Here is a 144179-nt window from a genome sequence, read left to right as displayed (position 1 = left end):
ATTAAAAAAGAGAAAGTAGAATTAAAAAATGTATAATAAATATTCAAAAATTTCAATCGCGGTCTTTTGAAAATAAAAAACATATCTCAACAAACTTAGATGTTTTATTAAACTCAATTAAGGCTCTAGCAAAAAATCATTTCGAGCATAAAGAGATTTTGAGAGACCAACTTAGAAGAACTTACATGTCGGAATATTAAAGAAAATCCATTCAAGAAGCACCGGACTATCAACAGCACCACGGATCAAATCAAAAACGAAAGGCAAAGACACGATTGTTCTTCAGTTCTGCAATGATTTTAAGTCAATCATAAGCATCGCGCTTCATTGGATTCGGATAGAATCCAAAAGCATAAATTACGCAACGCGAAATGTAAAAACAGTTTCGGAATTCGTTCGATTCTAGAGGCATGGCTCGTATAATAAGGAGACCAAATGAAAGATGCATACTCAAGTTTGGGACGCAGAAACGACGTGTACAAGAGTTTCAGCATATAAAGGCCGGAGAAATCGGAGCTATAGCGCCTTACAAAAACAAGCATGGCGTACGATTTGGTAATAATAAAATTTATATGACTTGCAAAAGCAAGCTTCGAGTCAAATATTGCACCAAATGTTTAATTTCACTTACACGTGATAGGGTCGTGCTAAATATCTATTTGGTGGTGTCAGAGGTGTCAGTAACAGTGGCACGCTTAGAAAAGGTAATTTAGAAACAGTGATTTATGTTCAGCGATGGGCGATTACTGGACACATCAGTTCCTGAAATTATCTAAATAAATCTAAGAAAATGCGAAATTTTTAAGGCCTCGCGTGATTTTTTCCATCCACTGTTCCAGAAAGTTTTATTTCACTTCCAAAAGATCCGCGAGAACACAACTAAATTTACGTATAAATAAAGTATCGTAAACGACCGCGCAAGACTAAAAAAGATAATATTTAACTTCAATGAACGTTTTGTAAGAAAAGCATAATTGGTAAAAAAATTTAAGAATTAACAGGGCACTCCTTAATTTGAAATTGAGTTCTGTAATTTGTAAACCCTTAAATTATATAAGTTTTTTTTTTAAACAGGAAAACACTTTAAATTACTTGGCACATATCCAGCATTGCTCAGCGCATGTCCACAATTCCTTTAAAATTTCTTTCTGAAGACCCGTAGTTTTTATGCTCTTTCAAGCTCTTTTCCTGGTAGACACATTCTCGGGACAGAACATTGCTTGCCGAGAAGCATGTGAATTAGAAAAAACTTTTTATTTTATTATCCACAGTGGGCTTCAAAGCCGACTGTAACCGAATAGTAACCCACAAGCTCACTCGACTATAGCAGCGCTAAGTAGATCGCGTGATATGCGCTTATCCATACTCCAGTGGTCCAAACCGCCGGAGCTCTTAGCCAATTTAGGGCTTGTGTGCGTTCTCTGAAACTCAAATGGTTTCCATTCATTTCACCAACCAATCGACCCCTTATCTGATCCTGCTTTTTCAGTTAATGTTCGTAAAATAATTCTGTTTTTTTATAACATTTCAACAGAAAAAACTAAATTGCAAAGTCAAACAAAGCCTAACGCAAAGCAAACAATGGCTTCATTTAATTTTGAAACAAATGATGGTATGTGGACACACACATTCACATGTGTACAGATGTGTTTGTGTGATGTATTTGTTTGATCGTTTGTTTGTTTGTTTGTTTGCTGGCCGATGTTCACATAGAAAACTGCTTAAAGTGCGATAAGCTGAAAATATAACACAGTGAGCTGCACACAACTACATAAATCCATAGATATGTGAACTTGCCTAGAGCTACAACAACAGTTACATATATGTATGCGCGTGCAAAAGTATTGGTGGAAAGTGTCCATGCATAAATAATAGTCGTAAAAATAAAAACAGTGAGCTGCGTGTAGCTTAAAAGGTTAAGGCCAATCTTCTTCAACCATTTGTGATGTAATTCTGGTTTTCGTTCTACAAAGGGACGAATTTTGTGTTTCATGAGAAGCTTTTGATGGCACAAGAACACTCGGAGATTCAGTGATGACACTCGCTTTCTTAAATGTTCAAAACGGTTAATTTGGGCAAACTCACGACCTTCAGATTATCAGTCGCTATACTATGAACAAACTAACGTGGCTATGGCGGCCTCTACAAAAGCATCCCTTTAAACGGATATCTGTAGGAGCGATTTGAACAGCATTAGCATTTGTGTGGCATGATCCTAAACAAACTGAATCTGTTCATGTATTTGAATAAAATATTTGGAATGCACTTTGTGTGTAAATAGAATTTTTACAAACAGTTTAGATATTCATACTCACATACACATGCACTTACGCATACCGAGCACAACAATTCATGATTCTCCAAAGAGATACACAATGACAGTTGATGAATATATTTTCTCGCCATTATCAAAACCAAAAGCCTTTTATAAGCACTATGAAAATTTAAAAACTACACTAAGCGGAAGGTAGCCAATAAAACCGTTTTTATAAAAAAATAAAGTGTACTCAGGATGATTGCGTCAGTCTAATGGAAAAAGTGAAGTGAAGTGAGTATTAACTAAAATTCTATCATTAACATCGAAGTTCATCGCACATTTTAGATTTAGTTTTGCAAGTGCTTACCTTAGAGACAACCATCCAAACTAAGCTTAGCGTAAAAGGCTTGAAAGGTCTACAAGGGCTGATGTGAATATTTAAATTAATATAAATAAAAATTAGAATAACGAAAATTAATAACCAGCAGAATAAGTAAGGATAAAAAAAAGCCCTTTCCATCTCCCAACTGCTAAGATGGGCAACAAATTTGTTTATTTATCTATCCAAGTCTATGAAATTCAATCCTTACAGACTGTGTCATTAAGGTAACCCACTCTTCAGGGTTCTGACATTGAATAAATTGCTGAGGAGCCTTGAAGAGAGAAGAACAAGTATTGTTGTTTATGCGGAGGATGTTGCTTTAGCTGTAAGAGGAAAATTTCCGAAAATGGCAGACAAAGGTAAACGAATGTTCGACGTTATGTGGGCTAGTCGAAGGGCTACCAAGACTGAACTGCTCTTCTGGAAATATTATTTACCTAATGTAAGACTCCCGACATAAAATGTATCACCTTATCGTTCAGCGAAAGTGCTTGCTACCTAGATTTGTTCACTATTCCGGCTTCTGCAGATTTTTGTAACAGCGTAGAGCTTCATTTTAATAAACTCTTTATCAAAATATTCTCTTCAAAAGAGGACTGGGACAGTGCTCCGGTAGTGGATTGTTAAAGAAGGAGTATATTTACTGACGGATCAAAACTTGATAAACAGGTTGGTGGAGGAGTTTACTCTGATAAGCCAGCATCGCTTGTTGCTCACAAAGAAGAGACTCCTAACTACTCGGATAGTCAGGCAGCTCTGCAGTCGTAAGAGTCAGTAAAATACTTGTCAAAAACGGTAGCTGCAAGCCACAAATTATTACGTGAAGTATCGTATTATTTCAAAATAAACCTGATCTAGGCGCCAGACCATAGAAATATAGAAGATAATTTCAAGGCAGATAAGTTTGAAAGGAAATGTACAACACTAACCATTCACCCAGATAATGCGCTAATACCGATTCACTTAGGTATGCGCAAGTTATTAATAGATAGATGCTCTATCAATGCTGCCAATGCGCATTGGAGGCAATCACCATTTCGCCAAATAAGCAAGCGAACTTGGAAATGGAAACACGACCGCACAAATTGCTTACGAATCGTAGGAGACAGGAAATTAACAAACTTCATTAAATCAACAGGTTGGTTCAGAGAAGACTCAGGAGTGTAAAAGATGAGTTCCAGTGGTATCCCAATGGGACTATTCAGACCTAAGTGTGTCGGATGACAACCACTCAACTTAACCTATCCAAGATTAAACTATTAATATATTACATATATTTAAAAGCAACCATAATGTAAATTCAAAAGAATAAAAAAAATCTTGAAAGCGATAAGTCAAGAACAACACCATTATTTAATAGAATTCAATTCACGGAAAAAGCGAGAAATAGGAGCATTACTGGCATACTTAGTTCTAAAATTTTCCGCATAAAAGGATAGAGGTTCCTTAGAGATCGTTTGAGAACATTAAATCGAACCCTTTACAGCAATCAATGACTTCAGTAATAATATTATGAGTAAAAGGCAGACACAGTATAAACGTACGAATTTCTAAGGACTCTAGACTTATGATGGCATGGGGTCAAGTTCAGAGGTCGAAGGTTATATTTGAGAAATATCTTTTGTCCACTTTCGATTCTATTGATAACTTGTTGACTACATGGCCTCCAAATACGAATAGCATATTCTAAATGAGACATAATAAATGAAATATAAGGTAACCTGATGATATAGAGATCATAGAATAAGTATTCCGTCTGATGAAGCCCAACATAGAAAACAGATTTTGAAGTTATATAATTTATATGATTATTAAAAGAGAATTTGATATCAAAGATAACGTGTAGGTTCTTAAACTCAAGTCGATATACGGTACTCAGTACCCGCAATGCTAGATATTTTCATTTTACTCGAAAGCACTTGAACAAATTCGGCGAAAGGCATGATTTCTGCCACATTTCCAAATTAAAGGATGAATGGCATTCACTTGAGATTTTTTCGCTGACAAGATCTGAAGGTCATCCGCTTAAAGCAAAATTAGCAAATGAGAAACAACTTTTGAAATCATTAATAAATAACACAAATAAGAGCGGTGCCAAAAAAATTCCTTGCGGAAGACGCGAGGTGATCAATTGTTACAACACAACGAGTATTGCACAAAGCCGGCGCAAATACAGTGGTACTGGAAACCAGCCGAGAAAGAACCAATGCAGTATTCACTAAAAACAGTCAGATTAGATACTGTAGATCTGTTGGCAACAAACCCATGCTGATTTGGCCAAATTAAAGATTTAACTGCAACGCCCGGTTTTGCATAGATCGCGTGCTCAAAAATATTGGAAATAGTCGATGGTTACGGCCTATAATTACTAACGTATTGTATTTTATTACCACTCTGAAAGTAGGGCCACTCTTAAAGTACCGCAGACCCCATGAAACTCAACGACGATAAAGATTTGTAGAACATTTCTTTTAGGGTCGAATTTTTTATCAAAACTACTGAAAGTCTATCGGCATCGGTTTGAGAGGAAGATTTCAGTTTAAGTAAAGCTTTACTAATATCAATAGGAGAGAAACATAGAGCTACCCAGTTCAAGGCGCAATCTATGTTAAAAGAAAAGTCACACGAATGATCGAGTACTTCATCAACAAAATTAGATGTAAAAAGGTCAGCAAATTAATTCGCCGTTTCACTTCAGCCACGCGCTTGACTATTTTCTAAAAAGATGTCGGTGGGAGCACTTACACTACCTCTTCTAGATGATTCCAGAAGGTTTCGGGATTTGGGTTAATGTTCACATCCATATTATGAAGATTTTGTATTATAGAAAGGACTTGGTTTCACTTGGTGTGTGCAATTGGTGCCGGTCAGCACGAGAAAGACACGATTGGCGCACTTTGTTAAACTTGGCCAAAATCGCTTTAGCGGTGTTATAGGGAAACTCATTTAAATAGTTGGTTAAGGCCGATTTTTAAGCCTTGACTTCATAAGCAGAAAATGTATAACTATAAGAACCAGCTGGTGAAGAAATTTAAACCAATGGGGCATTGGACGTTCATAGAGGAAGTGGAAGATAATTGCCTTTTTCTCCAATTGATTACAACTATGACTGAATATATTATAAGGGGTGCCCATTTTGCGCCCCCCTGCTTTCCTTCCATGAGGCTGCAGACATCTCTTCGTTTCCTATTTGTCAATGTTCACGTTTCGTTGTTGTTGTAGATGGGTCATAACGTTATGCTAACTTACACGCCGTATGATCCCTCCATCTACCATCCGCGATTCCTACATACAGAAGAAAGAAATTGCATTCTTGTTTGCACCCAGTGGTGTGAATACCGATTCAGCAAGAAGGTTACTCAAGTCAGATCCCGCTCTTGCCAGTTCGTCCGCTAATTTTTTTCTTTCAATGTTCCCATGTCCAGGTAAATTGCAATATTATTTGCAATCGGAAGTTCAAAATACCGTTTTATTACATCCCAGCTTATCGACACTGCGAAGGGCTCATAGATATTCAAGCCTCCTAGCAAAAATATTTGACTTTTAGGGCCAAATCAATCTCTTATATCTCATATATGTAAATGTAAAAATTTGCATACGTGGGTGGGTGTATGAACTGATAAATTACTGCAAATTAACATTTTATGTGATTAGCTACGAAATGAATGGCCCAAAAGTAATGGTTCGGGAGCAGCAGCAATGCTGACGTGAGCGAATTATTTCCCCCATATGCACTAATAAAAGAGCATACGTGGCTATATGTGTGTATGTGTGTGCCAGTACGTGTTTATATAGACAGCTAATTATCTGCAAGCAACATTCGCCTTTGTATTCGTATTTACAATATTTGCATAATTGAGGGCGTAGTGCAATAAATCACGGCCGGCAACAGTTGCCAAGCGAAGTGTTCCTCAGATTGCTTGAATTCGCCACAACGAGCAGTGAGAATTAATCGCTTCTGCAATTTCAATGTATGCGAGCTGATTTATTCACGGAACGCTGTAATTGACACGCCTCATTGGCACTCTGATTGCTAAATATTTATGTTCTAATTGTTGCTGCTAATCAAGCGTATTTGGAGAGCCTCTGGGTAATCAAGTGATTTTAGCTGTAAAGAAGGATTAGTAAGTTATAGTTGGTCCTGCCTAATAGTCCTTGTGGATTAATTCTGAGGTCAGTTCGCTTTGTGGCATGGAAAAGTACAGCGGAGTCACTTCTGGATTGCTTGTGTGTTCGAAGGATAGTTTCTGCGACGAGAGTAATCAACTTTTTGTGATATTCGTGAATTTAATTTGCTAAATTTTATATTGAAAATCGATTCAGTTGTTTTTTTTTTTCTGTCTTTAAAGCAAAAGTTGTAAAATCTCACATTTCCCACTGAAACATTCCTTCCACTGACTACCTTACTTGTAGTATTTGTAAATATGTACGTATGTACGTATGGATGTGTGCATGCGCTCAACTTGATCGATCACTGACTGGATCTGTTTGCTTTTCGCCACACCGCCCAGTTCCTCAGGGTTCGAGCGTTGACAAGTCGTCCTTGTTTGCACGGCAATTAGCTCAGTTGCACGTAAAAAAACAAAAATCAAACAAAGAAAATATGAACAAGTGGCTAGCGCCGTAGGTCGAGGCTCACATTGCCTGGCATCGCTCCTTAATCGACCTCACCGCCCGACCTGCACCCGCCCAACCCCAAGTTGTTGCATACTGATATTGTTGCATGTTAATTTTTAATGAGATACTTTTTCCTGCTTGTAATTGTGTTGAACGCAAACTTTTTGGCCACATACACACGCATTTTCACATTTTACACATTTTCATACTAACAACAAAAAAATAAAAAATATGCCATAAGCACCGCTAACCTTTTCGCCACACCGCCTCGCCATCTGTGCGGTCCACCAATTTTGCTGAATGTTGTTGCTTTGACATTTCGCTGTGGTTTCGCTTTCTGGTATTCGCCTGTCACCACTGTGCAACTCTTGATGTTGCTGTTATTGTTGGTGGTATTTCAACTGCCAGCGGCAGCAAAACTTTTATTGTTGCTGCGTTTGCAGCTGTTGTAGTTGTAAATGTGGTTTCTGCTTTCGCTGCTGTTCTTCTTCTTGTTATTGTTGTTATTTCTGCCCGACGCAGTTTCCTGCGTATCTGCTGCATGTTTTGTCCTTAAGCGCAGTTGTTAATTAGCGGTAAGGAGAACAAATGAAGAATTTCTCAGTCTCGGTTTCCGATACCCTGCCTTGCCTTCTTTTTGCCGCCCTCTCGCTCCTCTACCTTCACTCCCATTATTTTTGCAATTGTTTCTTCCGAGTATGCGCACACTCATACACACGCGAACACACACACAAGCAAAAACACCCTAACATAGTTTAGCTGCTTCTGAACTGGAAACAAGTTTGTTGGGAAACTTTTGCGCATTGCGTTTCGTTCGAAAATTGCTGGTAGCGGCAAAAGGCTCTTAATGTGTGGCACATGCAACATTTATTGTACTGCGTGGGGCAAGAGCGGGTGGTCATAATTTCACCGCACAAAATTATTTAAAAGAATTTTGCAACAATTTCATATCATCAAAAATATGAATGAGTTGCGGTTAAAGTTTCATCGCCAACAAAAAACTAAGAGAAACAAACTTGTTAACCCCAGCAAAACGAATGTCATTCTAGAGCAAACAAAAAAATTAAAAATTGTGTGGGATTTAAATGTCGTTGTTGGAGTGTGTAGAAGTTGAAACTTTAGGAGGAAAAGTATGGGTATACCAAAGTAATTACTGGAGCCACTCAAAGCGCGTGGCGGTAGGAATTGCCAAAGATATCGAAAATATCAGCTCTTAGCTATCTAAGTGTCGGACTTCTTCGGGCGCGTACATGGAGTATAATCCACAAATCTTCCTTTCGCCCTCACTTCTTACTTTGTGGGAGAATTCTGGTTCATACTTCGCTCCTACGCTCACCTGGTCTGGCCTTACGTCTGTCAATTTCTCAGCTACCTAATCCTGCTCCGCGTTCATTCTATCCAGAAGCGAAATGGCACAACTACAATGCAGATGAACCCTGCACATTCCTGCTTCCTTAAAGTTCCCCTGCCCCTGCCAGAGGCCACTGCTGAAGAACAGCAGCCCAAAAGCAACAGGACACGTTGGCAAACTGTTTCGTTTGACTGCGGGCCATCAACTTTTATTGGATTTATTTGACTTGTTGTTCAATTGGTATAAACGCTTCATTGTTATTTTCTTACTTTTTACTTACTCTCCTTTTGGAAGCTCTTATGTTCGCACTGTTCTTGTTTTCATTTTGCTCCCTCAGATGTTAGAATGTTGTTGCATTGTTTCCGTCATATTTTATTCATGCATTGAAGCCTGTGTTTTTCATTTGGTCTTTCTTTTTTCTCCCTTTTGACTTTATTAAAGCATTAAATTTTTGTATATTGGTAATATTTTCCGCTTCAGTTGCTTATTTCTGTAAGTTATGTATTTTATGTAGAGAGTAATTGTTTGCAGTCAATTGAGCTTTGATTAGGGTGACTTAAGTAAAATGTTGTTATTACTTTGTTACTTTGTGCACTTACGCATCGTAGTATTTCAAAATACTACTGTTTCTTTTTATCCAGTAGATATGTAAAATATGGAATAATTATTATTTAAGTACAAATACAATTCCATTTTTTATTTGAAGTTCAACTCAGTTTAAGTTTAAGATTTAAGTTTGCTTAGGTTGAGCTTTTCGTTTCTTTGTAGTAGACTTCTTGTAATAGCCCCGCATCCTTTACGAACCTAAGGCTCAGAACTCGAGAGTCATTCTAGCTTGTAATATTGCAGAGCTCCTAGGCATTTCATTCGGGTTCTAGCTAAAGCAGGGCAAGGACATAGAAGGTGATCTGGCGTTTCCATTTCTTCCAGGTCATTGCAAAATCTGCAGTTATCGTTGTTTTCAATTCCTGTCTTGTATGCGTTGCCGCTAGCAAATTGTGGCCTGTTAGTATACCTCCGATAGTTCTGCTTTCCTTTCTAGACAGGGGTAGTAAGAATCGGGCGTATTTATCTGCATTCTGTCCACACATGATTTTCGCGGTTTTGCAAGTGACTAGATTGTTTCATCTGCTGCCTATCCATATTTTCATGTCCGCAACGATGTCCAGGTACCCAATAGCTGTGCAGCCGTCTGTCTGCGGCTAATCTCTCTTTGGCTTCCTTGCTCTAAAAAACGTTTTGAGATGAAACTTCGAATGAGTTTATAGATTCTATCACCGCTTAACTGTCAACGTATGCATTCATTTTGGAGTTGCTCGATGTCTTTCCTACAGCAAAGACTTCTACTTAAAAGATATTTCATTGGTCAGGCAGCTTAAATGCCTGCTTGATTTCTACCTCTGCGCAATAGATCCCTGCACGTACTCCGCTCAAAAAAAAAACAAAAAGGACATCATCACACGAGGACAGTGGTAGTAAAACGGTGCTGGTCACTAATTAGTATTATTTCAGTAGAAATATTCAACGACTTTAACAACAACACTTTCGAGCCGTCACTAAATATGTTAAACGTATTGGATCTAGGTTTCATGCCTCTTTTCCACCCTTTTTCCCCTATTGTTGTTCGGAATCTTTAACTGGCAACTGATGCTTAGCTTTAACCTCTACGAACAACAGGGGATTCTCTCGCGACGATCGCTGCTGACGAGAATTGTAGGTAACGGAACCACCGACAGAATCCCAATGACCAAGTGTCTCTTTAAAATATACGTACCTACACGTTTTCACACAAATTGTCCTCTGTTGTATTTACTTTATTGCATTTCCTTAATCCTCCTTTTACTATCAGATTAGCAAAATACACTTTGCTTTTCTATTACAAACTTATTGTATTTATGTCGTTAACGCAACTACTTTGCTCAAGAGTGAGAATAATTCTGTAGTGCAATTCTCTAATACATTTTAACGATATTCACATTATTATCTTTACTTAACCACAATTTTAATGATTTTGTAATTCGGCAGCCCGTTTTGTAACAAAAATCGATAAGACTAAATCAACTGTTTTGGTTAACAAGTCGATTACCTCAAACTAAACGACAGCAATTTTGTTGTGGTTAGCTCAAACGAGAAAACAAGAATGAGTGGTTTTAATTAAAATATTGAAATTACATTATCAAAATGTTATTAAGTATTTGGTTTATAATTTATCGATAAGAGAAAGGAGATACTGAGCCCTCAACCTGTGGAACGACGTTTGCCATGGAATGTGGACTATTCTTTCCATTTGGCTGCAGAGGAGTTCCAAAAACTATTTCGGTTAAATCCAAACTTGGCTGAGGGCCTAATTTCTCAGCTTGACAGGGAACTCAGGAGTTCCAGAATAACAGCAATCTCCACTGAAAAACGGGTAAATCTTTTGTCTTCTAGGTTACTCAATTTTAAATTCTACTTTTATGTTACCAGGCTGCATTACGATTTTTTACTACTGGATGTTATCAACGACTCACAGGTGAGCAATAGGGAATATCTAAAACCGGTCGTCAGTTAGCCGATTTTGCGCAAAATACAGATGCAATCAAGCGTTCTACGTTTTGCGCCAAAGTGAGGTTTCCTATGACTTAAATGGAGCGGCAAGAGGCACACGAAATGTTTGATTGAGTTGCTCGGCTGCGGTGCTGCTTCTTTTAGCAGATATCGAAGTCACCCTAAAGCAATATATCAAAAGTATTAAGCATATATTGATTTCAAGTAAACATATATTTTATTTTACTAATTTTGGGCAAATATATAATATTAAAAAAACACTCCAAATTGTTTGTCTAGTTTGTTTTTTGGTAGGTTAGGTTAGGGTGATCTGTAAAGGATCTCACTTAGAAATCTAGGGTTCATAGGGTCGCGACAAATGCATACCTGAATTAGCGAACTCATTGACTCTCTCATTTCCCTCGTTTGTGGACTGGTAAGCAATAAGTGGCCTGTCCATTTCCGCAGAGTTCATTCGTTTTGGATGAACTGCTATTGTTATTTTCGTGAAAATTCTGCCTTGCCATTAGTCTAAGTTCGAATCCCGGTGAAACACCAAAATTAAGAAAACACATTTTTCTAAAAACGGTCGCCCCTCGGCATGCAGTGGCAAACCTCTGCCGTACGGAGTTGTCTTGAAACTGTAGTTTCCCCCAGAAAGGGTGTACACTAGGCCGGGTCGATTTGTAGGGAGGCAAAAAAATCGCCCATTGCTCTGTGAAAATCATATTCTAGGGATCAAAATAAGAAACTTTGCCGAAGGAACCATACCTCTAAAACGAATTCTGATGTCCCTCAATTTGGGTCGAACTTTTTAGTTTCTTTTCTCATGTAAAGGCCAAAAATGGTGATATTTTGAAATGATTGTATGGGGAACCCCCCAGGGAAGTTCCAGGGGGTGTTCCACTGGCATGGGTGGATCAGACGTCCAAAGTTAGTGGGGGTCGGTCATACATTTGGACTCGATTGGAGCACTCTAAATGGGTCAAAGTGAGATTTTTCGGTCAACCCAAATTGGGGGATATCAGAATCAGAATTCGTTTTAGAGGTATGGTTCCTTCGGCAAAGTTTCTTATTTTGATCCCTAGAATACGATTTTCCCAGAGCAATGAGCGATTTTTAAATCGACCCGCCCTAGTGTACACGCCATATATATATATATAATAATAATTCAAACTTTTTTAGTCCATTAAATATATATGTGGGAGTGAACGTGAGTAAGATGGCAACCCATATTTGTGTCGCCCTGTGGCGCCACACCATCGAGAAAGATGAGAAAAGAAGTGCGCAGTCTTGCAACGACAACGTACAAGGAGAGACACAATATTCGAGTGCGCGGGTGCTGATCGGTTTCTGTCCAACATATATGTACTTTAATTTCAATATCTACAGATTTACTTTGTAAATTAATTTTAAAATATTACCAATAAACAATATATCTTTTCCATTTTACCACATTTTGGGGGCTCAACCTAAAAGTTTTAAAGTGTAAAGTGCTGTTTCATTAAACAACGAAACTGATAATTTCTAAAGAATAAGCATGTCTTGCCTTAATGATTTTATGTGTAGTAGCCTGCGCAGTAGCACCAAAGCCAAAATTGCTATTTTCCATAAATATATATTTGAAGAAGAAGGTGACAGAAATAACCGACGCAGACTTCGTGAGTTTTGTGGCTTTGGATACGACGAAAACAGCGACGAGTATCAGCAAAAGAAGATATACGTTAGTTCAAATTTAAGTGAACGCGACTTAGTTTCGATTTGCAACATGATGGGCATTAGCTACGATGAAGACGATGTGCTGTTGCACATATTTCGTAATTTACGACGCAACCACTTGTTCACCGAAAGAAATGACGACGTAAACGACGGAGAAAACGACGACGAAGAAGATGATAACGGCGAAAATTCTGGAGAGAATACAGCGAGTTGCGGCAAAAGGAGAAACGAAGTAGCGAACAGTAAAGTAGAGAGAAGTAACGTATGCAAAGAAGATCATGAAACGACAGACTATTACGACTTTGCGACAAATATAAGTGAAAAAAACAATGAAGAAAATGAAAACAGTAGAGCGTCGGTAAAACACATAAACATGCAAGTAAATAAATGTGTGGAAAATTCCATGACAAAATTTGCAATGACATTTCGCGATATTGAGGATTCTATTAGACCATTTGACGGTTCTAATAAGGTTCGTGTTGATTTGTGGTGCGAAGAATTTGAAGAGCAGTCTATATTAATGCAATGGGACAATCTTCAAAAATTTGTGTTTGCAAAAAAATCTTTGCGTGGTGTTGCTAAACTTTTTGTAATGAACGAAAGAGGGTTGAATTCATGGCAAGCATTGAAAAATGCGTTGATTAACGAATTTAAAGACACAACAAACAGTGCACTTTTACATAAACAACTAAGTGAGCGTAAATTAAAAGAAAATGAAAATTTGCAAGAGTACTTTTATAATATGAAAGATATTGCAAATCGTGGTAATATTGAAGACGAAGCATTAATACAATATGTTATTGATGGAATTAACGATTTGACAGTAAACAAAACGATATTGTATGGTGCAAAAAAGTTGTATGATTTCAAAGACAAACTTAAATGTTATGAAATGATGTGTATGCAAAGCAAATCAAAAGCAAAGCAAATGGTGAAAACAAATATAAACCAATATGAACGAAAAGAAGTGCAATGCTACAACTGTGGTGGAAAAGGCCATGTATCAAGCAGTTGCAAAGATAAAGAAAAAGGGAGAAAATGTTTTAAATGCAATCGGTTCGGGCATATTTCGGCAAATTGCGATAAAAATAAAAACGACGAAATAAATTCAAAAGCAAACACGCGTCAAATTGTACTTAAGCGCGATTTTGCTCACAAGAATGTTAAAGTTGGGGGCAAATATTACGATGCATTAGTTGACACGGGTAGTAAATTTAATATTGTTACTCAAGAGGTGTATGAAAACCTCAACAAACCAAAATTAAATGCATGTAACGTTTCACTTGTTGGGTTTGGTGCAAATAGTCATGAAAATAAAATCAAACCCAGTGGGTTTTTTAAAAGAGAAATTGAGGTAGACGGTGAAACATTTTTATTGAACTTTTACGTGGTTTCGAACAATTGCATGGACATTAAAGTTGTACTTGGTGAAGAACTGTGTATGCAATCAGTAATTACTATTAACAAAGACGGTTTAATAATTAGAAAAGCGCAAACGGATACAACAATAAACGATGATGTACTTTTAATGAAAATTGATACAGTAATTCAAAATAATGAACTTGACATAGACACCGATGCAAGCAAAGAAGCAAAAAAAACTGTGAGTGAAATAATTTCGAACTACAAACCAAACAAAATTTTAACAACAAACGTAGAAATGCGAATTATCCTTCACGATGAATCCCCAATATTTTCAAGACCACGACGATTGCCATTTTCTCAAGTCGACATAGTCGAAAGCCAAGTTGATGAATGGCTCAAAGACGGTATAATTGAAATTTCAAACTCAGAATTCACCAGCCCCGTGGTATTGGTAAAAAAACGCGACGGTTCACCAAGATTATGTATAGATTTTAGGCAAATAAATAAAAAAATTATTAAAGACCATTTTCCACTTCCATTGATTGATGATCAACTGGATCGGTTGCAAGATGCTAGGTTGTTCAGCACTTTAGATATGAGAAACGGGTTTTTTCACGTGCCGGTGGAACAGTCAAGTAGGAAGTACACATCCTTCGTCACGCAGAGCGGGCAATATCAATTCTGCAAGGTGCCTTTCGGGTTATGCAATTCTCCGGGGGTATTCCAGAGACATATCAACGCGATTTTTCGAGAGCTGAGACGAGAGGGTATTGCACTACCATATATAGACGATGTTATTATTCCAGCTAAGAACGAGCAGCAAGCAATACACAATCTAGAAAAAGTAATAAACACCTGCCGTGACTATGGGTTAGAACTTAATATAAAGAAGTGTCAATTCCTTAAAAAAAAAGTTAATTTTCTTGGGTATGTGATTGAAGATCAAAAAATCCGTGCATCGCCGGAAAAGACGCAAGCGGTACATAATTATAAAATACCCAAAACACAAAAACAACTTTTGAGTTTTTTGGGCCTAGTGGGTTACTTTAGGAAATTTATACCCAATTATTCAATCATCGCAAAGCCTTTGACTGACCTAACCAAACAAAACGTAAATTTTACCATGAGCTTACCAGCTGAACAAGCATTTAACGCACTTAAAAATGCACTATGCGAGAACAACGTGCTAAATATATATAATTGCACCTACGAGACTGAGTTACACACAGACGCTTCAATTGATGGGTTCGGTGCAGTGCTACTGCAGAAATCTCCACACGATGGTCAGCTGCACCCTGTCTACTATATGAGTAGAAAAACGACAGAAGCTCAAAGAAAGTTTACCAGCTATGAGCTGGAAGTACTGGCAGTAGTTGAGGCCATGGCGAAATTCAGAGTTTATCTACTTGGTATAAAGTTTAAGCTTATAACGGATTGTAAGGCATTTACGAAAACTCTAGAGAAGAAAAGTTTATGTACACGTGTAGCTCGTTGGATACTGTTACTACAAGAATTTGATTACGTTGTCGAGCACAGAGTAGGCACACGTATGAAGCACGTAGATGCCCTAAGCCGCTATGCAGTTATGTTGATACAAAATGACCAATTAATTATCAGAATAAGTCAAGCCCAATTAGACGATGAAAAGTTAAAAGCTATTAGAGAGGTACTTAAAAGCAAAAACTCATACAACGATTATTTTGTGAAGTCAAACATATTATATAAGATGTTCAGAGATACCGAACTAATCGCAATACCAGAAAATATGGAAAAACAAATTATTAGCCAGGCCCATGAGAGAGGTCACTTCGCAGTGAAAAAGACAAAAGAACTAATTTTAAAAGATTATTATATTTCAAATATCGACGAAAAAATTAGAAGACATATTGCGTGTTGTATACCATGTATCTTAAGTAACCGAAAGCGAGGCAAACAAGAAGGTTTACTCCATCCTATACAGAAAGAGGAGTTGCCACTATATACGTTTCATATAGATTTTTTGGGTCCTTTACAATCAACAAGCAAACAGTATCAGCATATTTTAGCAGTTATCGACTCATTCACAAAGTTTTGTTGGTTGTATCCGTCGAAGTCCACAACAAGTTTAGAAGTAATATCAAAGCTTCGCACCCAAAGCGCAATTTTCGGTAATCCGGCAAACATTGTTTCTGATAGAGGCGCTGCATTTTCCTCAAAAGAATTTCAAGAGTACTGCGAGAGTGAGAACATTAAACATACGATGATCACAACAGGCTTACCCAGAGTAAATGACCAGGTTGAGAGGTTGAATGAAATTATAATATCAGTTTTGACAAAGTTAAGCAGCACAGACCCTACAAAATGGTTCAAACATGTATCCAAAGTTCAGCAAGCAATTAATTCAACGTTTACAAGAAGCATAAATACAACGCCGTTTGAGCTTTTGGTGGGAACAAAAATACGTACAAAAGACGACAAACATATACAAGAACTCATTGAACAAGAAGCTATAAATGCATTCAACGGCGATCGAAATGATCTTAGAAAACAAGCAAAGCGTCAAATTCTTGAGGTTCAGCAAGAAAACAGAAGAACATACAATCTCAGACGTAAGCCGGCACAGCAGTATAAGGTCAACGATTTGGTGGTAATAAAACGCACACAATTTGGTAGTGGTCTTAAACTAAAATCGAAATTTTTGGGTCCGTACCGTATAATAAAAATCAGAGGTAATAACTCATATGAGGTAGAAAAAATCGGCAATGGCGAAGGTCCAATAAATTCGACAACTTGCGCTGAATATATGAAGCCGTGGGTAAAAGGTTCAGACAAGAATGACTTACCATTCGAGACGAATGTTTAACAGGATGGCCGAATGTGGGAGTGAACGTGAGTAAGATGGCAACCCATATTTGTGTCGCCCTGTGGCGCCACACCATCGAGAAAGATGAGAAAAGAAGTGCGCAGTCTTGCAACGACAACGTACAAGGAGAGACACAATATTCGAGTGCGCGGGTGCTGATCGGTTTCTGTCCAACATATATGTACTTTAATTTCAATATCTACAGATTTACTTTGTAAATTGATTTTAAAATATTACCAATAAACAATATATCTTTTCCATTTTACCACATATATTAGCAATAATAAAACGCAAAAACATGATTTAAGATTTTATGACATTTCAAAATAACTTCACTTTTTTACAAATGGGTGAAAAAGCAGAATTGAAGTGCGAGTGAATCATTTGCAAAACGTTAGTACCTACTTTTTGACAAAAAATATTTTCATAGAGTAGATATACTCAAATTTCCGGGCGCATAATAATTTTTTCCCTTTGCAACTATTTTTTACACTTTACAACTAGGTTTTTATATGTGGTTTTGGAAACAAACCGAAATTTAAAATTTTCCATTATTTTTCTTTTAAAGTATCTTAGAGATAATTAAGCCGTTTCCACCGTAAAAAGAAATTTTTTCGACGCCTTATTAATTCATGCACTAAAGGGTTAATAAAATGTTCTAGTCATCACATTCTTTGGTTAACTTATACACTCGTGATCAGAATAATGTTTAACTTTTTTTTTAAATATAGACCTCATTCAAAATTTGAAATTTTTTAACTAAATGAAAACTAAATAAGAAACAAAATTTTTGTGTAATAAAGTGCAAGTTCGAACTGGGCCGAAAATCTATTTCCCTTTTGATAATTTCTTCTTTAACGATGTTGCGCAATTCTCTAATATAAAAAAGGACTTGCCGCTGGGTAAAATAGCAGTAAGTCTTGATTGGGAAAAAGCATTCGACGCAGCCTAAAAGGAGTGCATTATTTAAAAAATGTGCAAGGTATTCAAATTTGGTACAAATATCTGTCGCATACTGCATTTGGTAGTTTGATTGAACGATAGAAGCTTTTTCGTTTGCTTGAATAAAAATTGTTCAATGTTAAGAAACAGAGCGCCGGTGCTCCCCAAGGAAACACGGATACATAAAATTTCTTTCTTTCTTTGAAATTTCTTTCTATTTATTGCGTGCATACAAAAGCAAATTAAACACAGTTGCCATAATTTATTTTATAACGCTAAAAATTTGATGTTCTATTACAGAAGGTGCAAATCAAAAAATATTTTATGCCAACCAGAAAAGCAAGAGTAATTTATGTCTTTATACAATTTTTTTTCTAGTCAGAAGTTTCTTAAAAGCTTTCTTTTTATGCACCTAATTTTATTATTCCTTTTCTATTCCCTTTTGTTGGATTGTAATAAATACTTGCCGATTGAAGTCATAGTACAGTACTCAATTTATATAATATTGACTTGCTAAACTTAGTTAAGCTTTTATAATCATAATTGATTTAAAGTTGCAAGTCTCAGAAAAAGCGAATTAAAAGTATTGAAAATTGATTGGAAACTTTTATGTAAATTCTGGAAAATAAATTGAATTAAATTGTAAAATTAAGCACTCACTGCTACACATAAGTGCTTGTCTTCCTCCAAATAATTTTGTTGCATTCCCCCTCCTACTGTCTCCTTTTCTCCCTTTTAGTAGCGCATTGAAGATTTTTCAATTAAAATCCTTAAATCATTTTAAAAGTGTCCTTTATATTGGCAACTGTTAGATTGATGAAATGAATTATGAACGAATTTCAGGTATTCAGTCTATAGTTTGAATCATTTACAGCTCCGGGTTTAGTTTTAAAAAAATACATAGAGTTAAGAAAAGTTGAAACATAAAGCAGCGGAAGTTTTCTTCGAATCAAAAGGTGCTCAAGAGAGTTAAACTATTTTTCCTTCACTTTACCACACCTTTCCGCAGTAGAACATTTCACTTGAGCCTATGCAAATGTATAAGTAAAGAAATCCAAATGCTAATTCAAATGCCATCAAAGTCAACGCAAATGTTATGTATACGTACTGGCACTTGTCCGCCACAGTAATAAACGGACGAAACCAAAAGCAAATGAAGGGAAGCGAAGCAAATAGAATAAAAACCACACTGACTAAAAGTTGAAATGGAAATAAGCGCAGTAAGTGCTGCATAACCTTCTTTACGCAGGCAGCACAGAAAAGGGCGTTGAAGTGCGGGCGTGAAGCTATAAATGAGCCTAGCTCTTCTTTTCAAAAATTTTGTGCAAAACACTACCACACACACGCATATAAGCACACGAGTTAGCTCAAATTACAGCGCGAATAAAGAGCAAAAAGTGTGACTGCTTGTATAAAAGGATGGGTAAGGGGAACTCACTTAGGACAAATGTATGACGCAGTCCCGGCAAATAACACAAATATTTTTTTTCCTAAACTCGCTATTCTGTCTATATACCAGTGCATTATCGTGCATACGTGTGTATATGTATGTGCGCCAGAAGAAAATTGGTAGAGGCAGTTGTGGTGGCGGTGGCGGTGGTGCTTTCGCAACGTGGCAAAGTGTATCACTTGAAAGGGCCTAGCAGTTGGAAAATTGTGTTTTTGTGTCAAGACTGTAATTTCCTTCACTCCCGCACGAGTACCGCCCCTCTTCTCATGTACGTCTAGCTTTCTTTGAAGCGAGTGAATTTTATTTAAATACAATTAGAATGAGAAACAAAACGAAAACGAATGCCTGCAACGGGTTGCAGGTTGCGAGTGGCAAGTTGACTTCTACAATTAAGTACTGACACATTCGCACTGCATATTCAGAATGAGTAAAACCTGGGATTCGGTGCTGGCGTCACCGTCATCGCGTCATCGTCATCATCATCATCGTCAGAGGCGGAAGTCGAAGCTTTATGCAACAATAGAATTTTTTCCGCGCCAACTACGGATTCGCTGCAGGCAAAGTGCTCGAGACTTCTTCATTATTTAACAATACACCTTCCAACAACTATAAAAGCCACATATGCCACGAATTAAAACTTACAACAACTGCAGTAACTGCATATTTTAACCACTTACGGCTATCAAAAATATTTGAATGAGTGCAAAAGTTAATGGAAAATCTCGTAGAAAATTCACATTTATTCCAATTGTTACTTCCCAAGTAGCAAAGAAAAAACACAACAAAGCATAACAGCAGCTACCAACGAGCAATCCGCAAATCAGAAATAAACAACAACAGCGCCACTCCAACAACATTTACTCAAGTGCTTTGTTTGCAGCACTCGTACTTGGCAACATGTTAACATGTTGGCGCACGCATTCAGTGCAGCTAACACACACATACACGCGCACACTCGCAACGAAAGAAACAAGACACGCACATGCACGAGCACAGAGCAGGCAAATTGAAAAACACAATTGTGAGGCAACAAGCATTTTTACCCTGCTCCAAGTGGGTTTGTCATACTTCAGTGTCCACTCGAGCGTTGCACGTACAACCACCGGCCTCATGTACTTGTACACACATAATATATTCTTCTATGAAACACAAGAGTGGCTTTCCGCGGGGAAGGAGAAATTCACTTATTGTGTGGCGTAATGTTGCACCTTTCAATTTTCATATTTGCACAGATTTAAATTTAAAGTTTTGTGGTTTCATTCAAATAGTAAATATTGGTCGGCAGTAGCGGCTGTGGCACAACTATTCCAAACTGTTTTAACAAGTTTCGCAAGCATTTTGCATATCGCATATTCAGAATGGATACTCCAAATGCGTTTCGCACTAAATTAAATGGAACATCAAAAATTGGAGAATAATTTTATTTTTCCAGGAGTCAAAAGTACACAAAGGGGAAAGACTATAAAAGGATTATTTTAAGATAATTTTAAAATTGATATGAGGACATGATTGATGTGAAGGAAGTGCAATTTTCAAACGTGGCTTATGCGTACATAACTTAGTTTAGGATCGCTACTCTCGTAAGAGCCAAAGAAGGGGAATATAAGAAGAGAAAGAAAAACAAGGATTTTGATTCGAGAATAATGACAATTGTTTCAACTGCTGCAATCACTTTAACTGCTATATCCTGAGGTGTAGCAAAAAGTTAGTCCAAAGATGTTGAACCTTATCCCGTCGAGAGCAGCACAATTGAAGTAAAGGTGCTGAGATTATTCCGCCTCATCCTCTAGGCACAGCTGACAAGAGTATTGAACCAAACACAAGTCTACCCTCATAGATACCTTATGGATAATGTGTGGTGAGGATAAAACAAAAACACAGCTTCTGCTTTACTACTACTCCGATCTACTCGTGGCCAAAAGGATCTCACGACTTTTCGCGTTTGCGCACTAACCTAGCACTTTATGAGTTGCCGCGAAGCCCATCTTTCCAGCAGCAAGAGAACATCAATCCTCATATTCCGCAAGGAAACCGTCTCGAGCATAGCTGGCCCACTTCTTAGCTTCGTCGCCTGGGTGGGCAGGGCAGCAATTTTCATTGTGCAATGTTCATTGTGACCGGGAACATAAATGAAACTAATACGGAAGTATTCGGATACAGTCGGGAGTGAAGTCAGGTATTCCCTGAATAATTTCGGGCGCATTAGTAATGAGACAATGGCCTGAATTGCTGATTGAATATCGAAGTAATTGTTTACCTTCTTTGCAGTAGTTACAGAAGTAAGCAACCAATCCACTGCTTCTTTGATTGCGAAAATCAGCTTGATTTAGAGCTTCTAGCAGAATACTTCTCTATCAAATCTTCCGTCCCAAGTCTAACCATTCACGCACATGTTTCCATACCCTGTCTCTAAATGCTGCACTCCGCTCATCATTTCCAGCAAACGGATTTAAATACTTACTTTGGAGAGCAAAGATCATATGACACGATTTGGATTCACTTGGTATTTCTAAATGACTTCATTTTGTACCCAAAGCAATTAACGCCTGTTGGCCGAAATCACTTCACTACACCAGATAAGCTTGAACATCTGTGAATAAAGCCACAATACCTTCTTTGGGGATTTTTGTTTCTTTATAAATTTATCAGCGGTTTTTTTAGCGAATTCTAAGAGAATGTGTCGTGAGTGATGGGAACATTTCAATTGTGTTGATTTTGATGTCCAGAACCGATATAACGGAGGAAAAAAAATTCTATGTTATATTTTATGAACTATTTAAACCAATTGAAAGCATCAAATAGTTTGTGTACTGAAAAAAAGGCCAACATATCAAGACGGACAAGTTATCCTCCATCTCAGCCATATTGAAATCGTTAGTCTTATGTGAATTTACCCGTTGCACTCACCAGTCCTTGTTCTTTCCATCTTTAATTTGCTTCGATCGGTGGCAAATGCTCCAGTTGATCAGCGCTTTCTATTCCAAATGTGTATGTATGTATAAGTAACAACAGAAGCAAAACACAATTTTTGAATTTCTTTTTACAACATTATTATCTAATTTATTTGTGTTTTGCAATTGTTCTTGTTCTTCTCAGCGAAGAGAAATATTAATTATAATTTCAACACATAAACAAGAATAATTTTTTTAAACTTTCGGATTTTTTTAGTTAAGCAGCTTAGTTCTTAGAATATTTGACAAAAATTAGAAAAATCATTGATTAGTATACAATTCACGTACAAATTCCAAATGGGTTATGTTAAAAAGATGAAATTTGATTGTCAAATTTAGTTTGGTGAATTACGTATTTCAGAAAAAAGTCCAAGCGTGGATTACAAAATATCATCCTCATGAAGAATCTCAAAGCCATCCCCTTGGCTGTTTCCTAGACCTATAATTTTTTCTGCAGTGTAGTTTGTTTTCCACGAACAAATGGTGCAACGCCATAAAATGTCACTCAATCTAGAATATGTAAATCTGGGTATTTTCCGGGAGATGAGTTGTATTTAATAACTAAGCGAATAATAGCAAAGAGTCACAAGTGAGAACTTCAGAAAGCGTACGCTGTTTTTCAAAATGAGTTCCGCCTATAAGAAACGATTTGAAGCCGTGGTCCTATATAGGTACATACCTTAAAGCCGAAAAAAGTCACGTGCATCTGCAGCAAAATATATGAAAAAGTGAAGACGTTCATAGACGCAACGGTATACCCAAGTTAAACACATTAACGAATTCCCCGGACGAGCATTGAAGCTAAAGCAGTTTTAAGGAAAAATGGTGTGAGTGTATTCAAAGACACAATTCGAGGTCGTTTACATGCAGTAGACTTAAATTCTGGAATCCCATTTAAAAAAAGACTTACATTGGCAAATTCTGAACCGAATGGGGCACATGTTATCTTAATTTTAGGCGAATTGTTGCATACAACAGTCATGGTCCATGCTAATAATCCACAGCTTCAACGAACTGTTAAGCATCCAGTTAAAGTTCAAGCTTGAGGCTGCTTTGGTAATAATATTATTATCGCCGTAGTCGAAGGCGGCCGCCTCAGTCGAATAGGTTGGCGCGTGATTACCATTCGGAATTCAAAGAGAACGTAGGCTGAAACACCAAAATGAAGAAAAAGTTTTTTTCTAATAGCGGTCGTCCCTCGGCAGGCAATGGCAAACCTCCGAGTGTATTTCTGACTTGAAAAATCTCCTCATAGACGCGCACCACAAATAGGAGGAGGAGCTCGGCAAACACCCAAAAAGCGTGTACGCGCCAATATATTATTGCCGTCAGCTGCAAAGATGTTTAGAAGAACTAACCAACCTTGGATTTTACAAGAAACCAACGAATCCAAGCATCGAAGCCGAAGGTGCGTAGAGTGGAAACAATAAAATGGGGTAGAAATGTTAGGTTGGCCTTCGAAGTCGCAATTTATTAAAATATTTCTGCAATAGTTATGCAAAAACTTTAAAAAACCCGAAATATGGATGATCCAATAGCTATCAACGCAAATTCGGCTGAGCTGGAGCCGATTACCTACACAAATTGCGCAGAAATTAACATCAAGCATGACTCAAAGATGGTCAGCCATTCTAGCTAATGGCGGTGACTCTGGTATACAGTTTATTGAATATATTGCGTTTAATAAATATTGTAAGTCCATATAATGCAGATTGCTAGAGTTTAATGGGTCAAATAGTTTCCAAATTATGCTGGTCACGCTTCTATTAGACAGACTGTACAATCGGGAAAAAATATATATTTTTAATTAATTTCTAAAATCGAACATCTCGAAAACATTTAGGACTTTAACATCATGTCATACAATCAAATCAATCAGAAATTACCTAATTAATAAAGCTTTTTAGAATCTAGAACGACTTTCCCGTTAATCCATTAAATCGATATTTTAGACACAAAACATACTGGGATATACTAAAGTCGCCTCATTGAGAGTTTATTTCCTCCGAAATTATAGAAAATCCAATTCATATGCTAATTCACTTTTTTGATGCAATACTAACACATTTACATTTGTACATAAACTTCATGGAAAACTGTGACTGAACAGAATTGCGCAAATACAAAACTTTGTCATATAAATCAACTATCTTTATAGGTATATTTGTAGATGTGTGAGTGTATGGTAATTTGCGCGAATCTTCGATTACATACAAGTGTAGATGCTATACCATAAATGAAAAGACGAGCTCCAGCATCTCGCATTTCAAATGAAATTTTCAAGGATAGAGCAAAGTTTAATCTAAAATTTTGGATTTCAATTCCTTTCAAAAGCTCATCTAAAATTACCTCAGCTACATTCAGACGCACGACTACATATGTTTCTCGTATGTGCCTACGTTTGTTGTTGGTGCGACTTCATTAATTCTGCATTTCTTCTGGATAGACTGCTAAGAGTTTAAGACGGCAAAGAACAAAGACAAGTGGAAAGAATCTACGAACATTTTGTATTACAAATGCTCATCCATTATTAATGCGACATGCAAGATTTCGTTTCGTGAAATAGCAATGCCAAGAAGCACACAACGCCATGGTGCAACAATGAAGATCCACAACAAAAGAATTTCAAGCAAGCCATATTGTACGTATTCTTAAGCATAAGGAGCTCGATAGAAAAGTTCGAAGCTTATTTGCCATTTTGTTGAATGTTGGTATTTGCACAATCTTGACCTCGATATGCAAATTTAGAAGCGCACTACCTTGCGATTGCACATACCCACTCACACATACAAGAATTCATGAATCCTGTTTGGATTTAACCTCATCGGGCCAATTGTTACCTACGAGTAGAGGCGACATGTACTTTCTGCTCTGAGTTGCAATAATACAGTTTACTGTTACTATTACATCTACATAGAGATTATGACATAAAAACTGGTTCATCTTTTTGATTATACTCTGCTTTCAATTTCCGTTATTTTTCTTCTTCATATGGCCATATAAATAGTTAGTTTACCTGTGTAGCCATTCTTCAGCTGATGCGAAGTGATTTTTGTTGCAGAAGTCATTTAGGTTTTGTGGTAGTAAAAGCGAAACTACTTGAGTTATATACCCATATATAATGGGTCCTTAATAATTATATATGAAAAAAGCATCATTTAAATGCCCACTACAGGTACAATCCGCCGAACAGTCGATCCATGAATACCAAATTGTTGAGGAAGTCAAGATATCGATGTTGAAGATTACTCAGAAAGAATTTGCGCTATAGCAGTAATATTTTTTTTTCTCGTTTTTCATCTTTCAGGATTTTCTTATCAACACATTTTTTTATTTCAAGAAATAAAATTTAATAATTAATTAAATAACTATTTATATTTTCACGATTTATCTTCTAAAAATAAGTCAAAAGTCTTAAAAGAGAGAATTAAGAACGAGATGAAAGCTAATTCGGAAAAAGTTTTTGATACGATTTAAGAAACTTTCTTAATTTTTTATATGTTCCATAAGCTGAGATAATTCTTTCAAATATGAACTAAAAAGCAAGAATTACGGTGGTGATCCCAATTGCATAACGCTGTTTTGCCAAAGTGCTGGTAGCACGGCGGCGCCTTATCTTTGCATCACAAAGAAGATTGGCTATCCGCTAGCAACATTGGCAGGATACAAGGGCGAAGACGATGAGCAACAAGTGCTAGAGTATTTAATGAAATGCAAAGCCATTGAACTGACTAGCACAGAACCAATGCTTTGATAGATAATATCAGGTTTCCCTTTGGTCCGTGCATAGAGCCGTATGAAACGCCTGAAAGTGTAATATTAAAAAGTTCGCGTGAACTTATGAAGACAGCTTGGACTAACACAATACCGCTAATGGTGGGTAGTGTATTAGAGGAGGGCGTAGTAATAGTGGCACGTAAGTAAAATAAGGATAATGACAAACGGCCTAGAGTATATTTATTATATATGCCTGTCTGTGTGTTTATATAATATATTTTTAGTTATAAAACTAACGCCCACTTTAATTTTGAAATTGGAAACTTGTCCCAACTTTGTGCCTGCTGCAGTTGTGGTTGACGAAGAAATTATGAAACATGGACAGAAGCTGAAAAGCATACATATTGATGGCGATGACATAACTTCTGAGCACTAGATGTAAGGAGCAAATAGTACACTTTTGTGTGCACTGACTAAGTTTACACAGGTCTAATCATAATCATCATTATTATCAACAGAAAGTTGAGTTTTTGGTCTGCCACTCCTATTTACATCCTCGACAGAACAAGTTTCTTGAACTTTTTCCACCTATCTTGGGATTGTGGACCTATTCGCATTCATCAAAACAATCATGAATTGTTCTCAAAGATCGACTATTTTCAAAATAAGTTTCAATATTTCTAACGCGTTGCTCTTCGAGTAAAATTATACATCTGTCTTCATGGCAAATGTCAAAGATGACTTAGAAAAAATTATTCACTACTGACAAATAGGCGTCACTTTTAAAAGACCTACAGTACATATAGATGGGCTGAAGTAATTTAAAATACTAGGAACGCCTAGTAGTCACACACGAACAAGCAATCGGAGCGGTGCTAACAAATCGCCCCGAATACTTAATATTCTGCCCCTCTATTACTGCATTCAAGTTTAGAATTTTTCTCCTAAGATTTAATGTGGAAAGTTACTTAAAGAGGGTTTCCTCTTTTAAAGCGCCAGAGAGTTTTCTATTATACTGGGGGTAAAGTTATTATTATTCAGTATTATTGTTAGTCTTTAGTACAGTAGGTTGTTCAATAAGTTTTCCTGTTCGATAAGAGAGGGCGTTGCTACTAGCCTACATTTTTTTAAACTTTTTTTTGTCATATTGGTGCACTCTTCATATGAACGTATGTGAAGCTTCATTTCAATCGGTGAATTCATTCTTTGTTTACAAACCATTTGGTATCGACGTGTCACAGTATTTTCTACAATAGAAAAAATCAAGTATCGGGCAGTGATTGAATTTTTATTTTTGGAAGGCAAAAGCAAAGAAAATATACAATAGCAAAATGGGTTGTTGAATTCATTTGGTAGTACAGGCCTTGAAGACCGTCCACGTTAAGGTTGTTCAAAAACAGCAACAACACTAGAAGTAGTAGAAAAATACAGGAAATCATATTAGAAAATCGTCAAATGACTGAAAGAGATTTAGTAGGGGTCCTAAGCATCTCACTGAGCAGTGTAAGCAATATTTTGGCTGAAGCATTGGGTTTCAGAAAATTGTGTGCGCATCGGGTGCTGCATTCGCTAACAAGGGAACAAAAACACATTCGAATGCGACTTTCTCAGCAACATTTAGAGCGTTTTCGCAAGGATGAAATGGATTTAGGCGTCGACTCATCACTATGGATGAGACTTGGGTCTATCACCATGATCGTAAATCAAAACAAGAGGCCAAAGAGTGTTGTGAACTTGATCTTCGGCTCCGATATGAGTTCGTTTCAAGAGAGAAGCTGTTAGCATCAGTTTTTTGGGATGCGAGAGGAATTTTGTGTATTACTTGCAAGCTGGTAACTCAATAAATTCTGAATGTTTTTGTAACTTTTTAGACCAACTGAAGGAAAAAATTCGTTAAAAATACCCAGTTTGCAAAAGAAAAACACTATTTTTCATCAGGGCAATGCACCGTGCCACAAGAACATTTTGACAATGGGTAAATCCCATAAATTAAAGTTCGAATTTTTGGGGTATCCTTGTTCACCAGATTTGACCCCTAGCTACTTCCATTTGTTTCCAGACCAAAAAAATCCAAGCATGGAACAGGATTTCATCAAATGACAGCTGTGGAAACGTATTTTGCAGCCATTCCAGATTCTCACTTCAGGTATGGAGTTCATAGATTCGAATCTCTTCCGAACGAGTGTATTGAAGTTCAGGGAGACTATACTGGATAATAAAGTATATTTGAAGCCATAAAATTCTGTTTTTCTTAACGAACCGAAAAACTTATTGAACAACCTAGTATTATATTACATTATTAGGTACTGGGTTAGCTTAGGTTTTTTCTTAACAGCAGTAAATGCGCAAATATGCAAGTAAATATATTTGTGTTCCGTGGTATTCACATGACTCCAACTTTGAGCATTTTCCATTTTCATTAGAAAATTGAAACGCTTGCCTTTAAAGGCTTTCTAAACGAATGTTCAAAAACTTCAACAACAAAATTTGATTTCAAAATTCAAAAATTCTTTTAGGTGGCTGCCCTAGGAGTTGAGTTACTTGTTGGGATTCCTTATACACTTTTATTCAAGCAATTCCCGCATAGGGAACTTGGCGAATTCTAAGTAGTTGACCACTCCAAATACACTGACTACTTCTTCCATGACATTAGAACGGAGATAAGTTCCCGCTTTTGGAGGTTACCGATTGCATTTGTAATCCAACTAAACGGCATCAAAGCAACGCAATAGGTACAGTTAAAATACGTAAATATGTAGGCTTGTGAAAAGTAGCAAAGTGGCGATGGCTTAGTGCGAGAAATCAACGAAATAGTTTCTCGATGGGCATAAATTTTAGACAACCGACAAAGCAACCATCTACAAACCATGTCCGCGCAGTAACAACAAAAACAATCGGCTCAATGATTTCAGCGAAAGGAAAGAAAAGAAAGAAGGGGTGACCGTTTATGTTTTCGTTGCAAAACCTCTTGCCACAAGGGCATACACATTCAGGTGCAGCCAGGATCGTGAGACCGACAGTCAAGAGTGGTAGCAGAAACTGCAAATTCTTTACGAAGTCAGTAGCAAAGACACCAGCAACTTTCCTCTGCACAGGATATTATCAAGTTACAGCAACATCCTGGCGAAGGAAAAAGCAAATCGGAGTCGTCGTGGCTTCCTCGAAATGTATATCATCAAGCACGCCAAGCCAAATGTATTCGACCGGTACATACGGCAGAACACAAGCTAATAAAGCACTCACACACTCACTCACTTACTCACTTTGTCTTGCTCCAACTGGCTAGGAGAGGCTAAGGGCTGCATACGTGCCACACGCTGCGCTTGCAACTTGCAGCTTGTAGTTGCAGCGCTTCGACAACGCATTTCTTTTTACGTAATACTTGCAAAGTTTTTGACCCCATTTCCATGGCCAACGAGAAGTCAAGACCTTTCAGTGGAAGGCTAACAACGTGACTGCACCGCATATTTGTTCAGATTTTTATTTTTTTGGGTTTGTTTTCAGCATTTTCTGTGCTGTTTAAAATTCTACAAGACTATCATATTAACTATTATTTTGCTTAAGTAGTATTTAATTTTGCAGTCCTTCGTAAAATGTGCGCTCTTTTAAAAAGTAAAACGCATTCTAGTTATTTATGTAAAATTAATTATGGCTCACGTATTCGCCCGTAAAATATCATTTCGCTTAGTATTACACAACCAGGTACAACAAAGATGTTCCTTAATCATTTGCTTTTATAATTTTCTTTGCATTTTAAACAACACGAAGTCATTTTTTATTACTCTTAGCGTCGACTTCACAAGCGGAGTTCACCTTTTTTCAAAATATAATTTATGGAATGGGTGTGCCACGAGAAAAATAAATTGGCAAAGTATTATAGATTTTCTAAGGAGTTGCATATGGGGAACGTGCAAACAAAGCCTCGTACTTTTATAAATCATACCATGAATAATATTTCCAAAAATATCTTGATCGCTGAACTAGTTAGCGTCTACATTTTCTGCAGAAATGTTTCTGCTTAAGTAACCAGTGCGGCAGGCGCGGCCTCGAGGGCGGCTTACAGTGAGGTGGCCAGAGATCATCTCCAAGTTGCCCTCGTGGACGCAAAAACCAATAGTGGAAGAGCGGTGTTACCCCTTTGGGATGCCATTGAGGGACGGCTATCGGGCATGGTCGTCAGACACCTCATGGACAAAAAAGGGCCAGCTCCGCTCTTTGACTCGGGTGAAATCTGTCGAGGCTGTAGGGTGATAAAATGTGCCAATCAGTACTCGAAGGAGTTTCTGGAGAAGAGCCTTGCTACGGTTAGCAACGCCTGGGAAGGGCTTTCGCTAAAGCTCATCCCTGCCTCAGAAATTCCCAGGCGACCACGAGCCAGAATCTGGTTGCCGAAAATGGAGCTGGACAGTTCGGAAATTGTCCCGTGTCTCAAGCTACAGAATCCTGAGGTTCCTATGGATGACTGGTCTGTCATCAAAGTAGAAGAACCTCAGCAGCATAGCTCAGCCATATTACTGCTGATCAACAACGAGTCGCTGGAGGCACTCGAAAAACAGCAGTTTAAACTTCGCTTTGGCCTCAGGTTGGCCAAAGTGAAGGTCTTCCCCGCCTCTGTCGCCCTGGACGATGACTTGGAGAAATTGGGGGATGACACCAAGAAGCTGCTCGACGATCTACGGCTGTCTGGGACGGACGCAGACTCTGAACTGGGGGAGCAGTCGTAAAAAGGTAAGTAACACTTTTGAACAGGTTGTTAAAAGTATTACAAATTAACCTTCGTCATTCCAAACTAGCCACAGATAACCTACGAGTTACCCTCCGGGAGGAGGACATCGATGTCTGCCTGATTCAGGAGCCATGGATCTGGCAGCATAAAATCATGGGACTGATGGACAGATCCTATGACCTTTTTTATGTCCAAACTGATGGTAAGCCAAGGGCCTGTATCCTAGTAAGGAACACAATTAATGCCTTTTTGCTGTCTAATTTCAGTTCACCGGATGCGACTGCGGTCAGGGTGGAACCATCCAGTGGCAGTTGCTTCTGCCTGGTGTCTGCCTACATGGCCCATGACAGATCGGCGCCTCATGAGGAGTTGCAACATCTAGTGGATACTCTCCAGCCCAAGAAGGAGAACATCCTAATCGGATGCGATGCGAATGCCAGACACACCATCTGGGGCAGCAGCGAGATCAATGAACGGGGTGAGTCTTTGTTTGATTTTATACTAAGCCGTAATTTACTTATCTGGAACAAGGGCAACTCCCCAACTTTTGTCTTCCCGGCATCGGGAACATCAAGTGGTTGGGAGGAAGTTCTTGATATCTCTCTTTCTACTAACTCATCTGCTGTTAGGGTTGAAAATTGGACGGTCTCCCAGAGGAACTCGTTTTCGGACCACAGGCTGATCCTCTACGAAATCGACTTCGTTCGGGAGACCTTGCTACCCCGCAGGAACCCTAAACGAACAGACTGGTCTCTCTTCCACAGGGTTTTCTGCAAGAAGCTGAATAGGAGTAAGTTCTTGACTTCCACTAAGGAACAACTGGACACGCAAGTTAGACACCTAGAAGGGTCCTATCAGACTGCCTTCAAAGTGGCCTGTCCAGTATCCTTTAGCAAGAAAGACTTTCCTCCCTGGTGGAGCAAGACGCTGACCGACTTGAAAGAGAAGGTTAGGAGAGTCTTCAACAAATGTTACCAAATAAGAAATTTTCAAGATTACCGGGAAATCTTGAAAGCTTATAAGAAAGCCATTAGAGACGCGAAGCGCAACTCTTGGAAAGAGTACTGCGAATCCATCGAATCCGTAAGAGATTCGGCCAGACTCAGCAGGGTCCTATCCAAGGACCACTCCTGTAAAACTCTTGTCAAAAGAGAGAACGGGGAGTGGGCTGAATCTGCAGGCGAATCCTTAAAAATCCTTATTGATGCCCATTTCCCGGAAAACTCTATTGATCTGGTCTGTAACGAAGACGCTAACCAGCAGGAGGGGTTACCTGTGATGTCCCTGACACCGGTCTTGTCCGTCAACAGAATAAACTGGGCAATCGAGAGTTTTTCCCCTTTCAAATCTCCAGGCATCGATGGTATCATGCCAGTAATGCTTCAGAAGACTAAGACCGTGGTGGTTCCCGTTCTGGAAAGGTGGTAGCATATGCCGATGACTTGGTCCTGATGGTCTCAGGTCCCTTCCCATCAGTAATGGCTGAAATTCTGGAAGGAGCACTGGCTACACTCAGCAGATGGGCCGCCAGTTGCGGTCTCAGAGTCAACTCTGACAAAACAGAGTTGATGCTATTCACCAGAAAATACAAGCCTTCACCTTTTAAGCTTCCTAGACTTAACAACCAGTGTCTTACACTTTCATCGGAAGTCAAGTATCTTGATGTAATACTTGACCCCAAGCTCCACTGGAAGCCGCACATAGAAAATCGAGTTAAGAAGGCTAATATAGCCTTCTACGCCTGTAAATCTATGTTCGGCAAAAAATGGGGCCTCAAGCCACGTGTCGTACTCTGGATGTACAACTTAGTGGTTCTGCCAATTTTGACATACGGTTGCCTAGTTTGGTGGGTAGCTCTTCAGAAGGGCTACAACTTCACTAAATTAGAGAGAGTGCAGAGAACTGCATGTGTAGGCATCACTGGTGCCTGTAGGACATGTCCCACCGCTGCGCTCAACGTTATTCTCCACTTAATTCCTGTGGATCTGCAGGTTAAGTCCATTGCTGCTCAGAGTGCTATTAGACTGAAGGAGTTTGGCCTTTGGAGACAACTCCCTGTAGGGCACAGCAGCATCTTGAAGCAGATCTCCCCCTCCTTCTCTGATATTCGCACCGACCTCTCCATCCGCAAACTGTGCTTTGAGGGTTGTGCTAGGGCCATCTTTCCGAGCAGGCAAGATTGGAAAGAGGGGAGAGTTGTTGCGGATATAGATGCCTCTGTTTTCACTGACGGATCCAAAATGGGGTCTGGAGTGGGAGCGGGGGTCTACTCCAAATCAGCCAGCATTTTGGTCTCCTATAAACTGCCGGAAACAAGCAGCGTCTTTCAAGCAGAGGTCTTCGCGATCCTGCAGGCATGCAAAATGCTTCGGGATCGCTGCTGGGAGGGAGACATTAAAATTTTTTCCGATAGCCAAGCTGCAATCAAGGCACTGTCGTCGCCGAATTGCAGCTCTCTTCTCGTGAACTCCTGCAAGGAGGAACTCAAACGCCTCGAACGTGCAGGAAACATTTCCCTCATCTGGGTTCCTGGGCACAGGAATATAGAGGGAAATGAAATTTCCGATTAGCTTGCCAGGAAGGGGGCGGCAGAACCAAGTCCAGCTGCCCTCTTCTCAGACATCGGCATCCCCTTGGCCGTCGTTAAAGGGAAACTACACAACTTCTTTCTAAGAAAGGCGCAAGACAGATGGAGGTCTGTCTCATCGTGTGCCATTTCAAAAGCACTATGGCCTCAATATGACATAAATAGAACGCTTAAGGTGATGGGAGCTCCCCGCCATTCAATTTCCAAACTCATTGCGGTGATCACTGACCACTGGGTGATCGGCACTCATGCGGAGAAGCTTGGAATTCCGTACAACCCCCATTGCAGAAGCTGTGGGGATCCTGCAGAGAAAGAGACTGTGGAGCACTTTCTCTGCAGATGTCCGGCCTTGGCGGCTAGGCGTTTGAGATTCCTCAGCGTCCCCTTTGGGGATGACTTGATGAAATTCTCCAGCCTAGATCCCTTTTCTCTCCTCCGCTACATCAACAGCACTGGATGGCTGTAGACGGGCTTATCTCCTACCTTAATCCTTTCACAGGTAGTGGTCCACTTTATGGTATCAAAACGGCACATAAGTGCTACTTGTAATGTACCTGGGGTACTCTTGCCATCTTACCTACCCACCTACCTAACTGAGATATATTCGGAGTACAACCTAAATCGTATCCCCTATACGATTTGTGGCGGCAGCACCATCGGTTCGTCCACTTTGTCTAGAAAAATTGTCTTCCCGTGTAATTAATAAATAATTAATAAATTCTAAATATGAACCCAATCCGCCTGCATATACGATTTTTCGATCCCAGCTTCATCGAACAGATCTATTTTTCTCAAAAACATATTGCTGGTGTTGAAAATATTAGATCGAATAACAAGTTCACAACGTTTTTTCGCTTTATTTCAGCAATCAAATATCTGCAGTTGTTCCAAATAGTTTTCCTATTAATGGTTAGTAGATCCAATCCGCAGATTTCGATGATTCCATCAACATTCATTACGATTGACGTATCAGAATCGTTCGGGAATTTAATTTGCTGTTGCACTGGATGCATTAAGAGCATAAACCAAACCATTTTTTTTTTTTTGGTCGTTTGAAATTTAAACCAAACCATTTTTTTTTTTTGGTCGTTTGAAATTTTCGCCTTCGTCGTAGGGCTTATATCGAATTATCTCTTTCATACCTTTAAGTTGGAATGCTGTAACACATAATTGTCTCTTTAGGGGTAATTTCCCCTTTAAATCGTCACGGAAAATGACCATTCAGGTCTTTTTATCATACTTAATAAATACCAAGGATGAAGCAAATTGCACCATAAGTTACCTAGCTGACTCTACTAAAACTAAGAACCCTCCATCTAAGCCCTTGAATAAAAAAAAATTAAACAACTTTTGTTTTAGGCCTGCAAAGTTGAGTTAGTTCCATTCTGAAGGAAATTTTACGGCCTTTGGCACAATAAGAATTATATGTGGGTATTTAAGGATAATTTTTAATTGTGGTGTAAGATAAAATGGAAACTGGAGTTGAAGCCCTGTGTAAATAGGCTAATATAATGGCCAGTTTATCCTTCGAGATCTTGTGAAATATTATATCAACCAGTAGCCTTCGGATCCACTGTTCGCTAATTCAAGTTCTTAAAAGACAAAAAAGTATGTTGCTGTATGAAACGTAACGCTTTTATTTAGAACCGAAGCTCTACAACAATTTCAGAATTGATCGTTACATATGTTACATACAGCAACATTTTGTTTTACTTTACGACCCAGAATATCGCCGGCATGTAGTCCACACCAATAGTCATTTATGAGGATGAAGTAGGTAGGAGAAATAGTTGAAGTGTCAGTCTGAGACTCCCCAAGTAGTACTAAAGCGCCGTTTTGATACCATTATGGGACCTCCGACGGGCAGATACCTACAGGCAACCAGAGCTGTTGATACAATGGAGTAGATTGACGGAATTTAGGTTGGAGGACTGCCCCAGGATGTCGAAGAAAGGAACACGAAGTGAAACTGTTGGCTTCAGAAATAAGTTGGCCAACAGTTAAAGAGACGCCGACGACCGGGTAGGAGATCTCTGAGACCAATTCAATGGACCGCTTCCTGGCAAGCTCATCAGCAAATTCATTTCCCTCTATGTTCCTATGTCCTGGAAACCACATCATGGTAATGTTACCTGCACACCTAAGATATTTGATTTCGTCCTTGCAGGATCTAAACTGGTCAATTAGATATGCACCACGACGTAGTCAGAGCCTTGAACGCAGCTTGGCTATCGGAAAAAATGTTAATATCTCTCGAGAGAGAATGAGAATGAAGTTAGGTCTGTAGATATTCGTATGAGTTTGGTTTGCTTATCATTTGAATTTTAAATTTTTGGGCCAAAGAGAGTTTCTAAGAATGTAAACTCAAAAGACTAGTGTCCGTATGAGCTTCGCAGGAAACCCGATGTACTTTTGACTCCACAGGCCTAGTTGTTTTGGAACACCTCTTTAGGGCAGGGTGGCTACACAGATACATATGCTCTCATGACGTTTGAACGTATAGAAACAAAGATATTGCCTCTCTCTGTGTAGAGCCTCTATAAATCTATTTAAAAATTTCTAGCTTCAAATAAATCAAATTATAATCTGTTTGCTGAGCCTCTTTGTTCTATCTAGCAGCCACGGGAATATAAATATAGACCGCACCAAGAGAACTCGGAATTTAAAAACAAGCGAGACGTCTTAAAATTAACTGCTCACTGGATACTTTGGTAGGACACAGAAAGTAGAGACCATTAACCAAAAACATTTGCCTGCCAGACACTTTGCCGAATTATTTAACACTCGTAACACGAATCCTTTAACTTTTTGAAAAATAGATTTGCCGATGAATGGCGGTATACAGACGTTAATGGTATGCGAAAGGCTTCTGAGAATACTCTAAAGGGTGCCTCCTTTTAGACGCTGCGAGCCACTATGTTGAGTCGAAAACGGATTTTTACGAATAAAATAAACCGATTTCGCCAAATAAAAATATTAGCGTAGTCATGGTTTTCAAAAACTCCTCGTCACCTTAGAGGTAAAGTAGCTCATTTTAAATTTTACTTACTTTCGAATAAATATTCAGTCAACAGTTGAGGGTATACATTTTCAGTTTTTCAACAAGTTTCAGCGATGCTTCGTTAGGATCAACTATGATTCAGAGTTAAAAGAAACGTCGCAGAATTAAGAGAACAACGAAAGAAATTAAACGGAAGAAAAAGTAAAGGTAAACAAACAACACAAAAAATTATCTTGAACGCTTTTCTGTTATTTAGAAGGAAGCTGAGTTAGCAGAAAAATATTTCGTATTTATGTAATAAGTATACAGTTATGTGCGTATATATACATATATGCACACTTACATAACGGAGTACCTCAGAGAAACAACCAAACCAAGTTCACATTCGCACACACCTGAGCACAGAAGCGTTAGAAAAATGCACGTAAAATTTGATTTATTATTTATCACAACATATTGACATCCTTTGTGTGCTTAGTCAACTCTTTTTCTCAGACACGAGGTGCGCGTCACAGACGTTGAACTTCCAAGAGCAACTGAGTGCCCTTAGGGGGCTCCTTTGGGTTACACTGCCGTTACTCTTGGATCACGAAACATTTTTGTTGACTATTTTTCCACATAGAATGGGTAGATAAATACTCGCTTACACATACACAGATATGTACACACATACATGCGTGCAAGGTGAATATTCTGTGCTTTGATGAATAAGATTCCTGACACGAAGAAATGCTCGAGTTGCATAGGTAAATGCCAAAATAAGCAGGGAGGAAATATTTCACATGTTAAAAAAATATTTTATTAAATATCAAATAGCGGAAGTACATTAGAAAAGGAATTCTCGAACTTATTTCGTTGAACGTTCGTTCGAACGTTGAATCTATAGAACCTATTCATAATTTTTCTCTTTTTGTTATTTTCTGAGCAAATTGGATATTAGTTAAAGTAGAATAAATATTGATATCGGAATTTTTATCAGCTTTGTAAATTCAGATAAGTAATTCTAATCTCCCTTCGCCTCTGTTGCGCATTGAAAGTTGCTAGTAGTTCTTAACACATTTCAACAAGCTTATCCAGCTCCATATCTAACAAATTTTACCTCATTAACTGTGCTCGAGAAAGTTTGGCTAACACACAAACCAGCAACGTACCTTGTGTCACACGCCCAATACTTTCAAGTAAGTCTTCGAAAAATTGCCAAATAGTGCGAGTTCGATTCAATGAAATATTTTGTTTTCTTTACATTTAGCTGGTGAGATTTTTTTGTTTGTATTTTTTTTTTTTATTTTTTTTTGTTTCTGATTACTTTTTTGTGCTATTTGTGTTGGAGTTGAAATTTATAAGCGGACTTTCGATGTTCATAGCTTTAACCAGAGCAGAAGAAGTGATAAAGTAACCTTTTTACGACTCTGTCTTCACACATTTTCGGCATTCTTTTTATATTCATTTGTGCTCTTTCAGTTTGCGAGTCCACTGGGAATTCCACCATTTATTGTCATTTCATTGGTTGCGCAGAATAGCAATCCCACTAACATACATAGACACGTTTACCGATAAACCTAATGGGGCACACCCACCAAACAAAAGTTGCCACATTTCACATAAATCTAAAACAATTTCCTTTAAGAGCTTTAAAACCTTGAAATTGCGCTACGAAAAAATTGTATGAAACTATCTGGAATTTTGCATTTGAAACATTATCGAAAATATTGACAATAGCAAAAACAGTAGCTTGTCTTCTATGGTCGATGATTTGTCTCATACCGAAAATTTATGAACTTCTGTGACTGGTGTTTTTGTCATTTTCTAGGAAATCAGTATTTTGATCTATCCCAAAATTCCTTCTCCTAGTCTAAGCACTAAATAGAAAGTATTGTGTGAGCATAGTGTTTCATTTGAGAAAAAAATTTCGTCGGAAGGGAGCTCAATTGTACAGAAACATCTCGTGATTTCTGCCCGGAATATATTCAGATAATTCTAAATGCAAGTTTATTGCTCAAAAATGATATTATCACCTTCAAAGTACGCCCCTGCTGCACCGCAGTTATGCTATCGCTTCACCCAGCTCTCGAAACATTTCTAGAACTCTATTTTTGGTATAGCCATCAGAGAGGATTTTGACTCGATCAAACAGAAGCACGTACCGCACTGTGTGACGGTACGGTATCACGGTGCAAAATACACGAGTTGTTTCCCACAAATTCTTTTTTTTTTTGGCGAGTTGCTTCACGTAAACGTCTCATAACGCATAAATAATAGTTCTTATTAACTGGCTGGCCTTCTGTCAAGGTAACATTTTTATCAATGTGATACTTCACAAAAAAATGTTGAAATGATTCCACGAGATCATTATTCATACAACAAGGCTTCGGTTGACCTTCTTCTGCTTCTGTTTTTCTTACTATTCAACAAAAAGCGATAAAGAAGAATCTCCGGAAGAAACTGAAGGCAGTTCCAATACCAACTTGAAAATTCGAAGATTGGTTAGAATTTGAGCATTGATTATCATGGAGAAAAGCAAGAGAATGAGTAAAAGCACTGAATAGTCGAAAAATCCAGATTTTATTCATCATTTCCGGACACTTTTAGACGGCATTTATGAATGAGGCCAATCGATTTCTTATGAAATTCAATATACGGCCTCGATTTTTCCAAGATCTCGTAGTTCTATTGAGATAAGAATTGTTTGCTTTCTAAAATCGTTAATGCCGAACCAAATATTTTGGAATAGCATTTCAGTCTGTTCTCTTTGTAGCTTCTTCTTGATAGAAGTTTCATACCTACAGAAGAAATTCGCAGCAAAGTCAAGACGAAGTAGTGACGTGACGTTTGTTTAGTGGGTATGCCCAAATATACGTAAGTACAGTGAACAGAGCTAAAAAAGCCAAATGACAACGAAGCGAGTTGATAAAATTTGCCATAAAATGCATTGAAATAGCATCGAAACTTCATCCAACGACAACGCCATGCTCGAAATTACCAGCACACATACATACTCGTATGTGCATATGTATGTACAAAAGCTAAGTTCATATTTATGTATTCTCATAGCTAGTAAACATTTCCTACGTGCGAATTTATTTCGTATGTTGTTGTTTCTGCACGCGTATTTGAATAGTGTTGCTTTAATGGGATTACCGACTTCGCTTTTTCGCTTCGCCAAAGTGTGAAAGGACGAAAATTATGCGAAATATTTAACAAATCGAATTATTTTATATCGTAGGAGGAAATTTATTTGCATATGAGCAGTGATTGAAACTATGACATTTGCTCTTTTGATTTCTGCAGAGGTCGGATTAAGTCAAAGCTGGCACATTCACATGAAATGTGTAAATATTCAAAAGTAAATTTTGTGTGTAAGACTCCTTCAATCTTATTCATAAGATTTCTCTTAATTTAATATGTGCATATATTCAAAACTACCCAGCGGTTCTAATTGGCTTAAAAGGTATCCTTTTCTAAGGCTTGGATTTTGTAGAAGTAAATTCAGAGTTTTTGATATACACCAGGATATATTCTTCCTATTAAAATGTAGCGGTCCGAGGTAGGTGAAATGGTTGAAGTACCACTCCGGCACTTCCCAAGTGGCACTAAGTCGCAGTTTTAGTACCATTATGAGACCTCCGATAGGCAGATACCTACAGCCACTCAGAGGTGTTAATGTATTGGAGAAGATTGGTGGGTTTTAGGTCGGAGCACTGCCCCAAGTTGTCGAAGAAAGGATCACCCAGTGACCTTAATCGACAAACTGGAGCATTTACAGGGAAAATGCTGAACAATCTCCTTCTCTGAAAGGTTTCCACAACTTGTCCAACTGGGATTAAAAGGTGAACTTGGCTTTTCTGCGTTAGTGCCGATAATCTAACGAGTGGTAAGCACAGCTACAAGTTTGGAAATGGAATGGCGTGGAGTCCCCAAGACTATCAGCGTCTTGCGTCGATTGTACTGGGGACATTGGATTTTCGAGTTCTCACAAGAAGAAATGGAGCTCCATCTGATATGTGCTTTCTTGAGAAATAAGTTATCCAACTCTCCTTTAACGACAGTCAGCGTGATGCCAATGACCGAGTAGGCGGTCTGTTAGACCAATTCAGTCCTCTTTCTGGCAAGCTCATCAGCAATTTAATTTCTCTCTATGCTTCAATGTCATGGAACCCAGTTCAGAGAAATGTTACCTACACACCCAAATTGAACTCCTTCTTACAGAAGTTTACTAGTTTGGATCTGCACCAAAACCTTGATCGCAACTTGACTATCGCAAAATATGTGAATGTCTCTCTTGCTCTCACGTTCCCTAAGCATTCTGCATACCTACATTATCGTAAAGACTTCTGCCTGAAAAACACTAGTTTAAGAAAAAAGATTGATTGCCTGAGAAAACCCCTGCTCCAACTCCCAATTCCATCTTGGAGCCGTCAGAGGTACCAGCTTCGGTGCAGATTTTCCCCTCGTTCCAATCCTGCCAACTTAGAATGATTGCCCTGGCACGACCCTCAAACTCCAGTTTGCGGATAGTGAGATCCGTTCGAAGTGCAGATATATACGCGATTAACTACCTAAAAATACAACCATGTCCCTCGGGAGATTACCCAAAAATAGGTACAAACTGAAGCTAATGCTTTCAAGGCTATTACGATTGTTCACTGCTGGGTGTTCATAAACTTATATACAAAAACCAAATTATTACTTACATAGGTAAATTACCGTGCTCGTAAAAACATTACTCAAATACCAAAACCTATCGAGACTCACTTTCCAATGGATATCATTGGCAATTAGAACATAGGCATGCAGGTTTGTGTGAAGGAGTTCAGCGACTTTTTGTTCATATTATATGGAATTAAAAATCATTCATTCGTTTTTTTTTTTGGTCTTCTTTTTTTTTTTTTTTGTCGGGACAACTATCAAGTGCAGCACTCAGACATTAATTAATTTACTACACTTGGATTCCCTTTTAATTTTCTTTAAATCTACCCGATCTCCGAAGAAATCTGAGTAGATCTTGTGGTGCCAAGGAGCCAAGATGATTGTGCCAAAGACTTCAAATCTGGTTCGAGCGAAGGCGGGGCAGACACACAGGAAGTAGGCCTCCGTCTCATCCTCCTCTTCACTAGCTGGGTGGAGTACACTGTCTGAGATGCCCAACCTTTCCATGTGCTGCGCCCACCGAAAGTGGCCCGTCATCTGTCCAACCAGCCGTCTGCACTCCCCTCTGCTTAATGACAGAAGGGTTTGCGACAGTCGATCGGACATGACAGGTAACATCAGTTTAGTCTATCTGCAGCCTCTCTCAGCCTGCCAAGCCCGCTTGTGGGTGGTAGATACCCATTTGCTAACCGTGCCTATGATGGCCGCAGAAGGGAGTGGCAAAACGGGCTCTGGGCCAAACAAGTTGGCCTCAAAGCCCATCTTAGCTAAGGAGTCAGAGGTCTCGTTACTCGCGATACCCACGTGTCCCGGGACTCTGTTAGCATCAGGCTATTATGTCTACCGACATAGTTCAGCCTGGATTTACAGGGCTTGACTACCCCTAATGTGGTTGGGGGGCTGCCTAAGGCCATGAGTGCAGCTTGGCTGTCGCTGCAGATCTGCTGTCCAATGGTTTTCCACAACAAAGTTCATCGCTTCTCGAACTGCACACACCTCCGCTTGAAACACACATGCATGCATTCCAAGAGCAAAGCTTCCTCCTCCTGGTGAAGAGGACAATACCACTCTTTGCTTCTAAATTATTCTATTAATTTATTTATTTATTTTGCGTTAGTAAAAATTATTTTAGATAAAGAAAAATCAAGGTTAGTATGTGTTGGGATTTGGTTAAATTCGCAAATAGCCCTGCTAATAGGTCCATTATGGACATGATACGCTGTAACATTTTCAGTCTAGGCACCAAAGCACGAAGATACCTCAGTCAAGAAATTTTTCAGAAATTTTCTGAACAAAAAAATAGTTAAAGGGCATTTTCAAAGCTCTATTAAGTTCAGATTAATCTCGATAAGTGAGTTTTACAGGACTGCAAGAACAGGACTACTATGCCAACTAGTGTAAGTGTTTTATATCAGTTCACGTATTTAATATTTGTTCTAATCTTAAGATTCATCTACATTTAGATTAATGTTAGCTTTGTAGTATGTAAAAACATTTTGTATTTCAAGGCTTGAAATAAATATAAGTAAATATATGTATCTAGTCCATAAGGTTCATGTAATCTTATCGGCCTTTCTAAATTTTTAGAAGATTTAATTGCATTTTTCAATGATTGCTCCAATTCGTTACTATTTTCCTAGACACCGAACTCTACACAAATGCAAAACACAACAACACGTACACATTTATCTTTCGTCCGTTCTTACTTTTCATATCACTCTTCCCCAGAACTCTATCATCAGGACTTAAAGCCATAAATCGGCAATTTTTAACCAACCTTTCAGACCACCCAATATCCGCCGCTAGAGATGCTCACCTACACATCATTTGTGAGCAGATAAAGTGTAAATATATATGATTTTTGCGCGTTTATATGAGTGCCTGAGCTTTGGATATCTGTGGCTGTGTAGCTCGCATGAATAAAGGCTTTTCTCGAGTGGCTTTACGTTTGTATGCGGATGCGTGTGTAAATTTAAGTCTGCCACCAGCCGTCTGTTCTTGTATGTATGTGTGGCTCGTTGGCCACGCAAGGACGTTAAAATTAAAAGTGCAGCGAGAAAAACCATAAACGAGAATAAAATGAATGTGAAATGAAGAAATTGAAAGTGAAGCAAAATAAAAGGCAACAAATCGGCTGAATGCGAATTAAGCCATCGACATATCCTTGGAACAGCAATAAAATTGCTAGGCAGCCTTTAATTCACTTTTCGTGAAATGAAAATGGAAATTGTGTTAAGGGCGTTCGATATTTGTCCATGATTGTAGTCATAAGGCGGGACGGGGGGCAATTCATTGCTTGTGGCTAATTCAGAATGTTGTTGCTACCTACAGCAACAAGTTTATTAGTATTTATATTGGCAATTGGCAAGCCAGCATGGCTTCAGGCGCAATCCAATCCAAGCCTCGGCAACTGATAATTGCGAATTTGGTACACACACACACACCTACAGATATTATTAATTTAATTAATTTATGAGAGTGTTTACAAATTGTAATTATAGGCGTGTATGTTCAGAGCAGATGCTAAAATTGTCAGATTGATAGAATTTTTATTGTAAGTGGGCCAATTCCAACTGGAAGCTCTACAACATGAAATTTCTATAAATATTCACATATTCATGCGTACGTAAGTGTAAGCAAAATATTGTTATTATTGCTTATTGGTAAGCCATACCCACAACCGCAATGCCTACTACAAACACGTGCACTTACACCCATACATATGCACAAACTCGCTCAGCGCTGGCATTACATTCATGCAAATTTCAGATAAACTCATTAAATGGAAAATTCAGGAGTAGCTGCCCAACACAATGGCCAGCCGTACCACAGGTACTGGCTCTCGAATGCCTGAAAGTCGAAACTATAGCACAGAGATTTATATTAGAAAATTCAACATCCCCATTCTCCCCTACCTTTGCTGACCTAACGCAAGCTCTCCGGCTCAATATTATCCAATTTGTATTGTGTCGATATCAATAGAAAATTACTACTTCTACGAATGTTGAGCTACTGAAGTAGGCTTGCCACAAGATATGAGGGACATACTAACACATTCTACTCTGCTGTTAGTTTTAGAGTTAGTTTAATTTATAAAATATAATTGAGAATGCAAAAGAGTTTACAGAAGCATAAGTACCAGCTGCAACAAAATATTAGTAAATTAAAGGATTTACCAAATGAACCAATGTGTGGAGGAGTTCCAATTTCTTAAATAGTTAATAGCATATCTTTACTTTTCAACTCAGTATATTGCTCCAACGAGCATGGCTTGTATTGAGTTGTAGGGTACGTTGAGTAGCTCAGCTTGTTCCGTCCAGCACATCCTTCAGGTGGCACTCAACCGGCAAATGAAACATTTTGATCAGAACTTTAGAAACTTTTTAGGCATGCAATTTTGTAGCTTATTGAACTTTAGTCTAAAACAGTGGAGGTTTGAAGTCATCGATAATTTTTTCTCTTTGTTTTGCATACGATGTTGTGCATTTTCTTCCATATAAATGACTTCCGAAAATATGAAATTCTAATCAAATTTAAATTAAAATTTCATGGAAACTTTTTTAAATCTATTGAATTCTTGTGAATTTTGATCCAAGTTGAAAGTTTGATTACACTTTTTTCTTATAAAGGGTGGTTCAGTTTCAAGGGCCGGCGTTGATTGTGAATCAAATAGGTACAATTTTCTTGGGAAATTATTGTCATTTCTCTTTTTTATGATAATATTGGCACAGCTGAATTAAGCATAGAACAAAATATTGGCCAAATGGCTGCCGCGGCCTCGGCGGCACACCTCTATCCGATGGTCCAAATTTTCGATGACGCTGAGGCATAATTGAGGTTCTATGCCGTTAATGTGCCCAATTATCTCATCCTTTAGCTCTTGAATTGTTACTGGCTTATCGACGTACACCTTTTCTTTCAAATAACCCCAAGGAAAGAAGTCCAACGGTGTCAAATCACATGATCTTGGCGGCCAATTCACATCGCCGCGACGTGAGATTATTCGGCCATCAAATTTTTCGCGCAAAAGAGCAATTGTTTCGTTAGCTGTGTGACAAGTTGAAACCACATATCGTCCACATCCATATCTTCCAATTCGGGTCATAAAAAGGTCGTTATCATCTCACGATAGCGAACACTATTCACAGTAACTGCCTGACCGACCTCATTTTGGAAAAAATACGGCCCAATGATTCCGCCGGCCCATAAACCGCACCAAATTTTCGATGACAGTCACTCTTTGTGGGTGCATTGGTTTTTCGGCAATCACTCTTGGATTATCATTCGCCCAAATGCGGCAATTCTACTTATTGACGAATCCACTGAGGTGAAAATGTGCCTCATCACTGAAGATGATTTTCTTCGATACGCATTTTGATTTGAACTCCCGTTTTCATAATAAGCCTGAATAAGTTTAACGCGTTGATCGATTATGTATCCTTCCATGATTCAAATTGAATTAGTCTGAAATTGAAAAATGTTAAATGAAATGCAGAAAAAAACTTAAGGTTTAGGTGTGGTTTACATTCAAAATCGGCCCTTGAAATTTAACCACCTTTTAGTAAGCACAATATTTTTATAAAAATTGCGAAACATTTTTAGCATGGCAGAAATTGTAGAGTATTTAATATGTTGAATATTGCAGAAAGACAAACTGGAAGTGTATTTATAAAATATTTGAATTGAGCTCATTCTCCTGAATTTTTCATAAAAATGGAAAACGTGCACACATCACCAGCATTTAAAGAGGATTGGATGAATGAGAGCTTTTGCGTTGCGGGATGGCACTCGGACCTCCGAGGAGTAATCAGCGAGGAGCTTTTTAAAACAATGTTTGACGATGAATCGAATACATTGAATTAGACAGAATCGCTGTGTGTGTGACGTCACACTTGTGAAATTTACTCGTGTGTTGTGTGTGAAATTTCTTCTTCCTTCTGCATTCTTGCCATTTTGTACATTTCCCTCTCGCAACTGTACCACTGTAACGGTATTATATCGTTCTGAGTTTGCTATCCATTTTACGTAGCACTTCCAAGTGAGAAATACATCGCACGGCTTACGCGTTATCGCTGCCATAAATATTGAAGTTATATTTGCATATACCTCCATACATTTTCATGCATACAAAAACTTGCCTCAGATTTGAAAAAGCTGCATCTACATTGTAAATTTACGATGCGTAAAATTTGACTTTATGACACAGTTTTCCTCTCGGCTCCCGGCTTCAAAGTTTCACTTTAGTTCAATCTGCACCCAATAATACACTCTTGTCAAATTGTAAAATTGCGAAATCCGAGAGCATTGCGATTTCTTCAATACTTTGATTTCGTTTCGTTTCCTTTGCTTCGATGCCTTCTTCTCCTCAACAGTGGAAGTCCTACGCTTTGTCTTCACTGCAACTCTCATCGAATTTCTCAATGAATTCAAAGAATAATGCTGCTACTCAGCCAATGCAGCAAAAGCGAAAGAAATTTCCGTTGTTGTTTTTCTTGTTTGAATAAAGTTGAGTTAATTCAATGTAGAAGACTGTCAAGCGTAAGATAAACTTTCAGAAAGTCAACGGCTGGCACAGTGGCATTTCGATTGCCGATTTGTAGGCAAAGTATAAAGGTTGAAGAAAATATTCAGAATCCACTTAAAGAACTCCGCGAATCTTTGAGTTGTTCATAGATGAACTGACGATAGTTTGCATGCCTTGAAATTCTTAGTTTTGATGCGACAAACAGGAAATCGTAAAAAGTTGCAAGATGTGGAGGCAATGTGCGACATTAAGACTAAATATTCTTCGCTTAATTTAGAATTACTCGTATAATAGTAATAGCTGCGCATCCGAGATCGTAAACATTAATGTCTACAAACAATAGCACAAGTCTAAACTTTAGATATTTCTAAGCTATATTAAAAACAAACTATATAGACTTACCACTTCTAAACATTCGACATATAACTGACTAAGTCCAGCAGAAATGCGCAATTTATTTGCCGCATCCAGAAAAAATTTTGCATCGCTTGAATTCAAATTCTTTACTACAATAGGAGTCTTGGTCTCTGTAAAGCTTAGGTGGTAGAGGTTCGGTCAGCACACAATTTATAAATTCATCTCAGAACACTCGATTACGAGCACCGAAGGCAGAATAACTTCTCTACACCGAATTGAAATGTGTTAAAAATAATGTTTCCAAAGTTGTAGGTTGTGCAACGCCGCAATACTGAGTCCCACACAGCCCTCTGTGTGTATATACCTTAGTTACGACCTCACGAATTTGGGCCTGAGGCAGTAAGTGATCTCTATGAAAAGCTTTTCCTCAAAAATTAAATGGAGGCTTGTCATTGTCTGTAAATGTGCACCTGCTGTTATTTAATGGTCTATGGATAAGTTCGTGCGGTTTTACAACAGATGGCGTAACTTGATTATTATTCCATCGATCCACATTTCCAAACATTCATTGGAGAGCTACTGTCGTAAGGCACAAACGTCAGTATAAGTTTTTTATTTGAAGCGTAAACAACAATATTTTTACCACACTTGAAAATGTCGAATTTCGTGCCAAATAATGTGTTTTTGCGGGGAATTTTTTAATATGAAGAAAAAAGCAGCCGAAAGTCATCGTATCTTGGTGGAAGTTTATGGTGAGCATGCTCTAGCTGAGCGAACGTGCCAGAAGTGGTTTGCACGCTTTAAAAGTGGTGATTTTGGCCGCGCCGCCAAAGTTCATGGATACCGAATTGGAGGAATTGCTCGATCAAGATCCGGCTCAAACGCAAGAAGAGGTTGCAAAAACTTTGGGAGTTGATCAATCAACCATTTCCAAACGTTTAAAAGCCATGGGAATGATCCGAAGTTCAAATTTCGAAAAAAACCGCACGAACTTATTCATAGTCCTATATTTATCTATACTAATATTATAAAGAGGAAAACTTTGTTTGTTTGTTTGTTTGTTTGTTTGTTTGTTTGTTTGTTTGTAACGAATAGGCTCAAAAACTACTGGACCGATTTTAAAAATTCTTTCACCATTCGAAATCTACATTATCCAAGAGTAACATGGATTACATTTTATTCTGGAAAAACATAGGGTTCCGTAAGATATTTGGATTTTTCGGACACAAACTGAAAAAAATCTTATATATAAAATAAAGTCAACTTTTTGTGTGTGTTCGCTAACCGGCCGTGTCTGCACCGAATTAAACCAAACTTACACACATTGCTAAGAAGGTATTGAAGATGGTTTCCGTATAGTTTGGATACCTATTGGGGGATAGGGCTCGAGATATAGGTCAAAACGTGGACCCGGGTAACCTTCGGATGTGTATATACAAAATGGGTATCAAATGGAAGCTGTTGGTGAATGCTTTAGTACAGAGTATTTTTCATGCCGCTCCGTGACTGGGGTCTCGAGATATAGGTCAAAACGTGGACCCGGGTAACCTTTGGTTGTGTATGTACAATATTGGTAACAAATGAAAGCTGTTGATAAGTGCTTTAATACGGGGTAATTTTCATACCTATTGATGACTAGGGTCTGGAAATAAATGCCAAAACGTGGACCCGCCGTGTCTTTGCACCGAATTAAACCAAACTTACACACATTGTTAAGGAGGTATTGAAGATGGTTTCCGTATAGTTTGAATACCTATTGGTAGATAGGGTCTCGAGATATAGGTCAAAACGTGGACCCGGGTAACCTTCGGATGTGTATGTACAATATGGATATCAAATGGAAGCTGTTGGTGAATGCCTTAGTTCAGAGTATTTCCATCCGCTCCGTGACTAGGGTCTCGAGATAGAGACCAAAACGTGGACCCTAGAATGTGTTTGTACAATATGGATATCAAATGAAAGCTGTTGATAAGTGCTTTAATACGGGGTAATTTTCATACCTATTGATGACTAGGGTCTGGAAATATATGCGAAAACGTGGACCCGCCGTGTCTTTGCACCGAATTAAACCAAACTTATGGACATTGTTAAGTAAGTATTGAAAATGGGTTTCGTAAAGTTTGGTTGTAATTCGGAGCAGTGACAACGGGTACAGCGTTCTTTTGAGCCAGCCATAATGTCGCTTACTTTTTTAACGCTTGGGGCGGAACTGAACTGTCAAATTGACAGTGTGAGTTACAATGTGTCAATATTTCTTTCTGATTTGCATGCCATAAGGAAAAAACGTAAGTGCAACATGTAAAAATTGTTTGTGAATTTTTTTGGAGTGGATTTTGGAACAGTGAATAATTTCTTACGAAATTTGAGAATTTAATGTGAAATCCGAATGAAATTATGTGTTCGTGGAAAAAACAATTTTTTTCGTTTTTTTTTTTTTTGAAAAATATAAATGGATAATGGTTAAAAAAGCTCCAATGCTTAATAAAACATATAAATTGAAACGAAAAATTCATGGATGATCAGGAAAAAAGACGATTGTTTCTTAGTTATTCATATGCGTTGATTTGAAATTTAAAAACAATCTTCTTTTTTCCTGATTTTCAATTTATATTTTATATATATTTTATATTTACTCAAAAACAAATAGAAAAACAAAAAATATTGTTTATGCCAAAGCGCTTGAATAAAGAAATAAATAATATGAAAACCATATATTATATTTTCTGTTCTAAACCATATCTATTCTATTTTAGTGTGCCCAGCGAAGGGGGCCGGGTTTGCTAGTTTAATCAATAATTACGTCTTATGTAACAAAAGTTCACTTACAGACTATTGACAATTCTGTGCTTTAGCTACGATACTAAATGTAGCACTAAAATTATTCTTCCATAATTTAGGTTAGGTTAGATGTATCTTTCTGATTTGAATAGATCTCACATAGACCACAAGAGTCTGTAGTGTTACCAGTGTTGTTGGAGTCGTGATAAATAAAATTCATAACATATGTCTTATCGAGTTTTGATAAAAACTTTAAACTTTTGTCAGCAATATCCTTCAGAGATGAAAAGTATACCGATCCCAGGCAGTTGTAACGAGTTCTGCTTAGAGCAACGTACCCCTTTCTTCTTCGCATAAGTTACACGCGTCGTTCTGGACCAATTACTTTTTAGCGTGTTATGGAGGGAGACAATGTCCCATCAGTACTCCAGTCAATATTTTACATTCTTTCCTTGGAAGTGATAAAATGAAGTTGGTTGTTTTCGTGTTGCAAGTTCGAGCAATATTTTGGCAATCCTGTGGGAGGTCGAGGCTTCCCATATACAAAGACTGTGCGTTCAGAGTTAGTTCATCATCTAGTTCCGTCTTCAAAGTGCTCTCTACCTCCTGTAATAGTTTCGTTGGTCCAACTAAAATCTTTCCACTCCGTAGGCGTAAGAGAACTCTTGGTTCCAAGTCTCGTTTTGATTTTAATTGCCGCCTTGTATTGAACAAGGGCTTTCTGTCCTTTCTTACTCGACTTCTTCTTTGGTCCGTTCCTGTCTTCGGAAGCAGTAACTGGAAGATTAGACTTTGGCGAAGTCTGCAGCTCTAGTTCGACCGCGGTACTTCTTGAGGCTGACCACTCGATTGGTTTGCAGTAGTATTTCGCCTGCAACCACCTCAGAATGCCTGATAATTTAAAAGTAAAAGTATTATTACAGATTGCATGTATCCGATTCTAATCAATCGTCCCACCAATAAAACCAAAGACAAATGAGAGGGTTTAATTATTTTAAGTTGATTAGTTTACATGTGGCACCATGTGATGGGATTGGGTCCACTTAGAAGATCTCAGCGATCAGAGGGCGAAGCTAATAAATCCTTAAATACCTTTCGGAAACGATCAAGCTTTTTAACGTTACAATAAAAATAAAGTATCCAAATGAAGACCGAATTATTCAAGTTTAGACCGAACTAGTGACGTATACAAGAGTTCCAGAGTATTCGGATCACTAAGGTATGCGCTAAAATGGCGAATGAAAGCTAGCATAAGATGAAAAACTATGAGTCAAAAATAACAGCCAGGTTGGAAATCTCATTCGTAGGTAGTGGGGAGAGGTAATTGAAATTTATAGAAGGAAGCATGGAAATATTTGCTTACATTAAGTTGTAGACAATTTTTTTGATACCACAGAGTAACTTTATTATTCGTGCTTAATCGAATCGGACGGGCTACAAATGATAGACTATATTTATAAGTCGTCTGTATATGAAAGATAATTTGACTACGTAAAGGATTCCCAAAATGTTCACAATAAAAATAACAAAGAGTAAGTAACCCAAATTACTACCCTGGCGAACACCAGACGAAGGTACAAAAGAATATGAGGAAATATTATCGAGGCAACTACACAGTTACGACGGAAGAGATACGATTTAATCCAAATTAAAAAAATTTTATGAAACCCAAGGACAGCTAGTTTGGCCTTCAAGTGTAAGGGGTGGGTGGTTGATTGAAGTGGTGATTCCCCAAGAATCCAATTAATGCTTCCGCACCAATTTGTTGCCACATCCTCGCTATCAACAAGTTATCCTCCACGACTATATCCAGTCTGTGCGATTGAGAAACCTTATAAGGTTGGTTACGTCTATCCCGGTCAGCTCTTCGAAGTTTTCAAAAAGCGTTTTGCCAAGAGTTAATATCCTCGCCTTCCATAGGGTATGGCTTTTACAGAGCAAGTGGAAGATAGTTTCCTTTTTCTCCGGTTGATTACAACTATGGCAGTTTATTGTAAGGGGTACCCATTTTGTCAGCCTGCTCCCCTATGGGCCAGAAGCCAGCTATCACTACCGTGAGTCTGCAGGCATCCCTTCGTTTCATATTTCTTAATGTTGACGTTTGTTTGTGGTTGTACGCGGGCCATGACGTTCTCCTGACTTTGTAGGTTGTCTGATCTCTCCATCTACGATCCGCGATACGTAGATATTTTGAGGAGTTTGCATTCTTGATTGCACCCAGTGGTGTGAGTACCGATTCTGCGATAATGTAATTCATGGCAGATGCCCCTCTTTCCAGTAGTTCATCCGCTTTTTCGTTTCGTTCAATGTTTCAATGTCCCGGGACCCAGATTAATATAACTTGGTTTACACTCAAGGTGGTTAGGCTATTTCGCCTTAGAGGCATTTGTAGCCCTTTCCAGTGTCTGAATTGCAGCTTGGATATTCGAAAGAATAAGCATATTACCCTTAAAGGAGTAATCTGTGATTAGTTTGTAGGCTTCGCCTGTTGCCAATACTTCAACTAACTACAACTGACAACTTCAACTGTCAAATAAGAAAAGTATTTTTCTTTCATATCTCTGTTGATGTATTTTCACACTAGGTTTCGAACCCAAACCTACTACCTGTGGTTTTAACAATAAGCATTCTCTTTTATTATATCCTTTAAACGTAACAGCTTCAAGAACTCCTGACGGGTTCTCTACCACAATCTGGCAATAAACGAAATTTCGGTTAATATTTTTTAACTTTGACCCGAAGGACTTAGTAGCCAGAGTTCTTGTTAACTTTTAGTGTGTTGGTTATGTATAACTATTACTCTTGCAGATAAATAAATAAAATAAATAATTTAGTTGATTTCATTAAATTCAAAAGACAAATTCAAAAGACACTCTTTGTGTTGAAAGACTTGAGTTGAAAAGTGTTGCTTGAAAAGTTTGCCACTGTGGCTATGTAACTCGAGACCTAAGGAAAACCTGAAATAAATTCGAGGTGGCTGCTCGTCACTATATGCATTTGCATAGTACACACACGCACATAGGTAAATAATTTTGTACTGCTAGAAAGTGGCGCAACTGAGTTTAAGGCGAGCACATTTCCCAAACCAAAAGGAAAATGAATTTTACCGAATTTCGTTCCGAGTTTTACACCAAAACAGGGTAAGAAAAAATTCGGTCAGTAAAGATATTACAAGAATGTGCAAAAACAAACGAACTATTATTGATGTGTGTGTAAAATGAAAATTATGCTAAATGGGCTGAGGCATATTTTCGGGTCAAATTTCACATTACCATAAATTGCAGACAACAGCAGTTGGTTCCGCACTCTGAAAGCACACAAACATACCGGCACCCACAGTCGAATATTGATAGGGCATTTTTATCAGCAGTGTAAACATTATTGCCCACTCCATTATGATTGAGAGACTTTAGAATATGGTCAAATACAAATTGACCCTTTAGATGGTCTTTCAAGCGTCCAAGAGATTTGCTGCCTGGGCTATAATTTATTCGAAAATATGTCGGCCATTATTGGCCATTTTGTTGTCTCCTCCCACGATATTTTAAATGCGGCGTAAAAGGTTTTATCAACGGAGTTGTAAACTCATTCTGCTGGCATTGCATAATGTGGCGAAGGGAGCAATATAAAGGTGTTGTTGGTATTGTTAGTACCAAGTTCTGGTATCACACTTGATTGTTCTAAACTACACACACACACACATAGTTTATTTTCAGTGATGCGTTCTAGGAAAAAACGCTGTGAAAAACTACTTATTAAATCCATCGATTTTCTTTTATTATTTATTATAGTAATTTTATACTCTAATTTGTTACTAATAATAGATTTGGAACAAATAATTACAAGTTATGGAAAAGAAATGCCCCAGTTATTTACAATACAGTCCTCTCACATTGAGGTTGATTCAAACTATTAGGTGCGCAACTAAGTTATCGCTGTTTTTTTTTTGTGATGAAAATACAACATTATTCTGAAAAAATGGTTATAAGTGAATCATTGAAAGTATTGCCCATCGCTGGCTACTACTTTTTCCCATCTTTCTGGTAGATCTCGTATACGGTCGCGGTAAAACTGTTCATCTTTTGGGGCTATACACGGATCAAGCCATTTTTTGATGTCTTCACATAAATGGAACTGCTGGTTACCTAGAACATGTGCCATCGATCGGAATCGATGATAGTCAGACGGCGCAATATCTGGAGAATATGGCGGGTAGGATAGGATTTCCCATTGCAGTGTTTCCAGGTAGGTTTTAACGGGTTGGGCAAAGTGAGGCCGAGCGTTGTCATGTTGTAGAATCACTTTTTCATGCCTCTACGTGTATTGCGGCGCTTCTCGCGCAGTGCTTGGCTCAGTCGCATCAATTGAAGTCAATACCTATCCCCAGTGATAGTTTCGCTTGGTTTTAACAGTGCATAATAAATAACACCAACTTGATCCCATTTTTCATCACCCGTCACGATGCGATGAAGAAAACCCTTCCTTTTTTGCCGCTGGAGCAGTTGTTCACAGGCGAAAAAACGACGCTCAACATCCCTTGTTTTTAACTTATAAGGAGTTAAAGTCCCTGTTTCTGAATCTTCTTGCGTTTGACACGGATCCTCATTGAGTAATGCCTCCAACTCAGTATCTTCGAAGGTTTTTGACCTTCCTTCACGCGGACGGTCGTCAACATTAAAATCACCGTTTTTGAAGCGACGGCACCAATATAGGCACGTTGTTTCACTTAAAGCAGCATCTCTATAAAAGTTTTGTAGCTCTCAATGCGCTTCATCTGCCGTTTTTTCGAATGAAAGAGAAAAATCAACACTTCCCGCAAAAGACGATTATTGGGCAAAAAATCAGACATTTTCACAAAACCTAAAGTATATATATCTAATGTATCGAAGCAGTTTGTTTACCATATGTCTAAGCTTGGTTTATGACTTTTAGGTTATGTAAGAACCGACTAGCACACACTGCTGACGGCATCTATTGACAAACAGCGGGAACTTAGTTCCGCACCTAATAAATAATCCCATTTGGCATGCTACACCCCGGATTTTAAGCTAGTGAGAACTCTAGTATAAATATGTAATAACGGGGCTTTCCGAACCACTCATAAACTATTTTTTCTTGTTTTTAATTTCAAAATCGGTTAAATAATGGGATATATGTATATATATATAATTGGCGCGTACACCCTTTTTGGGTGTTTGGCCGACTTCCTCCTCGTGTTTGTGGTGTGCGTCTTGATGTTGTTCCACAAATGAAGGGTCCTACAGTTTCAAGCCGACTCCGAACGGCAGATATTTTTATGAGGAGCTTTTTCATGGCAGAAATACACTCGGAGGTTTGCCATTGCCTGCCGAGGGGGGACCGCTATTAGAAATATGATTTTCTTAATTTTGGTGTTTTCGCCGAGATTCCAACCGACGTTCTCTCTGTGAATTCCGAATGGCCGCCAATAAGGGTATACCCTATGATTAAAAGCGAACTGTTGAAGTGGAACTGTTGTGGAAAGTAAAAAGCGGTGAGGGCCTCGACATTACATAACACAAGTCCATGACTTCGATTTCCGGCCACAAAACGTCCCTGTCCCGCTCACCGTTCACCGAAATTGTGTCTTCAGCAGTACCTTCAAAGAAAAGTGAGCCAATGATGTCACTGCTCGCAAATGCCCACCAAACTGTGCCTCTCTGCGGATGCATTGGTTTCACGACCATCACGTAGGGGTTTGTCGATCCCCGGAGGTGGCAGTTTTGCTTATTAACGTAGCCGCCGTGATGAAAATGCGCTTAGTCAAACATGATTTTGACTTGTTTTCAATAAACGCACTCTTTAAGCTACACAATATTGATTTCCGAAATATTTTACGAAATTTTTTTGCTATTCAAACGTAAAGCGATTCATTTCGTTCCGCGGCGATATGATGCTGATTATCTATCCAGAGGAAAGAGCTGCTACTGTTAAAATAGCGCGTGATTGAAACAAAAATATGTGAACCAGTCTGTATAGTGGAATTAAAAAGCTATCGCGTACGCAGTCGTCACGAAGTGGCAATTACGAAACCTATTTATGAGATCTCGATATTTACGCGAATTATTTAAATTTTTTATTATTTTGTATTACTAATTGCCATTAGTGTTGCTTTGATTTCGTTTTAGTCTTCGTTTTTAGGACAACATCGTGTCGCTCACCACAACTCAGCATAAACTCAGCAAACACCTGATAAAGTGGATCCATTTCCATTTTAAATTCTCCTCAATTTTATTTCATTCTTTCACTACTTCGGTTTTATAGCCCTGAATTGTGACATACCATTTTTTATTTCAATGCTGTGCGAGATGTGCACCAAACATTCCATAAATCTTATCCTATAAAAAAGTCGAATGCAAGCATTTTTACGCCAATTTCGCATTCGTATAAGGCATTTACGTCGTTCATCATTTCTGGTGTACCAAAGCAAAAGTAACTACTTGTACATACTTGTGATGACGTATTTATTGACTTTGTTGACGCAAAACGAGAAAAGCTCTAAGAAATAAAATTATCTGTTTCAATGGTAGTTGGAGTCAAAACTTTACTATCTGACACAGGATGTACGAAAGATTTGCCAAAAAAAATTGTTGACCCTCAAATGCGCGAACTAACTTAAAGATATATGGAAATACAAATATAGATATGAAAAATATGAGTTTGCCGGAAACATTTTCATTTATTCCAATTCTGTTCAGCACCTTCGTATGTTAGCTTTCTCTTTAGGATCCAGTAAGAATTTACACTTTAACCCCCCTCTTGTGCATTTATCAATCCTGTTACTTTGCGTTTGTTAGCATTGACAAATTAATCTTAGCAATGTTTCAGTCCCAGTATTATTGCTCGGATTGATAGAAATATACAAGTAGATATATTTTTTAAAACAAAAATATTTATACACTTTAAACAGTACAAATAACTTTTTTCTTCACTTGCTGTATTTTCCTTATCGGTTGGAATTTCATTCATCATCGTCTCTTCCACAGATAGGCTACTAATTTTTCTACAGTAAATTATCATGAAAAACAACAAAACCTGAAAAACAGGAAAACTTAAAAGCACCCAATGGCTACAAATATTGAGCGCAATGCCCAGCTCCGCCTTTGGGCGGTCTCACTTCGGAAGCGATTTTAAAACACTTAATTTACTAAACGCAAGTATATTTTTCATCTCTTAATAAATTATTCCACTCACGTCTTAGCTCTGTACAATGAATATAACTATATTTTTTCTTTGTATAAAAATCATTGTTTCAATAAATTATTATTTTTTATGTCCAAGCATTGCCAAATTTGGCTTTGAACAAGCAAATGCTAGCATATATATTATTATTTAAGTTTTGGGAATCCCCTTTTTATAAATTCTTTATTATTATAGTATTTGAAGGATTAAAACTAAAGGTTGATACTCATAAACATTTCAGCAAAACTTAATAATAATTGTTGTTTTCCATATAAACTTAACAATGCTTAAAAAAAGGAGGTTGTCTTTAAAGTCGGGTTACTGACGATAGTTTAACGTGACAACGTCATAAAAAAATACTGATGGAATGGTTGCATTTTTCAAAAGAAAATTTTAATTTTATTTTTTTGATAGATATTTTGTACGGATACTCGTATAGAGAAGGAGGTAAATGGAATCGCAATGGAATTGATCAAGTTACATTTACACAAACGTGAAAAATTACGAAACATTTATCAAAATCTCAGTAGGAGAGAGCCAGATGTCGAACGTAGCCGAACGCGGGGGCCGATTGTGCCTCTTTGTCGTTCGTTCCGCGCTCTCGCTTGCAGTTCAAGCAAGGTAACGGCGCATGAGCAAGATAACGACGCATGAGCAAGATAATGACGCATTTTTTGGTGCGTGCAACCGGCTACATCGAATTATAAGACGTTACATACATACATATGTATGTAAAAATTATGTATATTAGTATTTCATATGACAACAATTAATTCCGAAAACAGCCTCTAAGTTCTAAGATTCTACCCGCAACGAAATTCAAAACTGTGTAAAGTCAATTTTTCATGAAATTTAATGTTTCGGCCCTTTATCCTTGAGATAGATCCAAACATTTCCTATATTATTTACATCAGAGCTCCGGGGAACTGTTTGCAGAGGCTTTGTGTTGGAAAGCATAGACATTTTAGCATCTTAAGCAGTATGTTTCAGGTAGATATCATACTTGATTCTAAAAAGTATTCACCCAAATATTTATATCTGAACCCTTTGAATACTGGACATTTTCTCAGAAAGTGTGATATACTTTCTTTCTCATTCAAATCAGGTCTTACTTTAAAAATCCACATTATTTGATATGCCTCTAAATTTTCGCTTAAATAGGTTTTATCAAAACAGTAATTCAGATCGTTAAATATACGAGAGCCTTTTACGCCCTTGCCCACATTTTTTTTCTTTATTTGTTTGGTTTAGATTTAGATAAGCTTGATCATCTGAAAAAGTTTTGTTTCCTTATCACGAATTTGGATTTTCTGTATATTTGTCATAAAAAGGACACTTTTCCCTGCTTCTATATACAAAAAAAAAATAATAATTGGCGCTTACAACCATTTTGGGTATCTGGCCGAGCTCCTTCTCCTGCTTCTAAATATTTAATTGTTGTGCTCATCTTCCAACTCGTGGTGTGCGTCTTGGTGTTGTTTCACACATGGAAGGACCTACAGTTTTATGCCGCCTACTAGCGGCAGATGGTTTTTTATGAGAAGCTTTTTCTTGCCGGAAATTCACTCGAAAGCTTTCATTGCCTGCCTATTAGTTGTTTCATCTCTCGAAAGAAATGTCACCTCAATATATGCTGGCATTACGAAATAAACGAATGGAACAAGAAAGCGTCAACGCTTCCACAAATTATATATTGCATATATACTAAATTTTTTTCACGAGATGCAATTCGATTTTATTGCACGAAAAAAAAACATAATAAATTACGGTATTTTATGGCACAGAGGGTTTTCTAACCCGCGCCTTCCGGAATAGTAGTCATGCACAAACCCAGTCGGCACGACGACTGGTTCTGATTTTGAATTATGTATATTTTCTATTAAGGGGCTCAACCAGTGTGAAACTTTGAAAAATTCAAAAAAATTTGTTTCATATTTTTCAGCAAGCAAGCAGCAACTTTTTGAAGAAGAATAAGGTGAATTATATGGGCCTGGAATAGCAGATTAGGATTAGGTATGATATTTATCGTTTTATAAATGTGAGATCAGTATTTTTTTCTTTAAAAACGTTTTTCTCAAAATAGCGTTTTCTTAATTTGCTGCCACTGTAACTTAAAAACTAATTTTACGATCGACTTGAATCTGGTTTCCTCATTTTAAATATTCATTTTTACATTGAATGACCCTCCGATATTTCAATTTAATAAAAATTGTAAATTTGCGATGTGAAATACTATCACATTTTCAAGCTAAATTTTTATACTTTTTTCAAAACTGCGGGATTTTTTTGGATTTCGTTTTTTCACCACAATCCTGCGTTAATCAACGCGTGATACCATCATCTTTAATGACTTTTTTGTTTTTTTTTATTTCAGGCACTCTGAAGACCGTAACAAAGGCAGCAGTGGGGAAACTTTTTTTTTTGGACCTTCGAGAGATGCCCTATTATTAGAAGAAAAGTCCAGATTTTCCTTTGAAAAAATTTGTACTTGAAGTTTAATTATATATTAATATACTTACAAAGTTTTAAAACAATCAATGTAAAACTTTTTTAAAAATAAATTTTCAAAAACCACCTGTTTTTTTGTCAGTCACACTGGTTGAGCCCCTTAAGGCGAGAAACTGGTATGTGCCAAGTGAACACTGTCACCATTGATGCCCGTAATGGCCCGATTTATGTAATTATCCAAAAATCTTTCCAGCGCAAGATTCTGCCATTCCTGACGGATGGATATTCTATTTAAGAGCTTCAAGCATCTGGGGTTGGTTGAAATAGACACGTGTCGTCAAAAAAGCACATAAAAAATCCCTGTACAGTTGAAGCGAGCGATCTTGCCGACCAACACAAAACTCCAAAACGAGAGATTCCGTAATTCACGCTACGCCTACACCACCGACGCCTTATCCTGCAAAAAATCTAAGCAATTGTTGCGAGTTCCTGGGGAATAAAGTAATCCATATCCTGTTAGCGTGTATTTTGTCGCTGTTTACTATCAAAGCGGAACTGGTATTTGTCGCCAAAAATAGTAGCATCTGCCGATGGAGTCAAATTTTGCGCTCCCTTGTAACTCTCTTCCAATTACTTAAAAAGATCTGCCGTACCTTTTTCTGCACGAATTTTCAGCACAAATGATCATTAGGTATATTTCCTATAAGTTGTTTGTATCCCATAAATTTTTTGTAGGTAGGTAGGTAGGTGAAATGGTTGAAGTACCTGTCTAGCACTCCCCAAGTAGCACTAAAGCGCCGTTTTGATACCATTATGAGACCTCCAACAGGCAGATATCTACAGTCAGCCAGATCTGTTGATATAATAGAGGAGATTTATTGCATTTAGGTTGGCGCACTGCCCGAGGCTGTCGAAGAAAGTAGCTTGCAGTGACCTTAATCGTCTGGCTAACAGACCCAGACATTTACAGAGGAAATGCTCTACAGTCTACTTCTCTGAAAGGTCCCCCCTCTAAATGGTAACCCTACCCGTGTGTGCCAATGGTTCAGTGACCGGTAAACAGAGCTACGAGTTTGGAAATTGAATGGCGAGGAGTCCAAAGGACTTTCTGAGTCCTTCGTATATCGTATTCTGGCCAAAGATTTTCGAAAAAGCACATGAAGAAATGCAGTCTCATCCTTTGTGCGCTTTCCTGAGAAATAATTTGCGCAATTCCCCTTTAACAACTGTCAAGGAGATGCCGGTGACCGGGTACAAGGTCTCTGAGGCCAATTAAACCCCCATTCCTGGCAAGCTCATCAGCAATTTCATTTCCCTCTATGTTCCTATGTCTTGGAACCCAAATCAGAAAAATGTTACCTGCACACCCAAGAGATTTAATCTCCTCCTTACAAGAGTTCACTAATTTCGTTCTGCACCATGGCGTCGTCAGAGCCTTAATCGCGGCTTGACTGTCGGAGAAAATGTTAATATCTCCCTCGCTCGCGCGCTCCTTAAGCATTTTGCATGACTGAAATCTTAAAAATTGTTACATCTGCCTCGGGTATCTCATAAATTGTACTATACCTAAAACAGTGGCAGCTTAGTTTAAAGTTCATTTTCCGAAATTCAAAAGATGCCAAATCGCCTTCTACGCCAAATCGCCAATACCACCAACGCCAAAAATAATTAAATTTAGGCAGTTTCTAATTATTATATTTAACTTACGCAGGTATCCACAGATGACTTGTCTGATGTTACATTTGCAAATAAATAAATAAAAAATATTACAGTTAGTTATAGAGTATAGAGTAGAGTAACAATTACCAGCTCATCAGCATTACTTGAATAGAGCGGAACATGGAAGTTGATGTAAAATGAATGACAGTATCGCTAATATTATTAACGGTTTTCCAGCTCTAGATTACAGTACTGAAGTCAACGTCTATGGTTTAATCGAAACTGCCAGCAGACATCATTTTTCATTAAACTACGAAATTGCCTCTGTCTATCGATGCCGATGCAAATGGGCGACCAGTGCGCCCACAAAATGTCACAATCCTGCAAAATGCCAATGGGCACGCATTCGGAAGTAAAGAGGAATTTAAAGCTGCAAAAACGCCAGAGTAGAGGCTCAGTCAGAAGAAGCGCTTGCACATCCTGGGCGTGAAATGTCTGTTTGTGTGTTCATGTGCACCCATGTTTTGGGATCGTTTACGCGCAGTAAATGCAAATCGACTAAACAGTAACACGATACATAGCATTCGGACGAAATAGGCCCAGCAAATGGATAGCGGAGGCGGGCAAAAGGCAAGTCCCAACTAAGTCTGCCAAAGTCATGGCAGCTGAGCAACTACGAATTCAGCATACGCCTTTAGAGCAAAACATACGCAGGCATATTTTGCTCTTGTTGGTATCGGTGTTGTTTGTGTAGTTGTTGCACTGATGATATGCCACTCTATTGTCAGCATTAAAGGATATTAAAGTCTCAGGCCAACACAATGATGCACACACAACCACGAACACATTTTGGCTAAGCTTAGACGTACAGCCATTACACCCATATGAATGCGCTCACTTATACTACTACATACATACACATAAATTGAATAGAAAAGGAAAGGATTCAGCTAAGCCGTAAAATGATTAAAATGAAAGGGATATTGCTGCTCTCTCATGTTTAATGCTTAAAACAAAGACCACATTTGATACGTGAATGTGTTTGGGTTTATAAGACGCAGCTTATACGGCGCTATAGGGTCGATGTGGTATTTAGTTACGATGTAGGTGGCATATTTGAGAAACTTTGCAATATCCAATTTATTTGACTTTTACTGCGGGGCAACAACTGCACATTATATGAACAATTACGAAGCCATAAAGAGAGTGAAAACTTGAAAATGCGAGACGAAATTAAATTCTGTCAAGTCTAATGTGGCTGCTGTTTATTAGGGTCGTTAGGCGCACTTAAATTGTAATTGAGGGACTAGCGCACGGCTTACCTCCTCGTCTGGAGATTCGCTAGTTTTGTTCAGTAACAAGTGTTGCAAGGGAATTTTGATTCTTTTGTCAAAAATATGAAGGGGTTATATAGCAGGCATACGCTTTTATAATATTACTATTTATTAATATTTATAATATAGTAACAAAATATGAATCGCCTGCTTGAAGTACCCCTGGCCCTTAGTATTGTACTTGTGGATGTTTGAATATTGAGAAATTTATAGACTAAAAATTTTTGTTTGCGCTACCTCGCTGAAGAATATGGCATTGCAGCGAATTTCACGGCATCTGAAATAAGAAGACATTACTTTAAAATGTTTCGCATGACTTTATTAGAAAAAAAGAAATCGCAATGCTTCTTAACCTCAAATATACAGGGTTCTGCACTCGAAGTGTAATCAACGAGCATCAGCAGTCTGTTAGATGGCTAAATGACAGATCAGAGTATTGTTTACAAGCGCACGGAAGCATTTTGCCGAGAGCAATTCAAGTGTTTGTTTATCGCACCATTACTCGTTACAATGACGCTGGTCGCATCGCGAAACGTCATGAAGGTTTGATGTCCACCAAGACTGCAACGTCACCTGAAATGGTTCAAAAAGAGAAGAAGCGGCTCGAGCAAAATCCCCTACAAAATGCAAATCAAATGACGAAAGAACTGAAAATATCTGACCGTAGCATCCGCCGCATACTAAAAAAGTATATCAAGGTCAAGCCTTACAAGATCCAAAAGGAGCATGATCTCACACCAAAGCAGCAACAAATCAGACTAAAGAGAGCGAAGGAGTTGCTTCACTTGGCCGAAAGCGTTCAATTTCCGAATATTGTTTTTTCTGACGAGAAATTTTTTTAAATTGAGCAATTCGTAAACTCCCAAACCGATATAGTCTAAGATCCGGCTGCAGATTTGGTGTAGTCATCGAGTACATGCTGAAATCCACATTTTTACCCACATTTATGATTAGGAGAATAAAAATTCACCAAGTTGCCAGTAGAAATGTGGCCGCAAGTATTTTAAATTAATTTATTGTTAATTGATTTTGCGGGAAAAATTTCACTAACCAAGTTTTGAGATAAAATATCGTTCGGTTTACTGCAATAGGTGTAAAGACTTAAAAAAACCGTAGTTGCCGTTGCGCGCTTGGCCGCACCTCTCCGCAGCCAGGTATAAACAGGTATGATTTCGATATATTTATACATCAATAACGTATATTGATCTGTTATAGATCAAAATATAGCTAATTTTTTTCTCATTATTATGATATATGGCAACCTAATTAAATCTGGCCGCAAGTTAGGGTTGCCAGCAGTTAAAGATGGGAAAAATTGAAGGTTGAGTGAGAGGAAGCTAGCGCGTAACATCACTAGTCTAACAAGGATAGCGACATTTTAAGTCTATTGCGCATTCGTCAGATGTTGGTGTTCTCAATCACCAGTTCAAACAATAGCAAGATCGACCAAAGAAATAAGTACTCCAAAAGAATAATCTAAATGCTACTGAGCCAAATTGTATCAAGTTCAGCGCGGAAAATAATGGTTGGCTGGTATCAAATGGTTTCTTAAAAACTACATGGTTCTTGGGATACTCAACTCCAACGCAAGTGGAGAGTGTGCTGTGTGATTCTGCAAACAAATCCTCCAATAATGACGGCAATTCTGATATTTGCAGCGATGAAAGTGATAGCAACGATGATAGTATAAATGAAAGCTCCGATGATTCAGATTTTTAAAAATAAGTCACGGAATTACAAGATATATTTTTTTAATTTTCCATATACTAGAATGTTTAATCTATATGTACCAAATAATTGATTTCTTGAATAAAATCAAAAATTATTTCATACAGTACTTGCACAATAGAATTTTTAACTTCCCGTTAAAAAAATTAAAAATGTGGATGTGTGGATGTGTGTGTGGGTCAACCTCTTTTCTAATTTTTTTTTTACATAGTAACCTTGGCTTCACTTTTAATCAATATTAATTTTTTGTTGTATTTATAAAATTTGTAGTTTTGAAAGAATGATTATTCTTTTGGAGTACTTATTTCTTTGGTCGATCTTGCTATTGTTTGAACTGGTGATTGAGAACACCAGCATCTGACGAATGCGCAATAGCCTTAAAATGTCGCTATCCTTGTTAGACTAGTGATGTTACGCGCTAGCTTCCTCTCACTCAACCTTCAATTTTTCCCATCTTTAACTGCTGGCAACCCTAACTTGCGGCCAGATTTAATTAGGTTGCCATATATCATAATAATGAGAAAAAAATTAGCTATATTTTGATCTATAACAGATCAATATACGTTATTGATGTATAAATATATCGAAATCATACCTGTTTATACCTGGCTGCGGAGAGGTGCGGCCAAGCGCGCAATGGCAACTACGGTTTTTTTAAGTCTTTACACCTATTGCAGTAAACCGAACGATATTTTATCTCAAAACTTGGTTAGTGAAATTTTTCCCGCAAAATCAATTAACAATAAATTAATTAAAAATACTTGCGGCCACATTTCTACTGGCAACTTGGTGAATTTTTATTCTCCTAATCATAAATGTGGGTAAAAATGTGGATTTCAGCATGTACTCGATGACTACACCAAATCTGCAGCCGGATCCCGTACTAATAGGGTTTATTTGATCAACCGTTCATACGAGAATTTGAGTCATCGATTGGCCACCAGGAATGGTTTGGGCCGCTGTAACCGCAGATGGGCGCTCTCCAATCGTTTTCATCGAGCCTGGCGTCAAAGTAAATGCGAAATATTATCGGCAATGTATTGTGGAGGTAGCTTTGAAGCCGTGAGATAAACTAACTATAAACTATGGCATTTTTAATTGGTTACACTTCGAGTGCCGAACCCTGTAAACAAAAATAACGCATATCGTACTTTTAAATTAAAAAATTATCTGAGTTGTCATAAAAGTTATAAAATATTTTCGCATATATTGCTGGCTCGTGTTATTTATACTCGACTTTACATTTTTTATGGCATGCCTCATAAAAATACTCCTGCATTGAAACTATGACTCAGTTTTCAGAGTAAAACGTCCATTTGTTGTTGTTTCATGCTCTTTATTTCATATTAAATGCGAATAATTAAAATGGTATGATAATAAATAAAAGAACGTGCGACTATAACAAAATATTATTTTGGCACATTTTTTTTGTATTATGTTCTTCGACATTAATTATTCAGAAGCTAATCCCAAAATAAAAATATAAATTTACTCAGTATTCAGTACACAACAAGTAACAAGCAGATTACGAGAATTCATTAAGAATAAGCTACCTGAATTTGAGGCAGCTAGACAAGAATATGACCTTGAAAATGCTCCAGCACGTCAGGATTTTTGGCAATTTTAGGTGAAATAGTCAAAAAATGCAGATTTTGGCCATTTTTTTAATTTTTTTTTGAGCAAGGTAAAGTCTTTTTTTAATTTTCCACAACAGCATCGCAAAGTACTAGTCTTTAGCTTTAAGGTCATTTTTTTAAATATTTGCCAGTTCATCAGCTTTCTCATTTCTTTCATTATTCCCAGATGCCAGTGATTGAGTGTTTTCTGAGCGATTTCTAATTATCCTGCAAGCTTTCCTTATCCCGAGAACTTCTGCTTGAAAAATACTATTCCAATCCCCCGAAGACTTATAATATTTCCCATTCTTTGTTGCAAATTTTGGATGGAACTAAAGATCTTGGTGTTATTTTTTCAAGTAACTTTTCCAATTTATTTAGAATGCGTTATTCGCATTTGGAGGCCAAGTCATAAAATCTACGTATTAAATAATACGAGTAAACGGATCCAACAAAATTTTTCTTAAATACGCTTTTCATTGGGTTTTGTGGAGCCAATTCCTGCATATCAGTTTCGTTTCCTTTTATTAACCTAAAGTCTTTGGAAGTAAGAAGATCAGTCCTTTCGCTTTCTTTTGTTTATAACATCAACAATGACAGTATTGACTACTCATTTCTTTTGGTACGAATTAATTTCGCATACCATAGCGTAATCTTTATAGCTCTTTACGGAGTAATAGCCCAACACTCCTCTTGTTCGAGCCTTAGGTGAATTTAATTTAATCTCGAGTTTTATCCAACTAGATTTTGCATCTCCAAAAAGTGTATTTGCAATTACTTTGTATTCTTTTCTTTAGGTATTTAAATCATAATAATCTGTAAGAAACTTGTGTCCATAGACTCAGTAATAATAAATAAATAAATGAATACATATAGTAAAATATTGTAGGAAAAATCCAGTTTTGCTCTATCCTTATCATAAGTAATTTATTTCTTTTTTTTTTAATTTTTCTTTGTATTTTAATTCAAATCGAACTGCAGCTTTTCCATCTTAAAAATTAGAAGAATTTTCCGTTTCACATAAATTGCTTTCAGGTGCAAATATAATATGAAAAATTAGAAAAAAATACCAGTTCAAAAGTTAAGAGAACTATTTTATTTCACTTTTTTCAGGAGATGTTATTTTATTATTTATCATCCATATCCGGCGTGTATTCCTGCTGCTAAATTTCTTGTTGTTAAACAGCTCAAAATCGGTTTTACGCATTTAAAGTTCGTTCTGCTTGAAATAAAAATGGAAGCAACGCCATTATTATCCAACGTGAGTATTAAAATGTTATGTTTTGATTACTTTCACATTGTAATTCAGAAAAATATATATTTTTGAGTAAATAGTTATTCTACATATCTGGAAAAATATTAAAATTTGAATTTCAAATTATACAGACCAAACACAAATGCCATTGAAGCGATTCAGCGGAGGAGAGCCGCTACCATGGCTACCATCGAGGAGAGCGTAGGTATGAATATCTGTGCACAAAAAAGCAAAATAATGACAAATGTTTTTTCTAAAAGCAGTTGCCTCGGCAGACAACTGCAAACTTACAAGTGTATTTCTACCATAAAAAAGCTCCTCATAAGAAACATCTGCCGTTTGGAGTCCGCTTCTTCCATTTGTGGAACAACATCAAGACGCACGCCACAAATTGGAGGAGGAGCTGGGCAAATACCTAACAGAACAGTACGTCGCAATAATTTATTTATTTTTATTTATTTATTTTAAATGCTACCCTGATACGGGGAGATCTTAGTAAGTTTCTGACACTGTCCATTGCTTATAGTCAAGTAAACGCAATTCTTTCAAAACCCGCTTCTTGCCCCACGACTTGGTTGTTATCCTCCCTCACCATGAGTAAGTAAGCAGTTTCATCAATTCGAGTTGCCCGCATCGCCTTTTCGCAAAGCCAAGAGTTCTCATTCTAAATCAAATTTTGAATGGCCTCCAAGCACTTTGGATTGTCACTATTACATTCCTCGACCAGGCCGTCATCCTATTGTCTGTTTGTTATTCTAAATTTGGTTCAAATGGACGTTGGATACAATTTTTAGAAATATCTCTATCACAGCGCCTCCGATTGGAATTATTTTTAAAACAAGTATGTTTTTGTATGTTGGCGAAATATATTCTTCATTTGATGAGAAAAGTAATAAAAACACGACTTTTCGAAGCAGCTCGTTCCGGGCGCAAGCCAATGCTTCCGAATAAGCATTTTTTCACCTAAATGAGTAATATTTTTATACCATACCCTGAATATATCTCTCTACCTTTCCATTCTATAAAAGCGACTCATCCGTTCCCGTTATTAGCGCGTTCAAACAGCCCAAATGGTCGTAACTTATTCCGTTACACTCGTGCATCATCCATCCCCTTTTTTTAATAAAATTTTCAATGTATAGTTATGATGATACTACAGTTGTCTATGCTGTAGATAACAGAAACTTAATGAAATATTTTGCCTGTCATATAATCAATTGGAGAGAATAGTGATTGGTATTCAATTGCTGAAAGGTGATTTATGTGCAAAGCTTATATTTGGACAAGTCAGTATTTTACCAAGTCGGCAGTTATTTGACAGTGGACCCATTTGATTTTTTGATTTGGTAACCTAACCATATTTAAATTTCACTCTTAGGTAGATTAGGTAAATTTCAGCCATAGTAAGCAAATTCGGGTCAACAAGACTATTTTTTCCAACGCAATGTTGTGACCGAGTGTAAGCATAATTAGCTCAGGGAGAGAGAGGCAGCCAAGAAAGCGGAATTGTGAGGTGAGCTCATTTGCAGCTTCCTCTTTTGAGCTTGTTATCTCGAGCTCTTACTAACGCACAAAAATGTGGTGAGACTATATTTTATTAATTCATTGAGCATTTCGGCTCGGACAATTCTTGTAATTAGTCCTGCTCTACGTAGTACACGGCTGTAGAATTCACTCAGTCTACGCCTTCAGTCATTTCATAAGTCGTTTGAGAGATGCAGCAATTTGATCGGCAAATAAGGTGAGCTGGAAATTTAACGCCACTCGCTTAAACAAAACGCACCACTCAAAGATAATAGCCAGTGATGCTTTACTTAATACTTGGTTGAAATAATATATGGAAAGCGAATTATGTAAGGGATCTTTTAGATAGTCAAATAGAAATTAGTTGATAGGTTATGAAAACTGTAGCTCAGAAAATTAGCCGTCACCTTAACCCAAGCAAAATTAACGCTATTTTGTTTTTCTGTTCTGTTTTCCATTATCAATACCTAAAGAGCGTGCATGAATGCATAACTGGCTAACTATTTTTGAAATAACATCTGCAAACAATCATTTTCAAAATAATGCGTCAGCCATGCCTTTTCTCCTCCTACATCGTGCGAGGTACTCTTTGATTCAATATGTACTCGTATTTAGAGCCCAACTCAACTGAGTAGATATCCTTCATTCACCCAGTCCTTGGTAGACCCTTCACAGCGTATGACTATGCAACTTTCTTAATTTTCAATGTAATGTAATCGATAAACTCATTTATCACAGTAACGCAAATCCCTTCATAAATTGCAATGCTCCAAGTGTTAAGAAATGCGATAACACAGCAACATCACAAAATACCGTAGCCGGCTATGAGGAGCTGCAGACAACATAATGGCGACAACAAAATGCTAACAACATGTAAACATTAATTTCTGTAAGACCTGAAAATCTTTCGTAGCACAGCGTCGTAGCCAATCCGGGACTATGTAAAATATTTATTTATATGTGTGCGCAAAGCTACGCGTCGTACCACTTCTACTTCGGATGGGTTTTTTATTGCAGCTTTTGTTGTCATTAAATACACGCACACAGACTTGAGAAGCGTTAAGCTTAAGAATTTGTACGCATTCAGAAAAAAAGCATACGTACCCCGCAGTGAAGCGAACTATCTCAAGGCAAGAACGAGAGCTGCTTATTTGCTCTCATTATTGGACAAATGACTTTAAGTACCTACAGTAAAGGTCGGGGCAGCTGGCCGTATACGCAACAATGAAATGCCTGCATAACTGCGCAACTGGTTCACAAAGGATACGAGGAGGGACAGTTAGATTTGGCTAAGAGCTGCTAAAATAAGATCAAAACACTTGAGAATTGTTACAGTTGCCACTGTCAAGGACATAAATACAATACACCCATAGTCAAAAGTATTTATACAAAGCTGAAATTGTCACACTGTTACTAGAAAACTTTTGTTTGCTGTTGTTGAACAACTGTATTGATAAATGTTGTTGTTGTTGAAATCTTTAGAATATTAAAAAAATGTTTGTGAAATTAAATGCTATTTTAAGATATTGTTTATTGCCTTTGGCATCCAAAACTGATTGCACCCTGGAAGGAATGGAGTCAATTAATTTGTCTAAAAATAGAATTGTAAGCTCATTCCTTAATTTCTTCACTTAAATCTAATATTTTCCTATACTTATTGATTGTCCGTTGTTGCTTGATAAAATACCAAATTACTAAGATCTAGATTTTGAGATGGCCAGTTGGATTTACTTTATTCAAAAATGTTGTAGCCAGCCAACTCTTGTGACATGGTGCGTTATGGTGATGTAAAATCCAGTAGTTGGTTGAGAAAAGGTTGTTGGGTGATGTGAATTCAAGATTATTAAGAATATCAATATCCGGCTTAGTTTAGAGTACCGTCAATGGGAACGAGCTCTCCACACACGTAAAAGAAGATGCACCATCGAAACATATGTCTTGTTGATTTTCTCTTCAATCGTTTAAAGGAAATGGAATTAGTGGTAATTTCCGTAATTAATAGGTTTCGTGCTTTTCTAATAAATTATAAACGGCTTTTTATGAATTTCGGTAAGATTTTGATAAATCTGAAGCAGAAGTACAATTCTTTAATTTCAATTTTTAGCCCCATTGTTTTAAGCATTTTCACAATTTACTTTTCAGATCATATACCTTTTCTCACTAATAAACTCGACACCAACCACCCTTTATAATAACAAAACCATAACCATCACTTAGCCAAATCGAACTGTCCCACTCCATATTCTTTGTGAACTAGTTTCGATGCAGTCACTCATTTACAAGATATTTAGGGTGCGAATACAGTACGGTATATGTCAATTTGTATGCACAGTTATTCAGGCATTTCATTGTTGCGTATACGGTCGGCTGCCCGACCTTTACTGTACCCATCAGCAATTAGATTTCACCAGTCACAGTAAATAATTCTGGTGACAACTGCATTATAGGGATGTATGTTGTTGCTTCTGTCATGCACTTGTAGAATGATAACTGATGTGTAAGGATTTATGCACTCGCTTACATACTCACATAAATTACATTGGCGTAATAAGTACAGCAGCGATAAAATGGAAAAACGAGCGAAGTAATAAATTTATATAAACGAACTTCATTTGCTTTTCACTTGTGCATTGGCTGTAAATTAATGTGCTTTTAGTACTACAGAAAAAAACTCCAATTTCGTGAATAGCCGGACAATACTGGCATTCCCTTGCACACACATACAATCACATATACATGCATACATAGGTGAATGGCTAAACGAATATTGTGTTTTTAGGCTTTTGGGCAACTCTAATATTTTATTATTTATCTCTTTGAAGTTGGCAACACGAACAGATAAAATTCGTTTAGGCAAAAATCCATTTAATTTGGGAAATTTGTAATTTATTCACCCGAATTTATGGAGGGAATCCCAGTACACTTGCATCGATGTGAGCAATTCGATAATATTCATTACTTTCATGTCATCTACAGGCATTGCAGCTTTTCTCAACTTAAGCAATGCATTTAAGCGATGCGTTTGTGTTTCTTTCATAACAACAAATTTCTTTACCAAAGTCAATAAATGACTCTGAACGAAAATTTGCACTCAATGAATAACAAATTACAAATGAATTATTGTAGCTCGTAGAATTGGAAATATTTTCTTTCAAACTTTCATGGTCACTAACAAAGAGAGTCTCTCCACCTATTCACTTATCTAATATATAAAACTATTTTTTTTTTTGCTCTGTTTTACTGTCTGTACAGAATTCATGTCGCTTATACGATTGCGAGGGAGTTTTGGTATACTATCACTTTGATCAAAAAGTTCCCGGAACAACCGGCAGGTGGCGCTCTAAGTAACTTTTTTGATAGGTTTCCACATCTCTCCTTGACATTTCTACCAAAATTTTAACGCCATTGCTAGGCATTTGTAAAAGTTACGCCTTCTTGAGTAAACCCACGATTTTTTACAGTTTCCAAAATGGATTTGAATTTGCAAGAACGAATTTTTATTAAATTTTGCTGTTTGGGAAATTGTTTCGGTATAAGGACTCTACTAGTATCATGAACACTTCACAAGGTATCGACAGTCGCTCCAGAAAGACGAATGTTGTGGCCGGCCGTCGACAACGGAAACTGGTGAAAACAACAGTAAAGCGAAAGAAAAACTCGTCATTAATTTTTGACCAAGAATGAAACGAATAGTATCCAACAGCCACTACAGGGAACGCTATACCGAAAACACATAAAGTTCCAGAAATGTTTCGAGAGCAGGATCAAACGCGGCATAAGTGCGTTGCAATTGATGAGGAGACTTTGAGGGCGATAATATCACCTTTTGAGATTCCTGAATATATTTATTTCGGGAACTTTTAGATCAAGGTGGTATATAAATTAAATTAAAACGAAATACATGACAGTATCAAGAAACAATACATTATTTTAATATAGTAAAATAAATAATATTAACTACCACATAGGGGAACTAGTAAAAACATATAGGTTTTTTAAACGAGCAAATAAATATCTAAGCGCATACTACGTGAAAATGATCAACGATCAACAGATCAATTATTTATAGCCGAGTAATCCATTTTTTCACGAAAGATGCAAAAATAGAAAAATATTAGCATTGCCAAAAAAAAGTCATTGGTTATATTTTAAACTCGCCCACAGCAGATATATTATTCATCTTAAAGTGGTGTGAAACAACAGTGTTTTTATTACTCTTTGAAATGTATATACTCGTATAATATCAGAACCAACATTAACACCGATAACAATGTCAGCCTAGAAATCCAACGTAGAATATCTCTTGTCAACAAGTGCTACTTTGGACTAAGTAGGCAATTGAGTAGTAAAGTCCTCTCTCAGCGAACAAAACGCAGAAAAGCCTTTACAAGGCTCTCATCATGCCCGTCCTTACGTATGACGCAGAAGCGTGGACGATGGCAACATCCGATGAAGCGACACTTGGAATGTTTGAGAGAAAGATTCTGCGAACGTTGGCAACGGCGAATATCTCAGGCGATGGAACGATGAGCTGCATGAGTTTTACAACGACATAGACATATCGCAGCGAATAAAGATCCAGCGGCTGGATCGTGTCGTCCGAATGGATACAAACGCTCCGGCTCTGAAAGTATTCGATGCGGTACCAGCTGGTGGTAGCAGAGAAAGAGGAAGGCCTCCTCTGCGTTGGGAAGATCAGGCGGGGAAAGGCTTGACTTCACTTAGTGTGTCGAACTGGCGCCGGTTAGCACGAGAAAGAAACGACGGGCGCGCTTTTTTGGCAAAATCGCATAAGCAGTTATCGCGCCAATTAAAAAGAAGAAGAAGAATATCAGATGTGCTAACTTTACGGAATTTGAGTCAGTTTAACAGAATAAACAAAGAATTGTGAAGTCGTAATACTAAATGTAAGAATGGCTTTGTACAGCCTTCATTAAAACTGCAACAGATCAAAGTAGCATTCATTATAAAAGGCTAAAAAGTTTTAGAATTGCCAGAAAATACAAAAAATTTTAAGATACGTCGTTTAAACAGAAAGCTGGTTAATTATTATAAAAGTCTAAATTATGTAAAGTCTTGACAGAAGTGGTGTTTTCGGGGTTCGGATTTCTAATTATGTACTGTCAATATTGCGTTTTTCGAGAATTTTAAATACACCTTTAAATGAAACCTTTTGTCAGGTCGATAAAACATAAACAAGTTAGTTTTTTATATTCTATGGCCTTTTCGACGAGTTGGCGCAAGATAAATGTATATCTGTTCCGCCCGAGCCCTTGTTGTTCCTCTGCAGTGCCAGCTCCCGCAGTATATTCAGAAAATTTAGTAAAAAGTTTTAGCACAGAGGTAAGCACGGTAATTCCTGTAGTTCTCTAACAGTTTCTCGTCGCCATTTTTGAAGATAGGAATCATCCTTCCAGGCCGAAGGGGTTGTGCAACTTTGCACCGATCCTCCACCGAACTCTATCATTTCGTTTGTAATTTGGTCTAGCCCCGGGGACTTTCTATGGCGGTACTACCTTCGCCTTCTTCTCTCGTTGTAACAAAAGTTGGAGATGTAGTCCGATGGATTTACTGTTTTTGTTTTTAAGTTTTCTGATACTATATTTGCATAAAGTTGCAGGAAATACAATTCCCACTTCTTAACTGGTATCGATGAGAAATTAATCCTCTCATTAACTGTTTTTTTTAAATTGCTCAACATGTTCCAGAATTTTTCGTGTTCTGAATTGACAGATTAATTTAATTTGGGATTTGAGTTGGGTATAAAAGAAACAATGCTAACGTTGCTGAAAAAATGCTATTGCAGAAAATGAGCCCACTACCGCTGCGATCGAGAGTCCATACAAAATGTGCATATACGTTTAAGCTAAATGGGAACACAATACTTTTTCCTTTTATGAAAACATGGCAAAATAGATAAATTTACTGTCATGATCAGTTTTATGTCGCCTGCTCTTGAGTGGGAAAACCAAAAAATTTTTTTTCTTTTACAGAGTAGTTTACGCAAAGGCGTTCGAGAAAAACTATTTATGTATCTCAACGGCAGAGCAGTGCATGACAGGCACTTACTGGTATTATGCAATATCGTATATGAATATGACCAATCATATTGTACTATAACCTTTGACTACTCCAAAGCTACCTCACCAGTATATCTGATTATATATGCCCACATTTAAATGCCCTATATCCGAATATTCATTAAAGAATAAATTCAAAAATGAATAAATTTAAAGATGTGGAAAGCAAGAAAATACCCAAACGGTTTTATGGACTTGCAGCTGGGCCGCCAAGTAACCACCAAACGTCCACATGATCAAATGACTACAGCGCAAAAGCTTTTAAAGTAGAGTCAAGAGCTTTTCGAGCACATTAAGCGCATCCGGCGCAATGGAGCTACTGCCGCTGCTCGGTTTCATCAACCCTAACATGAGCTGTATCGTCTTTGTTTTTGCTGCTTTTTCGAAACAACAGTCAGTTTTCTACTTTCTACTGTTTGCTACTCCAATGCCATTTCAGGCGTTCGGACTGCTTCCTCTACAGTTCAGTTATTTTTTTCTCTTTGTTGTAAGTATTCTTCGTTTTAAATTCTACTTGTTTGCAAGCAATTTATTTATTGCCACATCATAAATCTCAGCACAAAGCCATTGTGGAAAAGAGCTGTTAATGTTCCTTAATGTCCGTATTGCCGAACGCACTCACTGCAGATGATTCTCGTGCTTGTTATGTTGTTGCTGCTGCTGTGGCTGCTGCTGTCACTCTGGCTTCTGTTGCTTGCATTCTCTCGTTCACCGTTGACTGTGTACTTCTCTCGACACCAACACACAGATGGGTTCTTTTAATAAACTTTTGATATTTTGCTTTTATTGTGAATGGCCATTCAGTAAAACCCAACCAAAGCATTGTTAATGGCATCCTGTGCAAGGCAACCAAACAACAGGAGGAATGAAATGTTGTACACAATCCTGTGAATATTCTTTACAATAATACAATAACAACAACAACAACCGGTAAGTCAGCTTAAGAAAATTGCACACACAATTACAGCGGTTGAACCTGAAAAGTAGTTGAAGCTGCGTGTTGCCAAATTCTTCTGATGCTCTTTCAACTCAAGTGTCCATCCTATTTGATTTTGACCTTTTTTCGATTCGCATGCTGCCTAAAATTGCTTGGAAAACGAGGCATGTTATAGCCACTCGATCAGGATCCTGCCAATTTAAGGACTCTTTTCTCCCCAATCCATCGAAGAATTCTCATTGATTTTTTACCCAAACGAGGTGTAAAATAATAAAATATTTTATATGAAGGAGTATACTAATGACCGCTTTAAGTATTTGCCAACAAGATATTTCCCGCCCTTTATTATTCCTATTCTTTGGTATAAATAGTCCCTATTAAATCGCAATGTAGGTTGTGTTACAATAATGAAGACTATTTGCTTAAAGTTAATAAAAAAAGCACGCGAAACTTCTTGAAAATCCAAACTAAAAATTTTCTAATTTTTTTGCAATACATACAAAAATACTAAAGCACGTATAACAATCACATTTATGTTTCTATGATCCTTTTTCGTTTTTATGTCCTCCATTGAACGACAGCCTTCAAGTGGAGATTTCTAATAAATTGCAACACTTATCAGACTTTTTGTTCTATGAAGTCAATGGCTCCTAACTATGTGAGCCTACATCTTACGAGACGTACACATTCGCAAAGGATGTGTTCCGGCAGTTCATCTACCAGATCTTACATAATAATTCTGGCGAACTTTAGCCATCCGTAAACACCAATTTCAAATGACTCACTTAAGGATTTCGGTCGGTATCTCGTGAAAAATTTTAGTAATATTGGCTTCCAACGCCTAAATCGAAGCTGGTTTATCCACAAAGCACTTTACATACCCTCCACAAATAAAAATCCAAAGGTGTAATATCAATCGATCTTGGTGGCCAAGACTGGTGGTCCGAGACTAGAGGTAAACTGTTGGTGTCTTGTTGAAACCAAATGTTATGGAGATCACGGGCTCCAATTTCCGGCATCAGGGAGTCCTTTATCATGGTACGATAGCATTCGCCATTCACTGTTACATTCCATCAGACGTTCGGGCGTGGCATTAAACTACAGGTCGTTCTATTTGTCATAGAACTCAGAATTGAAGGTTGAGCTTGGCCAAATGATTTTATAATATTTTCTCAAGCGTGTCTGAATAAGCATTTATACCATTTAGGTATGCCTTTTTTCCAAACAATTTTTCCCAAACAAGATACAAATATTTAGAATTTTGGAAAATGATGAGGACAATTTTTAGTAGACAATTAGTAGCGTGGAATAGATCCACCAATCCAACATTCAGTTGCAATGCAACTCCAATCCCTGTTGACGCAAGGTCTGCCTTTGGAAGTTCAGTCCCAACAAAGGTTGAAATGAAATCCTATGGCTCTTGTGCGCCCTGGTGTCAGAACTCGTTACCAGATATTGCTAGTTGAGCTTTTGATGTGGACAGGTAGCCAGGGTCTGAAGCCCATACAGCTCGAATTGCTACACCCGTTCACATCTGCACAAAACCAAAGAAGTCAACGTATAAGGTGTCTACACCGCCAAATGTTTCCATGGCGACAGAAAGTAATACGACTAGCCCATACCCATGACTTATCCTATCAATTTTGATCCCATATTTAAGTTAGAGTAAGTTGTGCCGAGGGTCTCTAGTGGATGCTGCTGATAGTTACCATTACTATGATCAAAATATCGGGTCAAAAATACTTGAGAGGTCATTAATCCGTTTAGAATTTTATGTTATTCATGCATACCAGCAGGTGGTTCCAAGGTTTAAAACCACTCCAAACAGTTCTTGATGAGCTTTAGAACTTATTCTGCAGATAATCTGTAATAAAGTTAATATAAAGGGTCTTTCAACAATGACATATACAATTTTTCAGACTAGACATTATTTAACTCTCCGTCTGTCTGAGTTTTCTGTTGTATCAAACAATTTTTCAACACTTTTTTTCTTAGATAAGGACTATTTTCAGTGCCATAATAGAATAATCAATCAATAATGTATACTAACGAGAAATCACATTGCCATCACAATTTACAGATTAACTCAATATTTTTTAATTTCTCATTTCTATCTATTTCTACGATTTTTTTTCGGACAATACAAATTCTTATCTCCCAAAGAAAAACAGCAATCAAGAGCCAAAAATGATTTCATTAATGATTCAGGCCGGCAATTACTTGTACATACATATGGCTGTGTGTGTATATGTGTATGTTTGTACTTATATATGTATGTATGTATGTACATACATAAGATTGCAATCAACCGGAAAGTTCTGAAAATTGCGACACGAAGGTGGAATAAACTTAACGACATGTCATTTGAGATTCTGCCAATGCCGGTGCGGCAACGCTAATGGCAACGACACGAGCAACACGACAGGCAAGAAGGGATCAACTTCGAACCACATATATTTAATTTAATGACGAATTAACTTAATTAGCGCTTAACGCACAAGCAAAAGCAGCAAGTACAATAGCAACAGGGATAGGCCGACGCTAGCCAACAACTTCAATACTTTGTAACAAAGGCGCAGTGGAAATATTAGAAAAGCCACGAAATTCGATTTCTTCAAAAAGGCAGCCGTTAGAAATGGGCACAAAATTATAATTGCGGACGCTTTTGACATGCCGTTCCATTCAGTTTGTTTGCTTACTTCAACTGGCACACGTCCTAGAAACCGAACCCGATATCCACCCATCTCATTGCTGGCCCTCTCGAATAAAATGTGAATTACAGTCGAAGTCTGAAAGATTATGACAGGAATGGGGACGCTTTCATTTCATTGCATTCATCAGTTTGGTAAAATGAAATGAAACAGATAAAAAACCTAAGCGAAAGCGAAAAGGACATTAAGAGAGCAGTTAATTAAAATTGTAATTAAAAGTGGCAGGTGCACTCGTTTCCCTCATTTGGACAAGTGAATCTTCTGTTCCTCACTTCTGTCTGTCAGACACAAAGTAACAAGCTCGGTTGCAATAAAAACAACAGTATCAACTACAGCTATGGCGGCTGCACAAGTTGGAACTCGAAATAAAACACTTTTGGGATATAACTTTTGCTTTGGCAACAAGTGTTTGTTGTACTTTGTACTTAGAGGTGGCGTGGCAAGGAGGGATGTGCGAGGAGTTTGCCTGTACTTGCCATCTGCAATAATGATTTCGCTTAAGTGGGTCATACAGAATGGTGCCGAAGCATAGCTGTCAACAAACTGCCACGACGTTGACATCAGCACAAGCGAGCGAAATACTTGTGGACAATGAAAAATATGTATGCAGTAACGAAACGTTGTATCTGATTATAATTTGTCTCTTCAAGAGCACACACTTACAAATATATAAGAAACCATTGACCAGAGCCCTTTGGTAAAGTAGTCCCCATGGAAGTTATTAAAAGATCTGAAGGTTAAGGTAAAACTTTTCTCAAGTGCGATATGACTTTTATTTGTTGTATCGCAGATTCTCATTTACCTCTTCTTCTTCTTAATTGGGATAGTAGCTGCCTGAGCGATTAAAATCGAGTTAACGTCGCTTATTCTTTTTCGGCCTAACTGGGGCCAATGACGAATATCAAGTGATAGCAAGTCCTTAACCTGGACTTTGCAATATACACAGATGAGGCCTTTCTCTTCCGCTACTGCTATCAGCAGGTACCATTCTCTAAATTTAGATACAAGTAATCCCCCCAATAAGAAAATTTATATTGTAAAAAAATATGATCATATTCACTCCACCCAACTGTCTCTATTTTCCAGTAAAGGGGTTATACTGCTCAAATATGAACGAGACTGATTTAATAAAACACAAACGGTTAATTATTGTTCAATTTTTATTTTATCTCCTTCAAAGTAATCACCATTGGAGGCGATACACATATGCCAACGTTTTTTCCAATCATCATAGCATTTCTGGAAGGCCGATTTCGGTATGGATTTCAGTTCCTTCTTCGAATTCTCTTTTATGACTTCAATTGTCTAAAAATGTTTTCCACGGAGCGGCAACCTGAGCTGGGGAAACAGGAAAAAGTCACATGGAGCCATATCAGGCGAATACGGTGCTTGCGAAACGATATTAACATTATTTTTGTTCAAATAATCGCGAACAAGACGTGATGTGAGAGTTGGTGCATTATCGTGATGCAAGAACCATGACTTGTTGTCCCACAATTCCTTCCTTTTAAGACGAATGTTCTCGCGCAAGCGCTTTAAAACGTCTAAATAATATTCAGCATTAACCGATCGGCGTTGCGGAAGGAACTCCGAGTTCACCACACCTTCGTAATCGAAAAAAACAGTCAGCATAACCTTAATTTTTGAGCGACTTTGGCGTGGTTTTTTGGGTTGATGTACGGCCCTCTTTAAACGATTTGTACCACTGGAAAACACGTGCACGCGATAGAGCAGAGTCCCCATAGGTTGTCTGCAACATTTTTAAGGCGTCTGAAGCCGAAATTTTGTTGGAATAACAAATTTTCAAACAAATTCTTTGTTCAACTTGAATTTCCATCGTTAAATTCGAAAAACACACTCGAGCTTGACTTGTTTACAGTAGCACAGAAAACAAACTATGTGACATATCACGCTGAAATTTGTCATGTAAGCTTATAACAGTCCTACCATCCAACAAAAAATTTATTTTTGCCATATGTCATGCGCGGACCGTTTTATTGATAAAGTCTCGTTCATATTTGAGCAGAAGTACTTCAATTAATAAAGAGGACTTGGTGGCATAAACTCAACAATGTTGCCTGTTTACGCCTCAAATCAACCTGTCACATTCGGTTTTAACCATTTCAATGCTCCATTTGGAGACAGCGCGGATGATGCCTTATTCTTGAGAACTACGTTGTAAGAGACTTCTCAGTGGTGGATGTCATAGCCTTGGCTGTTTTCATCGAAACTGAAATTTTTTTCATTACTTGTAGGCGTGACAGGCATTACTAAGACTGCCAAAATCCACAAATTTCGCTAATAGATGTATCTTTATTACCTAGTGACCCGCACTAAAACCGATAGTACTGCCAGCCTTCATTTTCAACGGGAATCTCTCTCTTGCCAACAAGTGCAACCTTGGAATAAGTAAGCTATTGACAGGTAGATTCCTCTCTCGATAAACTAAAGCCTGATTTTATAAGTATCTTCATGCACGTCGCAAGGGCAGCATCCAATGAAGCGTACCCTGGCGTATTTGAAAAAAAGATATTGTAGACCAGTGGTCGCCCACCCGTCGATCGCGAGCTACCGGTAGCTCGCAAAGGCAATTCTGGTAGCTCGCGCTGCTTACGTTGCAAAATATCCAAAAGTCTGAAAATCATACCAGTATTAGCAAATTTCAGAAATTTTCATAATAAATAGATAAACAGCGGCAACACTGCGGTAAGCGATTTCGCACCGACAAACACGATACGAAGTCGCGTCTCCGTTCTAGGATCGGCTGGAACCGATTAGCGTGTTCGAGAATTTTTTGGCTCTATATATACGCAATGCACGTCGACATTGCGCTCAGTTTAATACTGAACGGCATTAGCAACGTTCTGCGTGCAGCAATTGGGTTAGAGTTCGAAACATTATGGCAAGCTGTAGTAAGAAGGCGAAGACATACCATTTCCATTCGGAATGGGAAGAACAATACTTCTTCACAGAAGTTAAAGGCAAAAGTGTTTGTTTGTTATGTAATACATCTGTGTCAGTTCCTAAAAAAGGAAATATTGAGAGGCATCATAAAACTGTACATTCGAATTTTGAGAAGGCATTCCCGTTAAATTCTGCTACCAGAAAAGAAAAACTGAAACATTTAAGAATCCAGTTAATTGGACAACAGTCAATATTTTTGAAAATAATCGACAAAAATAAGGCTGCAACTGAAGCATCTTATCGTGTTTCCCAGATAATAGCACAAAAGAAAAAACCTTATGAAGACGGGGAAATCATAAAACAAGCATTTTTGGAAGCTGCAGATTCTTTATTCGCCAACTTTAGAAATAAAGACGAAATAGTGTCTGCTATAAAATCTATGCAACTTTCTGCTAATACAGTGATGAGGCGAGTAGAAGTAATGAGCAATGATATTTTTTTACAGTTAAGAAGTGACTTAGATAACTGTATTTATTTTTCACTGCAACTGGATGAATCAACAGATGTAATATAGTTGACACCTCACAGATGGCCATATTTGTCAGGATGGCTTTTAGTGATTTTACAATTAAAGAAGATCTTTTGAAGTTTATTCCACTCAAAGGACATACTACTGGGCTAGAGCTGTCTTCTCATTTAAAAAATCGCATCTCTTCTGAGAAAATTCCAATATCAAAAATGGTAGGCCTGACAACTGACGGTGCTCCAGCTATGGTGGGTTGTGATAAGGGGCTCGTAGCGCTATGTCATAAGGATGAAAGTTTTCCACAATTTCTTAGTTACCACTGTATTATACATCAGCAAGCATTATGTGGAAATTTTCTAAACTTGAACAACGTTATGAAACTGGTGGTGAAAATTGTGAACAAAATTAGAGCTCAAGCGTTACAAAGAAGATTATTTAAAACCTTGGCTGATGAAATTGACTGTCAATACGGAGAGCTACTTCTTCACTCTGAAGTACGATGGTTAAGCAGAGGACGAGTGCTCAAACGTTTCAATGATATCCTGCCTGCTATACTCCAATTTTTCAAAGAGCGCGATGAACCGGTTCCTGAACTGGAAAATTCGACTTGGCTCAGAGATTTTGGTTTTCTTGTGGACATTACAGAGAAATTAAATGAGCTTAACTTGCAGCTTCAAGGCAGGGATAAAGAATTAGCGGAAATGAATTCTGATATAAATGCATTTATTACAAAACTTGAATTTTGGGAACAAAACTTAAAAAACCGCGATACTAAGCATTTTCGTATTCTTTCTGAAAAGATATCCAAAAATCTATTAGAGCCCTATGGCAGTAAATATCATATGGAAATAGCTTCTAACTTGAAGGAAAACTTCAAAAATCGTTTCAAGGATTTCAGCAATTTGTTGTTTCATCCTTCATGGACATTGATATACAACAGTTTGCAACTTGTGTTATGAACAACTTTGGCGAAGACATTGCTGTGACAGAAATGGAACTGATTGCTTTTCAAAGTGACTTGACTTTAAAATCTTTAGGTTCAAATACAAAATGTATATGGACTTTGGTAAGTAAAGATAAGTATTCAGTTTTGTGTCGTGTTGCGTTGAAAGTAAAAGCGTTATTCAGTTCCACTTATTTGTGTGAATCTTCTTTTTCCAATATGAAATTTATTAAAAATAAATACCGCAATCGGCTTACAGATATACATTTGGATAACTGTATTCGAATGACTGTATCAAATTATACTGCAAATATTAAAAAAATTATCGATGAGTCAGAATGTCAACCTTCTCATTAAATATGCTCTTTTTATCTGCCCATATTTTATTTATATGGTTTGGAACCAACACACCTCACCAATTATTCCCTATGGAAAGTCCGCAAAAAAGTAAGTACCACAAAAGAGTACCGTCCACCACTTCGTAAAAAAGATGGTTCATGGGCGAAAACCGCAATCGAGAAATCTGAGCTTTTTTCTAAATATCTAAAAGATATTTTTACACCAAACGATACTGAAGCTGATCTTTGTTTTGACAGCACTGTTGCTGCCTTTTTAAACGAACCCTACCAAATGGAGCTACCGATGAAGAAGTTCACCAAAAGTGAAATAGTTAGCACTATTAAAAAGCTAAAAGATCACAAGGCACCAGGATATGATCGCATCACGGCCGAAATTCTCAAAAAACTACCTCCTGAACCCTATAATTTCATTACCCATTTGTTTAATGCGTGCTTAACCAGAAACATTTTCCCAGCTCAATGGAAAGTAGCAGAAATTAAAATGGTGCTCAAGGCAGGAAAACCAGGCGATGAAGTGAAATCCTATCGCCCTATCAGTCTTCTACCAATACTGTCAAAAGTTTTTGAAAAGATCTTCCTTAAACGTTTAATGGTTTTTATCGAACGCGAACAAATAATTCCGAAACATCAGTTTGGTTTCAGGAATGAGCATTCGACAATTGAGCAAGTCCATAGACTTGTCGAAAAAATACAAACAGCGCTCGACCGAAAACAAATCTGTTCAGCAGTTTTCCTAGACATATCACAAGCCTTCGACCGAGTGTGGCACCAAGGCCTACTCTTTAAAATAAAAAAGAAATTACCACTAAATGCCTATTTGCTCATTAAATCATATCTAAACCAACGAATGTTCTACGTAAATTACGAAAATGAAATTTCCAATTTCCAACAAATTAAAGCTGGGGTCCCACAAGGCAGTATATTAGGTCCAATCCTGTACTTAATTTTTACACACGATCTGCCAACCTCAAAAGGTGTACTAACTGGCACTTTTGCCGATGACACCGCTATTATGGCGACAGCAGTGGATCCCGTGGAAGCCTCTTATATGCTCCAAATAAGCATAAATAAAATCTCCAAATGGCTCCGGAGCTGGCGGTTGAAAGTAAACGAACATAAATCTCAACACGTAACCTTTACCACAAAAAGAACCACCTGCTCACAAATCAACTTAAACCGTATTCCAATTCCGCAATGTGATAGTGCTAAATATCTAGGCATTCATTTGGATAAACGGCTTACGTGGAAAACGCATATCTTTACAAAAAGGAAAGCTCTAGGTTTAATATTCCGTAATATGTACTGGCTGCTAAACCGCAAATCCACCCTCTCAATGGACAACAAACTTATCCTCTACAAATCTGTGATAAAACCAGTCTGGACTTACGGAATCCAACTGTGGGGTACTGCGTCAAATTCAAACTTGGAAATCCTGCAGCGTTTCCAGTCCAAGACTCTACGCACCCTAGTCAACGCTCCGTGGTACGTGACAAATGCCCAAATTCATCGAGACTTAGACATCCCTTCAATAAAAGAGGAAATTCAAAATGTAGCCAGTAAATACCGAAATCGACTTCAATCGCACCCAAATGAGCTGGCCTCTACCCTCATGTCACCATCACGTGTCTTTCTAAGGTTGAAAAGAAAAACACCAATCCAGCTCGTCCAAGAGCCATCTATAAAATATTGAATTAATTTATTTATTATTATATTTATTAGAAAGGATATTTCACTGGAAATATTCCTTTAATACTAAAATCAAAGCCACTCTTAAATGTAACCAAATATTTGTAAAATGTCTTCTAAGAATTGTAAGTATAGACAGAATACAAAATAAAGTTTTAAATAAAAAAAAAAAAAAAAAAAAAAAAATATTTTATTTATATAATAATGTACACAGTAATAGTTGTTTTTTTATTATAAGTCGCTTGTGATTTGCCATTATGACTGCAAACAATTTTGTAACGATTGATAGGTGTGAACATGGATGTAGTTATACATAAGTATAAGCACTATAAGTCATAAGTTTATTATATATAGAACGTATATTAGTAAAATAAATACATGTATTGTATGTCGAATATAACTGTGTATTATTTAATTTATGTTGGCTTGTGCAAGTAGCTCGCTGTTTATTTCAAAATCTTGAAAGTAGCTCAACACATTGAAAAGGTTGGCGGCCACTGTTGTAGACCATCGTCCGAGTGGATACAAGTGCTTTAGCTTTAGAAGTATTCGATGAGGTACCTGCTGGAGATAACACAGAAAGAGCCAGAATGGGCTTCTCTGTGTTCGCAAAATCAAATGAAGAAGGCTACATGAAGGGTGTCTACCTGACACCGGTGGCACTTGGAATAAAAAATTGACTCTTCCAAAATGGCCTAAGTGTTTACCGCGCCACTCAAGAGGAATAACATAGAACTATTTTTACTCGAATTACAAACAGATGGTAGCACTCTAAAAATTTATTTGCGCAGTTAATTCTAGCCCCAACATGGAGACACTCCAAAATAACAAAAATATGGCTTGCACATCTCGAATGTGTATCGAATGTTTTTTTAGCTGCATTGGAACTATGCATATCGACAATTATGGGTTGGCAGCTAGGAATGGCGAACTGTGTTGAGACTTGTATTCAGTAAGGTTTCGCAAGTTTTCATAAATAGTTAAGCGCCAGAACAACAAATTCCAAATTGTGGGAATGTACTTTGAAATAAATAAGTGCTTCGTCCATTTTACAGTCAATATAATCGTCCTAGTATGCAAGAAACTCGTGCAATTATTCATCGTTTTCATATTATTTTTTCTCTTTTCTATTCAACACTGTTAACACGATAAAGAAATGTGCGCACCGAAGAGAATACTCGTATTGGTGCAGTAGCGCGAAGTGGTGAAGAAAATGCCGAAATGTCGATTCGTCGTCATTCTCGACATGTTGACCTTTGGCCCCCGACTACATGGAAAACTTTGCGTAAGGATCACGGCTTACGTGCCTATAAAATACAGCGCGTGCAAGAATTGACGGTAGGTGACCATCGCTTGCGTCGCATTTTCATTTGAAACTGGCCGAAGATGAGCTTTTTTATTGAAAAATTGTGTTTGATGATGAAGCTCAATTCTAGTTAAATATCATCAATAAGCAAAATTGCCTTATATGGAGAGAAGACAAACCTCAAACTCTTCACAATTCACTATAATATCAATTAAAATTTACACTTTGGTGCGGTTTACACGCTGGCGGATTCATCGGTTCTTATTTCTTTCGAAATGAGGGAGGAGCTGCCTCGATAGCTCTCGCCATACTCTTTTCCAAAAATGAATCACCTAAGCATGGGCGACATTTTATTCCAACAAGCCGATGCAACTTACCATGCAGCGCGGCTTAAGAATCGATTTATTGCGCCATACGATTAGATTTATTGGAAAAAGTAGTCAAAAATTGGACTGATAGAATGAACCATGTAAATCGTAGCCTCGGCGGACATATGCCGGATATCATATCCTAAATATAAATGCCATGAAATTATCTACCAGATTGGAATACAAAACTTATTCCAACAATATTTCTGTTATTATCATTATAATATTCTATATATTGTACACCCGATACAAATACTTCATCACTGGAACATTAAAAGAATCATAATTTGCGAAACTCAAACCTGAAGTTAATCAGGGATATCCAGATGTTTTTATTAGAAACGCTCAATCGATATCTTCAATCTTTACAGCAGTACAAATGTTTCCAAAAGGCGAGACTAGCACACGAATACATAAGCAATCAAACCTAGAATATGTGATTATCTTACAAATTTCTAATTATAAATGTCTCTTCCCATTTTTCCTAGATCGTAATTCCTTTTTTGTTTGTTTTATATACTTGGATTGCGTACCCTGTAGGAAAAACTAGATCAATGCTGACAGAGTTTTAGTCAGCTCGAACTCGGGCTCTCACTAGTTGAAAGCAACTCAAAATGAGGTTAAATGCCGTATATAAAACTAATTGTATTGAATGCCCAATCTAGGCAACAACGGTGCATGAAAGTAAAATTAAAAATTATGTGTGCCGGTAAATTTAATGAAGTAAATCAGTTTTGCATTAATAATCAACAACACTTGCAGCAGCAGCCGACCGAGTGATTTTAGTCATATTCGCATGTTAAGGCTCCACTTTCACTTTGTTCCATTTTCGCACTGGCTATTCATTTTTCCATTTGTTTCGCAAAAGTGAGATTCCAGTTATTATTTTTCCTTGCCAATAAAACACACACACACCCTTCCATATGCGGGCGACACGCTCATGGCGTTGCCGTTGCAAGTGTGAAAGCAAATGTTCAATGCTTTCAAAATTTATTACTCGTAACGGAGGCATAAATTAAATACTTTTCATCAGCTTAATGATATCCTTACATAGCCGCTTAACTCCTCTATAGGGAATATTTTCATTATTGAGTAGCAATTTAATTGAAAACGAAAATAAAAGAAATCAAATTAAAATTGCGCGCCTTCAACAGAAAAGCAGATTTAAACCCACAACTCAATGGCGACAAATTTACCAGTGTAATTCCCAAAGAGCGCACACAATTTATGGCGCTGGCGCTGTCGCGTAAGCTGTGGGGAAATTCAGCTGATCAACGCATAAATTCAGTAAAATTGCTTCGCAGTTGGGACAGTGAATAGCTAAATGAAATTTGTAAATAAATATTTTTTACCAGTAATTACCTGTGTGCGATTTTCCTCAGGCTAAGAACGATAGCAATGTTGCCTTGTGGCCGTGAAGTGTCAGCAAATAAAATCGAATTTTATGTATAAAATGAAAAATTTCAGCTTTCACGGCTGCGTTCTAAAACAACATTTCTGCATTTTCCGCTCAATATCCAATGGACCAAGCCGCGCGGCTATCGATGATTTTCTACAATGTGATTTTGATTGGATTGCATAGCGGCGAGTAATAGGGCGCGAGCAGTGAGCAGCAGTGTTGGCAGAAATCAGTAATGCGTTTGCTTTGATTGCGGCACTGCAGGTGGCCTCTAACTATGCTGGCAGGATGGCTGAATGCACTCATGTACATGTGTGTGTGCATGTGATGCCGAAAGAAAAGTGAGAAAACTAAAAGTATTTTTAATTAATGAATTCCTTGAATCGCACCTCATTTGAGGCCGTTTCTTGCCTCTGGCTCCTTAACGTACTTCAGCATTTTAATTATACTTTTTGAATGGCGCTCTTGGCACATGGCAGACGCAGTGAAAATGGGTAAGCGGGCATTCAGTTGAACAAGTACTTTAAGCCTTCTATAGCTCCCGCTGCTTGCCGATAAGGCCGGCAGAAAACAAATTGAGCTGTCAAAGTAAAATGGCCGCATACGCAAAGAAAAAAGTCTCTCTATGCTACCTGCTGCTCTGCGTTACGTTTCAAAGAATTATGCTGTCGAAAGTTATGTGGCTTATTTGAGAGAAGTGTTTAACTGCTTAACAAACAAAAGATAGTAACTTACATTTCTAGTGATCATTTGGGAATTTCATAAAAAATTAGTTACTTTCAAATAATTAGACCCAATTATTAAAAATTATATGAATTTTTCGATTTGGTGAGGACTTTGGGATAGGTTTGGTTCGTGGTTCATCTCCTGCAGATACCACTGCGAGGAAGAACGAGAGCAAATAAAGGATAGGGGAGAGAGGTTAGGTTTCAGGGCTATAGAGAAGATTAGTTGGGTTGATTAGTTTTTCTAGGTCTAATTTTTAAATTCGACTTCCCGAATCCAAGTGTTTGTTTTATTTAACCTTCCGTAGACACACGTATTTTGTTTTTTAACGTAAACGACAAACAAAGTTAAATTTTTTATTTACACTATTTTTTATAAGTATTTAGATGAAATAAATTTATTATTTATAAACAGTTCATTTTAATTTAATTTATTCAAATTCTGATATGTAAAATGCTTAGACTTTATCCACATAAAGAAAATTTTTAGCAGAAATAGTCTTTGCATTCTAAAGAAAAAAATATATCGGAAAACTATCTTGGACTTCAGAAAACTATAAAAAATAAAAATAAAGTATTAAGAATACGACAAAATAGCAAATTCATAAAAATGAGTTAGTTGCATTATATGGTTTTTGTAGTAGTAGGAACTATATTTTTGTATTAAATTAATTAAAATAAAAAAATAATAATAAAATATTCAAAATTAATCAATATGAGGTGCACACTTTCCCTTGACGCTGCCAGTATGCTCGTTCTTACATTTAGCTTAGTTTTGTGAAAGGTGAATTTTTATCTTTTTTAATTCCATTCTATAAGGTGATTTTTTTAAAGCAATAATGGTAATGCGGCCTGGAAGTCGGCCTCTGAGGATTGAGGGGGAACATTTTCTCCTGATTTGAATGCTGAAATAATCGATTTGGATAACGATGGTAGAGTCCCAGACTTGTCAATATATGCACTTTCTTTTGACGTTGGCTGTAAATGCAAACAAAGTACGCGAGCTACACACTGGGGTAAACCCCAATCACTCTTTAGATCTGCATAGATTCGGGGCACACCAACTACTGAGGACGAATTCAAGCATCGAAGAGTAAAGTCGGCGTTGCTAAAGTACAACTAACGGTATATTTCTAGATGTTAAAAATAAACGAATCACAACACATCAAACATTTTGTGGGGTGACTCACACCCCAGTGTGCCCACCGAAGGTTAATCACGAAAGTTTTTCCTCTACATTTTCATTGGATTGAGCAATTCTTAAGTAGTGGAATTAAGCAGCAGGTGCTAATGGTTATGGCATGCGTTAATTTGCCACGCAATCGGGCAAAAGTCGCGCAGTGCCCGTATGCCATCGGAAATATTCAAACGTCAAACCAGACTCACAAAAATACTTTTATCTTAAAAAAGTAAAATATGGCAAGTGGTTGTATGTAAATTCAATTCCTGTGCATATTTATTCGTACTGGTTAGCCCAAATCACACCCGCTCACTTGATGTGAGAGCTAAAAAGGTATAAAACTACACCGCGAACAGCATAACAATGAAAAGACCCAAACCAAATCTTCAACTTGGGGCAGGCACGTAGCACAAATTGTGGATATTTAGTTGAATTGCTGTAATTTTTCTTTTTCCCAGACATATTTGCCTTAACGTATTTATTTATGTTCAGCGTTGCTGAAGCCTTTACAGCTGAGCACCAACTCCAGCGATTATATTTTACTCACTAAGAGTTTTGCTAAGTCTTCTAATGAGAAGCAAACTGTTGCTTTGACTAACTTCATTTGCAGCGGATCCACGCAAGTCAAACGAAAATGCGAAAATCAGGCGCGGAAAACAATCACTCTTTTTGATCACCTTTTCATATAAAAAATTAAGATATTCTAAGAGTCGGACAACACCTTTGCGTTCTTAAAATCTACAAATTTGGAAGTTCACGTTTGAAGGATTATATAATTCAGCAGGTAGGATTATATAATTCTTAAGGTATAAGATTCAGCGGATGTGGGACTTTTTAATTATTTGTTTCTTAAGTACTAAATTCGCATTTCACGTGATATGGCTGTCAAAATCCATACAAAATGCCTTGCCGTGAAGTGTGCGTGAAATTTCGTATGTGTCTCGTGGCAAAGTAGTACTCAATTTACGCCGTAAAAACACCGCGCTACACTTTTTCACACCTATTTAATATGCAAATTTCATCTAAAATAGAGCGAAAACTGGCAGTTCGTTTGCGTGTGAAGTGCCTGAATTGAATTTTTAAGCACATTTTCGATTGTTTGGGCTCCAATTTCATGAATGGCAACTTCGATTTCGTGTTTTAAAGCATCAATCGTCTCTGGATGGTTTGCATAGCATTTGTCCTTAACGGCTCCCCACAAAAAATAGTCCAACGGGCTTAAATCACAGCTCCGAGGCGGCCTATTGATATTGGAATTTCGGCTGATTATTCGGTTTTCAAAAACGGTAGCCAAAAGTTCGAGTGTAACTTTGGCAGAGTGACAAGTTGCACCGTCCTGTTGGATCCAAATGTCGTCAATGTCATCCTCTTCAATTTTTGGAAACAACTCGTTGTGCATGTCACGGTAACGCTCACCATTTACTGTAACCGCGGCTCCTCACTCATTTTCGAAAAAAAATGGCCCGATGATGCCGCCAGACCAAAAACCGCACCAAACAGTGACTCGTTGTGGATGCATTTGCTTCTCTACAGTAACGTGTGGATTTTCTGAGCCCCAAATCCGACAATTTTGCTTATTGACGTAGCCAACGATGTGAAAATGTGCTTCATCAGAAAAGAAGAAGAAGACTCACCACTTTGGAAATAGGTTTTCAATATTTCCCAATTTTGTTCAAGCTTATAGCGTCCCATTTCGTAAATGTCAAACCTTTAAGTAAATTATGAACACATTTGACATGTCATTTGTGTTACCATTCTCAAAAAAATAGGTGGTTCAAAAAGCAAACGCTATATGGCCCACCCTGTATATGTGTATTAATTTGTTTAAAAATACGTTTCCTAACAAAATTTGCCGATTGCTGCTGGGCGATGCCCTCATTTAACAAGCAATGGTGCTAGCAACATTTCGCGGCTCTGCAGTTAGTATTAGCCTTTAGTTATAAGGTATTTGTGTTCTATGGAAACAGTTCTTGCAACTAGAATGAAAGTTACCTTGTGCCGAATAGAGCAGCGATCGCTCAAAAAACGTCTTAAGAGAATTTACAAGAACATGATAGGTGTATTAACTACTCATTGTTTAAAAAGCAACCACGCCTGAAGAATGGGGCTTCCAAGCTTTGATTTTTGTAGAAGCTGTTTTAATATAAACAAAGGAAAAGAAACAATCAGGCACCTCCTAACAGAGGATCCGCCAAATCTAGCGCATCTTAAACTAAAAAAGCTCGTTGCTCGTTTACAATGGCTTACAGAAAAGTTTAAACACAAATCCATAGTGTAGGAAAAGTTCCAGTGGTATCACAATGGGTCGATAGTGTGTCATTCTAATAGCCAACCTATCTAACTACCTACCTACTGTGTACCTAGTAAAGTGCCAAGAATAAAATATTAGTACTAAATAAAAAAAAATAAAACACTCGGAAAATAAGTGAAAGGCATTCACAAGTACACCTTCGGGTATTCCTTGGAAAATTATGAAAGGAGCAGATGTGTAAACAGGAGAATAGGCTCAGATTGCATCAGTAAGATTAATTCGCGCGAATAATGCTTTGTGGAGCACATGAGTTTGCAAAAAGATTCGAAATAAAGAAAGTGGGACTGAAATTTGTGTGAGAACTGATGACTGTGGAATTTAATATGCTAGTGTTCTGCCCAAAACCCGCTTTTGACCAAAATAATAAACCATTCAGCCTAAATACAGAAAAATTAATTACTGAAACTGATGCCAGAAAAGTTATATTCTAAGATTGTTCCAAATTTGGTATTAACTGCTTTAATATCTGCAATAGTTTAGTGGCCTAAGGGCGTTATTTTTTTTTTTTTTTTTTGTTATTGTAATGAGCAGCTAACCCTTATACGCGGAACAGTAAACCAGACTACGTACGACATGAGCACCAAGTACCAACTAAATAAAGTTAAATCAAAAACATCAAATAAAGTAAAATCACGAGGATTTTATGTCTTGTAAGAGGCGCCTGAGCTTATCTGGTTTGTGTCAGATACTTGAAGTGGATCCAGTGCGTAAAATACAAAACTTGATTCATTCAAGGTCGTAGCACACACAATTCGTTTTAAAACCAGAAGAGACTCGATAAGGTGGTAGCAAACCTTTTTTCAAATATCAATTGCTAAAATTACATCCCAAACGCCAACTACTTCAGGCGCACAACCTTAATTTTTTCAGGGAGGATTTAGTAAAAAATTCTTTCCATAATCTTGCAAAATATTAATAACAAAATAAAAAAAAGGTCAATGAAAAGAAACTAAATACAAAATAAATCAAATAAAGATACTTAGTACCATGAAAAGAAAATACAAATGAATTTAAAAGAGTAATTTGATTACGACTTATCGCTTTATTTCAAACAATTTTCCTAAAATTCTTTCCACCACGGGAATTGGAGTATATTTTTTTATTATTATGAGGGGATTTTGGTCTGTGGCATGAAAGATCTATTAGCCTTTCTTTACGGATTTAATAAATTGTAGTATTTGTTCTATTTAATTACTTTTTACTCTGGTAAAATATGTTTACCCAGGTGTTTTTGTCTGGCGGTGTCATCTTTCTCGTTACAGAACCTGCTGATGACAATTCAATCTATAATGCCCTGTTACAACTATTGTGATGATTCTAAAATTATTCTTATTTAACTCTATATAATTTTTAAATCGGCTTAGGTTAAAGCAACCTACCGTTAATTTTGATTGTGGTAGTAGACAGATTGTTCCATTATGATATCCTTTGCCTTTTCCCTACTTCCTGTCAATGAAAGGAGAAGTTACTCTTTAATAGACCCCAAAAGAGCTATCGGCCCCCTATAGCCCTTTAACTTATCTGTCATTTTGTTTCCAGTGATTCTTATATGCCCTGAAACCCAGAAGATAGGTACTTGTATGTTCTGTCCCATGATATTCCACTAAACAAACATTCCAACACCAATTTTAATGTAACTTGGAAATAGTTGAGAGCCTTGATTGCTGTCTGGCTATCAGTAAGGATAGCTAAGCTTTTATTGTTATAGCAACGTTCAGAGTTAAGTTGAGGATATCTTTCTATTGCGTAGACTTCCGCTGGAAAAGTACTTGTATCCTTGTCTAGCGCTTTCGAGTATCTTTTGCATGGTCCGCAGGCACCTGCCCCTGCGTCTTCCTCTGAGAAGGATCCATTTATTTTTTTGGTTTTAAGTAACACTTCCCAAGTCTTTTTATTTCCCAGTTCAGTTTTGAAGAGTTTGGCAAAACTGAACTTCGGTAGTATCCTGCCCCATGGCATTGAGACTAAGTATAATATTAATATAGCTATGCCCGTTCAATCGCTCTTGTGACATCTTACTTCTTAACTACACCCCCTTTCACTTTATTAAGCTCAAATATTCTCAAACACTTTTCCTTTATTTCTCGCAAGTTGCCACGTGAGGAGTTGTTAAAATATTTAATTAATTACAGACATTCGGCAGCGTATCTTTTTGGCGCATTTCAATTGCTTTGAAGACTATTTTTGCCCTTTCCCCGGACCTCATATTGCAAATTGCTTTATGCCAAAGATTTATGCATAAGTGGTTCCACTTGAACTTCTTCACAATCAACTTATAAGTGAACTCCATCAAAATATGTTGGTCTAGAAACTTGAAGGCCATGTTTTGGCCTTGACTATTTTTTAATTTTTAGAGTATTCTGAAATTTGACCAATCGTTGCATATATTGGACCTCAAACTGATAGATATTAAGCCCCGGAATCCAACGCGCGCCCCTCCCATTCCCCTCATTGGTAGGCCCCATGAATTATTTAAATATAAATAAACAGAATATTTGGGTCAAACTACTTTTTGTTTTTCTTAATTGTTTTTATATCAGGAAAATTATAAAAATGCAACAAAAAACGGACCTATATTTCATAGAGGTAAAAAATTTAAAAGCTCATTATCTACTTGCCACAGTTAAGAGCGGTCAAAGAATGGTAACAGAATAACGGTGATATGTCGAAGCCTTTGCAAAGCCTATTTTTACAAAATAAAACAGCCAACATCAATAAAAAATCAAATAAAGACAGCAGCAATAACAAGCAGAGGGAATGATATGAAGAAATGGTTATTTCAAACTGGTTTTTGTTTCATTAAATTTTATTGCGTTGCCGCGTTGAGTAAATATTTCCAACGCGAGTATTAAATTTTCCATACAACTGTGAATACAGGCAACAAATTGGAAAACCGATGGCCACTTTACGTTTGCGAATAAAAAAGGCGTTCTAAGGCAATAAAAAACCATAACACCATAAGGCATCTGCATGGATCGATACGCGTATGATTGCACAACGAGCTAAAAAATAATTCCCGAATCACATGGAACAGTGAAGCATTGGAAACCATCCGAACGAAGGCAGACGCCGAAGTGGGCCGACTTGCCTTTACCGAAGACGAAGCTCATTAGTGATGAGTGCTCACCAGCAGTCAAAAACGAAAATGAGCGCAATTTGGTCGGGTCGTAATTTTAAATAAGGAAGAGCTAAGAACAAAATATCGAAATAGAAGATTGAAGATTTGTAAACAAAAATAGAAAAAATTTAGTAGGTTAATGCAAACAAGGAAGATAATATAAAGGGAAACGTGGTTTCTAAATAAAACTCTATAATTACTCATATATCACATATATTATATAATACATATCGGGAGTTTTTTAAGAACTTGAGAACTTAAAAAGATAATACAAAGCAGAAATTCTATATTGCTGGAATAAATTTTTTTTATTTTGCTTTTAATACGATATCCGGCATATGTCCCCCACTCACATGTCCCCTACGGCTATATGGTCTCTCGATCAGTCCAATTCTTTACTATCATACTTTTCCAATAAACCTGGCCGTATGGCGTCAATGGTGGCTTGAATAGTGCAATAAAGCAATTGTTAAGTGCGCTGGAGGGTAAGTTGCACCGTTTTGTTGTCGCTGATGTTTAGCTGATGAATTTTTGGAAACAAGTATGCTTCGATACCACTCACCACTCCCCGTAACAAAGAACTAAAGGTCGATGATACCGTCAGCCTCTATGAACTTCTCGAACAGATTTTTTTAAGAAAATTTCCCCAATTTAGAGTGTTGTTCTGGCGTTAAAGGATTCATGATAACTTGCTAAACTTTACTGAACATAAATGTCAAGACATTTTAAGCTCTAAACTGAAATTTCTTGATTCAAACCTGTATTAAATATATATTCTTCTGGTTTCTTCACCTTCTTTACCTTATTTCAGACACTCTAATCTGTCAGCTCACAAAAACCTATTGCAAATTCTTAAACCAATCTGGTCATATGCCATTCAGCGAATCTTGCATTACTATTATCCAACGATTCCAAAATGAAGTTATACGAAACATCGTCAATGCTCCATACTATTTGAAAAACCCCGACCTCCATCGTTATCTTGGTATGCTACTCGTCACTTCCGTGGCGAAAAAGTAAAGTATGTTAAAAGTCAAGTACTCATCGTCAGCAACTCAAGCATAAAACAGTTTTAGACGAGATGGGCATCAAGTAGCAGCTGTGCGCTATATATTTTTACATTCATTCTGAACTTATAAACATTGAGACATCTTAGCTTTCCAATCCATTATATATATATATATATATATATAATTGGCGCGTCCACCCTTTTTGGGTGTTTGGCCGAGCTCCTCCTCCTATTTGTGGTGTGTGTCTTAATGTTGTTCCACAAATGGAGGGATCTACAGTTTCAAGCCGACTCAGAACGGCAGATATTTTTTTGGAGGAGCTTTTTCATGGCAGAAATACACTCGGAGGTTTGCCATTGCCTGCCGAGGGTCGACCGCTATTAGAAAAATGATTTTCTTAAATTGGTGTTTCACCGAGATTCGCACCTACGTTCTCTCTGTGAATTCCGAATGGTAGTCACGCACCAACCCATTCGGCTACGGCGGCCGCCATTACTTGTTCGATTAAAATTGGTCTTTAATATCTTACTTCGTCCTTGCGTTTTTCTTTGTATGCTTTAAGATACGTAAATAAAAAAGGAAAAAAAGAAAGGAGTTTCTTCACTCAAACTATCGACTGAACTAAATACCGGAAAGGTTAGGCAATAATTAGAAGCCAGTCATATATTTTCACTCGCGAGCCTCAATATACCCACAGAGTTATTTCTTCCACTTCACTGGCGTACATAATTATGAAAAACCATTCGGATTATATGGGTTAGTGAGTCTATTTTTTCATTACAATATGAAAAGTACGAGCTGCGTTTGGACAATGAAAACACAGCAAATGAATGGAATCGATACTAATTTCTGCTGCAACTGATTGTAAAATTACTCTTGCATGCCGCGTGGGCATTTACAATGTGAAAACACTTTTCTAATTCGCTACCACTACCGAGCGAAATGGTGCAACTGCAACAACTTGTGGCATGCCGGCCCAGCAAAGGCTATCACCGCATGTGACCGACTTTTGGGAAGAAAACATGTTTATGAGGTTGGCTGTGATGGGTGTGATGATGAACGTGGATGATGTTGCCGTTTTGCTGATATATCGATTAACGTAGCCGCCACAGAAATCGCCTCTAACACAGAAATCGTCATCCCTTACGCATTTCTTGCTCTTTTGTGTATAGTTGTGTGTGTGAGTGTGGACGTATTGCTCTTCTTTGCGGATGTGGTTGCTGTCAGCTCATCAAATGTCGTAGTTCTTTTGACGAATGCAAAAATCGCTGAGTCTCCAATTATTTACTGTAGCTGGGCTGATTTTTATTGGCATTTGTGCCCATTTGGCGGCAACTCTTCTCACATTCTTCAGCGATCCACTTTTCCTACTCGCTGCACTCAGCTTTTCACTTTATATCTGTGTTTCAATTTGTTGCATTCACTTGCAGTTCGAATTTCGTATTCTTTTCTCATGGAGAAGGGGAACGAGGGCAGTTTGGCACTTGTCACATGATCATAAATTTTATATTGCTCTCCGGGGAACTAATCCATCATTCGGATAATGTGCTCTCAGGGGATGTTTTTGATGCTAATTATAAATTATTAATATTAAATATTTTGCGACAAAAGACTAAACATATTTGATTTTGAGTTATTCATATCTTTTTGAAAAGTGTAAAAAGGGTAGCCAGTTAACTTTCTTCAATTCTTTAAAAATATCTCGGACGTTTTTACATTTACATGATTTCAAATTTTCTTTGGCTCTCTAGACAACATAAATTCTCTGGCCATCAAAGTAAGCCTATTTTTCTGGTTTACCCGATACTGTGTCCCTGATCACTCAGACATGAGTGGAGGATAACACTTTTTCGAAATTTTTGACTTTAGAGTTGTTCCCTTTTCAATTAAAGAGAAATCATAAGAACCCTGAACTGCTGAAAAAATGGCTCCCTTTAATAATATCTAGTTGCGAATTCAAAGTACTTTCCCTGGAGACTTCAAAAATTGCTTCGAATGAATCAACTCTAACTCCAATATGTTTCATTACAATAAAGGTTGAGTTTTATACCGCCACACCATTCCACCATACATTTTAAGTAGAGACAACAGGGTATATTACTTTCCCATTACACATCTTAATTAGCTGCCTGTACATCATAGTGAACATTGGGACTGATTAATTATTCAATTTGTAATAAACTCACCTATCAATAATCAACCGCTGACCAGCAAAAAAGGTCGTTTGTGGCTGGGCCAAGCATCTGATGTTCACTTTAAGTCTATCCACTCACTCATTAATTATTTCTATACATTTGACACAAAACTTGCTGGAGTGGGAGATTGTCACGCCGACGGCACCGTCTAACCGTTACATCACCGCCACGACATCAGGTGATATAAACACACGCGACAAACACGAAATATTAACGGGAGGAGCCGATCGTCCACAATTGATAACCGAAACGAAATTATAGCGACGCGTGAGCACCCCTCTCGCCACTATTCAAAAATTGAGGAGGAATTTCCAATTCCCTCCCAACCGATTGTTGCGCTCTTGTTGCTCACTGCTACTCAAAGTGAGTTTCAAATATACTACTGCATTTATTTGGATTCACATTTTATTTGAAACACTTCCCACGAATAGCGCACGGCTGCCTGAATGGTTTATCCTCGCCTAGGATCTTAATCAGTAGCAATTATAGTAATATCAGCAATTTTCTTGGCGTATGGTCGATTTGGCAAAGGCGAAGGCACAAGCGACCGTCACACAAACAAACCTAAGCGCATTTCGATCACCAGAAAAAATGGAGGAACGCCTGTAGCGACGAAGGGCCAATTCTATTATGCTTTACGACTGAGTTTTATTATTATTTCTTTGCTAAACTCACAGATTTGCAATGGGAAGTGGAGCGGCTTAAATGAAAGCGGAAATGTCGAAACTGTGCGATTTCTAGCACGCGATTGTACCGACACAAATCCGCCGCAAACCCAAAAGCGCACACGGGCACGCGAAAACATGCACACACCCACACCCACAAGGAGTCATAGCATCACGAACAAATGAATGCACACACAAGCATGTATTTGTTTATTTATTTATTTATTATTTGTTGGCTTGCCTTTCGCCCTTTCGCAGACGTTTCTGCATGGGTTAGCACATTTCTATCTTTTCTATTTTTCCGATTCGACAGCTTCCACTGTTCGTTTTTTCTATAGCTCTTATATTTACTATTTCACTTTGCCGGAATTTGGCCCCCACTCAAGGTATCACAGTGCGAAATCCTTTTTGACGCGAGCATAGCGCACACACACACGCACATTATTCAAGTATTGAGGTGCAGCATCACGGGAGCCGACACACATGACGTATGAGTGACATTTAATTTCGGCCTACAGAGCCCATTTATCAAATCAGCCACAGCGTTCGCCGAATATGATGGAGTGTAGTGCGACTATCTAGCGAATATGGCAACAATCGCGTCGCACTTCTTAAGACCACCGAACTCACAAAAAGGGATTCGCAAAAAATTGCCAAAAGAGGCCTTATCGTGTAATAAATGCGTTTTGGTATTGAGGTGGTTGATATGTTTTCTTTGGCAGCAATCGGTTTAGTTTTGCGCAGCGCAATTTATTAATATTTATTTATCACTTACATACTTTTTGGATAAGTAAGGTTCACTTGATATTTCCAAGCTCACTTTTACCACTCTGAATTGCTGATGTTTCAGCCACATCGGCTACAATCACACCAAGCACAAGAGGTATTTGCTCCACCTATCTGCATTTCACTTTTTTTTTGTTGAACTCAACCGAGACGTGGCGAGTTTTCTTGTTCGTTAGCGATTTCCCGCCTCGTTGACGCGCACGTGTTACCGCTAAGAATTCCGACGTCTACTAGTCCCGCGCGCTGTTCACAAACTGGCATGGCGATTTCGTCCTGCCAGCATTGGCACTTGCACGGCCTGTGTCGGCATGTCTCGTGCCAGCCAAGTGTCAACAAACCGTTGCCAGCCCCAACGTCCTTTGTCTTCATTCCACACTGAACTCGTTTTTCAAAACCGCACGTGAATGTAAAAGCTCCAGACTCTTATACGCCCGTCGTGTGCTGCGCATGTCCTTTCACTTTTACGCGCTCTCTCCCAACTACGCTCAATCAGCCGACTGCATGCCGGTGCCCTACCCAAGCGAAGAACATCCACTGACGACTTGGGCAATTCATATAAAATTGCGGTTGCACAATGAAGCCTCTTCAGTCGCAAAGCGCATTGCTGCATGGAAAATGCCTTTTTTGAGACGGTCAGGCAAGCGAACTCTCACATACACATCTGTGAGCGGCTCCACTAAATTTTCGTATTTCGTTGCTACTACGTTCTTTCGTCTGCCACGCCGTTGCAGTGTCATTAATCATTTTGCCAGCGTTACGCCACTTGTTTTTGCTGTTGGTAATGTCTTCGCTGATGTTGTTTGCGGTTAAGTAGAACATAGTTTCGAAAGAGTCTGCAAATACAAAAATGTCCACTTATCTTCTTTGCGCCGAAATTCGTAGATTTTTCCATTGTAGTTGTTGCTGAATTTGTACTTTTTTCGCTTTTTTTTTTTGTAACGGAGATTATCTCATTTGCTCATCAACCGTTTGGTTTGGCTTAATTGGAAAAATACAAAGCTGGGCAAAGCCATAAACCCCAATTCGAAAGCATTAAAAATGAAAATATCAACTGATAAAAATTTTCTATTTACAAATAAATTGCGAAAAATTTGTCTTGCAGCAGTCAAAGACTTTAATTAAAACTCATGCTCGCATAATCGAAAAATAGTTACAGCTGTTATGCAGGGTTCCAGCTGCTCGTAATGCAAATATATTACACAAACCATTTACATACAGTTCCGCATTGCATTCTGCTCACTTCCTGATCCATAAGTTACTGATGCTCCTGTGCAAGGACAGAGGCAACAAGAGTTCGCTTAGAGCCCAAGTGCACTCGAAAAAATATCCAAATACAGACAATGGGAGATGTGTCCGCTTGGCTTCAAGCAAACAAAACAATAAACAATGGTAGGAACACTCACTAAAACTTATAAAACCTCACAAAGCCAAATAAGAACTCATACGGAGGCCACAAGAAAATTATTTTTCTACTCCCTTCTATTGCAATTTTCTCCTTATTTGCTTTATTGTTTTATTGTTTTAGTACCACAGTATCTCCTCTTACTGCTCCATTTTGCTGGCAAATAATAAAAAGTCTATAAGTTCCTCCCAGTGAATTCTGTAAGAAAAACAAAGAGCCACAAAAAGTTCCACTACACAAAGTGTGAAAGAAAAAAGTAAGCAAAAAAATGTACTTTTAGCTGACTGCGAATGAGACGATGATACCCTTAACACATTACCGAAACAAAGCAATCACTTAGAGTCAGCCAAGGTATTTTTGAATGATTAGGGAATCTGATACTTAGAAACACATCAATTGGCGCCGGAGGTGACTATTTTTATCGCCAAGGCTGCTCTCTCAGCGCAGAATGGCAAGCCGCCTCCAGTGCAAGTAATAGCAGGACCAGCTTCACTTATGCTTATGAGGATATTCTGAGTATAATGTGAATGGTATTAAACTGATATTTTCTTTTAGGGAAAAATAAAGTGTTGTGGTTGCACTTTTGCGTTGTTATTTTCATTATTTTTTTTTTTGTGACGTTGTTGGCAAATAAACAAAAGCAGTTTGTGAGCTAAAAAGTAATTTCCTGTGCTTCATTAAAACCGGCGACAGTGACACTAAAAACAGACACGGCGCGCGGATAGACAGCAATGACACTCGCTTTAGGTTTTATATGAGCAGCAAAGAGCGAAGTGACAGGCAGTGAAGAAAGGTGTCAAATCAAAAAACTAACTGAATGGTGTTTGAGGAAGTTCTTAGAAGAAGCGGAGCTCTTTTTTAACCGCATTGATGTATGGTGTAAGATGACAGTGTTTAAGTAACGATTAATAACGGTAAAGCTTTTCGAGAGTGACAAAATAGATATACAATTTTCAACAAATCAGTGTTGCTTATTCCTACCGTCAACGCTACGCACCTATCACTTTAGCTTTAGCCTCGCACCTCTCTTTCATGCATTTACTTTGTCGTCTAGAAAAACATTTATCGCTCAAAATCTACTACTCTGGGCTTATCCTTTCGAAAATCACGTGACAGTGACTTCATATTATGAGGTTGTGTGCTTGAAGCAGAATGCAGCACAAGCCCAAGCAGATAGATAAGATGCAAATAATACGTACGTCATATTAGGGTTGTTCTCATTTTTGCTTATTGTCATTTGTGATTGTGGCAAAGCCTGACTTACTGTTTGTAGCCTGTAGCCTGACTTACTGGTCTATTTTGAAAGGAAAACTTGAACTGTACAAATTTGAATGGGATGCCAGCTAGTGATCGTGATGAAAAAAGAAAAAAATGTTAAAAAATATTATATTCCTATTATGTTATAGAAACAATAACACAATAAAGATTTACCTTTCTTTGCTTTGTTGTTGTTTAATATCCGAAATGTAACAATAATATACCACAAAAAGCTTAGTGAACGCGGGGACGAGGGAGATACATTTTTTCCGATAGTCAAGCCGCGATCTATGCTCTGACGACGCCATGAAGCAGATTTAAATTGGTCAACTTCTGTAAGGAGGAGATGGAATATTTTGGGTGTGAAGATAACATTACCCTGACCTATATTCCATGGCGTTGGGTTCCATGACATTGAAACATAGAGAAAAATGAAATTGGTGATGAGCTTGCCAGAAAGCAATCAACTGAATTGGTCTCAGAAATCTCCCAGCCGGTCATCGGCATTCCCCCGACTGTTGTTAAAGGGGATTAGATTAGATTTGTCGGGGGTTGGACAAGTCCAAGCACTCAGTCGGAAGACCATTGTACTACTACTAAAGGGGAATTGCATAACTTTTTTCTCAGAAAAATGGGGTCCATAATCTTCCTATGTCGAGGAGGCTGTTCAGCACTTTCTCTGTAATTGTTACTGGGTGTTCCTTTCTTCGAGCTAAATCCCATCAGTGTTATCCATTAGCTTTGGTTGACTATAGATATCTGTCCGTTGATTAATAGAAAAAAATGTTCAAACAGCAGCAATGGAGAATCTCCGAGTGTTTATGAGCAGTCATCTTAAAACTATAGGTCCCTCCATTTGTGAAACAACATCAAGACGCACACCACCAATAAGAGGAAAAGCTCGGCCAAACATCTAACAGAAGTGTACGCGCCAACTATTTATTTTATTTATTTTTATTGTAAACAAAAGTTGGGTGGAAACGAAAACATTTACTCTGCGAGTGTTGCTAGATTACATATTTTTCACTAACCTCGATCTACGCTCCTGTGCACTGAAGTTGTTATTATTTTACACTTTCTAAAATACTTATAAATTTTCTAAACCGATTAAATAATCATTCATGTGACCCACCTTTGCTTGCCATTCACTTTAACAAGATACGGAGAGATATGTTAAAAACCAAACTGTATGCACATGTGCACGATTGTAATAAAATAAATGCTGGCACACCCCCAGAACTAAACTGATAACACTCAAACTGGGCGCCAAGCCAACAGCCGTGACGGCCGCCTCCTCCGAGCAGAGCGCACGCAAGTGTAACAAAGCTGATATGAAATTTTCGAGTTAATCCTGCTGTAACGGCAAAATGGATGTTGGAACCAGTAGGAGAACGAGCAACAAACCCAGCCTCTGTACCATACACTGCACTTTAAGTGATTTCATGAAATTTTCAAACTTTCTAGCCGTTGAACTCGACAAGCAAGCAGTTCACTAAAGTTCACAGGAGTTCACAGACAAAGCTACAATAGGAAAACATTCCGGCCACATGAAGAACAACATGGCGGCATTCACTGAGTGGAAAATACTACATCAATTCGATGGTGATGTACTACAAAAGTACGAATACTCCGGCCCGAGTGTTGCGATAGTAGTTTTTTAATTGCGGCAGACACTGGTACGATGGCCCACCTAAACACAAAAGCGGGCAAGTTGGATGAGTGCGAAGTGAGTGGGTGAGTGGTGAAATGCTCTTTGGGTGCTTGCCAAATAACGGTAGAGTTCATTAGCGAACACTCTGCGAGTAAAGTACATTCAATGCCGACAGAGATAGGAAAATGAAGAGAAACTTTGCAAATTATTATTATAAAAGTATGATTTTGAGAAAATTATTACAACAAAAACAATTACTATGAGTACGGGGGTTGAAGCGGTGCGGAGTTAAAAAGCGGGGATACAAATTGGCATTACACTTAGCATTGACAGTAAGGAATGAACTTTAGTGCCTCTTTCCTTATTTTAGCAAAATTTGTCAAGTGGAAATGTGTGCCCGAATGTGTTTTCAAATTAGGCAAATAAGACAATAAATTAAAATTTGGCTACATAAACCTTTCTATCCTGCACCCACGTCTGTAAATATTTGAATGAATACCACAATTTTTTTCTAATTTGAGCCCAGCGTTTCATACTTCAAACTAAATATGGCTTTTGGATGTAATAACTGTAACTAATGCGTCATCTTTGTTGGTATGTTTTGTACTGCGATCGAAAATGGGTTTCGAATAAAGAGCTGCGATTTACTTGCTGAATTTTTAACCAAAATCACCAAATATTTAAGGGGTATGTCGATGACTGAAGAAGAAACCAGCGGAAGCGGTTAAAACTTTGAATAAAACTCGACAGATGGGCTGGACATATCTGACATAGTACCTGACACACCTACTGATGATACCATTTTTGGTACAGCCCGTAATAACATAAATGTGGACGCCTGTTATCAAGTAGCGAGTAGTAGTTGCGAAATTGATTTTATTTCCTAATTTCAATGTGAACACTAATTAATTTTTTTTTTGTAATACAAACGAATTGTTTTCGTTTTTTAAATACCTATGTGATATGGATTTTATTAATACACCTTTTCCATGGTTGTTTGGGGAATATTTAGAGTTTTTTATCTTACATATGTATTTTGAAATTGTGGAACATATCCCCAAATTTACCACTATTTTTATTTATTTATTTTTTTTTTTTTGAACGATTTTCCACGGAATCTATCTACCGTGTAAAAAAAGAGGTGGGCGTACTTCAAAGATTTTTTGAGCTATCACGTTTTTGACACGTCCCATCTCCCCCTTATTATTTTACTTTATAAAATTGAAAGTGATTCACAGTCTAATTGAAACGTATTCAAAGCAGAAATATAATGAATTTTAATATTAAGTTAATTAAAACCCCCAACAACTTATTTCATTGGTCCTCAAATAGTTTTAGAGGAACTCTGTAATGTTTCTGGGAAGATCTCAAAATTGCAATGGTTTCATAATGCGGCAAAACCCGTTTTCCGAGAAGGAGTTGCTCCAAGTTTCTGAAAAGGTAGTATTGGAAATGCAGTGAGTGTACAGCTAATTCGACTTTAATTAGTTGAAAATACGTGAATTTGTGCATTCCCTTGATGAAAAATGATTTCGACGTGAATTTTTTTATTCAGCTGAGCCAAAAGGTTGCATCCCAAAAAACTGATCCCGTAACATTTTTTGCCGATCGTTCTGTAGCTGAACAACCAGCTTCTGTTCATTGCAAACATTCTCAATGCAGTTAGGTGATAGCTTCAAGCCTTATTCATGGTCATAAAATATCACCAAAATGTATTTTATTTTGCTTAAAATACCCAAATATTGTTGAGAAACTAATTTTTGATTCAGTTGTTATTGAGTGGTTAAAGAATATGGCTCAAGCTTTCTAAATAGCTATTCCATATAATACTTTTCATTCATTGAACCGATGCCCTTGGCAAACGCCCTCTTCCGCTTGGCCATTCACAAACAAGTTCACATAAATAAATTCAGGTTTTGTTCTAGTTTTTGGATATCAACTATGTCGATAGGTGAGCCTTCAACGCTTATACGACCACACTCAAACTCATCAATGCACGGTTTCAAACGAAAAAGCAGATTCTTTTAGCACCCCCACCATTTTTTTTTTTTGAATTTCTCTAGCTGGTATAGGTACATCCTTTATTGAGTGTTTGGCCGAGCTCCTTCTCCTATTTGTGGCGTTCGTTTTGATGTTTTTTTTTTTTTGCAAACAAAGGGACCTACAGTTTTACTCCGCAAGCGATCGCACATGATTTTTTATGAGGAGCTTTTTTCATGGCAAAAATACACTTGGAGGTTTTCATTGTCTGCCGAGATGCGACGAGTATTAGAAAAAACATGGTTTCCCCGTTTCGTACACGAGATTTCGAACCTGCGCCCTTCCGAATGCTAGACACGCACGGCGGCCCCTGTTGCTGATAATCCTTTTAAAATTAGGAATTAATCACTGCGTAATATTCCGTTTTTTGCTTGGCCTCAATCGGCATTCGCGGCGGTTATTTGGAGACCTTATCACGCTATTCATATAAATCGTTTGGAGAGAGTGCAGAAAATATTCCTATGTTTTGCTTTGCACTCCTTAAATTTTTCTGAACCGATTCCATGCTATAACTCTCGTTGCGATTTAATTGGCTTATTACCATAGAATAACAGACCTCTTTTATCGTCAATCAAAGAAACATTCGCAGTTTCGATGATTCTCGTATAGGTTAATTTAAAACGCTCTACAATATTTCAATAGAACTTTGTCGTTGTTCAATTGTTTCTCAAATTTTGTAGAGCTAGACGAATCGGATTCCACATCAAGACTCTATAACAGATTGAAGTGCTATTTACTGAGTAATAATTTAGCATGATGTTATTGGAATTTATTCTTAAGCACGTATGCTAAAAAATAAAAAATGTATTTTTCCCAATGTCTGTACCATTTAACTGCAGACATAAAAAAGTAAATAATTTTCCGTTTTTCTATAGTAACAAATACAACCACACGTCAACCTCGATTGTAAACAAAGAATGAATTGATAGATGGCAACTAAAAAAAACAAAAAAAAAGATTCCTGCTGTACTGCTTAATAGATGCGATGCCGCTTTCAGTACTTTTCACCCAACGTGTTGTACCGTCGTATGCTCCGAATACGCGGATACAAATCATCATTGGCTTCATCATCTCTTTGCCTGTCCCATGTTTCTGTGTGTTCTTGCTGTTGTTGTCGCATGAACATGTGTCAAAGTTTTCCAACCTAATTTCCAAAATTACGTTAACACTTTGCCCACCTGCCTTGAATACTTGATCGTATTAGTAAAAGACTGAACAATGCCCATGGCTCTGTGGTTTGCGTCTAATGTTACGGTAGGCACAAATACCAAAAACAAATAAAGGCGTAAATCAACTACGCCGAAGAAAAATTTGTTTACAAAAGTCATAGAGCAGGAAATAATTAATAGCATTACAGTTCGGAGGTGGGTGGTAGGTAGATCGCAAGCAGCGGCAAGAGAGGGGTCAAAGGTCGGTGCTGTACTTGAGGCCGCACAAAGTTGTGGAAGCAGAAAATAAAGGAAAAAGTATTGATTCAAAGGCTTGGCATACATTCGAAAGTTGAGCAAAACTTTTTTACATAAAACAAGTGCACGCATACATGTCAACGAGCACGTATTCATACATACATACGCAGATATGTGTAGTCACGAGCAGCAGAAAAATGAAAGTTTTTTCTGCAACATAAATATCAAAAGATATTGCGCACATGCACTGTTCCACACACACATTCATGCATAATATTAACGAAGCAACAAAGAAGAGAAATAAAAATTTACGCAAATTTCTGTAAATATTTTAGAAAAAGTTGCTCGTACAGATGTATTTCATGTAGTATTTTTGCTGAGGTAACTTGCACTTTACACGCAGCTGTGCTTGTTGTCTTTCCTTGCTGCCAAGATGATCGATCGATGTTCGAAGAATTACTTCCAAACTTGTGGAGCGAGCATTGAAAACGCCGGGGGTTACTGAAAAGCCAAACTCCCTGCCAAATAAGTAAATTTGCGCTGACACTGACATTTGTACGAGTGCTACATTGGCGTCAATTCCAGTGTGGCATGCCACGAATATGCAAGAAATGTCAAATGTGGTTGCTCGCAATGGCCATGTATAAGTAATGAAGGGTGGAAAGGAGATTGCTTGTGTAAACCCGCACGAACCGCAGATGTGTAGATATATACGAAGCAGCGAATCATTAATACATACACGCACATAGATACGTATATAAATTTCTCAAAACAACAATAGTGGAAATTCGTAAAAACTTTTCTTCTGCAGGTTCACATTTACAGCCTCAATCACTCATCTTGTTTAGGCTCGCAGCTTTTTTCTAATTAAAAGTGCCATTTTTGTTGTTCTAAGTCCTATTTGCTAAATTCAGTGTCCCGCTCACCACTCATTTGCACAAATCTTAAGTATTTACTAAGAGCTACCGCAGCTCTTCATCACTCTAATTTCCCGTGCATGTCTAGCATTTCGCTTCTTGGGCTCTTCTTTGTGTCTGTGCTTCCAGTAGCGTTGTAGTATCGTTTTCATGCCATTTTTGTATCATTCGGCATAGTTGCTGCTTTTGCAAAAACACCCACACCGTAACTTCGCTGTAAGCTGGCGAAATATTTAATGTGAATGCAACGTGCTTGGAATTTGGTGTCGACCGGTCAGATACACGCCACTCAACCCCACCACCCAGAAGACTAGAAGGGGATTAGCGACCATCTGCCCTATCGCGGCCTAATGGTACAAGGTGGTCCTAATACTAGCATCTGTTTGAATAGTAAGTTATCTTGGAACTAATAAACTTTTCCAGCGCAATATCTTAACTTTTATTCAGTGCAATAAGCCGCGAAATGAGATTAATGACGTTGCCCAAACTGTAGCTGTATTTTGTTAGAAGTAAGTTCTCGGACGAGACGGTCAATTAAAAGGTCGAGGTTACAGTTAAAAAACAAACGGTATTTTGAGCAATTATTTCAGTATTCTCTGTATGAGTCATGTGAATTATGTTTCTTCGCATCAGTTTTAAAAAAATCCTAGTACCCAAACCATCCTGCATACTTTAATTATGACACACACTTTTCTTATTGAGTAATTCTTTTTAACTCGGCCTAGTTTTGGCTCCTCCAAATTTTAGGTTAGGTTAGGTTAGATAAGATTAGGTTGAGTGCCTGTCGTCCGCAACACTTAGGCCTAGAGGCTCATCCTGTACACTCCTGAGTCTTCCCTGAGCCAATCTGCGGATTCAAAGAATTATGTTAATTTCGACGGCCCAATTTGTGAGACCTCTTCAAAGTTGTCAAGAAAGGCGAGTTCGACGTGAAAAGCCTTGTTCTGTATCGAGCAATGGATATACACAGCAGTGGCCCACAGTCTCATCTTCTTCAATATCTTGACAGCTTCTATAAAATTCATTACGTGCTACTCCAAGTCCATTTGCATGCCTTCCAATTAGACAAAACCCTGTTAGTACCCCTATTGTGCTTCTCATATCCTGTCAAGATTCAGTTGCGAGTTTGTGGCAGTGATTCCATTCTGCCCGTATTTTCCTGCTTATTTGGTCAAATGGTCCAACGGGCATTAAAACATAGAGTGTCTATCTCTTAATAATTTGAACGTAGCTAAGGGAATCGGTGTTAGTACATTATCTAGGTGGATGTTTAGGATTGTACCTTTCCTTGCAAGCTCATCTGCTCTGCAATTACCGTCTATATTTCTATGGTCTGGCACCTGGTCAGGTATACTTTGAAATAATGCGAAGTTTAGACTAAATTATCGGCAGAATTTTCTTAAATAACGCGAAAGTATCGCGAATTTTGAATTTTCCCAGGTTACGTATATTCGAATGTCTCTCACTCACGCCGACGAGTTCGGCCATTTTGAATGTTCAGTTAATTGTTGACAGCTACTTTGCGTGCACGTGTTTCGGCTCGTCTTCGATATTTCCCTATTCAAAAAGATGGATCGAAGAACCTGTACCAAATTTTGTATGAAAAACGAAATTAAGTGCGCGGATGCATTCCGAATATTGACTGTGTCATACGGAGAATCTACTTTGGACCAAAGCAACGTTTATCGGTGGTACAAAATGTTCTCAGAAGGCCGAGAAGATGTGAACGACGAAAAGCGTGGCTCGTGTCATTCGATTTTTTTCAATGATTTGGGCATGAGACGAGTCGCCGCAAAATTCGTACCAAAACTGCTCAATTTCGACCAAAAGCATCATCGCATGAACATGTTGGGCTAATGAGATGTTCGCGACGACCCAGATTTGTTCCAAAGGGTCATAACTCGTGACGAATCGTGGGATTATGGTTATGACGTGGAAACCAAAGCTCAATCATCTCGATGGAAGCTGCCGCATGAACTAGGACCAAGAAAGCGCGCCAAGTTCGGTCGATTGCAAAAGTGTTGCTACCGTTTTCTTCGATTGCAGGGGCGTTGTGCATCATGAGTTCTTGCCACAGGGTAAAACGGTCAATAAGGAATATTACCTGCAAGTTATGCGCAATTTGCGCAAAGTAATCTGCCAGAAACGCCCAGATTTGTGGAAGAACAAAAATTGGCTCTTGCATCACGATAACGCCACTGCTCACACATCGTTGCTTGTGCGCGACTTTTTGGCAAAAAACAACACACTAATGATGCCACAGCCACCGTATTCACCAGATCTGGCCCCCTGTGACTTTTTCTTGTTCCCGAAACTGAAAAGGCCCGTGAAAGAACGACGCTACGCTACGATTAACGAGAAAAAGACGGCATCGAAGGAGGAGCTGAACAAGATAAAAAAAAATTATTTTTTTGAAGTGCTTCGAAGGTTGGAAAAAACGTTGGCACAAATGCATAATATCTCATGGGGATTACTTTGAAGGGGACAAAATAAAAAATAATGAATAAGTAAATAATTTTTGAAAAAACACCAAATTCGCGATACTTTTTGAACACTCCTCGTATATAAATATAAAATTTACGCTTACACCCTTTATTGGTGCATGGTCAAGCTTTACCTCTTATTGGTGGTGCGCGTTTTGATAGTTTCCACGAATGAAGGGACTTACAGTTTTGAACCTACCCCGAACGGCATACTGTCAACTGGGTCTCTCAAATTAGTTGCGTTTCGGAAAGCAGATGGGGTGCTAGGAAAGACTCTAAAACTTCCTGCATTCACAATTTCTTATTTTACCAGCGACTAGTCTGAACATCTGGCCCCCTTAGCCGAATGGATGTAGATGCATACGGACAATATGGCAGCCAATGGTTTTGTTCATGCAACTTACTAAATGTTTCAAACAGAAATGAACGGCTTCTCCTGAGAATTGTAACGGAGTACTGGGCATACGGTCAGCAAGCTCTGACCATAGCGATTTTTGGGGGAATCGTAGAGATAAGTTAAGGCTAAAGTTCGCTCCAACTTCCTGCGGGAGTGCCTTTCGATTCAATGAATGGACGTCAGATTGCAGAGAAGCCACTTCTTTGAGGAACTGAACTGATTGTCCGCGCAAAAAGATTGGACTGGTTTAGGGATATGAAAGCGTAGGACGAGAATATGGCGTGGTCCATGGGACCCTGTGGTCATCAACAAGAATTGCTTAAGCTTCAGTTTAAATTGAGTGACCCCTGTACATATTTCTACATGCACGTCTTTACATATATTTCATTTTCGTTCAAGAGTGAGGTTAAGTGGACAGTTTTTTCTGTAGCTGAGAAGAGCTCGCATGTTTGAAAACAAAAGTTAAAACTACACACTAACATTTAGACAATCACATACGCACTAACACACACAATCTCGGCCGCCCTGAGTGTCACCTAAATACGAACGCAACACACGTCCGATGGCCGACAGTTGTCGCAGCATGTTTTGCGTGTTCATTCGCTTTCGCTCCTGCCTCCTGCCGTCTGCTGTACTGTTATGTTCGCATCCTCGTCCTCTGATCCTTTTGCCATTTTTGCGAGCGTGCAACGATACTTTTGTTTCGTGCAATTGCACTTGCGACATACATACTAAGTTGACCGTTCTCTGGCGAACGTCTGACGGTGACCGCGCACGTCCGGAGTGTACCCTTAAATCGCACAAAAAGGATAATTAAAGTCCACTCTGGCGCGCATCGTGCATTTTGGTCATTTGTTTCGTCTTCAATTAATTAAATGGTTTCTTTTCATGTACATACCTACATACATACACACACACATACCTGCATACTTACTTACATTCGCATACTCTACATTACGGCTAACAACATCCCAATGCTTGCGTGGGAGCCCATTTACAGTTTGTATTTGCGCGCATTTATTGTACATTTTATTGCCACACGTAGCAGTTGAGTTGCCGTTAGAGTACAAAAGTACCCTGCAGTGCACACTGAACCGCTCCAACAAGTGTGTATTCGTTTAATGCATAATCCTGGACTAAGTTCAAAGTGGTGCAAAATGGATGCGAACTATGCCGGTGACCTCGGCCCATGAAATAATACCCAATAGAAATTTAGTGACATTTTAGCTCACACATCAAAAATTGTTCGACACGACTACTATCACTAGAGACGAAAGAAAACCTAGCACTTGCCTAACGGATCACTCTCCGAGCGGCTGCAATCGGTGTTAGCCGTCAGGGAGAAGAGCCCAAAACTTCTGCCAGAAAGAAAGAATTTTCCAATATCGAAACGTTCTTATATGAGAAGAAATTATGGAGGAACAAACTGCCAAATGGTGGCAGCAGCGATGGAACTGAACGCGAAGTTATTATTCGCAAAAATTCATTAAAGGTGTCACTGTGAGTGTTGTGAAAATCAACCGTTCCGAAAAAACGTGTAATGTTCTCTAAAGTGCAGCATCGAGGTAAGTTAGTGGACGTCCACTGTGGCCCAGCTAACCGCTCACGCCCTGACCTCCGAGTTTCGGCTGCCGGGTAATGGCTTCGCTCTGCGAATATGTCCACTATACACACACATACACAAATGGAGGTATTGCGATGCTCCACGAAACGTGTGCGACCGTTTACTTTGCTTCACTGCATCTTGGCTGCATGAATTGTTTATGACCATCATTTCAAATGTACAGTAAGTTGAGCGTCATAAGAGCACATTAAAACGCCTTTAACCTTTAATTGCAACTAAGAACACTGATTAACTCAACGTAAAGTTTTATAAACTAAAGGTTTATGTTTTTCATTTCCAGGTTCAAATATATTCGATTTCATCGAAATTGTGAGCCGCAACTTTTACTTTCACTTTATTATCACAAAACTACGTACACCACAACAGTTTTAGTCTCAGCTATCCGCTCACTAATGAAATTATCTAATGTACTCTACATACCTTCTGGCCAGGCTCTTGTAGCTCAATCCGCAATCAGTGCAGCTAAGAGCCACTGAACCGCGATGGTTTCCGCAGTCTTAACCAGTATTTGTCACGTAGAAGTTGCTGCTGTGACCCGCAATCGCAGCCATATGTGGAATTTATGCGGTCCTAAGCGTGAAAAAGAGAAAAGCAGACGGATGGCGATTGGGTGGCAATGCCAATGCGTGCATATGTGGCCGCGTCAGCAACAGGGCTTAGTCATTCCGCTTGATTGCTTTTCCGTTGAGAAAACGCCAAAAATGTCCACCGAGTAAGCGTCCGAGAGTAGTGGAACGCAGGTGTTTGAAAAATGAAATATTATATCATCGCAGAAGCTCCCGAGAGCGTCAAATGCAACAGAAAGCAGATGAAGGGTTAAAAATGAATCAGAGGTCAAAGTATGGGGAACGAAGATGAGCGAATAACATTTTGGCTTTTTGAATTATTAAAAGGAAAACCACTTAATCTGTGATGTATTGCTTTTGGCGCACTTTCTATTCTGTGGAATATTCTGTCATGGGAGTTTTTTCCAAAGTCATTCTAGAGGCTGTCAACGTTTAATTATGGAAAACGCATTGTGAAATTGCAAACAGTGGAATTGCATACTTTACAAGGGGAGGATGGTTTTCTTAAAAAAAAATCAAATAATAGGCTCTCTTCAGTAAAACCGAGAATGAGTATTACAAATAACTCGGGGTTGCATCAAACAAACAATTACCAAAATTAAGATATCCAACTGGATAACGAATATTGCGAGCTCGAGATTATAACATACAATGACGATGATAAAGTCGAGATTCAGAACTAAACTGTTTATCTTTTCCAAATAAATTAACAATAGCCTGAACAGCCGACAATTGAACGCTAACAAACGCAACGTGGATACGTTCAAGAGAACACATAAGCCTTGTGCCTATGATTGGTATTTAAATGATGTTAAGCCAAGAACATTAAGAAGATATTAGAAACTAAGGGATGATCTTCGATTTAGGTCTAACATCCTCTAAACATATGGGCTATATTGTATCAAAAGAGTTTGGAGCCACCTAGGTTATTGTTCGTTGAGACGGTGGCCAAGCAGATTAGTGCGTTCACTGAATGATATATATATTTTTTTGTATTAGCGGTCCCTTCTCGGCAGACAATGGCAAACCTCGGAGTGTATTTCTGCCATAAAAAAGCTCCTCATAAAAAATATCTGCCGTTCGGAGTCGGCTTAAACCTGTAGGACCCCCCATTTGTGGAACAACATCAAGATGCACCCCACAAATAGGAGGAGTAGCTCGGCCAAATACCCCCTAAAGGGTGTATGCACCAATTATATACGCACATATATAAGATGGAAACCATATTTTCATTCCCACACAAACAAAATCTAAAGAGTTCAAAAGGTGTGCACCAGGTATGCATTGCCTAGGCTGATAAATGTCTTCACAGCACTACGACGCAAACTGTATTTCTCGATATTAATTATTTACCTCCCATATAAAAAAAAAATGTGCCGTTTTTCTGCTTAGGCGTGTGGCCGTTAAACGGAAGAAGTGGCCAGTCGAAGGATTTGTCTGCAAGTGGTCATGTAGCCAAGTTACCACGAAAATTTGGCTAAAACTCAAAACCTATAATACGTTGTACGCGCTTGAGTGGGTAACCCATCTGACCTTTATATTTTTGTCGAAAACAGACACGTAAAAAATTAAATCAATTCACGAGCTTTATCCTAGGAAAAATATTTCATTATCGAAAGTCGCAGTTAACCTATTCTTTATTTTATTTTGGATAAAATATTGCTTTCTATTGAACTAAACATTTGCTCTCACGACAGTATGTTCCATATTGCCAGCAGCGTCATCAGAAGTAGGAAGGACCTCTCCGAGCCATTTGATTGCAAACGAGGTTTCAAACTGGGCGACTCGCTGTCGTGTGACTTCTTAAACCTGATGCTGGAAAAGACCGTGCGAGCTGCAGAACTTAATCACCCAGGCACAATTTTTTATAAGAGCGTTCAAAAATAGGCGTATACCGATGAATGCGTCTAGTGGTCAACGAGGACAAAACCTCCTATGACGGCGAGTAACTAAGACAATTATCTTCACGAAAATATTTTATTAGAAGCTGGTTCTATTCTACATTGAAATAAAAAATGTAAGTTTATACTACGCAGTTCTAGTCAAGAATGTTTGAATATACTCGTTCTTAGTCTTAGTATAAATTTAGTGCGACAACTTTTTTAGCACAGTAATTAACTTCTTCCAGCTAACAGTAACCACGGACGGACTTGTCACTACAACAGCAATTAACGAAACATGTTTTCGCATTATAAAAACAACAACTGCGTGGTTGAGCCAACAGTGAAATTCCTGCCACTAATGCGAAGCCATTCTAGGTTGGCAAAACGAAGTAAGTTTTAATTGGCACTTCATACCGCTGCAGCTTCGGAAGCTGCATTGAAATTCACAATTGACTTCTGTTTCCAGCGAATTCGGGTAACCGTCATTTTCAGCAAGCATAGGCACCCACACATTATCAATATTCTTCATATAAAATACTTTGGTAAATATAATATTTGATACTTGGATAAAACTAGCATGGCATTTTTTTCATACTCTTTATTAGCACTGTGCGGGTGAACAAAAGTGGAATGAAGAAAGTTTGGCCCATTCACTTCCGCTATAGCACCTATGCGTCCGCCCTACCGGCAAGCATAAACAATTTGTACAAAGTTTTCCGACCACAATTGAGCAGAGAATCCGTTCGCTACGTGGTCGCGGGGAACTAAACAAAACTAAGCAAGCAGCACCAAACTGCAGAGAAGAGACGACAAGCCATAAAGGATAGCCTGAACCGCCCCATCTGAAATCGGCACCCCGTTTCCCCTTCTCAGCTCAGTTGGGCAACTAAAATGGCCGTCGTTTTGTGGCAGATAAATAGTCAACTTCTGCGAGGAAAAGTTTGTGGCCACTTGCTGCCGTCTGTCTCCGCCTTGGCCGTGGTTGTTTTAGCCGTTTATTGCTGCAGCTGCAACTGCTGCCGTTTTCTCATTCCTCAAACTTTCAGCTAAACACAACACCAAAGCTATATATTCTATATTAATTTTATACACTTCGCCAGCAACCGATCCCTTCTGCCGCTTTTGCTTCACCGCTTGCGAAAGTTTTCGAATTTACTTCTATTTTCTTTAATTTTTCTTTTACTTAACTAAATGTTTATATGTTTTATGGCATTCTTTGCACTTTTGTTATTGTCTTTGCTGCGGTCTTTGTTTCCACCCACTGCAGCTAATTAAATAACAAATTTTTAGTATTAATTTGAAGCAACTTTGGCAAACGAATTTTTCGCCTTTGCCACTTTTTACTTTTTCCTCCTTGGTTTTTTATCTGTAGCCTAGTTGGTCTAGCAACAATTCCATCTATTAAGCCTTTAAAAAGGTACGCAGCATAACTTGATGAGGTCAATCAAAGTACTCTTTAAGAAGCCCAGCTCCTAAGTGCGCAGTGATGGTTGCCCTGTTTTCCAGCAATCAACACCTGCCAACCCAGCTGCGTACTCATTCATTACCGTGATGAACCGCCGGAGTTGCTGTGCAGAACACTGATTACCAGCTGAGTCACGACTCACCGAGCTGAATTTCCGCGTTTCCGCCATCCAATTGCCAACACCGCCATGGCCTACTAAGGTACGCGCAGCAGCTGCCCCATTCCCTATTACTTAAGTTTGCATTGTTGCGGCCGATAGCGACTTGGGACCGGAGTGCGAGTCTCTTCGACTGCATGAGCGCACCGCATTTATTTAGTTTGCACTTGAAAAAAGCGCAATAACCGCCACTGGAAGGAGGAAAGTTTATTACTGAGTGCGGCAAAGTGACTGAGATGAAGGAGCGCGAATGAAAGTGCAAGTGCCCTCACCAGGAGTATTTGCGAAGTGTGTTCATTTTTTGGATTTTGCATATTATTAAATTCCGCTTGAAATGAAGTTGATACATTTGGGTTAAACGAATTAAACCAGCCGAATAAGCGCTAATTTAAATTTAAAATATTGAAGGTAACCGACCAAATTAAATACATTTTGAAAGAAAGGTACGTTAAGTGTTGCACAATCAGAAGTAAAATGCAAACAAACAAAAATTCTGGGTACGTAAAAGTTTGCTTTTAAGTAAAAACAAATCAGCTATTCATTAAGTTTGCCTAGCAGGCTGTTCCGAAAGCTATGAATTTTGGAAGTTTGCAGCTACTTTATCAAGATATTATAGCTGCGACGCTCAATTCGTACTTCTCTCTTCCAACTGCTGAGATCTTCTTCTAGATCTTCGTTTTGCTGCTCTACACCCCAGTATTGTCCAAAGGTATTTTACGTTGCATAATTATCATAATTTTTATGCTAGTGTTAGTAGAATTTTGAACTGAAGCCTCTTTATTATCCGAGGTTTAGTATTTATGACACTCGTCGTACAGGATTCCGATATTTCACATTTCCATTTGAAATCTTTAGTATATCAGAGTATACTGACTGTATACCGAGATATTTAATTCCACTTATTTTGGGGATTTATGTATGTACACGTAAAAGCCGAGCATATCTGTGGTCTTGGCGTAATTTGCTTGCAGCCATTTTTCAAGGAAGGTGCGCACATTGCATTTCTGATGTTTTATTGGTTCATTTGTCCCGATATACTCTGTCAGTACCGTCCGCAAAGGTAAATATTCCTCAATTACAATTTGTATGTTGCGTTGAGGAATACCAGGCGCTACTTAAAGCCCTTCAGCGTTACATTCCGCTTTAAAATTCATTAAAACACTAGAACTACCCTGCAGAAATAAAAGAAAAAGTTCAAATTTTTGTTTTACCTTATCTAGGCAATTAGTACAAACGAGGATTGCCTTTTAACAGGGTCGCCTTTGCAACACTACGTGTGGTGAAAAGTTTTTGCATTTTTAAGCACAAACTCAGTTAGTTGAAAAATTCATCTGGCCTAATTAACTCGTGAACATTTTCGTGCGATGATTTGTACGACGTGGATTATCGAGGCGACAATGCCTTTATCAACTGATTTCGACTACTGGCGTTGAAGCACCACACTTAACTACTGTGAAACGCTGAGTTCCAAGATGGTCGCCGATTCTTGCAGGATGATTTTCGTGAAGGTCGTTCAAAAACGGTCGTTGCACCAGAAATAATCAATGCTGTGCGTCAATTGATAACGCAATATCCTCATGGGACATATGGCGAAAAAGAGACTAGCATACATTAAATATTGCGCGAAGATTTTGTCGTCAAAAAGATTTACTCTGGTTGGATACCGCATAGTTTAAGAATTTCGCAAAAAAGCACTCGTGTGGATTAGTGTACGGAAATTTCATTATTTCCTTCTTAATTTCTTTATTTATGTCAATGGTAAAAACCTTTCTTACAAAACAAAAACTTAAGAACTAAAATTATTAGTTAATTTCAAATTTAATCAAAATAAAATTATATTATTTGACAAATAATAAAACTCAATAAGTTTCTTAAACAGAATCCATGGCATGACAAAATCGAGATCAAGACTTCTAGAAAATCGACTAACTCTTCAAGTCCTCTTGTAAGATGTGCGAAAATAAGGTAATCCGATCTGATAACTTCAACATAAAATGGATTATAAAGAAGAAATGCAGCCGCGGTGGTACAAAGCACGCCTATGACATCTTAGCAGGTGATGAGACTTGGATATATGCATATGCGCCGGAAACAAACAGAAATCGGCGGAATAGGTGTTCCAAGGTGAGCTTAATCCAACAAATTTGTTCATGTAAGGAGCACCTCAAAGCAAATGGTCGCATATTTCTTCGAAAAATCTAAGCATGTCGCCACTGCACTATTAGATAAACTTAAAACAGTTAATTCTGAGTGGTACACAACCATCTGTTTGCCAGAAGTTTTCGGACAATTCAATGCGAGCTCTCGCATATCGGCTCACCCAAAAGCGATTTTGAGCACTCAAACGATCGAATTAATGGGGCATCCACCTTGCAAGTACCAAATTTGTGTGATTTTTTTTGTTCCCGGATACCACAAATAAAATGCGTGGCCAATATTTTAATGGGACGCAAGATGCTGTTGAAGCCTTCAACAGTTTCTTTTGGGGGTATCCACTTCTGCGTGGCAAAAGTGCTTTGAAAGTTGAAAATGTATTGACTTCCATGGGGAATATTTTGAAAAAGAATACATTTTCATTATTATTTTACCATGTGATCCCTCTGCCTTTTCCCTCATCACACAATTTTATAAGACAATTTCAATTTCAAAATATTTCCAACTGTCAACATCCACTTTCGTATATAACCTAATAAATAATGTTTTTACGAACTTTAATTAAGCAGTGCGATTTCTATAAGTATCTGCTTCTTTATCTGCAATTAATTTTATTCTGAAACAACTGCATATTTAAGTAGAAATCAATTGGACGAATTATTTGAAAAAAATTGCAACTTTACAGCAGAATACGGAGTCGAAATGGTATTCCACGTTAGTAGCTAAAGGGCGAGTTCGTAGATAATATTTTTGCAATTTAATTTCTACAAATATTTCCTTTCATCCACAATTGAAGTAATTAATTGTATGAAAGGAGAAACAAAACTATTTAAATGGGTCAAAAGCCATTTTTTGCAGGAAATTCAGCATTTTGGTGGGCTTTATATAAATAGAAGCATTCACGCATTTTCAGGTTTTTGGCCAAGCTGCTGCTCCAAGTTGTGGTATGTGTATGGATGTTGCGCAGAAAATAGCAGGACAGAGACTTTTGAGCTCCCTACGAATGCCAGTTGATTTTGATGAAAAGTTTCTCATATCAGAAATGCAGCCAGAAGCTTGTCATTATCTCCAAAGCGTTGGAAAAAATCCTTTTCGTTAGCGGGATTGAACTTAGAACCAACCAATAGTAATCACCCGCAGGTCTACTCGGCTACGAAGACCACCATTTGTGAGCATTCCATTTCTCATATTTGAATTCAAACACTCACACACGTAAATAAATAGGTACTCATCCAACGCAGAAGTAGGTATGTGTTATATATGTATGTATGTGTGTGTATGTATGTATGTATGCATGTATGTATACACATTTGTGCATAGGGAAGTAGTTGAAGGATAGAATTGTACAGCAGAAAAACACTTTGCCGATCTGCGTTTGAGCTTTAGTGGATTTTCCATAGGTTGGGTCAGTGTGTATGTAAATACAAATATTTTCGTATTTGCAGTTTGATTTTTTAATGAAAATATGTGGCATATAAAGCCAACCCAACTCAGCTTAAATTCAACTAACATCGGCCAAATAGACCGACTTGCACGTAGCGCTTTTGTGCGAGTGTGTGCGAGTCATGAATATAAGAATGAATGTATATCTGTGCTGGTATTTGTGGTGGTAGTTGCATTCATAAAATGCAACATTAATGTGTGAACACTTTTTATGTTAACAATTTCGGCAACAACTCCAACCCGCTTTTCGACACACCGTCATGAGTCGACTAGTTGGCTGACTGAGCTGAATTGCGAAGGGCGCTGCTGCCACGTCAAACGTGACTAGCATGTGTTACCGCACATGCGGCTGTAAAAAGCGTCATATATGCAACAAAGTCTGCTCGCGCCAAGCTATGTGACTTGTGAATGTGTGAGTGTGGCCATATTTGTTTGTGCATACACCGGTGTGCTTTTACCAGGACCTCACGGACTTGTAAGCGAGTTGAGGTGTGAACATAGACGATTTTTCCCCTCAGAATTTTCCATTCCTGCACCAGACTGTGGCGACTGCTACGTCCCGCACACGAATTCCTTGCGGGGCTTTGATTAAATGCTTAAAAATATTGGTCTTTATACATTGCAGTCAATCACGATATTCACTTCCTGCAATTGCTGCATTACTTTGGGTTCAACTCAACATCAGTTAAGTTAATGAATAACTAACTACCTGTCGAATAGGCTACAGCGAGCACAGTGCACAAGACAACCAAGCGCAGATGATCGATAGCAAGGAATATATTATAGATGGGGTCACTCTTCCAAAGGCAGCTGGACATATAAGTTGATTCTCAAGATTAATGGATAAGTAAAAAACACGGCGAACAGATTTCTATCTAACCAAGATTCTCAGCGGACATGGTAACTTTCTTGCGTACCTTCACCGTTTTAATCTAGCAGATAATTCAACCTGTCCTGAATGCAACAGCGCGACTTTTTATTGCACCAGAAGAGCATGCCGAGCGTCGTCCCCACACCAGGTAATCAGATAACCAAATGCTGAACTCAAAAGCGACAGGAGAAGCAGTAAAAAGTTTGCAGCAAACATAGAATGGGAGCGCAAAGTAGAAGCAAGGCGAATACGATCGCGCTAGAACATCCAGCAGATGCGTCATCCAAAGAAGCAGCTTTGAAGAAGATCTCTTGTGGGGGTGACTGTACTTACGAACAGATGTTCGTTTGAATACGGAGCCAAGTCGATATCGAGCAATTCTATTACAACTTTACGATGCCCCATTGATTACAAAATAGTAATGGAGACTATTGATAGCGTCTAACCTCCAAACGCAATTAGGAGAGAAACCTGAACACAGATACCTGACGTTTCTAAAATGCAAAAATACGGTTACACCTTGATGAAATGCTTTTAGCAGTCCCAGAGTGGAATCAACCTCGAGGGGACGAATGTTATTCTGTTACTGGGAGCATGCCCCACATACCACAGTGTGGAGATATTTTTTCTAATATCCTCTTCTGATGTTCTTCAGCGGTTAGTCCTGGTTCTTGTACATTTCACATCCTTCACTAATACCACCCTTTACTGTTGCCATTCGCCTATACGCTGATGATACTCAGATTTATTTTTCACATCCGATTGGCTTTGCTGAGAACTTAGTTTGCAGACTGAAGATCTAAAGAGAATGCCAGTCTGCGCCAAAACCAAAACAAATAGAGTTTACTTAAACGCAGCCAAAACACAAGTACTGCTCTCTTTTGACCTCGGCAATGTATATCCGATTATTCTGGATAAGGGCGAGATCAAATGTCACTCTGTAGTGACTAATCTTGTAAGATGGTTGCTATTGAAAAAATTAACATTTGTAGTTGAAAATGTCTTATTGTTTTATTTTATTTTATATTTTTTAATATTCTCTATAAATTTTTGCATTTGTTTGAACCAATTTTCAATTGGGTAAGATCCAATGCGAACACATCTTTTTTACACCAGGTGGTCATACAAAATTTTACTGATGCTCGTCATCTTAATCGGAATGTGACCTGATGATTTTACTCAATCATTTTGCGCACAGCACCGATATTTTCTGAGGTATTCAAAATATGTTTAATTTTGCAATTTATTTCTATACAGCTATTTTGTTACATATGGAACGTTTTGATCTTCGTCCAATTAGCCATTTCATTTCTATTATCTTTAGATGGATTTCATGTCGTTTAAGTTTCATGTGGTTGCTCCTTCTAAGGTTAGCATCGAGCATTCTGAAAAGGTATTTTGGCGAGTTTGTATGTGGAATTGCGGCGCCTAACAGTATTATTGGATAATGATTCACTTTTTTTGTTGGTGAAGTCTCCTGAACTGACTTGGTATTGTTCCATTTTATGCGCCAAGTCTGAAATTCGGCTGCAGCTTCTTCAGCATTTTTTCCAGTTGCTAGGATGGCAGTGTCGGCGGCAAAAATGGGGACTAAGTTATTCGGGATATCGGCAAGTCTATAGAGCGGACGAAAAATACTTCCTTGCGGCACACCTGCGTTTATTTCTTCAAGGATAGAGTAATAAATTCCTTGTTCAACGCGAAAGTAGCATTCGGTCAGCTACAACTTTCCTTTCCAGTTTATTTCCTTCTTGGTACCTGGCGAGTTGGTAGTTGTTATAAAAACAAATTTTTGTAGCGAGGTTGGTTCGCTTATTCATTTCTACATTGTCCTTCATTCGCTTTTCGAAATTAAAAAGGATAATGCAGGGATGTGTTTGTTTGGAATAAACAAGGTTGAATATTTTGGTATAGTCACGCGACTCTTTTTTTTCATTGTTCACTCCTCTCAGGAGCGTAGGGCCTCGACAGGTTTGCGTTGGTTTCCTTAATCTATTTGATTTCTGACAGGGTAGGTGATTAGACTGCCGCTATCAGTCCTAAGCAGTAGGAATACACACCTGTCGTTGCTTAGGAACAACGCCTTTTTACTGCTTGGAGTGCCACCTGTGTGTCACATTTTTCTGGCAGAAGGATCGCACAGACGGTTGAGGACTTCGCTAAAGTGGTGTGTCTGCGCTATTACCGCGGCTGCCGCTTCCTCGTGCTGGCGCCACTTGATGCAATGTGTAACTGTGTGATTTTCTTTGTTTTTGCTTGTTGCTTGCACGATGCAAATAATGCGCTGACTATTGTGCGGGAGTAAGGATGGAAAGGATAAGTTTTGGGGTTTGAGGAACGAGGTTTTTTTTAGTAGGTAGGAAAGTAGGAAAATTTGGAAAAGTACGAGGACCGTGCTTTACGTGGGATTTGAACCCACAACCTCTGGGATGGCGGTCTCGTGCACTTACGCTAGACAGCTAAATATGTACGAATGCCTGTATATACGCATGTCAGCCTTGCCGTTAGTCGTCAGCCAGTTAACATTTTGTTATTTGACGCTTTGCATGTGAGTAATTTCTGAGAATTTCGAGAACTGACAGCAGCATTTGGCTAATGGTGTCCACGTGTCAGCAATGCAACCCGAGAAACTCTCCCCCAAGGCCCAAATAGTGGTCATGCGAGAAAAAAATATTTATGGTGTGTCATTTCGCAATTTTTTATAAATATTTAAATTCGACATCAGAACTTAATCGCGCATGATACCATTTAGTGTCTAAATGCCCCATGCAACATTATTAACCCGAAAGGCGAATTGCATCTGTTGGTTACACAGCAATGATACTATTGCCATAATGGCCTCTATACGTTAGCCGTAGTTAATTAGCGCGTACGCATTTTGCCTGCAATAGCTAATGGGTCAGATGCGCAACAACATCAGCTTCGTGATAGCCAGCGAGCCAGTTCACCGACCAAAGCCTCGTTTTGAAAAGATTTACGAAAAGCGGATGGCGCCTTGTATTTTCCGATTGCCGTCACCGTCAAAATTGTCAAAATTTTTGTGTGAATCAGGCCACCTTTGCAGAATTGTTGCAGGAAATTTACATAATCGATTGGATTACAAAAAAACACAAGCACATCACAGCGGATGCACGCGTAACTTTATAAACATGTACTTAGCCTTGCCATAAATTCTGTGAACTGTGAGAACTTTTACAATGCAGACGGCGAGACCAAATTCGCAGAAAAATGTTCCGTTATTTTGTGCGTATGCAATGTCTACTCATAAATTCTACTCAGTTTCGGGGAAAATTTCGCTTTCTAACGATGGAGTGGGGAGCTCAGGAAAATCGCAGTGCAGTGATTGCATTATTTAAGTGTGGTAAAAGCGCAAGTGAGATTTACGAATTGCTAAAAAACTGAATATTTCGAGAATGTTGATTCACCATACTATCAATCATTTTTCCCAAACATCTGAAGTGGCAGCTCGAAGGCAGGTTGGGTCATGAAATGCCGCACACCTCTTAACGAGATAGCTGAGTCATTTCACCTAAAGATAACATGGGTTCCTGGCCATCGCGACATTGAGGGTAACTGCAGAGCCGATGAATTAGCGAGGCTCGGCACCAATTTGGCCGATGACTCAATGTCATAGACATTCCTTAGAACATGTAAGCTACTTATCATTGAAGAAATCGTCAGAACAGCGAACGAAAGATGGCGTAATGAAACCACCTGCAAAATCGCCCGACAATTGTGCCCGACTCGCAATGCTAAACGCACAGAATCTCTGCTAAGCCAAATTAAACACAGTCTTAGCACAGTGATTTCAATCATAACCGGACACTGCCTAATAGGTAGGCATGCCCACAGAATTGGTGTGCACATTAGGGGTGGGATTATTTTCGAATAATATTCGAATAAACATTATTCGAATAAAACGAATAATACTATTCGTTTCAAATAATTCGAATAGTGCATTATTCGAATACCTTACTATTCGAATACCTCACTATATATTCATTTACATCAGGGAGAAAATGCTTTTAAAAATATAAAAATTACATTGGCCCTTCTCATGGTGCATGCACTTGTACATAAACCGATTAGTAGTTCGCTAATCTAAATAAATATTAACCAAAAATATTCGAATAGTGAAGTATTCGAATAGTGATGTATTCGAATAGTGAGGTATTCGAATAGTAAACTATAGTAAACTATTCGAATAGTGAGGTATTCGAATAGCATTATTCGAATAAACGAATAAAATATTCGAATAAATATTATTCGAATTACGAATACCTCTCGAATAAAAGATTTTATTATTCGAATAATTTTTATTCGAATAGTCCCACCCCTAGTGCACATGGCATCTGTAGAAGTTGAAGATGTCTAGATGAGATTGTCCGTATAAGCTTTCTGAGTATTGCTAAATTGGTGGTAGTATTCAAAAGTTTTAACGGCACAATTATTCGGCAAGCGGCAGCTACTGGGAAAAGCCTATTGCGTGTCCAGAGCTCGTGAATGCCAACGCCGTCGAGCTTATTTTAAAACAGGAATGTAGGAATGCAGTTAGTATTGTAAGAATATTCGTGACTTTAAGGTCAAAACTCCAAACTTACGTGGGCAAAGCATAGTGAAAGTTTGTTAATAGGTTCCAAGTTTGTTTTTAGTCAATTCAATGTATTCTGGATCCATTTCTTCCATGAAAGAACCTATTTTACTAAGGTAAAATAATAGCGGACGCCGTAGCCGTATGGGTTGGTGCGTGATTACCATTCGGAATTCACAGAGAGAACGTAAGTGCGAATCTCGGTGAAACACCAAAATTAAGAAAAACATTTTTCTAATAGCGGTCGCCCCTCGGCAGGCAATGGCAAACCTCCGAGTGTATTTCTGCCACGAAAAAGCTGCTCATAAAAATATCTTCCGTTCGGCTGATTAATTAAGTGAAACAATATTTTGTTTTAATATCAGACTTGGCAAATTGTACCATATATTTATTTATATACGAAATATATTATATTTACGCTGTCCATAAAATATGTTATTTACACTCAAATATTAATTCAAATTTATTTTTTAAGCCGTTCGCAATTAGTTTCCATTGGTTTAATTTAAAGATATTAATTATTTCCACTTTCTTCACTCCCAAAACTTTTATAAGGGAGTGTCAAAAATCGAATGTCACAAGTGAGCAAACCTTTAATAATTAAGCCATTTTTAATACGTTTTTAGTTATGTACCAATCGAAAATTGTCTATTATACATTTTGAAATCAAAGGCTGACCTGTACAGGGTTTGAAATATTTCATTACACCCCTAAAAGAAATATTATACAAAGATGGGCTGCCTTCGAGTTTTGCACCACAGAAAAATTGTTAAGAGTAAAGGAAATTATACAACAGCCTCTGTAGACAAGTTGTTTCGTGCATAACTATCATCGATTGGTCCCGTTGCTCTAGTGCATGCTGATCAATCCTCTATTCACCACCTCAAATGATGCTGGAGTCTGCGCACAAGCAAATGCGGGCGATGTTGCCTGCTTGGTACCAGGCCATCCGCTTAGGAACATCTGTAGAAAAGTGCAGAAAACTCTGGATATGATTGACACTTGGTGCTGTGCTAATGGGTTATCGGCAAACCCTACCAAGACTGATATTGTCTCTTTACCAGAAGGAGGAAGCTGGATGGACTCGTCCTGCCTAAGCTAAAAGGAGTCACAATCCAGCTATACAAAGTAACCAAATATCTTGGAGTAATCCTCGATAGTAAACTCCTTTGGAAGTCGCACGTTAAAACAAAGCCATACAAAGCACTGACAGCCTTCTGGTAGGGCAAGGGTGCCTTTGGGATAACGTGAGGTCTTTCTACTAGCGAGATCCTATGAATCTACACAGCTATGATACATCCTATTTTCACCTATACATCAGTGGTCTGGATAAGTAGACTCTCTCTCGTGGGAGTTAGGAGGAGCATCGAGACCACAGCGCACTGTGCCCATTTGTCCCACCGGAGTTTTATCCGACTACTTCAGGCCCGGCATTAGATGCTCTGGTTAGTCTACCACCACTTGATGTTTTCATGCAAGGAGGAGCCTTAAAGGCCAACTGCAGGCTGAAACGCAATGGGGATTGGTATGGCCCCTGTCCGGCATTGGACAATAGAGAAGACATGGACTTCGATCCAACGAGTCTCTCTATATCTCTTGACTCCATGCCATAAGGAGTGATACTTCAAATAGATACAGTGTGGTGCTGCTAGAGGCTCAGTTGTGGTCAAACTCTGAAATGGACCCGGCAAACACTGTTTTCGCATTTTACGGATGGCTCCTGGACCCAGCACGGTTCCAGCTCTGGTGTCTACGTGGAATCCAGCGGGACAAAACTACACTTTGAACATGGAATGTACGCATCTGTGTTTTAAGCGGAGGTGTATGCTGTTCAAGAAGCAATGAACTTTGTTGTGGAAAACAGGTTGGAAGGCAGATCTGTATGGGCCTGCAGCGACAACAAAGCTGAGCTCATGACCATAGACAGCCCTCCAACTACTTCAAGGGTAGTTGAATCCTGTAAATCCACGCTGAACTATGTCGGTAGACATAATATCCTGATGCTTACATGGGTCCCGGGACACATGGGTATCGTGGGTAAGGAGATCTCTGACTCTTTAGCTTGGATGAACTCTTGGGCCCGGAGCCACTCCCTTCCGCAGCCATCAATACCACGGCAAATGGGTTACTTCAACCCACAGGTTGAGACAGGTTGGAGATGGACAAAACTGATGTTGCCTGTCATGCCCGATCGACTGTCGCAGATCCTCCTCTCATTAAGCAGAAGGGACTGTATGCAGCTGGTTGGATTGACAGTACACTCTGTCTATCATGTGGAGAGGAGGATGAGAAGGCGGACTACTTTAAGTGCGTCTGCCCATCCTTCGCTCGAATCAAATTTGAAGTATTTGGCACTGATGCATTAAAAAGCTACCACCATGGCTTATTGGCACCACAAGAGCGACTCAAATTTCTTCGAAAAATGTTGAGTTGCTTTCAAGAAGTGCCTCATGAGCATGAGCAAGCTGCCGCATTTGTCTCCACAAAGGGTCATTGTTTGCGATTTGACACCATTCACTCTCTGGGACTGTGTGAAAAGTATGGTCCATGTCAATTCGTACGAGATGATACCAGATCTGAGGAAAAAAAATCATATGAGACATAAATTATGAAGGCATGGATCATTTTGATACGCGCATCCTGTATTCGTGGAGAGTCGCGGTGGACATTTAATGGATATTGAGTGTGTGAAAAAAAAATATTGTTGTGTTTTACTCATAAGGGAAATAAAGGGGTTCTATTGAATCACCCTGTATCTGTGCATAAATAGAAAGAAAAAAAAGAATATTATAACTGCATAGCGCCCATAATAGGACTTACTTTGCGTATGAGAAATTCTATTTCGTGTGCTTAAGTACAGAACCAATATTAGTTGATTTATTGACTGAATCAACAAATAAATGCATACCTTCAGAAGAAACACTCGACATACATTGCACTATGCAAATAAATCCATTGATTTCCAGGAAGGTTGTAAAATTTGCAGATTAAAGCAAAATAAGCGATAAGGCAGATTGCTTGCTACTCCCAAGCGTTTACTTTCAGTCGTTGCCAGAAACCCAGATTTCCCCACGTGCGCATTAAATACTCGACCGCCTCCAAAGTCCAAAGCACACCACCCAATTCGTTGCTCAGCATTTAAACGAGCTGAACACACACCTGTACCTATACATATACAAGCAGGGAATGCATCTGTGTGAGTGTGCGTAGGTCTGAGTTTCCTGACGCACATAATTTGTGCGCCCATTTATTTTCAACTTGGCAGCACTGATTGCACTATTTCACCCGCCACCGAGCCGAAAGCATTTGCGCGCGACTTGGCCGCTGCTGCACGCGACGCTTTTGTTTTGCCGCGCGCATTCCGGTGCAGATTCCATTATTACTTTAGTTATGCATAACCATGGTTAGGAGGTAATCGAGGGCACGTACATGGCAGCATTCACATCAGCACGGAACTCGCACACACACACATGCATACTCAGGAAATCTACTGCCTCATCAGCGGTAGAGCAGTCGACGCGCGCGCAGCTAGCAAAAGGTGCCCTGATATGCGCCAGGAAACGAAGCGCGCGCGAAAAGGAACCGTTAACGTAATCGACGTTGCAAACTTTGCTGTAAATTTGCGTGAAAATTCGTCGTGACTTGTAATTATTTTCGGCTTGTCTAGGTGTCGGACGTGTACTCTATGCACGCGCACATAGTTTAGTAAAGAGGCGCCAAAGCGAATGCAAAATTCGTTTAAACTCTTTGAAAGTCTTTAAAATCTAAACCTAATCTCAGTTTCATGGGTAGCAGGGGGAAGAACAAGAGCAAGCCCTCAACCAAAGTGCTGTGTAGTTTATGTAAAGATATGCGATATTTGCACCGAGTCTTAATTGCAGCGAGATATTATATTTTTGGTACGCAAATCCCCATGCTTTTGTATTTCACGAAAACCAGTTTACCTTTATTTTGAATAATACTTGGCAAGCAAGCGAAAACCGGCGCCCGATGCTCCAATAGCAGTTAAGAGAAATAAATAAATAATAGAATAATAAACGAAAGCCACGAAGCTGTAAATAAAGATTTTGCATAAAAATTCAAATGACTCTTGTGCCATCATTTAGCAGCGCGCCTCAACTACTCGAGGATCAGCCATTGAAGTTTACTTCGCTCAATCTCTTCAATTTAATTAAAACCTTTGCCAACTCCCCAGTGTCTAAAACCAGATGTGTAGCTGAATTTCAGTTTAGTTCAATTAAGTTTATTCGCCTATTAATCTTACGCTTAAATGCACAAAGTAAAAATTGTGAGTAAATTAAAATGAAACTTAAACTATTCCTCGCACATACCTACATATTTCCACATTAGCTAGTCAAATGACCAAACCAACGATACACCAGTTCAATTGCGGACTTAAACACAGATCTTCGCAATAAATAATCAACATTCAATTTTTATTTTAAGCCAAAGATGCCAGAGCTGGGATTCAGACCGCTGTAGACGAAAAAATTGCATGCAATGAGGAACCAAATTTACAATTCATGTGGGAACGCACCAAGTAATTCAGGCAAAGACCATAACCTGGGAAGACGGTTGCTGCTATACTCTCAAAAATTTATTATTAACTTGCGAGCCTGGGAGGAAACGTAACGTAATAAATGGTCACGTTGTTATGCCTATTTAGGTACAGAGATCTACTAATGTGTGTGAGCATCGGATGATATACTTTTTCATTCATTATAGATACGGACGACTTATCCAATTTTCTCTCTTTTGAAGGTAACTTCCACTTTTGTTTAGTTTAGCGAACGAGCGAGGATTTTGGTCCTACTCACCCATTTATATAACGTTACTGGCCTTCCTCAATCCAAAGAAACCTTGCGAATATATATTAAAAACTTATTTTGTGCGACGACATCAAAATTTTTTTATTTTATTTTCTTTTCGTGTCGCGCCTGCAGGAGCTGTTCAAGCCAGAACCTCACATGGGCACACTCGTCTCGTAAGTAGAAAAATATTATGTCGCACTGATGGGTCTAATGAGGAGATCCGATTAAAACTATGGGCGTTTATGTTTGAGACATTTTTTTTTTTTTTGAGATTTAAACAATAGTTCCAATATTTTCATAATCACAACAGAGCAATTCACAATTAGGGGCAGGTGGACTTTGTAAATTATGACGTAATTTGCAAATAACAGACACACATTTTGAAAAATGTTTATGGTTTCCATTATTCCGCCTGATTGGCTATTTTGGCAGTCAAGCCCACAAATGGAACTTTAACATTTATTTCGAAAATATAGCTTTGCGACAAATGCGTTTCAAATTTCCAACTTAAAGTCACATTCAGCACTGACCTTCAACTGCTGTAACTGCCCAATGGCTACGAGTATTGGAAAATCAGCTTGTCAATAATCTACCAATTTAGAAATCAATTTATGTAAAAATAAGGAGCATTTCGAATATATCACACGGCGACCACCTTGAAAAATGTATATAAAAAGCTAAGGAATAGACTCAGAGGTCCAAGCGTGTGACTGAATTCAAGTCGTGGCATATACGTTTACATAAGAAATCACTGTAGTATACCACAATATTATTTTGACAATTTTGTTTTTTATGAAATTCAAAACTCATCTAACTGCCATTACTAAGGGATCGGAGCGCAAGTTCATAAGGTCAATAAAAAGATCATAAAACTATTTTTAAATATTTGACGTCTCGTTTAAATTAAGTAAATTAAATTCGCATTTTCCTTCCATGGCCACACCAAAAATAATCAGAGCGCCATCACTAATTAACTAAAAATTACAAATTACAAAGAAATACACCATCACGCGAACTGGTTTTTATTTACCTGACTTTCATTGGACACGTGCGCGAATTGTTTGTTCCACATTTTTCTTGCCACCTAAATGCGTTCGCAAATGAGTTGCACCAACTTTCACCCAATTCCATGCACATTTGAATACAAGTCACGAGTGCAAGTTCGGCGTGAGTGGCAGCGCTGCCTGAAATGGAAAATAAAAGTGGAATTAAAATCTAGTTAACAGTTTTCTAAAAACGGCATTACACTACAATTAAAAATCAGGATTTGGTTAGTAAAAGATTTTACAAAAACACCAAAACAGCATTTCACCTCGGGATAAGTGGCGGTAAACTAATTACACCCTTTTCTTCTCCCCTGCATGACGCCTTAGAACGGGTTCGTTGTTTGTTTGGCATATTTCCGTCAGCCGCCCAAAACCATAAAAAGCAACGGAAGGATGTGTTCTCTTTATCTCTCACTCTACTCACGTCCCACCAGCACAGCCATCCACTCCATCCGCCTTAGCGCCCAACAAAGAGCAGCCGCTCAAAGGAAATGTCCGAAACCAGCCTTTCAAAAGCTGCGCAGAGAAGTGTGGCTTAGAGGTGATGCCGCGACAAGAACAACACCAATGAAGAGCACCAACTGGTGTGCGAGCGAATGAACGTGCAGGGCCAGCGTTGTCACAAATTACTTTGATTTGGGTCACTTGCCAAGCGGCTTTGTGTTGTGTCACGCAGCCAATGCACAGGTTTTTATGTATTCGTACACGACTACGCCAGATTTATAAATATAAATACAACTACTGCTGACATTTAACACTACCAGCTATCGATTGCTGAGCCACCAGTAATTATTGTAGAGCCAAGCAATGGAAAGGAAATGCATTATTACTGCCCTTTAAAGAAGACCTTCCCTGTAGGAATTGTTTTTCCCTAAAAAAAATTCACTAAAGCCTAATAGTTTGAAATTGAAATTTGAAAAGGTCGAGCCAAGGAGCACCAGAAGATTTGGTGGCTCAGGCTAAAACGCCCATTGTATTTAAAGCTCTGGTAAGGAGGTAGATAGTCAAAGAGGGAAGGAGAAAAGTATCAGGGAAATAGATAAGAAAGAATAGAGACAGAGATAGAGATAGTTAGTCCTGTGAGAATTTTCCAGATACTTTGGCAAATCTGTAAATATCTTCCAGTTTTAGAGAACGAATATTATTCATTCTCGTGCTCTAACACTCACAGAGAAAGTGCTCAGTGCTATCCGCCTCCTCCAAGCAAGGCAGGCATATTGGGCTCTCAATGATGCTAATGGTGGTCATATGCTGACCCCATGGGTTGTGTCCTGTAATGATGCCGACCATCAACCGAATGTCTTTCCTTCTAAGTTTTAGTAGAAAGTTTGACAGTTTTCTTTTCGGACTTGTCACAAAACACTTTGCAGCTCAGCAGCGTTCCAGACCGGACCATCGCTCTTTATGTAGATTGCCTACATAATCGCTGATCCAATTCTTGATTCCTGCGGAACTGATTCCGATTATTGGCTCTGGCCCCTGTGGGGGCACCGCTGATCCACGGTTGGCCAATTCGGCGGCAATTTCGTTTCCTTGAACACCGGAGTGTCCCGGAACCCATATAAGTACAAGCCTGTTTTGTCTTGCGACAGAATTAAGCTTCTTCTTACATTCTTGAACAATCTTTGATGCCTGATAGTTCACTTGGCGAAATATTTGTGATAAAATTGAGTACCATTCCAATATCTATTTTAACATAACTCAAAATAAAGTTGAATGCCTAAATTCTTCCAAGTAAGTGAATCTCTCAAACAATAACCGCTCTCCAATACGGCCACAAGAATCTTCTCAAACTTCAGATCTTCAACCCTCAAATATAGAAATTAAGAAAATGCACTTGGTTCAGAGAATATCATAAGCCCGAAGAGCTTAGAAAAATTTTGCCATACTGCCGTTCTCTAAGGTAAACAGCAAAGTTCGCAACACTTCGTCAACAACTCTTTGGGATAAAACTTCTTATTGTCACATATAAAAATGTTGCATCGCCCCACTCTTGTTACGCAAGGAAGTAATATGAACGAATGACCTCGATGCCTCACAATTCTAAAAAACAATAATAAAAGTACGTAGCAAATAAATAAAAAGAAATCTCTACAGTAGAAAGAAACCAAGAGGATTGTATTGGAGAGGAGGGGAGGAGGGGAGAAGTGCTTTGATGCTGTAAAGTTTTGCGTTACAGCGTTACAGCGATTTATCTTGCTACTCCTTCGGTGTTGTTGAGGAAATCTGATAATCTCGACAAACCTAAGCAACAAAGTCAATAACAACAACAGCAGCGATAAGAACAGTTAACTGAAAAAATACGTAAAAAATATAGAAAAACTTAAAAGGTCATAGCATGTGAGTAAAAGGGTCCCAGTAGCTCCCTGCAGCCAAGTTAGAGAATAGAGAAAGCCAAAGGAAAGGAAAATTCAAAAATGGGGGGACCATATAAAAACACGCATACATATGTGCATATATGTATATGCGTATGCAAGTATGTGAGAGACACGCCGAGATGACTAGCGCAGGGTCAGCTACTGAAAATAAATACAAAAGAAAGATAACAAGAAAAATTATAAAATAAAATTCTAGAAAATCCTCCACCAAATCCTCTGTGACTCCAATTGAGAGTTGTAAATAATATTTCAACATTGAGAGCATTGACGATACACATTACGAATATGAAATGTAAAGAGCAATACAACAACAAGCAGCAAGGTGGGAAAGGTCAAAAGAAAAAAACTGGAAATGAAGAATCAATGGCAGGAAATAGAAAAGTAGAGTATTTCAGCAAAGTGCCACCTACTACCAAGACCTGGTGACCCTAAGTCGATTATTTCTTGCTGATGTTTTCGATTTTGCGGAGACCAAAAAAGTTGATTTAATAAGGGCGTAAGGACTAAGGAGAAGTGTCCTTGAATAAATTAAAATAATTTCATGCAGTATCTATCAAACAGATATAATTGGTGAAATAAAGTAAAACAGCTTTCATCTAAATTAAAATAGAATTTTATATGAACACACAGTCTGTCGTAATCCTCAGGAAAGAAAAATCCTGGCAATTTAGTATAAGAGGGACCGAAAATCGTTAAAAAAAGTAATTATCTAAGGGTACAATTGAAAACAAATTTCAAGTCGCCTCAGGGCAGCCTTGCATAGGTCAATAAAAACAAATCAAAAAATTATCTTGTGTATGCTACGTTTAAAATTTTTTTTTTTTGTTTTTTTTTTTTTTGGTAAAAGAGTAACAATTATAAATAACTATTCCACTTAAAGAGCTAAAACACTGGCTACTATGGCCTTTAAAACAAATGTATTTTTTTTTCTTTGGCGGTAATCAGAAAAAGTTTTTATTTGTAGACTAGTCAAAATTTAGCTTGCATTTGGCTTAAAAGCATTGTATCTCTGAAGTTAAGCATAGCTTGCACTTTTGGGTAGCCTGACGGGAAAATTATCGTACAAATCGAAGCGCACATCTGCAACTGGATGCTCACCTCTTTTTCCCACAAAAAAAAAAAATAAATAATTGGCGCGTACACTTTTATTAGGTGTTTGGCCGAGCTCTTCTTCCATTTGTGGCATGCGCCTTGATTTTGTTTGGAGAGACCTACAGTTTTAAGCGGACTACGAACGGCAAATGGCTCTTTATGAGGCGGCCACACTTAGGTTCTTTCCCATATGCGCTGCGCTTGTATAACAAGCAACAGCCGTATAATTTCCAGACAATCGACATTTATGTGAAGAAGAAGGGACGTCAAAAGAACCTAATATTTATGGACAAATTGGCGGTCTGACTCGACCTTTCGTTCATCCACCGCAGGCATTCTGAGATATTCTTTCGTAATCCGGAGAGATTTCTTCTGATGTCTAATTCGGATCCGCATCATTACTACTAAAATCTTAATCATCATCATCTAACTCGGCTGATTGCATTAGCTCCAGTAAGTTTTCTGCACTGAATTGGCTTACATAAGTCCCATTTTCTGCTATTTCTACACTTCTTGCTCCAAAATTTAGAGCAACTTGCGCGGAAATTAACTCAAAATATGGCTCGATCAAAGCACTGGCCTCAACGCGCATCAATTCAAGATGTGTTAAAGAATGCAGGGGATCGCTCTCGATTATCCAACAACACAATACCAAGAGCGGATGAATGTGCAAGGAAAGGCTCTGAGCTTGACTTTCAGCGAGTGGTAGAGGACATAAGCATACCTCTAAACGAACTGTGTACTGCGACTGACTTGAGCGTTATTGCGGGAATCAATAGAAGGTGGTCGCTGACTACTTACTGCGCAGCCTCCAGGTCTTTAAGGAAACTTAAAGGGACAAAATATCTACTTGGATTATAACGGTTCACTGCGCTATTGCCACCCTAGACAATGGAATGGGTGTATCTCATAATGACTTCTGCAGAAGTTCTGGAGATGAAGAAGAAATTGAGTCGAATGTGTTGCCTTGGCAAATATCTGGACGATTATTTCTGTGAAGACGGTGAAATTTGCTAAATGTCTCACTGGAGGGGCCAGTTACCTTCTTAAAAATATCTAAGTGGCTTAAGCAACTTAGCTCGGGGATGGAATTCAAATGCAGATATCATAAGGGCCCTTACTGCCACTAAGTCTTGTCTTAGACAAGCAGCCTGGCTAGCCTATGACTGGAGGACGTAAAGCCATTCTAGCTAACTGTGGTGACTATACATTTTGTTGAATTAGTCAAATAGTTAAAAGTTATTGCGTTTAAGTTAAAAGTTGCACATATATGAAGGTTTTTGATTTTTTAATGTCACGCATATATTTATCCTCCGTATGGAGTATAAAAAAGTTGCAGGCCGGTGTTATCTCTCTAATATTCACTTGTCGTTTTGATAATCAAAAATGTGTTCAAGTTTTAAATTATCAACCACGCAATTTTCTTATACAGCCGTGCGTGTGTATGTTTCCACACCACTCACTACTGTCACAAATCAACCTGCACAAGTCAGCACGAACGACCCTCGTCAGCCACGGTGTGCAGGTGGCGAAAATATCTCGCGTAATATTCACTTAAGTTTCGCCACGTTTCATTTTATTCCGAGCACGTTACAATTCAATATTTGATATTCAACACATTGTGTTTTCTAAAATATTTACGCATCAACACATATACACCTGCTGCTTAGATTTGGCTCTGAACTTGCAGCACACACACACACATACATACCTTCCGCACATATGAATACCTACGCCTCCAACACGACCCGCCCTCTTAGAAACCAGAGCCAAAATCAGTGTGAAGCTATCTGCACCAGAAAACTGTGAGTAACGGTAAATATTTTTAGCTCGAATTATGTCACTGCAATCAGATTGAGATGGGTAAATGGAGTTGGGAGCTCAGATAACCACTCAGCAGGCAGGGATAATTTGGGCGCACCACCACAGCCACCTCGGACCAGCAAATGCTAAAACACGGCCTCGCCTCCTTCTACCTATCTTCGTAATTTAAGTTGTATCAGCGTAGCCGTTGTTATTGGTATTGGTTACCGTAGCTAATTTTATCAAATGAAAATCACGTAGCAAGGAGATATTTGAAATTCTACAGCCACCAGTGTGAAATCAGTGAAAACAAGAGAAACCCCAAATGAAAGGAGGCCAAAAGAGAGCTTTTTATGTAACTGATTTATTCGCAGAAACTTCAAAGGGGCAAATGCATAAATCTATGTAGCTTTTATCAAATTCAAGCACAAAAAACTGAAACTAAAGAAGTTTGCTTTGACGTCAAGAGATGCAAGTAATAGACGAGGCAAAGTAGAGGCGAGAGTGATTGACAAATTCATCAAGAAACACTAATTGAATATTATTGGAGTACTTCATTTGCCATTTGTCATTCACAACGTATTTATAAACATGCATACATGCATACAAGTATATACAAGTATGTGTGCTGGCGTGTAGCGTATAAGGTATTATAAGCCCTGTATGAATTGGTTCCTACTGGACACAGGCTGTGACAGAGGCAAAAGTCAAAAAGTGCAGATGCTCAACGATCTTCTGACGTATGACAGTAGCCTCGCATGTTGATAACTAACTGAAAAGTCACCGGTGGATAAGTGTTTCGGTTTAGTTTTTTCCACTTAAATGTAGTGTAAAAAAATTCGGGTTAAACGATAAGTGAAATTTAGAAGTAGGAAAAGAGATCGGAAAGCATTAGACTCGATTTCCTGCTGGAAACATATATATATATAGGGTTGTTCAATAGGTGCGCTTCAACTTTTTTCCGATAGGGAGGGCGAACGACGCAATATTTTTTATTTTTCGCTTGTCATTTCATCATGGAACGCTACACACTTGAGCAACGATTGCAAATCGTGCAAATTTTTTATGAAAATAATCGTTCTGTTGCTGCTACTTTAAGAGCATTACGGCCATTTTACGGTCCATTTAACAAGCCGTCCCGTTTTGGGGTTATGTGAAGTCATTGGTCTACAGTAACAAGCCGGCGACGATTTGTGAACTCAGAGCCAATATTGAACGAGAAAAGAGTGGTCGAAAATTGGGTTCAACGATTGGACTTCGTAAAACGTGCACGCGGTGGTCATGCAAAAGAAATCGAATTTCATACTTAAATGTATATGTTCAAGCTCGATAATAAAAAACAAAATTTGTTAAAAAAGTCAAACCGTTTGTGTTTTATTCAAAAAAGTTCAAAAGTTGAAGCGCTCTTACTGAAAACCCCTATATATGTCTATCCTAAGTTTCAATGTTGGAACAAAGGGCCCAACAATATTTCTCCACTCGGCTCGGGTGTACACCAAAGCTTTCACTTCGCTCCAGCTCAGGTTCATGGAGCAGGTTTCCGATTGCAGAAGTCATTCATATTTGTTGGTATCCCTCGTCTATGGCTGCCCAAAGGTTCCAGTCAATGGCAGTTCTTGTTAGGTCATGGCCAATTCAGTCCAATTTTCTTTCTTATATCTCCATAAGCACGGGCGTTTGTTGAGTTTTGCTACCAAAGCCCGCGTTCGGCCAGAATATTTTGAGGATTCTCTTCAGGCAACGGTTCACGAATGCATGCAGTGCAGTACTCTTACGTTTCCTGTACTGAGTGCAGATACTTAATTGTTGTTTGGAAGGAGTCATAAGCTTACTGTTACTTGTAGTGTTGTGCAGGACCCTGCGGCAGTTGTTTCAGCTGCTTGAGCCAGGTTTTCTGCCCTTTCGCGTTTTCTCTTTTCTGACATGGCGTTTTACGTCGCGGTCAACTTGACTATATTACTTTATGTTTTCTACTTTGCCATTTCTGTTTTAGCTGCTGAGCTGTTCTTTTTTCTCTTTCGCAGCTAGATATAGCAGGCATCGGGAATGGGATACATTATTTTATGTCTAAAACTAAAAACAAAAAAAACAAGATAGGCGTTTCAACTTGGCTTGCTATCAAAAGAGTATCTGAAGTCGTCAAATAAAACACAAAACTTTTTATTCATTCATATTCGCCTTCGAAATGGGTCGCTTCCAAATGCCAATGACTAATCCAATCATAAACAGCGCTTTCTGGAATTGATCTCAATTCACGCAGCGAATGCCCAGTTATTTTTTCTATCGATGAAAACGGAAGCTTCGAAGAGGTAATTTGATGAAGGAAAAGGGGAAATTTGAAGGGAAAGAGAAAATGTCAGCCAAAGCTATATCGAGTGAATTCGGTGGTTGTTCGGTAATAGTTGTTGGCCATAAATTCGTTCTTGGTCAGAAGTTGGTTCGCAAGGGATAGGCTTCTAAAAAATCTGTGAGTTTTTCTAAAAATGGGGGAATTCCCAAATAACACAGGTTCTTTATTTACAGATTTTATTTTTTTTTTTCAATTTTGAGAACCTCTTTAAGCAGACTTTTTAAATTATCAATTCCCGGTTCTTTTGTGACCGAGAATTTAGAAAATGGTTATTGTTATTTTCTTTTGAATAGTTTTGTGCTACTTAGGCAGCACTACAAACATGCACCCGGCATGCAAAGGTCTCTTCAAAGTGTTCTCCACTAACGAGGATTGCTCATTAGGCGCTTATTGGACCTCATTGGACCTGCACTCCGTTCTAAGCCATTGCCAGCGCATACGAATTTAGCAGCAATGATTATTTCTTCCATAATTAACTATTAAATTCTGACCTACAACCACAAATATCATTCGCAATTTAGTGGAAAAAATAATATTTAATAAAGCAGCGATTTTAATCCCTGCAAATCTACAAAACATTACTATAACTGGTGAATAAAGGAATGCTTCAATGTAAAAAATGACATTTGTATGTAGGTATGTATTTTGGTATTCTAATTGGTAAACCGCAAAACTCAAATGGTCCAACTTTGAGCTTTGCTGTGGCTGGCAAACAACAAGATTATATTTTCGTTCAGCTGCAACTGTATCTGTGTATTTGTCTTCGTGTTTGTGTTTCCCTTACAAAACATTAAGTTTCATGTTTCCGCAAATTAAATTAATTTAGCAATAGAACACCAACAAAAACAATGCAGTGACCGCCAAACAGTTACGGATATGCACTTCCCATTAAAGTGAATTAGAGCAGCGCAGGCAAGGAAACAATTTTAGTGTCATGAGTCTTGAATTTCAGTGAACTGGTTTGTAAGATATTGGCGTGAAATCATTTTGAGAACCAAAAAACATGAAGAAATTTTGTCATATATTCGAGTTGCCATCAGCCTGACGACGGGATATAATTTTCAAAACAATCGTAAAAAAATCAACAACAAATTGTGCCAAACCTCTGGCCTGCCAGATGGTATACATTTTATCAATCAGCGGAACAAATAAGATTTTTTGAATGGCACAGAAAAGCAAGCACGTAATCGTGAAGCTGCATCAGTAATAAAATTATTTGTAAAGCAAGTCCAGTACTTCTCAGTTTTCTACATTGGTTCAAATTTTCTTAACTTTTGTCACACTGAAACATTTTATTATCTGTTAAAAGTGTTGTACAGGCTGTTTAATAGAAGCCTGAACGCCATAACTTAGAAACTATTTGGCAAACTGCATTTTGTGGACTTTTAATATTTATAATATGTAATACATTCAATAAAATGTATAATTACCATTAGCTAAAATCTGGAGGTTATAGACTCCATATTTGTTTTCCCTTAACTATTGCCCAAACAATTTCAATAGGGTTGGCATTCGGCGACTGGGAAAGCCAATCGAACAAATCAATCCCATTTTGTGTTTCCACTCTACGCACCTTCGGCTTCGATACTTGGAACCATTGTCGCCTTGTAAAATCCAAGATTGGCTAGTTCTTCCAAACATCTTTGCAGCTGACGGTAATAATGATTTTTGTTAAATTTTATTAATCAAAACTGCTTTAAAATTGGCGACAAACACAAATAAACGCAAAATTCCTTTTTCGGAGAAGCAGCCCCAAGCATGAACTTAAACCGGATGCGTAACAGTTTGTTGACGGTGTCGACAATCAGCAGAACACCAGGGCGGACGTATGCAACTATTCGCCCAAAAGCAAGATTTATCCGTGAATAATCGTTTGCCTAATTTCGTTCTCAATTTGTCTTAGCTCATGCAAGTCTTTTTTCAATATATGCTAATGAACAGCGATTTTTTCAATGTGCTCCGAAATTTGAGGTCTTCTGCACGTAAAGTGCTCGGAGTGTGTCTTTGTGTACACATTAACTTGTGTGTACATTAACACCGATTTTCCTTAAAACTGCTTCAGCTTCACGCAGCGATAAGTTCGGTTTTCTCACAAAAAATAATAGACCTTCTGATCATGCCTTGAGGAGGTGTTTTTGTGTTTTTGGTTTCGTCCGGGGAAGTTGTTAACACTAGAACTACGAAGATTTACCATATACCTATTTCAACTAACCGGTCATTTTGACCGGTTTTTTTTGTTTAACTATTACATAAAACAGTAAAAATTTAGAAATAAAACTAAAAATTCATAAGATAATTAAATTTTCAAGCAAAAGAAACATATTTTATTCATAACATAACATAAAAAACAAAATTACATAACATAGAGATTCAATTTTTACATATTAAAAGTTTTTTAAAAGTACATTTGCCACAAACATACTCTTGGCAACGAGCACAGATATTTGCGGATTTATTCTCATTGCATAAACCTATTTGACAAGTTTTTCGTATGTTCAAATTTTCAGGACTCTTAAAGGGGTTGTTCAAGTATTCTACTCCGCATTTAGTATTTTTATAAAATTTTATAGTTTCAGGCATCTTTTTTTATCTTCTTCAATGCTAACTGAATTATGTTTCGTACTCAGCAAAAGAACTTTTTTTGATGGCTTACTTTTATATATTGTCAAAGTGGCATTGTTTGTTCTATAAATTACAGATGAAAATCGAGGTAAACTATCTTTTTTTTGTTTCGCAAGTTTTGGCAATTCTTTTTTGTTTGCGCGAATAGTTCCAACTAAAGAAGTATCTTTCTAAAATAATTTTGAAGCTAGTGATAGGATAGTGAAAAAATTGTCTGTCGTTACATTTCTTCCAGAATTGGTATATGGCTCCATTAATTTTAGAACTAATATACAAATTCAGCCAAGGGAACTGACGATTCCTTTGTTGCATCCTTTCCCAAATACGGGAAACCATTTATAATAAATTTACTTTTGACATCAGATGCCATATCGGCATATATTGCGTGAATTGGCATCTCGCTTTAGTTGGAAATAATTGCTCGTCGATGGTAATATTTTGTCCCGGTATGTAGCAGTTTTGACTATTTTGAATGAAAGATTCCAAACATATGGCAAAAAGGATATTTCAAGAATATACAAAAAGTATTCATGATATTTTTATGGCCGATCAAAATGACCGGTTCGTATATTTAGGTATAACACATAGTTAACTCTGAAAATTGGAAGCGTAAGAACAAAATAATCTAATATATAATATTATTCTATACACAAATTTAATAAAAATCATGGCATTATCGAAAAAAATGTAATTGGAATATTTAAGAGGAAATGAGAAATAAATGTTCCAACCGGTCATTTTGACCGGTTCGTAGTTCTAGTGTTAACTTTTTAATTGCGGTATACCGTTGCACCTTTCGGCCTTTTCAAGCATTTTGCTACAGATGCACGTGACCGGAACACTACTTCAAATCAGTTTTCAAAAGCGGAACTCAACGGAACGCTTTCTAAATTTCACTTTTATAGAATATTTTTGGGGCTCCCATTTTTATGAGCATTGGCTTCCTTTTATTTCTAAATAATTATGAGCTTTGGGGTGTACAATGTTTCCCGAATGTATTGTATATTTCTGAAAATCTAAAGCGGAGTTTTTTTGCGGACGGGGAGGTTGAAGATGCTTAGTTTATCATCATAGCTGTCGTCGCAACATTTTTTCATCCGAGGAATTTTTTCGGCGATACCAGTGATGATTTCCACGCTGTTTAGCATCTTGTCGGTTACGTTGTCCGTGGTTATGTGATCGACTGTGTTCTCCAACGTATGCATTGGAAAAAGATATATTCAGCATTGGCTGCATGTGGGGTATACGCATTTCCCTATTTTGAACGGAAATTTCTGGAAGTACGCGTGCCCTAAAATATTTAGATTATATACAAATTTACTTCACCGGTGTTCCTGCTGTACCATGTAGCGACGTCTCTTATTAGCCAGCCGTGCCATGGCCTTATTATTTCGCCTTTATTCCACGCGCTGCAGGCTTGCTAATTCCTTTTTCCATCCTCTCGTTCTTAATGCCTACAACTTTTTAACCTCAAAGAGTAGTAAATCTATCGAAGTTGAACCGCTTATCGCTTGAAAAGCTGACCCTGCTACTGTGCGGTAGGTAGACTCAACTCTGAGCGCTATCGTTCGTTGTACCGATGTAGGGAGTTTACACCGGTGATTTGCCTTTAGCGCATTTGCCCACAGTTCAGCTACGTATAAGAGAACGGAGAGCGTGGTAGCCATCATTATTTCCCGTTCCCTTTGAGTTGGACGCACTATGTTTTCTACCAGTCTACTGAGTGCGGATACCATCTTGGCGGCTTTCTCTGTTGCGTTTTTTATTTGGGCCAGAAAGGGCTAGGAGTGTTACGGAAGACACGGAGGGAAAGACACAAACGCCACAAATTTGAGTTTTTCCTCCTAATTGACAGAAATAATGACTGATACAATTCTTAGTTGAAATACTTCCTCCTTTAAATATTCAAATGCAATTCTATTCCAAACATAATTAATTTTATTTTGTAAATATACGTGGCATGAAAACGAAACACTGTGCGGTACTTGCGCTACCTGAAACTACAAGGTTATTTCGTATAAAAATTATGAACTGCAATACGATAAAATGTGCACTTCT

This window comes from Anastrepha obliqua, chromosome 2, assembly GCF_027943255.1.
Source record: "Anastrepha obliqua isolate idAnaObli1 chromosome 2, idAnaObli1_1.0, whole genome shotgun sequence".
NCBI classification, from domain to species: Eukaryota; Metazoa; Arthropoda; class Insecta; order Diptera; family Tephritidae; genus Anastrepha; species Anastrepha obliqua.
This window is presented reverse-complemented; position numbering follows the sequence as displayed.